Source organism: Ceratotherium simum, chromosome 25, assembly GCF_057802395.1.
Source record: "Ceratotherium simum simum isolate JZ-2026a chromosome 25, ASM5780239v1, whole genome shotgun sequence".
Classification (NCBI taxonomy): domain Eukaryota; kingdom Metazoa; phylum Chordata; class Mammalia; order Perissodactyla; family Rhinocerotidae; genus Ceratotherium; species Ceratotherium simum.
In genome coordinates this window covers 21262910-21400829 of record NC_141924.1, presented here as the reverse complement: position 1 = coordinate 21400829, position 137920 = coordinate 21262910, and the positions used below count along the sequence as shown (strand labels likewise).

The following is a 137920-nucleotide window of genomic DNA, read 5'->3' as shown; positions in this document are numbered from 1 at the left end:
AAAAAAAACGTATTTTTTTGTTTTTTTTAATCGTATTAAGTGCCAGATACTCTGCTAGGCCCCGTGGGGAATACAGAGATTGAGTTAGTTTAAGCCTCCTGCGCTGGAGAGGTTTGTGCCCCGAAGTGGGAGATAAGACTTGTTCCCGAAGGGCTTTAAAACTTGAACGAAAATGTCAAATGCTACAGAAACCGATTTTGGCTTTTTGTTTGTTTTTTTTAAAGACAGGGATCCCTGGATCTGGTACAATCAGGACCCTTGGGCGTGAGCCTAGAAATCTGCATTTTAACCAATCCTTTCCCCTTCCCTGCATTATTCTGATCTAAAAGGTTAGAAAGGTACTTGCAAAGGTGATGGGAGCCGTTAAAAAATTCTGAGCTGGAGAATGACATGATTCACTCTTTCATGGCTTTCCTTTTATCTCTCTGGCCACTTCTTCTGTTTCATTTGCTGATTCCTTCCCATCATCTCCAAGCTCTAGAGTTTCCCACATTTATATGTCTAGCCCAGATCTCACATTGGAAGCCAGTGTAGCTGAAGCAGAGCAAGCAAGGTAGGGAATTGAAGGAGATGAGGTCTAAAAGTTATGTGGGGGTATGATCATGTAGAGCTTTGTAGGTGGTTGTAAGGACTTTGGCTTTCTGGGTAATGTGGGAGATCAAGATTTGGCCACCCTAAAACCTATCTCTTTACCTTGGTTGTTTTCTCTAGGGACATTTGACCTCCCCCACTAACTGCCTAAAGAATTTGACATGGTGGCTCCTTCCTGGAACAGATCTATCATGATGGCTGTAAAGATAATATAAGATAGAGATTACAGTAAGAAAGGCACCAACAAGCCCCTCTTATCAAAAGTTCTGTCTCTCTGGCCACATTCTCTAGATGACCCTGCGAAGAGTTGCCAGCCAATCATTTACATTTATAAGAGAAATCTCCATTTGTAAAGGTATCTCCCTCTCTGTTTTGAGAAGAGAGGGAGATGGCCTCATTTCTAGAGGCTTATCAATGTGGAAGTTGAGGCCTTAAAGCTGCATAATAACCTTACTCTTGTTTACTGTGCTTTAGTGGTAATCTCCTGTAACTGACTCCCCCACCCCCAAAATCCTCCTTTGTCACTGGCTGAACATGGTATTTAAGACGAGAATTTCTGCTATTGTGTTGAGAAACGCAGTGTCCCTGCTTTCTCCCATGTATACATGTTATTAAACTTGGTATTATTTTCTCCTGCTAACCTGTCTTGTTAATTATTTGGCCAGCCATAAGAACCTTAAGGGAAAGGGCAGAGGGAGATTCTCCCTCTTCCCCCGACAGTTTTGGCGGAGTCGCCAGGAGCCACACTGGCTGGCAAGTTGCCTTCTCTGGCTGGAAGACCTGCCTTCTCCCTGGACTACTGCAGATGGTGAGATACGGGAACGCCTGATGAAAGCCGGCAAAAGGTAAGACTTCTTACCACGTCAGCCTCCCGGAATCTCCATCTGCGGAGTCCAATGGAAAAAAATGGTGAGAATTTTTTCTCTTTCTAAATTTAGATTGGCAAGAGAAAATATTTGGGAAACTAGTTTCTTGTGCTTTTAGTGACTCTTGGTTTAAATTTAGTAGAGTACTCTTGGTTTTGATCTTGATCCCTTTTCCTCCCAGAGGTAGTCTCTGTTTTTCTCTTTTGTCTGTGTCTTTTGTCATAAGAAAGAAATACCATAGGGTAGGACGCAGGCATAGGCCCTATAAGCCTGCTGTCCGGGCCGGCCCCACAGACTGGTGAGTTTGCGGGTCTCACCAGACTGGCGTCTACAAACCTTGCTGTGGGTTATTATGCACATGAAGTGAAGGCCATTGCCGAGGGCATCTTGGAAGCCAAAAAGGCCGCAAATTTGGTGGGCGCCGGTCGAGCAGTTAAGAGCCATTAGGGCGCTCGCCACTTTCAGAAGACTCCCGTGACAGGATAAGTTGGGTCACAGAACGGGGTAGATGACACAGGTCCCCCGCCAACTGCAAAAAAATGTCCGTGCAACGACGAGGTACTCTGTAAAGCACACAGTCCCCAACCCCGCGGCACCTCCCCCGCTAGATATTATTCTGGCTCCAAGAGACCTAAGGCGTGGCTAAAGCTGTCATTGTGCACATAAGAAAAAAAAAAAACAAAAAACCGGATGAGGTTTTTCCTTCTATCTTGTTCTGTGTCCTGAGAAAACTTGGCTTTGTGACCAGTGAGAATATTCTCCTTGGTCTCCACTATACAGAAGGTGCATTTACCGGAGTGCACCTTGGTGGCCAGTCAAGTAGACTGGGGTTCCGAACTGTCTCTTTGTCCGGCTGTGCCAAGCTCCCAGGGGAGTTTGTCATAAAGGGCCCAGTCCATAAGGGCTTTTGTCGTCTTAACCTTCGTTGCTTGTTAGTACTAGAAAAATCCCATTCCAGTATCGCCTGCCCCGTGTCACAGATTAGCGGGTCTGTGACTGGAGGCGTCCCACACTGTTGTGGGAGACCGGAGACACCATCCTTACCGCCTGTGCAACGAAGGTCTTTACTTTCTCTGAATATCTTTGGGAGTAAATTCTGTGGATCATGGGGGCTACATCATCTGCGCCCTCACCAGGGATGCCTCTTGTGTCCATGGTAGATTTATTCTAAGCGTAGAAAGTTACCTCTGGGTCTTTCCTTAAAGAGGCTTATTGGTTCGAGTCACTATTGGAATAAATATACAAATGAAGATCCTACTTGTCAATGGCCAGACGATGGATCCTTTGAATTGAAAAAACTTCTAAATTGGGGGAAAAAAATGTTTTGAGAGCTCTCACATAATTATTTATTTGGTACCTAAGAAAAGGCCAGAAAAAAGAAGGGAAAAATTTGACTAGCCTTAAGACCTTGACTCAGGTTACAATTGAATTGAGAACATGTAAAAGTGTGAGTGTTGATAAGATTATAAAGGTTGGAATGTTTGAACTAATTTTATATAAAGAGGTTACATCAACTTTGCCTGAGTATGTTTTAAAATGTCTGACTGGGAATGCTTCCCTTGTCCAAAATTAGAAGACCAAGACCTACTGGTAAAAATCTTAATGATAACTATGTCTAAAGGTATAAGAGGTGATGAAATTTACATGAAATTTTGTAGGAAAAAAACTGATGTTATTTCTATTACAGAACTGGTTAACAAAAATAGTAATTTAAATGATGGCTAATTTTATCTGATGTCTTATAAAGTCTTATAGGCAATCTAAATAATTATTGGGAACAAGTAAATAGTTGTGAAAAAGATAAATGTTGGATGAACTTTAAACAATAATTATGTGTTATAGTAGTTACAGTTTCCAAACTCTTTTTGGTGACTTAAAACTTTAGAGTTTTGCTAAATTTTATGATAAAAATTCAGTTGAGTAGATCATTTCCAAATAAGATAAGATATTAGACATTAATTGCTAAACTTACGTTTGTCTACATTTGGCTTTTCATTACAGGAAAACTAAAAGGTGTTTTGGGTCTATTGGTAAACATGTGTTTTATTAAAAGATTGTACTATAAAATAACATATTTCTAAAAGTTATAAAGTGTTCATAAATTTTCCAATCCACAAAATGCTAATATAAAAAAAAAATTTATAACTGCTTACTTAGTTTTTACTTAGAAGTCAAAGTCTATAAGTGTTAAAATTTCTAATTAATATATGTGATTGAAGCTACTAAAAATTAAAAAAAATATGTCTGTGTACAAGGAAAGTAAGATGTATAAAGAAAGAACAAAGAATAAAAATATTTTGTTTGATTGATTAAAAAAGATAAATTTGTCCTCAAGTACTAGAAGGAAAAAAAAAGACATGGGACAAATTCTGAATGGAAAAAGAAAGTTATAGAAGGTTTGTAGAAGAGGAATTCTAGAAAAAGAGTTTTTGTATGGTCAAGTTGGCTAAGATTAAAATGAATTTAATTAAGTAAATGAGTTTTAATAGCAGAAGTAAGCTGGTGCAAAATTAAAATTTGGTCTTCTGTCTCTTAAAAGGATAATTTTCTTAAACTTGATAAAGAGGTTATAAAAGATTTTTCTTTACCTTTGAATAAATCTACCTAAAAGACAGAAAATCTATGTTTTGTTAAAATAATTTCCTGTGTTCAAAAGACTGAGGTCTCTCTATTAAGGCTTTTTAGACTGTTAACGCTCTGTTTGCTTTGACTTTTTATATTTTTGACAAGCTCCCCAAAATTCATATCTTAAATAAAGTCTTTCTTTTACTTTTTTTTCTTTCGGAATTTTCAAAGGGCCCTGGAACTTCTCAAAAAAATTTGCTCTCTGTCTATAAAGAGAAAGATACTAAACTTATTAGGCTTATTCAGTATGTTAAACTACATGGAAAACATTGTCAGACAAGTGATGATAAACCTTCTTAGGTGGTATTATGTGGGCAAATGTTATTGACATAGATATTTTAAAATTGTATAACATTACTGAAATTCTGATCTGTCCTGGTTATCAGTCATAATTCTGGTTATTATTATTTTAAAGTGTTGTATGTCACAAAATTAACCAAATTTCTTTGTCAATTGCCATTTTGAGGTCTTGTTGTTTACAGACATTTCTTTGCTCTAATGCTTTTACAAAATGTTTCAACTTCAAAAAAATTCATAGAAAAGACTCTGACATTTACACTAAAGTACAGGCTTCTGATAAACTTTCTGATCATAAAACTGAACTGAGTAAAAAATTACAGAAATCTACTAGAGAGACTGATAACTTCATAAAGCTGCTAACAAAAAGATTGGGATCAAAAATAGATTACACAAGACTAAATGAACTGATAAGGTTGATTATAATTTTTATGATTTTTCATTTGAAATATTGCTGAATTTTTAATGTTTTGTTTTTTCAGATTTAAGAAAAACTTTTTCTCTTTTCTCCCGAGATAGCTATGACTTATAACAATTTGGTAAATGATACTTTTATAAGTAAAATAAAAATATTCATCTTTTTCTCTCTACCTGATCCCTCCAGGATTTAGAAACTCTTAATAAGTGAATATTGTTATTTTCATGGCAATATAGTTATTTACATAAGTTCAGTAAGAATCTGTTCTCCTTATAACAGGACACAACTAGAAACACTGGTTATATTACCAAGGTTGTGACTAGAACATCATATTTGCGATATAACCATACAGCTTTTGAAAAATAAAGATTGGACTTTATAAAATAAAGCCACGTAAAAATATTGGCCTGGTACCTTATGTTCCAAACAACACTTACCAAGATAAGTAAAAAATGTCACTTATCTGACAGGTACAAAGAACCTCAAAATATTTTGGGGAAACCTCAAAAGAGAAAAATTCACCCAAATCTGTAGATATTACAGGCAAAGTCTGATGACAAAATCCTTGGCTTGGCTTTCCTGGCCTGAAGAGGCCTTTAAAGTTAAATCTGAGATTCCTTATAAAAAGTTCCAGCAAAACAGATTTAAAAGAGCCTATGTTGGGCCGGCCCCATGGCTTGGTGGTTAAGTGCACGCGCTCCGATGCTGGTGGCCTGGGTTCGGATCCCGGGCGCGCACCAAGGCACCACTTCTCCGTCCATCCTGAGGCCGAGTCCCACATACAGCAACTAGAAGGATGTGCAGCTATGACATACAACTATCTACTGGGGCTTTGGAGGGAAAAAATAAATAAAAAATAAAATCTTTAAAAAAAAAAAAGAGCCTATGTGATCAATTGCTATTCTTACTGTACTTATGTAAATAATTGGGCCAACTCTATTAGAACTAGACTTATTTTACAAACTAGTTAGTTTTAATTTGGCTATCTTTAATAAAAATGAGGGTGATTTTAGAGAAAAAAATTATATTTCAATAAAAACTATAGTATACATTTGCAGATATTAGATCCTAGTTTTGTTAATTGTCTTTTAAGGTTTTTGTTTTATATCTGTTGACTAGACTAGATCCTGATTTCTTCTAGTCTCCTGAAATATCTGGCTATAGATGTCCAAACTAACATTTTTGATTTTTTCCATCATTTTCATTTAAAATCACTAAAAACTGAACCTGCCCTTTTTCCTGAAGCGTTACAAACTGAAGCTGATAGACTTGATATAGACTTAAGAGATGACCTGACGACACCATCAGAGACATTTTAAACTGCAAGAGATACTTTGACGCTGACATCTAAAAATCATCTTAACTGGCTGTCCTCTGACCTCAGAAACTGGTTTACAATTTACTCCAACCATTAACCTTGTTTTTCTTTTGTTTACATAAAAATGCTTCTATTAAATACTTGATTACTTGCTTCCATAATATAGGCATAACCTTGAGAGCCCACCTACATCACCACCTTCCAAAATAAACTTAATTAAACTGATCTATTATCAGGACAAAAAAATGTGTTCAGTGAGATGAAACAGCCTACCAACTCAACTTCTAGACTATGAAACTTCTTTAAGTTTCAAAAGGACTGTAAAACTTTTAGTTTCAAAGGCGGGACTGTGGGAGATCAAGATTTGGCCACCCTAAAATCTATCTCTTTACCTTCGTTGTTTTCTCTAGGGACATTTGACCTCCCCCACTAACTGCCTAAAGAATTTGACATGGTGGCTCCTTCCTGGAACAGATCTATCATGATGGCTGTAAAGATAATATAAGATAGAGATTACAGTAAGAAAGGCACCAACAAGCCCCTCTTATCAAAAGTTCTGTCTCTCTGGCCACATTCTCTAGATGACCCTGCGAAGAGTTGCCAGCCAATCATTTACATTTATAAGAGAAATCTCCATTTGTAAAAATATCTCCCTCTCTGTTTTGAGAAGAGAGGGAGATGGCCTCATTTCTAGAGGCTTATCAATGTGAAAGTTGAGGCCTTAAAGCTACATAATAATCTTACTCTTGTTTACTGTGCTTTAGTGGTAATCTCCTATAACTGATTCCCCCCACCCCCAAAATCCTCCTTTGTCATTGACTAAACATGGTATTTAAGAAAAAAATTTCTGCTATTGTGTTAAAAAACACAGTGTCCCTACTTTCTCCCATATATACATGTTATTAAACTTAATATTATTTTCTCCTGCTAACCTGTCTTGTTAATTATTTGGCCAGCCATAAGAACCTTAAGGGAAAGGGCAGAGGGAGATTCTCCCTCTTCCCCCGACAGTAACATGGGAAGTCATGGAAAGATTTCAAGCAGAGGCATGATGGGAGCCACTGAAGAGCTTTAAGCAGGCGAGTGGCATGATCAGAACTGTATTTGAGAACAGTCTCTTTGGCACAAGTTAATGACAGTGGCATGAGGTTGGCAAGCCTGGAAAAGTTACACAGCTGTAAGTCACCCATTATTCTCCTTTACATCTAAACATCCATCAAGCCCTGTATCTTCCAGCTCCTCCATAGTTCTTGAATCTATCTGTAACCCTCCATCTTTACTGCCACATCTCAAGTTCTGTCCAACATTCTCTCCTTCCTCGGTTACTGCAATAGCCTCTTCCTGCCTCCATCTTGCGTCCCTCCATTATATGCAACACGTTGTAGCCATAGTGACTTTTTACAAAGACAATCTGATTATGTAACCCAGGATATAGTTTTGTTTCCCATTTCCCTCAACTTAACGTGCTCACAAGGCCCTATTTATGACTATTGCTCACCTCTGTAACCTCACCTCTCACTATTCTAACTCTCCATTTAACCCCAAAGAATTTCTTTCAATTTCTGCAAAACCACTTGCTGTGGGCCTTAAACATGTTGTGCCCTCTGGCTCAAACAGTCTCCCTTGCTACCTGACCTCTCCTGCTTGCCTAACTCCTACTCATTCTTCACGTCTCATCTCTTTTAGCCTTGGTTTTCGAGTTTGAATATAATGTATTTGGGTATGATTTTCTAATTATCTTGCTTGCAGTTTGCTGAGCTTCTCAGATCTATGGCTTGATGTTTTAAATCAAATTTGGAAAGATTTTTGGCCATTAATTCTTCAAGAAAATTTTTTTTTCTGTCATATCTTCTTTTTTTGTCTTGGACTCCAAAATACATGTATGTTATATTGCTTGATATTGTCCCCAGGTCATTTATGCTCTGCTCATTTTTTTTCCCTAATCATTTTTTCTCCCTGTGTTTCAGAGTGGATAATTTTTATCAACCTATTTTCAAGTTCACTGATACTTTGTTTTCTAGTGTTCAATTTATTATAAAACTCATCCAATGAATTTTGATTTCAGATTTTACAGTTCTAAAATATCCATTTTTAAGTTTCCACTTTTCTCCTAAAATTCCCTGTACCCATCTTTTTCCTGTATATTTTTAAAAACAAGTTTATAAGTTATTTTAAAGTTCTTATCTAAGAATTCCAATACATATCTGCTTCTATTGACTTTATTTTCTTGGTTATGGGTTATATTTCCTACATTTTGGTGTTTCATAATTTTTAATTTTATTCTGGCCATCGTGAAAAAAAAGAACAATGGAAAGTTAAGTGAGGAACTGACCATTCAGATTCCTTCACAGATTGAGTTGAGCTGATGCTGAGCTACAGCTCTCATTAGACTGAGTTTACCTGTAGTTGGCCCAACTCCTCACCTCCTGCAGAGGACCGAGCTCTCTGATCTTGTCAATGTTTGAGTTAGAGGGGGTTGGGCTATGGTTTCAGAACATTTTGGTTTGGCTTTGGAGTCAACTTCAGCAAGGCCCAGGAATCCAAGCACCACGAGAATGGGCAAGACTTAGTGAATTCTCTCTACAAAAGTATTTCCTTCACTGCTGCTTTCTTAGCAATCTCGGGGGTGGAATGTAGGCCTAAGTGATTTACTTTTGTGATTGGGGTCCTTCCAGACCCAAGTCTGTCCCACTAGCTTATACTGTTGGCAGAGTCTCAGCTGGTTTCTTCTTGACTCTGCAAAGTCTCCCAGTGTCACAGGCCTGCTCTTGTACCTACTTCTACCCAGACCAGACCCTTCTGCCCACGTATGGCAATGCCACAGCTCTCTGCTCAACCTATGTCCTTCTAGACATAGACATCTCTACCAATTGACAAAAATTTTTTTTCAAAGTTGTTTGGTTTCTTAAAAAAAAAAGACAAATATAATGCTCTAAGATGTGGTTTCTAGTTAACAGAAAGAAGAGTGGCAGTTTCCCTCTGCCCCCCTAGGATCCTTGATGAATACTGTTCATCAGTCATCCATAGCTCGTGACAGCAGTGCCATTCACAATTTAATAACTGAATTTTCAGGACTATTATGTAGCTAGCAGTCTTGGCCAACTGCCAGAAATCCTTGGAACTATGTACTCCTTCCTCCAGGCTTTCTCTCATTGGAAATGTATTACCAGATTTCGTTTACTATAGTGAATTTCGGAGGCAAAACAAGTAGATTGTAATGGATACTGATTTCAAATAGCAGAGACGATGTATGTTACCTCCATATATCCACCATTCAATAAAAAAATCTTAAGGGCTTTTCAATAGTTATCTTTGTTTTCAGAGACGATTACTAGAAAATCACTGTTATTTAATTTTATCATGGACAAGTTCTTAGGTTGGGGAAATGATGAGAACTGCGTTTTCTTTTGTGTTTCTTCCTGCTCTGCTTCAGGATGGAACAGTTAGAGGGGTATGGTGTTGGTTTGTAATAGTGGGAAAATAAAATTAAATGTCCCCTATGCCTGTCCCCCCATCCCTCAGGAGTGATACAAATCATCTACTGGGACTTTTGGTTAAGGAATTCTAGACTAGTTATTTCATTCTAGGCTAGTTATTATCTAGCCTACTTAAGAATTCACTGTTTCAGGCTACTTCTTTGAATTGTTGTGGCTTTCCTAGTTTCACTCAGAAAGTTGAGTTGTAGGCTTATATTCTCTAGGTAGGAGAGTGGACTTCTCTCTAGAAAGCTGACTACCTCAAGAGAAGAGATCTAAAGATACTTACAGTTGGGGGGTCTCCAATAAAATAGCACATAGCCTAATGATTTTCCTGCTTTATGAGGGGGTTGGGGCAAGGTCTCACTGTTGCATTTGTACCCACAGGGTTTAATTTATGGTGGTGACTGAGTGACGACACAGAGGTTAATGCCACTGAAACAATTTATTACTTACATCTCCCAAGAGAAGGGGGCCATGCCACACACGTGCCATCAGGGAAACACTAGATTTCGGTGAGGAGGCAGACAGAAGCAGGAGCCAGGGGAAAGCCTACGCCAGAGCCTTTTTATTGGGGTTTCTGTGGGAAATGCAAGGCAGGGCAGAGGAAATAGCGGAAGATTGGCTAGTGTGAATGATTCTGGTGGGCTTTAGGGCATAGGAGCTGTCCCTAGCTGTCTGTACCTGGCCCTGGGTTCATTTAGGGCAGGGGAAATACTGGCTTGGTGTATGAGAGTTAGATATGGAGGTGGTTGAGAGAGTGGTTGGTTTGCATATGAAAAATGTGTGTCTTATTTAAAAAAAAAAAAAAAAAAAGGGCCAGCCCCATGGCTTAGCGGTTAAGTGTGCGCGCTCCGCTGCTGGCAGCCCGGGTTTGGATCCCGGGCGCGCATGGACACACCGCTTCTCCGGCCATGCTGAGGCTGCGTCCCACATACAGCAAATGGAAGGATGTGCAACTATGACATACAACTATCTACTGGGGCTTTGGGGGAAAAATAAATAAATAAAATTATTAAAAAAAAAAAAAAAAGAAAAATGTGCATCCAAGTAAATTGTTTTATTATCTTCAGGAATTAGCTAGTCTTGGGAGCAGCAGTCTCTCCCAGGCTCTATAAGGCCACAAATGCCAGAGTTTCAAGAATACAGAAAATAAGAAAATATAGTTAATATAATTGGCCCTGTGAGGAGTGGATGCTAAAAAGACAGATACAGAATCTAAGAAAACACAGTTACAACCTCACCTTTCAGTATGTGGACTTTCAGGTAATAGTTTCAGCAAGGCAGCTCACTCCTGAGTCTCGAGTCTCATTCAGTTTCTCAGGAAGTGACCAGAGGGGAAAGGGTAGCTGCCTGGCTAGAAGCCAGGGGGAGGGCATTTGGGAGGGAGAGTCTAATTGTTCCTTATCCACACTCTCAATCAAACCTCCATTTTGGCAACCCCTAAAACACTGCACCCCCCTTCAGAGGAACTGGTGCCCCAAGAAATCCAAGTGTCTTCTTAACTTTCCTGCCTTAGAAGATGAACCCCATGAGGTCACTTCTCGTCTTTTAATCCTTATAACACTCAATGCTTTCATCACTCATTTGATACCTAGCACATGCTACCTTTACCTTTTTGTGACCATGTGGTATTGCCAACCTCTCTGTAATTTCTTTGAGGTCAGAGGCCAGTTTCCATTTCTTTATATTTCCTTGCATGTATTACAGAGCCATGCACATCATAGGCAGTTAATATCTGCTTGTTTTTAAGTTAGGAATTTATTATAAAAGTAAGATATTTACCATGGAGAACAAAGAAAAAAAAGCACAGGAGGGAAAAACGTCAGTCAGACTTCTTAGAAGTAACTATTTTTATATAGCTAAGGTATTTCATCTTGAGTTCATGAAGTCAGATTTCTTTCCCCTTTAGTGGGGGTATAAATGAGGTAAGCCTCAATCAAGAGTCTTCGCTCAGCTTTTTACACCTTCTATAGCACTCTCTTCTTTTTGTAGAAAAACCCTCTCTATTTACGTATTAAAAAAAAAAGCAGCAAATGATGCCATTATCCGCTGATCTAATTAACTTCCCCTAGCTGTTTTAGTAAATGACTCAGCACATGGACTTTTTAAAGCAGTCAGGTTATTTTGAATGACAACCACAGAAAATCACTTAACACTACTCTGGAAGTTCAACATAAACATTTCTTGCTGTAGCCTTGTTTTTAGAGTCCAAAATGATCATGTTAGAACCTTTGCTATTATCCTTTAAAAAATGAGTGAGCCAGGTGAGCCAGTTAGTCTAGGAAAGTGGTTCACAATATTTGCCAGTATGAGAAGCCCTTTTAAATGAAAAAAAATTTTGAAGAACCCCAGATGATTGTGGTTGGATATTTAAAATTCATTGAACAAATACATACACATTGTTGAGGATTTAAAATAGGAATATTAAATGTAAATGAGTGAGCTATATTGGGAAATCCATCTTAAAATCCCAAATTTTTGTTCAAAGATACTATTTCGCTTCCTTTTATTTTCCAGGCTAGATTCTATTAGTTTTCCTATAATACATCCTGCCTTAGAAAGTCTGGCCTCTTATATATCACATAGGCAGGAACGGTTGAAGTATTCTGGCTTTCATCGGAACTCCAGAGCCAAACCTGGAGTCACATAATAGATATCAAAATGACAGGCACACCTTGATATATCTGAGAACTTTTTAGCCCTCTCAAGATTTCTGAATGAGATCTCCAAAAGCCACTCTCTCTGAATTGGAGGGAAGGGTTCACGGGCAGGCTCATTCCTCTTACAACCTGTTAATGGTGTTTTGGGGAGGAAGGGGCAGATAGAAGGACACCTGAAGTCAACAACTGTTAGAATTATTAAGCAGGCAAGTTTGATTTGGGGGCTGTCTACATTATCCCAGGACACCAGGAGGTTATGGCTTCAAAGGAAAAAGAGGATTATGATAGTAGTAATATGAATATAATATTGAGAAACCCTTGCAATAATTCCATATTCTCTCAGTTATTTGCCACCAACAGGTTGGGAAGCAATGACCCAGGGTTTTCTAAAGATTACACATACATGTGAACACATCTTAGTTATTGTGGCGGATGAGTGGAGTGATGGGGTAGGGAATAGTCAAAAACACTGACAGAATTCCAGAATTGCTCCACAGGCTTGGGGTTTAATATATTTGTGAGGTAAATCCAGAATGGTGTGAGACCTCTGAAGCAGCTGTATATATGGCCAGGTAATGTACTTGCTCAAAAACAAGTGTCAGGGAAATCTAATTAGAGTTCTACAGATTTCAAGTAAGGGAATCTCACAGATGTTCTCCTTGGTATAGGCAATTTGGAGAGAAATGCATCCTTAGCCGTTCACAACACAGCTTGAGGCACTAGTATCCAACTCTCAGGAGATTCAGTCCACATTTGGCCAAGTATTTAAAATTCCAGAGAATCTAAATCTTAACGAAAAAGAAATTTTTTTTTTTGTAGGCTGAAAACCAAAGTGAGCCATTATACAATAATTACAATAAACCAAAGTGAGCCATTATACAATAATTACAATAAAATGTATCTGTTATCTGTAATAAACAAACACCTAGTTTTCATTAGTATTAGTGGAAGAAAGAACTAGCAATTAACCAAAGAAACATTAAGTTAAGAAAAGATGGTAGAAAGAAGTTCTTTAAAAAATAACTTACATTGGTCTGATTTATACTTAACATCAAGTAAGAAAGTAATTTCTTACAGTTACAGTCTAAGTAAAAATCAACTGAAATGAACTAATCTGCTTAGACAGTCTTCACCATCTTTATCACTGTGGTATAATTTATCACTAGTTGTCTCTAGCTTACTTTAGAGGTTAGTTGTCTGGGGCTTATTTCCTTTATACACGGTCTCAAAAATACAGATTTCCTAAAACAGTATTAGAAAGCTCTTACTTGAGATGGTTGCAAAGATTAACCCTAATTTTGGCCAGAATCTAATCTTGTGTGGATTTGGCTCAATGATAGGACAACAGCTGTGTTTATAAGAAAGATCAAAGTTTTATGTTTAACCACCATTAGAAGCAAAGATAGCAGCAGCATTTATTGTCTTTTACTACAAAAGAAGGAAACAGGCACTTAATACAGCACTAAAAACGCAGTTGGTAAATATGCTTATTTCATACATCTTTAAATCTATTGGGTTACTCAAATTGTTTGCAAAGACTGAGAAACCTGGTAGCCTCCCCTTTTACTTACCATTGTTCATATGGCTTTTAGTGTTACGAGTCCCAAGGTAGAGTATTCCGTTAAAAATTAGTTGAGAAGGCAAATAGCTATAGAACAAAGACATAAGTTACACAGAAATAAGCTGATCCAAAGAAATTTCCAGGCAAATATGACTTGATCCTACATAAAGGCAACAATTGTTTTTACTAAGGTAGTTCAAAGAACAGCTGAAAATCAGGTCAGAAAGTAGATTCAATGCTTTCGATTTCCCATGAGGTCTGTGTCCATGCATGAAAAACAAATTGGTGATGTTGAGTTTGAGTAATGGAGAGGTGATCAAATGGGTATTCGTTTTTCCTTTTGTAAAATGAGACCCTCAAAGCTGATATTCTAATTCTTTTGTTGTGTTACTTTGTTTAGTTAACAAATGGTTGCTATAAATTAAACTCATGTTAGTAATAATAAAAAAAAATTTCTACGTATGTTTTAAAGGGGTATTTCTTTAAATGTATAATTAGAAATGAATGCTAGCTGTTTTGAAATTCTTTTCCAATGCCTGTTAAAATAAATGTTTTTGCATCGGCAAGGTGTTAGATTAAAGAAACGGAGTGTTCTCTCCTGTCTCTGATACTGAGCACATCGACAGCTTGATAAAGATATCTTAGAACAGAATGCTGCTTCTGAGGACTTGACCAAGCTCTCGTGAGGAGTATGTGGAAATGGACCATCATAAAGGTCATTTTTATTTCGCAAATTTTATTTGGGTTCAGAACAAAGGCTATTACTAGTATGGTATAAAGTTGGGTTAAATTGAGTTTAACTTTCTGAGCTACAGAAAAACATGGGGAATAATCTGGAGCAAATACTTTTTCTCTCCTCAGAAATGTCTTGGGCACAATACTGTCTCATAACGTCCCAATCAGCATTTCTAGGATAATGTCAGATTTTGGACAATTACAAAAAGCCAGACACAAATGTGCAAACCAGATTTCAATTTCTTCTCCACTGACATGAGATTTAAAACAGCAACAGGAACATTTCTAGGTCAGTGTCAATATGCAGCCACAAATTACCAAAGTAAGAAACAAATTGCAGTGCATGGTGTGCGATTTTGTGTTTTGGCATGGGAGACACTGAAATATTCACAACGTACAAGCCAAATCATAAAAATAAAATGGGACTTATGATCCCATCATTCTGAAAGAGTAGGATTTAGTTCTGACATCTTGCAGATTTGTGCTATCCTGACTTTTGCTTCAACAATCCTAAATAATACAAGTTTTAGACTAAGTACAACTTTTTTTTCTTTTCACAATGTTTGTAAGTGAAGCAATCCTGAGGAAAATTTAATTTCAACATAAGAAAAACCCTCTTAAGACATATTTGTAAACAAACATGGAAAAACTAAAACTAACTGGGACACACACACAATCAGATCTCACGTTATTTATCAGGCATTAGAAGTGATGACCAACAACAAATTCCCCATTAAACATTTCCGCCTGTCTTAGTCTAATTTAAACACAGTTTACTAAGAACAAAGTTTACTGAGGAAAAAGAATATCATTATACCACTTAAAGTAATCGAACACCCTAAAGTTTAACAACAAAGTAGAACCTTGAAAATGGTCACACAGCCTTTAGGTAAGATATAAAGAAAGAAAAGGAGGTCAGCGTCTAAGGTAAAGACATCCCTCTCATCTCTTCAGAATGTCTTATCTCACAGTCATCATATTAATTTACAAATGGAACCACCATTTCCTCTCTTTGAGGCTAACACTTCTTGCCTCTCTCTGGCATAACTGTATTTACATGACCACTATGAGTTACCTTTTCCCAGGACAGTTTCCCCTAACAGATAATAATCCTATTGGGTAATTTCATCAATCAACTTTTATATTTGGGTCAGCCCTTATTCCAGAGAATCCATTTCCTAGATACCCAAATACCCAAGCCCAACATACTCAATCTTCAATCTCCATTCGTAAACACAACCCACTCAATTCCTAAGTCAACTTTTCTAAGTATAAGACAGTTTTTAAATACACTGTCATTTCAGGATGTATCCCTTATTTGGGGATTCTTACAAATTCTTTGGCCTATCCTGATGCTTTTAGGGTTCTCTGTCTCATCACAGAGACTGTTAAAGGGAACCCCATCAAAATTCCCTGCCTTGGGCCGGCCCCGTGGCTTAGCGGTTAAGTGCACGTGCTCCGCTGCTGGCGGCTCAGGTTCAGATCCCGGGTGCGCACCGACGCACTGCTTCTCCGGCCATGCTGAGGCCACGTCCCACATACAGCAACTAGAAGGATGTGCAACTATGACATACAACTATCTACTGGGGCTTTGGGGGAAAAAAAAAGGAGGAGGACTGGCAATAGATGTTAGCTCAGAGCCGGTCTTCCTCAGCAAAAGAAGAGAATTAGCACAGATGTTAGCTCAGGGCTGATCTTCCTCTCACACACACAAAAAAATTCCCTGCCCTTTGCCTTTTTAAGTTCAAAATCTGCTTATGAAGGGGTAAAGGAAACTACTACTATTATTTGGTAATAATATTTTACTATATTAAATAATTGAGTTACAAATTGCTATGCAATTTTTTTTTTTTTAAAGGTGTTATTTTGTGAGGAAGATCAGCCCTGAGCTAACATCCATGCCAATCCTCTTTTTGCTGGGGAGGACTGGCCCTGAGCTAACAACCGTGTCCCTCTTCCTCCACTTTATGTGGGACGCCGCCACAGGATGGCCTGACAAGCAGTACATTGGTGCCCGCCTGGGATCCGAACCTGGGCCGCTAGCAGTAGAGCGCACGCACTTAACTGCTATGCCACGGGGCTGGCCCCGCTATGCAATTTTTCATCTGTACTTTAAAGTATATAAGAGTTTATACCAAACATCTACATGATCACAAAATTTTACTGAATTTTTAAAAATTATCTGCAACATTTCCCTATCTCTTAATTTTCTTGTTTTCATAAGATACTTATAAGACATCTTATGAATAGAAAAATTGAGTAAAAAATATTTATTGGTATTATTAATTAAAAATAAATTTCTAATTCCTCAAAAATAAGAATTACACGTCTCTGAAATAAATTAATAGTACCCACAAATCCCTGAACTGTGTGGCAGACACGTTAGGTATTTTCATTCACCTTTACTTAATCTCACAGTAACTCTATGAGACAGCGATTCCTATCTCCATTTTATAAGAGGAAATGCAGCTTCAGAGAGGGCATTAACTCACAGTAATGCAGTTTGTAGGAATTTATTTAACTCTATACTTGACTGACAAGCAGAATCATAATCTTATACTCTTCTGATTGCATCATGATTTGTCACAAGAACATAATATGGCTGCCTTACATAATGCTGATTTCAGTGATCTTTGAGAGGGTGAATATAGTACTATAGCCACTAGGTGCCATCTCAAAACCATTTAAGTTTCTTGGTAAGAATGGTGAAGATTTATAAAAGGCAGAGGCTGTTAAAGGTGTTAAATTTTAAGTCATTTTTCAAAGTAAGCTTTATTCCATATACTAGATGTTCTAAGAATGTTGAGACATCCAGTCAAAAGGAATTTGCATATAGTAAACAGAGTTCAGTAACATAACCAGTGACGTTTTTAAGAAATTGAGCTAATTTTTGTGCATGGTGTAAGGTAAGGGTCTACTTTCATTTTTTTGCACGTGGCTATCCAGTTTTCCCAACACCATTTGTTGAAGAGACTTTCTTTTCCCCATTGTATGTTTTTGGCTCCTTTGTCAAAGATTAGCTGTCCATAGATGTGTGGGTTTATTTCTGGGCTTTCGATTCTATTCCATTGATCTGTGTGTCTGTTTTTGTGCCAGTACCATGCTGTTTTGGTTACTATAGCTTTGTAGCATATTTTGAAATCAGGGAGTGTGATACCTCCAGCTTTGTTCTTTTTTCTCAGGATTCCTTTAGCTATTCGGGGTCTTTTGTTGTTCCATATAAATTTTAGGATTCTTTGTTCTAGTTCTGTGAAAAATGTTGTTGGAACTTTGATAGGGATTGCATTGAATCTACAATGAGATATCACCTCACGCCCGTCAGAATGGCTATAATTAACAAGACAGGAAACAATATGTGTTGGAGAGGATGTGGAGAAAAGGGAACTCTCATACACTGCTGGTGGGAGTGCAAACTGGTGCAGCCACTATGGAAAACAGTATGGAGATTCCTCAAAAAATCAAGGATAGAACTACCATATGATCCAGCTATTCCACTGCTGGGTATTTATCCAAAGAACTTGAAAACACCAATTTGCAAAGGTACATGCACCCCTGTGTTCATTGCAGCGTTATTCACAATAGCCAAGACTTGGAAGCAACCTAAGTGCCCATCAAGGGACGAATGGATAAAGAAGATGTGGTATATATACACAATGGAATACTACTCAGCCATAAGAAACGATGAAATCCAGCCATTTGTGACAACATGGATGGACACTGAGGGTATAATGCAAAGTGAAACAAGTCAGAGGGAGAAGGTCAAATACCGTATGATTTCCTTCATTAAGTAGTAGATAATAACAACAATAAACAAACACATAGGGACAGAGATTGGATTGGTGGTTACCAGAGGGGAAGGGGGGAGGGAGGAGGGTGAAAGGGATAATTTGGTACATGTGTGTGGTGATGGGTTGTAATTAGTATTTTGGTGGTGAACATGATGTAGTCCATGCAGAAACAGAAGTACAATGATGTACACCTGAAATTTTTACAATGTTATAAACCAATGTTACTGCAATAAACAAAAAATTAAAAAAAAAAAAAAAAAAAAAAACAGAAATTGAAAATCCTTTTTACTATTAAATTGAATAATAATCCTTTATAATTATTGAGAAAGTTATAAGACCCCTACACGTATAGGTTGCTAACAAAAATGTATATACCCACATTTATATTCAATTACTTCCACAGTAACACTGAAAGGAGAGACCTTTTTTTCCTTTTGTAAATATTTGTGTCTCTGAGAATCAGGACAACAGCATATATTTAAAGTATAGAAGATAGAATACATTTTGGATAATCCTGTGATAAAATCAAAAGCATTACCTTTCCCTAGTCATCTCTTTTATGGAGCTGCTGTGTCAAAGTCTTAAAAGACGATTAAAAAAATATATATATATGTATATATTCACACATATACACAGGACAGAGTAGGAAAATAATTTTTCAAATCATTTTATTTCACAAAAGAAACAAATGGGACGTTTCTAGAGCTTACTATATTTTTGATATAAAAATAAGGAATTCTCCAAAATACGGACTAAAAATATCAAGTTTATGGATCTAAGGTACACAGAAAATTTATTTTACATTTCAGTCACCCAGAACAAGAGCTTGTGGTCTCCTCCAATTGCACAGAGTGGGAGAGTTCTATGCCAGGAAAGGCCAGATCCAACAGCTACAGAACCAATGAGGATGGGCTAGAAAATATGTGAAGAATTAAAGAAGTTCAATAAATCACCAAAGTTAATAAATAAAAACTACCCTTCAAAAATAAGAATGCACTGATAGATTGTCTTTGTTTATAGAGGAAACAGGATTAAAAAATATGCTCCCTCATAGGTGAAATACAGGTTATTTGTCTGCAGCTGGCTGGAATGAAGGATATGAATAATCAATGAATAATGGGTACAGCCCAGACTCGAAACATTTTTATAGTCTCAACTAACCAAGCAAGTAAAATTATTATATTTAAATGAAGGAGGAAATATAACAGAAGAAACAAAATGCTTCTTACATGAATATTGGCAAAAAGTCTGTTACTACTAGTGACTTAAACATCGAAAAATGCCTTCTCTTTCCAATTTAAGCAGATAAGAGACATTCATCAATGTCTTTAGTTACACATTACAAATTTGGGGGCTATAAGTGGAAAAGTAGAAAAGACAAATTTAAAAGCACACATGCCACACAACGTCTCCACATTACCTGAGAGTGTCCTAAATGATGAATTTGAAACTGGGTTGCCATTTTGCCAGGATAACCAGTGGTTGCAAACAAGTTTTCATTAATTGTGGACCACCTAAGAAAAGACAAGGGGATAAAAATAAGTACAGTTTCCTACAGATAACTACAAGCTTTTGTGAAACAGGTTATTTCTTTCTGCACAAAAACAATAATTTTATAACCCTAAATTTGTTAATATGGCTTTACAATTAGACTGAGAATTCCAGGGAAGTTAGCTATAAATATTTTATCATTCTATGAATATTTATTAAGTGCTTATCATGTGCCACTTTGTTAAATTCTGAAGTTACGGTTAGCAGTTCCTTTCTGATAACTAAAGGGCTGACAGTGTGGTGGGAGATACAAACAAGGCATCAGACAGACACAAAATATTTCACAGTACAATATATTAAACATATGCAATGTTCTTATTGATATTTGTTATAAAATTAATGATAAACTTGTTTTTCAACTCCTTGGGATGATAGAAACACCTAGAATATTTAAATATTTAAGTTTTCAAGGCATCTTAGACATTGGAATACAATGAAATCAATGAGTCACCAAGAGTTAATGAAACTCCAGCAACAGGCCCAGCATTAAAATAAGTGCAGTGGGGGAGATGTAAGAGAAAGAATTTGTGGACAAAAAAAAATGGCTCAAGTCTAGTTAATATTTTTAGATGTGGCACACATTATTAGTTGCTTGTTCAACAGCTATTCTGCCCTTTTTCCATGTTAACTGAACCCCAACTACGTTTGGCACAGGGTGTCCAACTCCAAGGGATGAGACACAATTGGTTTAAGGCAATGATAGCAATCCCCAGTGAAAGGGGAGTGCTCCTTCCTCTCCTCTTTGGACAATGTGGTATGAGGCTATGATGCCTGGAACTCTGGCAGTCATCTTGTGACTGTGAAGCAACAAACCCAAAGCCTTGCCATTGAAGATGGCAGAGGGAAAGGTCTGAACTCTTGGTGACACTGATGAGCTACTAAACCAATCCTGAGACAGCCTCCTCTAGACTTCTTGTTAAGTACCATAGTTCATTGATTTTAAAATGAATATTTGCTCACATCTCTGAAATCAGGATGCATCTTACAATCTATGGCATTCTTACATTTAGTTGAATGTATTTTTTTTAGGAGTACATAAAATAATGGTGTCCCTAAGTTCTACAATTTTATTGGGGATATTTGAGATTTGATTAAATATTTTGTTGTTAGTGCTGTCCAGTCCATTCTGACTCCTGGTGACCCTGTGCACAGCAGAATGAAACTCGGCCAAGTCTTTTTGTGCCATCCTCTCACCTTCCAGGCCTATAATAGACAATGCTCCGCTTCTATTCATAGGGTTTTTATTACTGGTGGCATAGCTTTCAGCAGCACAGCAACACGCAGTTGCCACAATACGACAACCGACAGATGGGTGGTGTGGTTCCCTGACAGGGAACCCAGGCTGTGGAGGTGACAGCGCCGAACCTTAACCACTAGACCACCAGGGCTGGCTTGATGAAATGTAGCATATAATAAATGTTAAATGTTCTACTGGTTTTAGTCTCTGTTAGTAAGCTTTCTCGTTTCCTGAAAGCACCCTAATGACTACACTATGCAATGGAATATTATGCAGAAATGAATGAAAAACAACAAGATAAACACGTATGTCAATTTAAGTGGAAAAAAAGTTGCAGATATGTAATATTGAGTGCGTTCTCATTTAAAGCACAACAATGAGGTTTATATACATAACATGGGTCCACCTACATTTTATATCTTTATCAGCACAAAAAATAAGGAAGCATGTGCTTCAAATTGTTGGGGTGGTATTAGTGGAGTAGCAACATATTTTGTGTTTTATAAAATTTTTTAGAGAAAATATTGGAAAACAAATCACTCCCTCGCCCAGACCAAAAGACAAAAGCAAAGACTTAGTTAGGAAAGCAAAACAACCATTTATAAAAAACAATCAGAAAAAAACAAAACAGAACCAAACCCAGTGCAAAGGAGAGGACTGGGAAAGTATTCCAGGTAGCAGCACAGCATGCACAAAGTAACCCAACTCAAAAGATCAAATTATCACCCCAACAAAAACAATACATTACCTGAACAAGCAGGCTCGATCCATGTGGACAGGTCTCTTCTCTTGAGGGTAACTAAAAGATAATATTTTGCATTTTATGAATTATGTGCTGGTCTCAAGTAGAAGAACTTAAATTAAGGTTTAAGAGGTACTTTCCCTTTAAAAGATACAATGCCCAATGTACTTAAACTGCGACAAAATGCCAAATAAGCACTGAATTCCAATTGATGGAATATGATAAAGACAGAAACATGATTTAGAATCATTACAGAACACCATCATTCAACAGGGCCAGTGTTTTTCTTTTTTAAACATAAGTAAACACTGCTCAGATCAAAGATTTCCTCCTCTGCATTCTTTCTGGGTTACTCTCAAAGTAAACCTGCAAAGCATGGGTACCCATCTCTCTTATGTAAAAACCCATGGCTCTGGCTCTTCTACAGGAGAGATTTGTTTTTGCTCTATAGTGAGACCCAGGTATACAAGAATGGCTCAATGGATCATTTAGCAAAAGTGACTGATTTTTTGGTAGGCAATCGATAAATATACTAAGGAAGTACCTGGACCGAGTAATATCCCAAATTAACCAATCATTCCCTGCAACAGCTCCGACTCTGAGGGTGTTTTTTAAGCACCAGTGTGCTGACATTAACGGCATCTGTTCTGATTCAAGAGATAAAATAGCCTGTTGGGCCATAAGATCATAAAACCGGATTGTTCCATTCTTCTCTGCAACCATTAGCTGTAAGATAGAAAAACAGAGAAAATTCAACCACCTAATTCACTAGCCAAATCTGAGAAGTAGGCAGATATTCAATGTTATATAGTAAAATGTAAACATCTGCATATATTACAAAAGGAAGATCAAATGCAAAGGAAATAAGAAAAGCCTGTGTAAAAATCTCTATCAAAAACAAAAAAGCCTTACAGAAAATAGGCAAAAGCAAGTCTCAAGAACATTGGGTATAATTTTAAATGATGATGTATAGTTACCAGGAAGAAGTGATCAGCCTATAGATTCATTCTGGGAAAAGTTACTTTTAAGTTATATTGTCTATAAAGGATAGCTAAGTGTGTCTCTCTCAACAGAGATGTATTTATGTGTTATACATCCTTATGCAACTTAAGTTTGCTGCCAGGATGCAAGGCAGCATGGCATAGTGAAAGAACACAGACAGGCCTGGGGACCAAGGCTGCCTCCTCCACTTAAAAGCTGAATGACTTGGCCAAGTTACAAGGCTTTCATTGGCAGCTTCCTCATTTCTAAAATGGAAATATGAAGACAAGAATAGCCACGGCATTTCTGTCATGATTAAATGAGTATTGTAGGTAAAACACCCACCACAATGCTTGACACGTAGTAGCCACTCCCTCAATAAATAGTAGTTACTACTACTTCAATATTTCCCTCATTTAAAATACTAGTAATTTAAGATGTTCAATAAATTAATTAGTTCCCTTCTTTCCTTTCTTTCTTTCTTTTCCTTTCCTCCCTATGAAATACTTTATCAAAGGTACAAAATAATTATGAATTCCAACCTTACAAAATATTAAAATGTGGAAAAATTTGTTTCTTAGACTCAAAGAAGTATGGCACTAGGATATGCATTTGTGGGTGTTAAGATATAGAAACTGCTGTGAATATATAAATGCATCAGTAGTTGTTGCCTGAACAAAATGGTTTGAAAAACTACATTTTCTGTAAATTTCTTACTTTTAAAGAATCTTCTTTTAATTCTGGTTATATTAAGGTGAAAACATTCCTGAAGGTGTGAAGTAGCAGTGGTAGCCTGGAAAGAATGTGAGACTTAGTGTCAAAAATCACTTTTGTATCTTTTTGTGACTTTTGTATCTTTTTGTGACTTTTGTATCTTTTACTGTTAAATGCTAGCATTTGCTTTGTGTTTTCCAGATTATATGTCTCTTCCACGTGGTTTATATCTCAGACGATTTTCATAAGAATCCTATGAAATAGGTAATCATGGATCCATCTCTCTCTTTCTTCTCTGGCTACCTCATTTTCACCAAGACCAAGCATAAGAGAAGAAGAATTCTGGGCTTGATCTGATATGGCAGACCACTGAGAACCACTGGATTGTTTTAGTACTAATAATAGATCAACAATGACAAGCAGCTAAAATTGAGTGCTTATTACGTGTCAGGTTGTCATTTAAGGACTTTATAAGTGTTCACTGATTTAACTTTCATGAGCTTCCATTTTACAAGATGAGGAAGTGAAGGCAGTGATTGAGATAGCTTTTGTAACTTGACAGAGATCACAAAGCCAGTTGTGGTGGAACTCCAGGCAGTTACCTCCAGAGTCTATACTCTTAACCACTTCTGTGTCGCCTTTCTTGAGTTTTTGAGTTTAGCAGAGACATGATAAAACTGGTATTTTAAGATTAGTCTAACTAAAGTAGGCAAGAAGAATCAAAGGGTGGAGAGCCAAAGACTTTAGAAACAAGCTAAGGCTGTTGGCAAGAGTTACTTGTAAGAACAGAAAGATGACGAATGCATCTTAATGACAGAGAGGAATGTATTCCAGGGACAGTGAAGGAAAAATTAAAAGATCTGGAAAAGTTTGCATACAGGGAAGGAAGATATCAAAGATGATTTTAGGATTTTGAATTTACACGATTTAGAGCAGGGACTTGCAAACATTCTGAAGCCATGGAAACAATAAAAAAAAGAAGGAATGGGCTGAAATTTTAATGATATATAGAAGAAAAACAGAAATTAAATTAAAGCATATAGAAGAAAGGGATATGAAATAACCACAAATTAAGCATTGAGATATAAGTTTTGGGATAGAGATTGTAATAAACGTTCTCATTTCTCATCTAGGACACAGCTTTTAAAAAGTAGCCTATTGTATTTATACATGGTGATATTAACATTTTGGTAGAATCCCTGATTATGCTTCAAGGAAACTCACTGCTACAGGGGAGAAATCTAGGCATAAAATAAAATTTAGAACCTTGATTCAGAAATAATACTTATATATGGAAATAATCCCTATACATGTAACACAGATAAATTAGAAAATTTCACTCATGTACACATAAGGAGTATAATTCTACTGATGAAAGATCCAACAGGCCTGAAACAAGTTTCCATGGACTCTCAGAGCTCAGAGAACACACTTATCAAGTCAGGGGCATCTCAGCTCAGGATTACCTCCTCTCTGAAGGCTGTGAGCAGATCTTATTAATCCTTCCTTATGTTATCACTCTACTTACTAGATTTTTTGATTCTAACACTTAAAATCTGTGTTGCTGTATTTCCATGTTTTTCTTTCTTACAAGTCAGGGTGTAACTTAAGGGCAAGGACTTTATTCACTCTTTTACCCTCTATTACAATAAACAGTACAGTGTAGGTGAGAACTATCCCTTGCAACAATTCACATATACATGGTGAAGGAACAGTTGGCAGAGGAGAAAGAAAAAGGGAAGATAGATACAAAGATGCTCAAGAGGACTAGAATAATGAAGCTTTAAAGATCCAGTGAGCAGGGTTTCAAGACAGAAGTGATCAACAGTGTAAAAAGCTGCCTTGAGATGAAGAATGGGAGAAAAGCCCACTGGATTTGTTAAAAATATCACCGATGATTTTTGAGAGAGTAGTAGAGACTGAATGAGATTATAGAGTTAGTCCAAGGGATGGGGAAAGAGGAACTGAAGTTAAAAGGTACGGGTGATGGGTTCAAACATTTGTAAATAAAAGGTTTGAAGAAGAGAGATTAAAATTAAAAGGGAAGATAGAAGAATGTAATGGTTTAAGAGCAAGAACTATAGAGCAGGCTGCTTGGGTTCAAATGCCAATTCTTCCAGTTAGTAGCTGTGTGGCTTTCGGCAAGTTACTTAATTTCTCTGTGTTTTGGTTTCCTTATCTGTAAAATGAGGATCAGCACAGTACCTATCTCATAAGGTCGCCATGAGGGTTAAATGAGCTAACATATATAAAATGATGACAGTGGGCCAAGCATATGTAAGTACTATGTGTTTGCTATGATTAATCAAGCTTACCTTTTTGTGCAAGTATAAGGACAGAAAAGAGTCAATGGAAAAGAAATATAAAGACATTAGGGGGCTATGAAAGCAGCATGCCTAGGAACTGGCATGAGCTCTAGACAGCTGAAGGATTAACTTTAAGAAGATGAATGCGGTAACTTTAGATTCTAGGGAGAGAGAAAATAGAGTGACGCCCAAGAGAAGATACAGGTAAATGAGAGAACTCTTGTTGAAAGGCTCCTATCTTCTCAATGAAATAAGAGGTAAGGCCAATTGGTAATAACTCGTAGTGTAATTTTAGAATTTTAGAAAGCTCTACTCTGAATAGGACCTGAAGAGCACTGCAGCCAGGTCAGACTTGCCTTATGCCGCTGATGCTTTCTGTTTGCACACTATGGTGCACAAGCGTGGATTCAACTTTTTTTTTAATGAATACCACTACTCAATAGTCTGGGCATCAGTTTTCAGACTGTCATCTACCAAAGAGCAGGAAAAGGGTACTCTGAATAAATGCCATTTATGGATGATGGTTGTCAAATAAAAACTTAATTACAGAGGTCTTTTAAGGTACAGATTTCTAGACTAATCCAAATGCATTCGTGCCAAGTAGAGTCTCTGAGGTGGAAAAAGTCACTGAATATTCTCCTCCATGTGCATGCGTATTACACATGTATACGTCTTTTCAGCTTGATAAAAGAAAGCTAAGTACTAAATAACAACCTTAAAAGTTTCCTCAGGATGCCAGCACACACTCATTCCAGGGGAATGAAGAACAAAATGAGCTATCTGCATTCCTTCCAAGTTCCAAATCCTAATAAAAAAATAGGAGTATAATGTTAAATATTTTTGATTTGATATATCACTGCTAAAAAAATAAAATTTCCATGAATTTATTCAAAACTATTAACTAGAGATTATAAGGTACACATTTGTATTTAAAGTATATCTTTTAAAGAAAATTATAACATAATTATAATTATTTTAGAGAATGTGAAAGAAGTATGAAGAATTTACGTTTTACTACACTCAATCATGGAAACACAGTCACATGCATTTTCTCTCTAATTAAACACAGCAACACAGCAACACAGTAACCAGATTAAATTATTCATATACTCTATTTTGTGGGCAGAATCTTGATGTTTCTAGGTCACTAATCAGGTGGCATTCCTACTTTAATAGTCATTTCAATTAACAATAATTTCTACCAGGGGTGCTTAAACCATGCCCCCCAAGTGCTCCCATTTTCAATATAACATATAAAGAAGCTCGTATGAGGTGACGTGAATTTAGGGAGATAGTAATTTTCCAAGGTTGCTTATTCCTCCTGCCTTTGGGGTTCCATGCCAGGGGCTACTTCCTATCTTATACCTTTTCCGATCTGGCTCACTTCCTCATTCTCTTTTTCAAAGATCGCCTTGTTAAATTAAAGGTGGGGTGAAGGAAGAGGCAATTGGTTCCTCCCACTCTCCCTCTCCTCAATACTTACAAATGCATAGTAATAAGGACCAAGTTACTCACTGACATGGCTTCCCATCTCAATTTCTTTCCCATCCCCAGAGTGGAGATCAAGATTCAGAAATCTCAGTAATGGCACTTTGTTGTGAGAAGTGCTACCTCCCACCCAGACTGCTAGTTTTCCAGCTCATTCTTCACACTCAGCCACTGTTACATCTCTGTGCTACACTTCTGTGGCACAGAGTTAGCACGGCAGGAGACAGAAGTTGGTGGGTGGTTGGCAAAGTACCCACAGAATTCTGATCCTTAACTGAACTAATATTAGCAATCTTGAGACTTTTTCTTCTAGGTTTTACAGTATATCATTAGGGACCATAAAACAATTTCAACAAACTTAAGGAATATATCTTTTTTTTTTTTGGTGAGGAAGATCAGCCCTGAGCTAACATCCATGCCAATCCTCCTCTTTTTGCTGAGGAAGACCAGCCCTGAGCTAACATCTATTGCCAATCCTCCTCCCTTTTTTTATTTCCCTTTTTTTCTCCAAAGCCCCAGTAGATAGTGGTATGTTATAGCTGCACATCCTGCTAGTTGCTGCATGTGGGACGCCGCCACAGCATGGCCTGAGAAGCAGTGGGTCGGTGCACACCCGGGATCCGAACCCGTGCCACCAGTAGTGGAGCACGCGCACTTAACCGCTAAGCCACGGGGCTGGCCCAGGAATATATCTTTAAAGTCTAGACAAAAATTTATTTCAAAGTAGACAAATTTATTGGACAATGCTACTCTTCTGTGCCAAACCACATTATTTCAAATATTTTTTATTCCTTGTAGAAATTATAGTCTCCAGTCTTGAAATATCATAGTTACATATAAACTAACATAAAAGTTTTTCAAAATGATTATCTACTTGATTAAATAATTTAGAAGCATACTCTTTCCTCTTGCCAAATCAACACTTTTCATCAGTATTTACCAGAGAAGGCAGACAACTACAATTTAATTGAAGAGGGGAATCACATTTACCAAGGGTTTATGCAATTGTGTTTCACCCCCTACAATGAATAAGATTATTAACTATGGCAACTGAAAATTTCTTTCTTCTCTACTGCCTTTTGCATAATAAAGTGCTGGGCTAGCATATATTTTACCACTATTGAAATACTAGGAATTTGTCTTGCAAATTCAGTGAGTCCCATGAGAGAATGGTTTAAAGGCTCCATTCTTTGGATCTTATTCTTTGGATCTAATTCTAATATGTATTTGATTTTTGTTTGCTGTTATACAAATTAAATAAACACATACCAGAAGATTTTCATGATTTTTTCCTTTCAAATGAAGGAAACCAAAGAGGTAGAAAATATGGATAAAGATGTTCCATGAAAACAGGTCAACTAATGAAGCGTATTCCTGTCCAATAAACCAAATTTTAATCTAACTTTTAAACAGTATTTTATCCTGAACAGAACCTAACATTTAAAAAAAAAAAAAAAAACTGACTTAAAAACGAGGAGGGTGATCCAGATTACTTTACACGACTAGGATAAAATGACTTATGGTTTGTAATTATACGCTTATTAAATAATTCCCAGTGGTTGTATAATCTAAGTACTAAGTATGCAAAATACAACAAATTGGGCTGAGATGAGTTATAACTAAATTAGCTACAGATGGTATACTTTAAGTATTATTCCCCCCTTTTGATAGATTTCATAATTAAGTTCTTCTCAAATCCTTTTGTGGAGCTCAACTCATTTTTCTGTGTCTTTACTACACGGCTCATCTAGTTAATATTAGTTCCATCAGATAAAGTCACATTTCTTTAATTTTTTTGATACTTTTTTTGCAGTACACCATATATAATAAAAATACACAAATCTTAAGCATATGGCTCAAAGAGAACAGCACCCAAATTAAGAAACAGAGTATTTCCAGAACTCTAGAAGTCATCTTGTGCTTCTTTCCAGTCATATTTCCTTGCCCTCTCACAAAAGGTACCCGCTATCCTGACTTCTAACACCATAGCTTATTTTTGCCTGTTTTGAACATCATAAAAATGGAATCATATGGTATGTATTTTCTTGGTCTGGCATCTTTCACTCACCATTAGCTTTGTGAATTTATCAACACTGTTGTATGTTGTTATACTTTGTTCATTCTCATTGCTGTATATATTCCATTAATTAAGTATACTGCAATGTATTTATCTATTCTACTGTTGACAGACTTTCAGGTTGTTTCCAATTTTTGGTCATTACCAATAATGCCGCTATAAACCTTCTTGCACATGTCTTTTAGTGAATACAGATACCCACACACCCACTCCTTCCCTTACACACACACACACACGAAACCCACCCACCCACCCGCTGGGTACATAGCTAGGCGTGGAATTGCTGGATTATAGCTTACATATATGTTCAACTTCAGCAGGTATTGTCAAATAGTTTTCCAGATTGGCTGTACCTCATTTTTATTTTTTTTCTCTCATATTTCTTTTTAATTATCAACTGAAAAAAATCTCAACTTTCTCTGACAAAAACAATCTTAATCATTTGTCTGAATGGCAAAAGGTACAACTTTTCAGTTGGTCTTATTTGTAGGGCAGATTTCTCAAATCATCCCCTTTTCTTGCATTTTAAGTTATTTTCATCTATCTACGTATGGATAAGTTTGCATCAGTTTTAAAACGTAGTGGACAAAATGTATAATAAAAGCTCTCTTCATTGACCTCCTTCTGACACACTCTTCCTTTATCCCTCTGTAGAACTGACCAGAACAAGAAGGCTATTTTCTAATAGGCTCACACATGCATTTGTTATAGACTTACCAAGAGGGAATACAGGTTTTTTGCTTAGCAAATCACTGTTTGTAAACGATGTAAACCCATGCTTATTAGTGTAATTACACAATTAATATTATATAAGCTGACAGAATATGAATATGGAAGAGCTGTTTCAATGGAGCTAAATTGATGGCAACTAACTAAAGATAAGTTTCTAAATGAAAAAAAAGCTCTTAAATTAGGCATGTGTGGGGGCCGACCCCGTGGCTTAGCAGTTAAGTGCGCATGCTCCACTACCGGCGGCCCGGGTTCAGATCCCGGAGAAGGATGTGCAACTACGACATACAACTATCTACCGGGGCCTTGGGGAGAAAAAGGGAAAAAAAGGAGGAGGATTGGCAATAGATGTTAGCTCAGGGCTGGGCTTCCTCAGCAAAAAAAAACAGGAGGATTGGCATGGATGTTAGTTCAGGGCTGATCTTCCTCACAAAGAAAAAAAAAAAAAAGGCATGTGTGAGTTACAAAAGATTAAGCAATAAAAATCATAAAAAGCTAGATATATTGAATTAAGACTGCTTTAGCAAGTGTTGTTTTCACTGTATACATTGTATTATGGCTTCAGTTCATGCAAAAAAGAGGTCCAATGCTAATCAATGGACTCCTAACTTAAGAAGAAGAAGAAAAAAAGCCTTGGCCTAATATCAAAAGACTGGCAAATGGCGTATTTTCATATATATAGTATATTAAAATAAGGTAGGTAGATATTCCTTTAAAATGACTTCTTGAGTTTACCGACTATTTAGTTATCCAAGGAACTACGGGTTTAGACCATGTCAGATAAGAGAGCTTCTATTGTAACACGAAAAAACTCCACAAATTAAAAGTTGAAATTTTAAAGTTAAAATTTTGAAGTTAAAATTTTAATATTTCCAAATTTTTTACTAATAAATTTGTTTATATTAAATAAAATTACCTAAAAGTTAATTATAACCACAGAAGCAAACTTTTCAGGAAAGTGGTACATCACAGAAAGAGAAAAGCTATAAGGTTTCATAGCCTTCTTAATACACATAAACACATGGAAAGATAATAGATACCATCTATAAAAGTATAAAAATATACCATTATCAAGTTAAACTACCTTGACAAAAAATTGGGAGCTATATTAAATATATATGTATACCTATTTAAATATTTACAGAGGAAATTTCAAAGAAAAAGCTTTTCTTTGGTAAAGGTAAAGTTAATCTGCTGACATATTAAGAAGCCAATAACATAGACTGAATCAAAGGGCACTGGAGATAGACAGCATCACTCTTCAAGTAAAATAAAATGACAGTTTTGACCCAATTTGACTACAATTATAACAAACACCCCCATCTCTCCCAATTCTGTGGTCCTAAGCAGAACTCTCAGATATAGCTGTAAAATGTACGGATGAAGAGCTTTTTCCAGATCTAAGATTACAAATTGCACTTACTTTACTTTTGGTAGTTTATTGTTAAAATTATTACCTCATTTCAGGCAGAGTGCTTTTCAGCAGAACATTAAGTATCCCTACCATATGGTATTTAAATGGAATTGTCCCATTTAATTAATAAAAAGGTCCCATAAATTGAGTGTTGGCATATTGGGAATATCCTAGATAGCCTCAAGGGTCTTTTAAGTTGACAATTAGTAGAGGGAGATGTTCCCTCTGAGAATTCAAAAGGAAATTTCCTGGGTAATACTCTGTTCTTTTTATTTGTTTGTTCTCCATTTTTAATTGGTAGCTCACTGTTAGGGAGTTCACTGTAGAAGGAAATTTCTGCTACCAAATGTTTTTGACAACACAGACAAAAGAAGGAATGGATGACATTAAATGACACATCTGTATCCACTTGGCCCTCTCTAACTGGTAAAGCAAAAAATACAAACCACAATCTTTCTAAAAGACATGACTGGATCACATGAGTCATTGTATTGATTAATTAAATATGAAAGCAAGAACAAAAGCAATACCGGGGTGTAGTTAATAAGGATGAAAAGGCACTTTACAATGTTACTGGGTACAGGAGAGGGTCCTCCAACATTTTTAGACAAGAAACATGTTTTTCATTGAGTTTGTGACAGCAAAATGAAGATTTTCCTCTCTCATTTCTAAATAATCAATCACTAAGTTACTCATCATGCTATGGATGACTCAAAAAAGGGAAAAATATGGTATATTTCCTTAATAAGTGAACACACAGGAAGAAAAGTGAAACAAATTACAAAATAATTTAGTGCTAAAATATCTGGTTTTAAGTGCAAAAAGAGTCAGAGGTAGGGAATCATATAAATGAAAATCCAAATCTAGGGATTACATGGACAAATCTTGACAGTGGGTATGGTAGGTTAGAGCGGTGAATAAACAAACTTTCTCAGTTTGTGGCTTAGACTATGGAGAACTTTGATAGCCAGGCAAAGCCTTGACAGTGGAGGCAACAAAATAGCATGATAGTAAAAAATAAGCATTTTGTAAAGGGTACTTGCAGGATGTGTCAGTGTCTCAAACATAATCAGAAATAAGATTATACTAACTCTGCTTTTTTTTTTTAAATACTTGAGACTATTAAGCAAGTAGTATTAATGATAAAAGAAATGGATTAGCATAAATTTTAGTGACTTGAGAGTAAGAATAATTATAGGGGTGAAAATGAGAGATAATTGCATATGCTTATTATTTTACCCTTCAATAATTAAAAATGAGTCAAAAACATAATCAAAGGCTGTGTGTGTTTTGGAGGGGAGCGGAACTGGCCTGTTTCAAACGTAACACTAATAAACCAACCTTACCACACAAAAAATAATCTATTATTGTACATCTTCATGAAGCACTGGAGGGGTTGAAAAAATCTTATAAGCTTACATGTTGTTGCTGCATTTTGTTTTCTTGAAATTATGAAGAAATTCAGCAGAAACTACAAGTTTATCATCACTGAGGTGAGAAACTACCTGAGGCCACCCCAGAGAATTAACAAACATAGACTTTTGAAGGATAGGAATTGTGAGAAATTTTGTCACATTTAAAAATAAACCTCAAAATTAAACTCTCAACTGCAAAGAAATACCAAATGGTAGTTTTCAAACAGATCATATGTAATGATTTCATCTTTAAGGAACTCAGAGTAAAAGGACTTTTCCTTTAACTAACATAAACCTTAACACAAACACCAGTAATATTACTCAGGGAATATTAACATTTCATTATTTCCAAGAAAAATTTTGATATACTTTACAACTTAAAATTTGAACATATGCTATAAATGAGGGAAAGTATTTCTTATCAGTCACATAAATGGACTTTCAAAATAAACCTGAAAAACGTTTATGGATATGATTCTTATTTATATAATTCACTTACTGCAACCACACGAGGGCCACATAAAGCAAGCTTAAATTACTGCAATCACTGATACGGTAATACACTTTATGAAGTACTGGTTTTGTATTTCATCTACAAGGGCATATGAGAGAGAATAAAGAGTTGAATACTCGAGAGCGGTGTTACCAGTACATGATCATATACAATTTCAAAAAATTCTTCCATCACTTTATAACTTTTACTGTTATGATCTTTCACTAACATACTATTTCACTGCATTGAATTAGAAAAGGCCTGCAAATGTGATCAATAGGTGTTAGTTTAATTTTTGGACAGTTCTTATGAAGACACAGAATTTTTATGTTCCATTCACTGGAGGTAAACGATTACCAAACTCAACACAAACCACCTATTTTATCCCATTCTTAAAGCTCTTGTTAGAACTATATGATAACTGATCTTGATTCAAAATGTAACAGAAAATTAGAGGGAATTTTAGAAGACAAGCAGAGAACTTTTTTCCTGAAATTATTTAACCATAACATTACAATCAATAATATAAATTCTCCCAATTTCACTTTGTACCTGAAATTATTTAGGTGTAGTTTATTTGCTCCTAAATGGGGATTAACCTCCCAAAGAACACTTCATTGGCCTACCTTTAGAAGGCTCTCAGTCCCTTCTTTTCTCTGTTTCCCACAAGGACTATTTTTAAAAAGATCACATATTTTGTGATCTCCACTGGGGTGGGGGCAGGAGTGGAACACTCCATCTTAACTATGGATCTTGAAGACTCTCAAATATACATGAACAGAGGTAATACAGAAAGACCTTAGCTAGCATGGGGTGCACAGGAGACATCTGATAAATATTCTTTTTCCTGTTGTCAAGTTTTTCAAAAAATGATACTATTGGCTTAGTGAATATCTTAGGCACTAGAGTATTCCCTTATCCAGTGATTTGGTTATATTCCTAAAAAAATCTTATTCTTTATTTTTTATATCACACCACTTCTCTCACTCTTTTTAAAAATGATGGGAGTGAGAACACGACAACTATTAATATCACATGTTTTATAGACAAAGTGAATGGCACATTACATGCCTCTATTATTTTAGTCTTAAACTAAGAATCTCTTAGTTTCTAGAAGCCAATTTTCCTTCACCATAAATTTTATCTAATATTTTAAAAGATTACTGAGGAGGAGGGGAGAAAAGGATTTACTTCTGACATCCTTTGTAGTTACAGTGAGTACTGGGTCTTCTATTTCTTTTGTATCCCCCAAAGTACTAAATGTTGGCTATACTAAACGTGTTTAATAAACACTCGTTGATCTGACTTGTTCTTACAGAACGGTACTGTTTTTAATATACAAAAACATCTGTTATTTGGCACCAACTGGGAATAAGATGTTCTGTATTAGTGAGTTTTTAAAATAATAAACTTAACCCATTAAATACTTAAACACCATTTTTACCTTCTTTTGGAGGTAGGGGATAATAAATATTTCTAAATGAATATGCACTTATTTACCTCTCAAATACTGTAATAATTGTAACCTTCTTTTGATAATGTTGGGTCATAATTATGAACACTAGTATTTACATTTTCCTGTGTATATGCATATACACACAGACACATACATTTATGTTTATATGTGTATACGTGTGTATGTATATGGGTGTATTTGTATATGGTGGACATGAGGCGGGGCCATAAAGGAAATGGTGGAGAACATGAGGACGAATGGCTAGCAATCCCATGATTTACTTGGTTATTTCTTTTCTTAAACACATCTCCTATCAGATGCTTTGTTTGGTAATTGCATCTTTTTTTTATAAAGACGTAGTGACAGATACAGAGCTGTGTTCATTGCTTCACCCACTCACACACTGAGCACTCTTCCAGGTGCCGTGATGACTCTAAGGTAGTAAAGCATGGCTGACCCTGCAGAATACCTTATTAGTGAAAAGGTCAGAGCAGTCTACCCTAGAGTAATTTCCCTCATCCTCTAGAAAAGACTGTTTCTTTTTACTCTTCTTCTTCATCTGAAAACTGGGCTAATGAAATATGAAGAAGGAACATGACATCTTCATTTCAAGAATTGGTACTAGAGTGTTTCAGCAAAGATTATCTTCCAAAAATTATAAATTTCTTCACAAGCAGAAGATGGTAACACTTCCATAGACCTAACTCTTGGAGGTTACTGTTTTTTTCCTGACTGCCTTTAATATTCTTTCTTTGTTACTGATTTTTGACAGTTCTATTATCATGTGTCTTGGAGAAGGTCTTTTCTGTGTTGAGATAATTGGGTGTTCTATTAGCTTCATGGATTTGTATATCCAATTCCTTCCCCAAGTTTGGGAAGGTCTCAGCTATTTTACCTTTTTTTACCTTTTTACCTATTTTACCTTTTTACCTTTAAATAAGCTCTCTGCTCCCTTTTCTCTCTCTCTTCTCCTTCTGGAATACCCCTTATCCTTATGTTGCCCTTTCTAATGGAGTTGAATAATTCTTGTAGAATTTCTAATTTTTTTTTTTAATCTTCTTTCTCTCTCCCCTTCTACGTGCACCATTTCTAGGTTTCTATCTTTGAGCTTGTTAATTCTCTCTTCCATATGGCCTGCTCTATTTCTATGCTTTCTAATGCATTCTTCATCTCACTTGTTGACTTCTTCAGCTCTAGAATTTCTGTTTGGTTCTTTTTTACAGTTTCAATCTCTTTGGTAAAGTATTCTTTCTATTTGTTGATTTTATTCCTGAGCTCACTGAACTGCCATGGTGAGTTTTCTAGTAGCTTGTTGAGTTTCTTCATGACAGCTATTTTGAATTCTTTATCACTTAGATCACAAACAATCTTCCATGACTTTGTTTGGTTTCTGGAGAACTGTTATTTTCCTTTTGTGATGTTGTGTTACTGTGGCTTTTTGTGGTGCTTAGTGAGTTATACCTCTGCTGGGACATTTGTGTAGCAAACACTTTTCTTATTTAGGTATAGCTTTGTTTGTTTTGATTCAAACTTCTAAATTAGTTGGAGATTAGAGGCCTTTCTTTTGTTTTTCAGTAGGTGGCGCTATAGCGCTAGTTTTTGGCTTCTCTTGCCCAAGTTGCCTTTGGCTATAATTGAGGATCTGCATGTTCCACTCTCCATAGCCTCTGCCTGGGGCGTCGAATCAGTACTCCTGTCATCATGGTCTGTGCCTCTGGGGGTCACTGATGCCTTACTGATGCCTTGCTGTTGCCTGTGTCGCTGCGGTTGCTGGCTGTGCCGCCAGGAGTACAGGGATGGCTGACGCCTCCACCACGCAACTGGATCACCTGGGCTGAAAGCTTTGCCGCTGTGGTGGGGGAAGGGGGAGGGTGGGGAGGGGGCCAGGTTCATGGGGCACTGCCTCTGCTGTTGCCTGTTACCTTGTGGCCATAGGCACGCACCACTGCGGTTGGGATGAGTCCTGTGTGCACCTCCATTGCTGCTACCAGGCTCTGAGTCCTGGACGAGGGCGTGGAATCATGAGGCTCCACCTCTGCTGCTGCTTCGCTCCCCATGGCTGCAGGTGCTGCTGCGGTCGGCTGGCTTGAGTTGCACTTGTGCCTGGGCTGGTGCCTGCTGAGTTCTTTGGGGCTAGGGGTTGGCTGGCTCAGCTGCCACGGCCAGAGTTCCAGGGTCCTGGATACTGCCTCTACTGTTCCCTGTTTAGTGGCCTCTATGTCCTCCAATCCACCCACCTTTGTATGGACCAACATGTTGATCTCTCCAGTGTCCTGGTGTGTTGGACAATGTAGTCTTTTTCGGGTTATGGATGTTTTACTTGCTGTAGATTGAAGGGGAAAGACAAAGGAATCCCCTCATACCGCCATGATGATGATGCCTTAAAAATGACTCTAAGTACAATTCTATCAATTTTATTAAGCCCTACCTAACACTTGATTTTGATCATAACACACAGGTATTACGAATATCTGCTTTTTCAATAATATAAAAAGACTAAAACTTCTCATAGACCTTGAAGTAGAAACAGCGTAGTTGTAGTGCTTCAGAGCCAGACTGTCCGGGGGCCGGCACGGCCCCGTGGCTTAGCGGTTAAGTGCGCACGCTCTGCTGCTGGCGGCCCGGGTTTGGATCCCGGGCGCACACCAACGCACCGCTTCTCCGGCCACACTGAGGTCGCGTCCCACATACAGCAACTAGAAGGATGTGCAACTATGACATACAACTATCTACTGGGGCTTTGGGGGAAAAAGGAAGGAGGACTGGCAATAGATGTTAGCTCAGAGAAGGTCTTCCTCAGCAAAAAGAGGAGGATTGGCATGGATGTTAGCTCAGGGCTGATCTTCCTTAAAAAACCAGACTATCCAGGATCCTCAACTATAAAAAGGGAACCTACCATAAAAGGTTTTTGAGGATTAAATGAATTAATTCATATAAAACTTAGAATAGTACCTGGTCACACATTATAATCTGAATCAATGATTCTTAACACAGGGTGGTTCCAACACCTAGGGGGCATTTTTGATTGTCCTCATGATTGGGGTGCTACAGCCATTTAGTGGATGAGAACCAGGAATGCTACACGTTCTACAGGACTTTTGAACGTCCGAGTCAAATTCAGGAATACCTTAAAAGGTGGGGACAGGTCAAGACAGGAGATGTTTTTTGCAATCTTTGTTAGTACTCCATCCCATGGCATAATAGTGAATTATTTTAATACTATCCATATAAAAACTGGCTGATTTGTAAGGATATTATCCTTCCTTATTTTTTCAACTTGACATCCTATAATTTTTCTTGTCATGTTATTTCTATTTTGGTTAACATTATTTCCCTCTTTCACTCTCCTTAATTTTTTTCTATTACTACTGACATAAGCTTCTATTCTAATAACTGTAGTTTTTCTCAGGGCTATGACACTGCAGAACTCCAGATGGCACTATTTACATTGTGCTCTATGCAAACCATATGCCTAGAATTGTGCAACTTGGCAGCCTTGCCTCTGCCTTACATTTTCCTGTTGTATTTTTCTGCTATTCAAATTTGTTCATTATAAAGAGGGACAAAGAGTACCTCACTATGTCTTCTTATGTAGTCGTTATCTGAGTATATACACACTGCACTGCTATTCTATACAGTTTGTTTTCTTTTTATAGAAATGTATAGCACAATTCAGGTACTATAATATTTTTTATAATTATATATTTTATAGACTATATTTTATGAGTTTAAGTTTATATAGTAGGCATTATAAAATATTTGTTAAAAAAAGGGAGTATTGGGACTGATAAAGAACCACTGACTTAAATGAGAACTCAAATTTCTTATAAACTTGCACAGATTACAGAATACTAAAACTAGATGGAATCTTAGATAAAATTTAATCTATCATCTTCTATAATAACATTTTATATTATGAATAGCACCTTGGTTCATAGTTTGAATTAATGCAGTTGTATTACAGAAAGTAGAGAAGTAAAAAAGATCTAAAATATTCTTTTTTTTTTTTTTTTGTGAGGAGGACTAGCCCTGAGCTAACATCTGATGCCAATCCTCTCCTTTTTTCTTGAGGAAGATTGGCCCTGAGCTAATATCCGTGGCCATCTTCCTCTACTTTATATGGGACACCACCACAGCATGGCTTAACAAGCGGTGCATCGGTGCACGCCCAGGATCCAAACCTGTGAACCCCGGGCCGTTGCAGCGGAGCACACGCACTTAACCACTTGCACCACCAGGCTGGCCCCTAAAATATTCTTGAATACAAACACCATCTTCTCAGGATGAACTTGAAAATTGCCACTCAGGCAGAAGAGTGAATGAGTGAGTCAAGAGCCCAGGTACTAGAGCCAGACGGCCTAACACTCCTGTTCCTCTATTTAACAGTTACGTCCCTTTCCACAAATTACTGAGACTCTCCATGCCTTGGATCCCCATCTTGTAAAATGAGGATAAAAATAGTACCTAAGAGCTGTTATAAAAATTAAATAGATTTACAAAGGTAAGGCACTTAGAATGGTGGTTAGTAAAGCACTCAATAAAATATTTAGTTATATTTACTTATTAATATTGTAATTCATTTATAGAAAATAAAATGCCTTTGTCAGTCTTAAAGAAGCCTGAAATGGTTCTGAAACAATTAGTCACAGGTTTAAAAATAAATCAGTAATTACCAAGAACCTAGCACAGTGCCAGGACACTTGTTATTTGCTGACTGAATGAACTAGTCTATATCTTAATTTATTCTCTACACATTTATTTGTTCTCTATAAGAAGAGAGAAACAAGGGACAACTTTTTAATGGATAGATTGGCATACTAGTACGAGTGAGAACTATTTTCATTCAGTCTGATTCAGAATTTGGCAATTTTCAATGAAATATATAAACTTTACAAACCTGTTCAAGGAATACATTGTTTTGAAATGGTGTCTCTAAGGCCACAAATCTCCTAGCTGATTATAATATTGTGTCTCTCTTGGAAATGCCAAAGTCAAACATCAGAAAACATGTATAGATCAAAATACTGAATTTATTTTAAAAACTACTATTTTTTAAGTGGGCATTGAGTCAGAGAGAAATATTCCTTCTGCTCTTTATAAGACAAATGTTAAGAATCCATATTGTAGGACTGCTCCTATGATATAGTCTCTTTTGTTAACATATATGTGATAATGTAATATTCCCTTGCACAGGGCATATTTTACATAGTAAAGCTTAGTATTTAAAAAATTGTATTCATTTATTTTACTCATTTATTTACTCACCATTTTATTTTATTTATTTATTTATTTTGTGAGGAAGATCAGCCCTGAGCTAACATCCATGCCAATCCTCCTCTTTTTGCTGAGGAAGACGGGCCCTGAGCTAACATCTATTGCCAATCCTCCTTTTTTTCCCCAAAGCCCCAGTAGGTAGTTGCACATCCTGCTAGTTGCTGTATGTGGGACACGGCCTCAGCATGGCTGGACAAGTGGTGCGTCAGTGCGCGCCCGGGATCCAAACCAGGCCGCCAGTAGCAGAGCGTGCACACTTAACTGCTAAGCCACGGGGCCAGCCCCTTACTCACCATTTTAAAGTGTACAATTCAGGGGCGCTTAGTACATTAACAATGTTGTGCAACCATAACCACTATCTAGTTACAGAACATTTTCATTATCCCAAAAGGAAACACTGTACCCATTAAGCAGTCACTCCTGTTCTCGCCTCCCCCCAGTTCCTGGCAACCACTACTCTGTTTTCTGTCTTTATGGATTTGCTTATCCCTGGAGATTTTACATAAATGGAATCAGAGTATTTTATGCCTAGCTTCTTTCACTTAGCATAATGTTTTAAAATTTCATCAATTTGTAGTATGTATCTGTACTTCATTCCTTTTTATAGCTGAATAATATTTCAATGTATGGATACATCACATTTTGTTTACCCATTCATCCACTAATGGACATTTGGGTTGTTTCTACCTTTTGGCTATTGTGAATAGTGCTGCTAGGAATATTCCTTTATAAGTTTTTGTTTGAACACCTGTTTGTAATTCTTTTGGGTCTATACCTAGGGATGGAATTGCTGGGTTACAAGCTTAACTTTTTGAGGAACTGCCAAACGGTTTTCCACAGTGGCTGGACCATTTACATTCCCATCAGCAAAGTATGAGAGTTCCAATTTCTTCACATTCTTGCCAACACTTCCTATTTTCTGTTTTTTTGCTTACAGCTATCCTAGTGAGTGTGAAGTGGTATTTCATTCTGCTTTTGATTTCCGTTTCACTAATGAGTAATGAAATTTGGCCTCTTTTCACGTGCTTGTTGGCTATTTGTATATCTTCTTTGGAGAACTGTCTATTCAAGTCTTTTGCCCATTTTTTAATTAGGTTGTCTTTTTATTGCTGAATTATAAGAGTTCTTTATATGTTTTGGATATGAAACCCTTACCAAATATATGATCTGAAAATATTTTCTCACATTCTGTGAATTGTCTTTTCACTCTCTTGACAGTGTCCTCTGATGCCCCAAAGTTTAAAATTTTGATGAAGTCAATTTATCTTTTTTTTTGTTCCATGTGCTTTTGGAGTCATATCAGAGAAACCATTGCCAAATCCAAGGTCATGAAGATTTGCCCCTTTGTCGTCTTCTAGTTTTAGTTAGATGTTGCTGAGGATTTTTGCATCTATATTTGTAAAGGATAATGGTTTGCAGTTTTCTTTTCTTGTGATGTCTTTGTCTGACTTTCGTGTCAGGGTAATGCTGGCCTCATAGAATGAATTAGAAAGTGTTCCCTTCTCTTCTATTTTCTGGATACATTTGAGAGACTGGTGTTAATGCTTCCCTAAATGGCAGAATTTTACAGTGAAGCATTTTGTCCTGGCTTTCTTTGTTGGGAAGTTTTTGATTACTGATTCAATGTCTTTATTTGTTATAGGTTTATTCAGATTTCCTATTTTTTTTCTTGAGTTTTGGCAGTTCTGTATTTCTGGGAATTTGTCCATTTCATCTAAGTTATCTAATTTGTTGGCATACAACTGTTCATAGTATTCTCTTCTAATTCTTTTCATTTCTGTAAGGGTGGAAGTAATGTCCCCACTTTTTCTGATTTTACTAATTGGCATGCTCTTTCTTTTTTTGTTTGTCTAGCTAAAGATTTGTCAATTTTGTCATATCTTTTCAAAAGAACCGATTTTTGGTGTCATCAATTCTCTCCATTGTTTTCCGTTCTCTATTTTGTTTATCTCTGCTCTAATCTTTTCCTTTTGCTGGCTTTGAGTTTTCTTTGTTCTTTTTCTAGCCCCTTAAGGTGTAAACTTAGGTTATCAATTTGAGCTCTTTCTTCTTTTTTTAATGTAGGTGTTTACAGCTATAAATTTCCCTCTGAGCACTGCTTTTGCTGCATCCCATAAATTTTGTATATTGTGTTTTCATTTTCACTCATCTCAAAATATTTTCTAATTTCTCTTGTGATTTTCTCCTTTGATCCATTCATTGTCTGTTTAAGAGTACAATGTTCAATTTCCACATATTTGTAGATTTTCCAGTTTTCCTTCTGTTACTGATTTCTAGTTCATTCCACTGTGGTCAAAGAAGATACTTTGTTTGATTTCAGTCTTTTAAAATTTATTTAGATTTGTTTTGAGGCCTAACATATGGTTTACTCTGGAGAATGTCCCATGTGCACTTGAGAAGAATCTGTGTTCTGCTGATGTCTGGAGTGTTTTGTGTATGATGGCTAGGCCTAGCTGGTTTATAATGTTGCTCAAATCCTCTACTTCCGTACTGACCTTCAGTCTAGTTATTCTACTTAGCATGTTTTTTTAAGCATGGTATCACCTGCATATAAAAGTACTCCCAAGATGACACAGGCTTTGTCTGTGATTGGACAAGGAGTTCACTAATGTACCTTTACAACCAACATGCAGACCTAGATTATGGCAGGCATTACTTTAGTATAGTGACAGGAATGACTCCTGGGACGTAAATGGCTATTTCCTCTGCCCAAATTGCAGTTACCATTTGGCTGGTGTCTTTATTTGTAACTCGGCAATTCTATACTTTGAGTTAATGAAGATAGTTGTACTGAAATGTTTCTCTATTGTAGTCTGTCTCCTCAGAATTCCTTCTTTCCCTTGTTACTATGAGAATATATATTTACTACTCTTCCTTACTTTAAACTTCTTGATTTACTTATATCTGTTTCTTTTTAAAATCTTATCTATATTGCTTAGCTTTTGGTCCAAGAGGTTTAATTTTAATAGCCAATTAGAATTGTCCTTTACTTCTGGTTGGCAAACTAAGCTGATGAATTCTAAATTTAGCTTCCCAGCTACTGCTGCAATGTTATCAACTCCAAAATCTCAGCAGCTTACAAAAAGAATAAGTTTCTTGCTTATGGGTCTGTAGGAAGCTCTATTTCATAATGCCAGAGGGTGCATAACTGCTCCACGTGTTTCTCATTCTGGGACCAGGAGCAATCTAGGACACACTCATCTTACAGAAGACAGAGGAGAGTAGGTCACCACAAACCAAGTACAACATTTAAAGTGTCTGCTTGAGTCATACCTACTAACATTACATTGGCCTAAATAGGTCACATGGCTAAGCCCAACAGAGTGGGAAAATCTCCTCCTTCCATGTGAAGGGAGAAGGAAGAGTAAGTATTTGCTGAAAGACCATCAACCGGTCTAGCAAAATAAGAAAATTAGGGGCAGTGTAGTGAATTTTTCAAAGTTAAATATATTTAAATTAAAGAACTTACTCTGAAGTTAAGCCTTTTCTCCTTTTTAGAGCAATAATGTTCTTTCATTTAAAAAATGAAGGTAATAATAGAAGGCAGTAGGCCTTTTAAAATTCTTATTACTTGACAAAATAAAAAGTTGGCAACCCTCTGTCAGTCCCCCCAAACTTTTAAGACAATTTTACTAGTCTACAAAAATCTCAAAGTCTACAACCAAAAAAAAAATCACAGACCACTGACTGTAATCCCAGGTCTCTCTGGCTGTTGTTCACTATTCAGTCTACTCCTTGGCTTGCAAAGACACTCATTTTCCCCCTTCTCAGGTTTCATTATTCCAAATGCTTGTGATTAGCAAAGTCCATGCGTTACAGAACTAAAATGTCATTATTTATTTCTAGTGATCTAATCTAAATTTTACCTTAAAAATGATCCCATTTACTCTTCAAGTCTCTATACAAACTTGGTTTTGTAACAGCTGGGGCCCTAGAATCTTAACGTCATGTAAATCTTTCATGACCTTGACATGAAAATTTTAACAGGCAGTACATAAAGAATAATGGCCTATGACTCTGTAACTTTAAAAGGATGAGCTATTAAGATTGAAATTTAAAAAGTAGCTAGTGGCTTTACTTCCAATGAAGTGAAAGGGCACGTATTTAATAGTTTTATAAGTATAGAAGTGTTTATAAATACGAATGATTTTGTCATAGCCTTATCAAACATTAAAACTATGCCAAACAGCAGAGCAGTAGTTTTTTTTTCGCTCACAGGTCTGTTAAAGCAAGTGAAGCAACTGGTACTCCTCTAATGACTGATTCCATGATTTCACTCCTGACTCCTCAGCTTATTTCCACTTCCCACTCTTGCTCTTCATCTTGTTCCCTACTTGTGACATTCTCCAGCTTTAGGCACTTATTAAATGTTATAGCTACCTCATTCATTCCAAACTAGAGGGTGGGGTGGAAGAACGTGATATTGAAATGTATTCTATCTACAGAAAACCTTATATATAGACTTTCAAATTTGTCAAAACAGAATTTCCCATGAGTCTTGCTTTTAGCAAATGAGATTCACAGTTCGTTATTGAACACTAACTTATCAGACAGGATCTGTGAAATGACTTCACAATGTGGCAACTGCCTTTTGTTACCCTACTGATCTTGCCCAGTATTGGAGAATTTGACCCAACGTACATTTAGATTTCATAAATGTGTAAATCTAAAATAAGAGGCAGAGAGGCACCCATGAATCAGCAAGGGAAGTTTCTACCAACTGGGAGGAGAACTCAACTAACTTGTTTTGAAACTTGTGTTTGTGCCATACTTAGAATTTAAATAAAGTATGCTTCTTTTACAACAGTTTGTGGGGTATATAGAGAAGTTACATTTTCTCTAATTTTTAAAATGTAATTCTCATTAAAATAAGATGAAAATTCAAAAATGTGGTTGTAACATAAGCAACATACCTGCAGGTGTGATCATCACTCACACTTGCAATTTCTTCGCCTTCTTTGGGATTAAACACCAAACCATTAATGAAATCTGAATGGCCCTCTAAAACCTGACATAAGGGGAAAAGTTAATTAGAACACAGGAAAATAATCCACAACATTCCTACCTAATATTTTTACTTCGCTGCCTTAAAAACTTTCACTGCATGCTTCTCTTTTCTATAAATATTTCTTAAGCAATCTGCTATTTTTAAAGCATGATTTATTCACCCACTTTTCTGGAAGGTTTATCTTGGAAAGAAGCTGATCATTCAACATACTGCTATTAGCTTGATCTTTCTTTTCTAGTATGCATTTCTTACAAAAACACACACACTTTTTTACTGTACCTGTCCTCATCTCACCTCCTTTCTCACTGGTTACATAAAGCTCAAATAAAAATTAATGCTAAGAGAACTTTCCAGGGGTACTGAGATAGAGTCTCCCTCAACTTTTTACCTCATACCTGCTGCTCTGCACCTAACAAACACACAGTATGGACTTCACCTTCTAAGGTCTTTATTCACTTGCTCAGTGAGACTGCCAGCACTGGAGACAGCTAGTATTATAAGCCCATCATCTCAACAACCCAGAAATCCTCCTCTGGAATAGAATAAACGGAAGGAATAAACGGAAAGCTCCGAGGTAGAGGACCATGTGAGCAGGCAAGGTTCAATCAGTCTACACCTTTATAGTCGAAATCCTAAACAGCCTGTAGATAGCAGATATTTAAATATTTTAATGGATATTATTCTTGCTTCCTCCTTTCCTTCTAAAAACTTGAATTTGATCTCAGTTCTAAGGTAATAAAGTGGTTCTACTTGGTACTGCTTACTATTTAGAAATATTATCATGATAAAAAAAATTTGATTTAAACATTCCTGCGTAACTTTAACAAAACCAGGTCCCCCAAATAATTCTTCAAAGCTTATGCCATACTGTACAAGACAAACTAAATTAACAATAAATATTTAACGTCTATTATAACTACCACATTAACTTTTGATGGGTCAAAATTGTATGTGCCATCTGTACACTTGGCTTTTCACTGGTACAGCCTTAAATTAACTAATATATAAAGTACACTGTACTATTGTACAATTGTATATAGCCCATTGTACACAGCTTAGAGCATAATTTTTACTCTTTTCGAAATGACTGGAAAGGTTTATAGTTTATCTTTCTTTGTAACATTATTCACATTTTTGATTTACTAGAAAGAAGGCAATATTATTCTTACAAAAAATATAATGCAATTTCAACCCAAACTGAGAGCAATTTAATTAATTAATTTAACTTTTATTCAGATATAATTGACATATAACACTGTGTAAGTTTAAGGCGTTTGCTGCACATGTTTGATACATATATATACAGTTATGTGTTGCTTAATGACAGGGATATGTTCTGAGAAATGTGTTGTTAGGCAATTTCGTTGTGGAAACATCATAGAGTGTACTTACACAAATCTAGATGGTAAAATCTATTACACACCTAGGCTAAATGGTACTAATCTGATGGGACCACTATTGTATATGCGGTTTGTCACTGACCAAAACATTATTACGTGATGCGTTACTGTGTTGTGAAATCATTACCACAACACGGTTGGTTAATACCTCTATCACCTCACATAGTTACCATTTATGTTTTGTGGTAACAACATTTAAGATGTACTCTTTTAGCAACTTTCATGTATATAATACAGTATTGTTAACTATACTCATCATGCTGTATATTAGATCCCCAGAACTTATTCATCTTATAATTGGAAGTTTGTACTCTTTGATCAACATCTCCCCATTTCCCCCACCCCTCAACCCCTGGCAATCACCATTCCACTCTGTTTCTGAGTTTGGCTTTTTAAAATTCCACATATAAGTGAGATCATACAGCATTTGTCTTTGTCTGACATTCTGCAGGGCTATTTATAATACTAATAGAAAACACATATGTAGAGCTTACTATGTACAAAGCATTGTTCTAAGTGTTTTGTATGAATTAGCTCAGTCAATGCTCATAATCCTATAAGACAGATGCTATGATTATACCCATTTTACAGATAAAGAAATGAGCACAAAGAGATTGGGAACTTGAACCAAAGTCACACTGTTACTAAAGTGGTAGAGCTGGGCTTTAAACCCAGGTGGTCTGGCTGCTGTGTCTGTGCTCTTAGCCACCTTGTAATCCTGCCTTGCTGTCTGCTGTACTGATCATTTATTCCCTTGAAGTTTGACTCTTACTCGAGGTGTGCTCCTGTCTATTATATTCCTACTATACTGACTGCGAATTTCTAATTCTCCTTCATTTGCTGTCCTTACCTAATATTTTAACTTAATAAGTGACATCAGATTTATACTCTGCAGTCCTTACTAAGAACCTAGTTACTATAGCCTACAATAGAGTAAATGAGACTCTAAATTACGTATTTTAAAGATGACCATAAAAAGTCATTTTAAATTAGGATAAAACCAATTAAAAAAGCAAAAAATAATAAATACAGTTTAAAGTAAAGATGAATTATACTTGTCAACATACCTTGTATTCATTTTTATCTTGAAGATCTGAAGTAAATAATCTAATTTTCAAATCAGCAGCTGAAGTACAAAATCTGGAAGCAAAAAAAACAAAAACAAACCCATTTTTAGTCTATGTAAGTGAAAGTTCTCCCCCACCCTTGCAATCGTGGGGTTTTTTTTGGGCATAAGGGAGATGCTGTGGCTCTTGTAAAAAATGTTCTATAGCCATTACTGAAAGTAGGAGGCACATAAAATTCTTTTTTGAAAATACACAAAAATTACTATATTCTGGATTTGTCTCTTCAATAATAAAAGTACAGAATTTTATTATAAATCAACATGTGAATTTAATTTTTAACTTTCTCTTAAAAGTACATAAGGATGGATTAAAAAAGTATCTCCATTTTAGCTAGGTCAATATTAGATATTAAAAATATTGTTACACATCTACCCTAGTCTTTGCCTTCTTCAGTTATCCAGAAGCCTGCTTACGTTTTCTATTCCTCTAAATAAATTAAATTAGATGAAAGAAGATAATCTTTTTATACTTATAAAAGCTGGTATATTTATATCTACTAAAAGCTGGAGTATTATTTGTATCGACCCTAACATTTAAGATATTTTTTAGTAGTTGATCGATGTGTGTTACATTAAAAAACAAAACCTAAGGAATAAACAACCATTTTTTACCTAGTTCACCTTCGATCCTACAATTTTTAGCTTCTCAGCATGTCAGATTACAGCTGAGGAAGAAAGAGAAATTATATTTATATGTTGAAAAACAAAGTTTATTTCCAACTGTTTTTAGGTAAATGAGTATCATGTGAATCTAAATTTCTTTAGTTCTGACTACATTAAAGTTAACCATTTTTTTTCCTCAACTAATAAATTTAATTTAAATAAAATTTAAGTTAAATAAAAGCAAGGCTCCTAATCTATAGACCAGGATGTGCTGGTAGATCTCTGCTGCCACACTCCTTTTCAGTGATTTGTCAAGAGCCATTGGAAGAAACAGATCAAAGCCAGAGGGAAACTCCCTCTTCCGTCCAAGGTTTTCTCAGAGGTGAAATTAAAAGCTGTAGTAAAATAAACTAGTTCTTCTTCTCCCCACAATTAGGACTACACTATTTTGAAGTATTCATGACCAGGGCTCAAATTTTCCAGTATTTTGCCTTTCCTTGAGTTCAGAGGGGAAGACACATAAGCAAGGTGGGTGAGAGGTATGTATATACATGTGTGTGTGTCTGTGTGAATGACTGGGGAGGGAGGTGTCTTAGGAAATATCCCCATTTCCTAGAAATAACACTGAGTTACTTAGAGGCAGCTTTGTAGTTTTTAATTTTAGTAGTTTCATTATATACTTTACAAATATGAAACAAATTTTAATAAAGATTATTTTTCTAGTGAGATTTGTTTTTTATATTCAGGACATATTTAATTTCTTTTTCTTTACATTTTTGAAATTTTTTTGGTTCCTACGTTAACTTTTAAAAAACTATGGCCCAAAATACATAAAATTTGCCATCTTAACATTTTTAAGTGTACACTACAGTAGTGTTTATGCATGCTGTTGTGAAACAGATCTCCAGAACTTTTTCAACTTGTAAAACTGAAACTCTATATCCACTGAACAGCAGGTCTCCCTTCCCCATTCCCCCAGGCCCTAGCAACCAATATTTTATTTTCTATTTCCAAGAGTTTGACTATTTTAGATATCCATATAAGTGGACTCATGTAATATTTGTCTTGTGACTGGCTTGTTTCGCTTAATATAATGTCCTCAAGGTTCATCCATGTTGTAGCATATGATAGGAATTACTTCTTTTTTAAGGCTGAATAATATTACATTGTGTGTGTGTGTATATCTATATCTATATAGATATACACACACACACATATATGCACACTCTTTATCCATTCAGCTGTTGATGGATATTTAGGTTGTGTTCACCTCTTGGCTATTGCAAATAATGCTGCAATGAACACCAAAGAGCAAACAGCTCTTTGAGACCCTGCTTTCAATTCTTTTGAGCATACACCCAGAAGTGGAATTGCTGGGTCATATGGTTTTTTAATTTTTTGAGGAACTGCCATACTGTTTTCCATACTGTCTGCATCATTTTACATTCTCACCAACAGTGCACAATAGTTTTTATTTCTTCATATCTTCATCAACACATTATTTTTTTATAGTAGCCATTCTAATGGGTGTGGGTAATATCTCATCGTGGTTTTGATTTGCATTCCCTAATGATTAGCATTGTTGAACATCTTTTCATATGCTTGTTGGCCATTTGCATATCTTCTTTGGAGAAATGTCTATTCAAGTTCTTTGCCCATTTTTTTTTTTTTTTTTTTTTGTGAGGAGGACTAGCCCTGAGCTAACATCCGATGCCAATCCTCCCCTTTTTTCTTGAGGAAGAGTGGCCCTGAGCTAACATCCGTGCCCATCTTCCTCTACTTTATATGGGATGCCGCCACAGCATGGCCTACCAAGCGGTGCATCGGTGCGCGCCCGGGATCTGAACCTGTGAACCCCGGGCCGCTGAAGCGGAGCGCGCACACTTAACTGCTTGTGCCACCGGGCCAGCCCCCTTTGTCCATTTTCTAATCAGGTTATTTGCTTTTTTTGCTATTGAGTTGTAGGAGTGCCTTATATATTTTGGAGATTAACGGTTTATCAGATATACGGTTAGTAAATATTTTCTCCCATTCCATAGGCTACCTTTTCACTATGTTGATTCTTTCCTTTGCTGTGCAGAAGCTTTTTAGTTTGATGGAGTCCCACTCGTCTACTTTTGCTTTTGTTGCATGTGCTTTTGGTGTCATATCCTTGAAATCACCGCCAAGACCAATGTCATGCAGCTTTTCTCCTATGCTTAATTATCTAGGAGTTTTACAGTTTCAGGTATTATGTCTAGGTCTTTAATCTATTTTGAGTTAATTTTTGTACATGATGTAAGGTAAGGGTCCAACTTCATTCTTTTGAATATGGATATCCAGTCTTCCGAACACCATTTGCTGAAGAGACTATCTTTTCCCTATTGTGTAGCCTTGACACCTTTGTTGAAGATCATTTAACCATATATGTGAGGATTGGTTTCTTGGTTCCCTATTCTGTTCCATTGGTCTATATGTCTGTCTTTTTGCCAGTATCATATTGTTTTGATTACTGTAGCTTTGCAATGCGTTTTGAAATCAGGAAGGGTGAGGCCTCTGGCTTTGTTTTTCTCTCAAGTTTTTTTGGCTATCTGGGGTCCTCTGAAATTCCATATGAATTTTAGGATTTTTTTTGATTTCCGCAAAAAATGTCATTGGGATTTTGATAGGGATTACATTAAATCTGCAGATAGTTTTGGGTAATATGAACATTTTAACAATATTAAATCTTCCAAACCACGAACACGGGCTGTCTTTCCATTTATTTGTGTCTTAATTTTTTTCAGCAATGTTTTGTAGTTCTTGGTGTACAAATCTTTTGTCTCCTTGGTTATGTAGTGAGATTCTTGAAAGGTTTATATGAAAGGGTACACAACATTACATTAGTGCATGGTTTATTTTGCATTTCTATGTATTTATAGAGTGCATAAGAATGTCTATCATCTGCAGTAGCTTGAATAGTGGCCCCCAAAAGATATGTCAAGTCCTAATCCCTGGTACCTGTGAAAGTGAACTCATTTGAAAATAGTTTTGCAGATGTATTTAAGTTAAGGATCTCAAAATGATCATCCTGGATATAGGCTGGGCTCTAAATTCAGTGATAAGTGTCCTTACAAGACACAGAAAAGGAGAAACACAGGAAAGAAGGAGATGGGAGGACAGAGGCAGAGACTGAAGTGATGCATCAAAAAGGCAAAAAACATCAAGGAGCCCCAGCCACCACCAGAAGCTAGGAGAGAGGCATGGAACGGATTCTTCCTTAGAGCCTCCATGAGGAATTAATCTTGCCGACATCTTGATTTCAGACTTCTGGCCTCCAGGACTGGGGGAGAATACATTTCTGTTGTTTTAAGCCACTGTGTTTATAGCAATTTGTTACAGCAGCCCTAGGAAACCAATATACCATCCTAAATAGTACACAAATATATGAATATTTCATTAAATAGCTTAATAGATGTTGATTATCAAATTATCCCCTCCAAATCTGTCATATTCTACCAAGTAGATTTTCATTTGATTAACGAGCTCAGCCTAGTCTTGCCATTACCACTTCCTAGCCATGTGACTTGAGGACAGCATGTAACTGATCCAGGTCTCAGTCTCCTCTTTTACAAAGTGAAGGGAGCTCGATGCGTTGACTTCTAATGTCCTTTCATAAAAGTTTAGTTCATAAATGTTCAGTTCATAAATGTAAGCACTCTATCAATTCTGTTTTAAAATACACATGTATATTCCCATCTTCACTTTCATTTAATTTAATCAATACCTATATTTCATTAACAATGAATTCTGAAAATAGGTTCTTTGATTTGAGACATTTTAGGTAGGGAAAAAAAGGAGAGGGCTGAAATCCAACCAGGTTCACTTAATAATTTAACTATGGTCCTGATGGCAACTTACATGTTTCTTAAAAACCAAAACCAAAAACCAAAAACTTGTCTGTGCTGCCTTTGGCACACACCTGGTATCAGAGGTTACTAATGCCCAAGCTTTGATATCAAAGACTTGTCTAATTCAGCCCAACATCCCCAGTGTTGGCTAGTCAACTTTCCTTTGGTTCAGTCTTGTCAGTGCATCACCCTATCCATTCTTCACATCTCTGTTGTAGATGGACGAGACAAGGAAAGAAAGGGAGAGGAGAAAGGGAAAGTCTAAGAAACACTGAAGAGATGTATGCTAGCTGCTATGGGAAAAGTATATTTTGGGTATGTTAAGGATATAATTATTTTGGAAAACAGTTTGGCATTATCTACTCCTAAATATATATTTAAATAAATGTGAGCACATGTACACTATGATATATGTAAAAGGAGGTTCAAAGCAGCATTATTCATAATAACTCCACACTGGAAGTATAGTAGAATAGATAAATTGTAGTATGTTCACAACGGGATACTATACGGCAACAGAAACCAATAACCAGAGCTACACGTAGAGACATAGATGAATCTCACATACATAATGCCAACCGAAAAAAGGTGGACAAAAAGGATATTATTATTCCATTTCTAAGAAAGTTCGTAAGTAGGCAAAAATAAACTATATCGTTTAGGGATGCATAAATAGCTAATAAAACTATAAAGAAAAGAAAGAAGAGAATTGTCATAACAATCATGAGAATGAATATCTTTAAAGGAAAAGAAGGCTGAATAGGGAGGGGCACGTGGCGGGCCTCGGGTGCTGGCAACGTTCTATCTCTTGACCTGGGTGATCATTACATGGGTGTTTGTTTTACAATAATCTGCACATGTATATTCTATACACTTTTTGGCATGTATGCTATATTTCATACATACAAATAAAAGGTAAGAAAAACTAAAAAACAAAGCTTATTCTACCTAAGTCTCTTCTTTTGAATTTGTCCCATTATTGTTTTGGGTATTCATTATTTCCCCACTCAGAGGAAACTCTAGAACAAATTTGCTACAACAGCATTACTAATGTGAGGGCCTCCTAAAGTAGATTTCCTCAGTTCCGTCATCAAGAAATCATTTTAAAATCTCTGTTCAAAATATCATCTTTAAAACAGATAGAGGCTATTTTAGAAGGTTTTTAAAAGAAATATCCTGAGTAAAAGAGTTTATAAAGAAGGTATTACTAGCAGAATGAGGCCAAGTTCAGTAAAAACATCAGAGAACAAAGGAGTTACAGGGGTCAAAGAATATTTACTTAAAAAGAAAATTAACAAAAGAATCTTATTAGGATTAAAAGAAAAATAAACACACAAAACTTGGTGGCCAACCTTGTGCTGTTCCATTTTTATCAAATATTTGCTGCTTTAGTTTATACGTGGTAAGGGTATTTAAGTCACCCTTTAATTAAACCAGAAAATATCAGAGAACTAGTAAGGTGAACAGTTTACTCTCAGCAAGTGTGAAAGAAAAGCAAGTGGGGACGAAATGAGAGTAGAAAGGCAAAGAGAGAGAACAGAACTTAAGGCAACTAAATGCTAAAGATAAAACATTAGGAAGAGTTTCTCTCTAACTGTAGGATAAAGGGTAACGATGGTAAGAGAGATATAAAGTTACACCTCAGTCATTCTGACAGACAACTATTCAGTCATGAAAAACAATTCTATTTACATTGGAGTACTATGAAAAAAATGTAAAGTAAAATAAGAAGTATTATAACTTACACATATAGTTTAATCACAATTGTGTAAAATTATTTATGAAAAAAATGGAAAGGGTATTAGGATGGCATTTAGAAAATATTTCTATATATTCTAAATTTGATATAGTAAGCATGTATTATTTTTATAATAAAAATACGTAATTTATTTGAAAACAACAAAATCATGCTGTCAGCTTGCTCTAAAAATACTGTCTTTAAATTAATGGCTGATTAATGTTTTGAATTTATTATTTGTATTTGGAAAGTTCCAAAAAGGATTTGAGGCAGCTTATCAAAAAGCAACAACAACAAAAGATGAAATAATACAGCAAATCCATTAAAAGGACAGGAAAATAGGCACCAGGCAAAACCACAGGAAGTAGGTGGTTTCTATAGCTTTCAAAATCTGCTAGGGAATGCAAAGAGACTGAAGGACTCTTGTTTAGCTCCAGATTCTGTGAAAACTTCCTTTTAATATAAAAGGAAATGAACAGCACATTGGCTGTTGACAATGACATATGTATGTTGACAAGAGCCATAGATTATTCAAAATTCAGTTAGCTAAAACCTGTAACACCTTCTAGAGAAAAACATAGAACATCTTCACAATCTTGCTCCTTCCTTAGATAGGAAATAGGATGCAGATGAAAAAGTGCTCAACAACATTAGCCTCAGGGAAATGTCACTGTGGTACCAACTAGAATGGCTAAAATTGAAAAGATTGACAACTATAAATGTTGGAGAGTAGGCAGAGCAAGTTCAACATCCTTAGATTATTGGTGAGAATATAAAATGGGGGAACCACTATGGAAACTGGTACTTCTTAAAATGTTAAACATACATCTACCCTCTGATTCAGCAATTCTACTCCTAAGAGAAATGAAACCACATATCCGCTAAAAGCTGCATACAAGGATGCTCATAACAGCTTTAATAGCTAAAAACAGGAAAGTGCGCTGGTGTCCATTTATAGGAGAACGGATAAACAAATTGTGGTATATTTATACAGTGTAATGGAATATTCCTCAAAAATAAAAAGAAATGAACCGTCGGTACATACAACATGGATAAATCTCAAAAACATTAAGCTAGACACAAAAAAATGCATTCTGTATGATTCCATTTATACGAAGTTCTAGAATAGGCAAAAGTAACTTCCGGTAATAGAAACTGGATTAATGGTTGCTTTGGCAGGGGATGGCATGCAGGGATTGACTGGGAAAGAGCACAAAGGATCTATCGGGGTAATAGAAATGTTATGTATTACTAGTGTGTGGGTTATACAAGTGAACGCATTTGTCAACACTGATCAAACTGTACGCTTAAGAGTTGAGAATTTCACTGTACGTAAATTATCTCTTAATTAAAAAAAATTACATTAGTAGGTTAGTTTAAAAAAACTAGCTCAGTAAGAGCTAACTTATGGTTGCTAAATACTGTTTACCAAAAGAAGACATATCTTTTAGATTTGACATCTGTGGAAGCAAGGTTAGTGTTTTGTAACAAACTTTAAATAACCTGACGTATTACTGCCCTAGTGAAGAAGGCCTCAGCAGGTAGGGATATTTTTCTCAAAAAGCAATCATTCTTTTCAAATGCTTTCACAAAAACTGAAGCCCAAGGATTAGAACTCCAGTTTTACCTACTGCTAAACATGAAATGTTACCTTGGCCTATATATGGGGCAGTAAGGTTGATTAATGACAAACAAATTTAGTTATTTTAACAAAGTTGTACTTTCAACAAGTGGTAACCTCAGTGAAGAATCTGGGAAGACTTCAAAGGATTCAGATGAATCTCAGGTAAGAGCTTTGCTGTTAGACTCAAACACATGCTCAAGGCATCACTGCCATGGTTGCATATTTAAATCACGAATTCAGACGATGAGCCTAAATTATGAAATAACAGCAAATGTTAAAATATCTAATATCTGGAGTTGGGGAAAATGGAAATGGAGGAAAAAAGTCCCTATGATCAAAGGCTTCAGATCACTTAACACAAAGGACACTAATAAATATTGCATTCAATAATTTTAAACCTACTTGATTACTGGAGGCAATGAATCAAGTCTAGTCTCTGGGCTCCAAGCTATGCCGTCGACCCTGACTCCATGGTGAAATGTCCGCAGTGTTTTATACTGAATTCCTTCAATGTCTGCTTCTTCCTCCTAAGCAGATACAGGAAATGTTTTAATAAATTATAAGAATAAACAATGTAATACTCTATATTTTCTTATAATTTATCAGAAGGCCATGGATATTCTTTCGAGAAGTTCAAAAGCAGATTAGATACATTGAGATTTAACTGGTTCACTGAACAACAATACCCAAAGCTGTCTAAGTCTCACAAAATAACGCTCTAGGGCAACTAAAAACACACAGTAAACATGTTATATTTTTTATCTTACTCAGGGGACATTTTATTCCTAATAATAAATCACAGCAAAAACAATGAAAATGGAATGCTCTAAGAGTCAGAATATTCTAGGTAAATGAATTACCATACATGGATTATCAACTGACAATATAAAAAAATATACACTGAACATAAAGTTTTGATCATGTGCAAGATCCTTTGGGACCTTATGATGCCTCAAAGTCATTATAATGAGCATCAGCGACTTTCATTTAGTATTATATATGGCACTATACATGTGTAAGATGTTACAAATTGTTCATCTAAACTATTACGGTCTATGAATAGTGAATATGCAAATAACAATCTGGTTAATGTAGTCTTTTGGATATTTGACTTGATGTTTAATAAAGTTAGCTTATTTGCCTGGTTCAGCACCACTAAAATGATTTCAGTTTATCCCCATGGGAAGATGAGGGGAAAAAAATGAATTTTGAAAAGTCAAAATCATATATGTCTGGCAATATGGACAATAACCTGAAAAGATTTCCCACTAGAAAAATAATGCAAAAATCCAAATCCAGAGAAGCAACTGAGAACCAAGGCATGCAGCTATCTTAAGGACACTTGCCCACATCCAATAACTAACAGTTTCAGTTTGAGGGGGAAGAAGACAAAGCTTAGTGCCTGCACAAGGAAGGATGCAGATCAGAGACCTCTGCATAAATCCAGAACCTTTAAAGGGGAAGTAGAAAAAAGTCCAAAAAAACCAAAACTGCAGTGCAAAATACCTACCATGGGTGAAGGTCAAGAAAAAGTCACTTTTGAGAAATCTCAACCATTAAATGGCCCTAACATGAGTTTGAGGCTTGAATTCACATTAATTTTGAGCCCCAGAAAACGACAATTTATTTCAAAACGGTCATATGTTAGTAGTAGCCCCAAACACTTGTCAGACAAAGGCAAATTCTCTTTGGATGAACTACCTCTACCGAGGTCTCAATGTTCCCACAGATATAGTTCAATCAAATAGGATCTTACATGCAGGCACTCGTGCATATGCAAACAAAGTACCACAAACACAAACAGAAGAATCAACCCTGCAAAGACATTAGATAAAAAATTAGAGACAAGACAAGAGATATTTTTAGGGAAATAGAAGAGGTAATCAAAAAGTATGAGTAAGCAACAAGAGATTACCAAAAATGACAAGGCAGATTTTAAAAAGAACTAAACAAAACTTTTAGATGAAAATGCCAAAATGGAAAAAAAAAATGCTTAGAGCAGCTAAAAGACAGATTTGAAAAAATTACTCAGAACGTAGCAAAGAGAAGACAAAAAGAGATGGTAAGAGGGATTCAGTGAGAAAGTTCCACCATATTTCTAATTTGTGTTGCAGAAGGAGATAATAGAAGGAATAGGGGAAGAGGCAATATTTGAAGAGACAATGGCAAACGATTCTCCATACTTGATGACAGGCACCAATACGCATTTTTAGAAAGAACATTAAATCTTAGACAGCTAAAAAAAAAAGAAATCTGCAGCTATAGTGAAACTTCAGAACACATATACAAACTCATGATATAGACAGATAGATAGATAGATAGATAGATAGACAGACAGACAGACAGAGACAGAGAAAGAGGGGGAGGTGGGGGCGAGGAGGGAGGGAGGTTGAGAGAGTGAGTAAGAGAGTGAGAGGGAGGGAGGAAGAGAGAGATCCAGAGAGATGGAGATTTAAGCAACAGCAGCCAGAAAGAAATGACACATTTCCCATAAAGAGATTTCCTATAAAATAATTAGAACAAACATAGACTTCTTGACAGAAACAACAAATGCAAGAATACAGTGGAATAATATCTTCAAAATGACAGAAAAAACTCTAGAATTGTGGGCACAACAAAACTGTTTTTCAAGGATGAAGCTGTATTAAAGATATTTTCAGAGAAACAAAAACCAAGAGTTAGCATCAATAACCTCCCACTGAAGGATCTCCTAAAGCAGGGGCTGTCAAACCATAGCTCACAGGCCAAATCTGGCCTATGGCCTGATTTTCTATGGCCCACGAGCTAATACTCATTTTTATATTTTTAAGGAGTTGCAAAAAACAAAGAATAATTTGCAACAGACACCTTAAGTGGTTGGCAAAGCCTAAAATATTTACTATCTGGCCCTTTACAGAAAAAGTTAACAGTAAACTTTTTTGTGTAGTTAAGGGATATGCTTTCAGGTGAAGAAAAATGACCCCAGAAGGAAGGCCTGAGATGTAAGAAACAGTAAGCAAAAACTCAAAGGCAGACAGGTAGGTAAATCTAAACAAATATTAGCCACATAAAACAACATCATATTTGTGGGTTAAAATGAGAAGAAAAACGGAGGCCAGCCCAGTGGCATGGTGGTTAAGTTTGCGCTCCACTTTGGTAGCCTGGGGTTCACAGGTTCGGATCCTGGGCGCGGACCTACAAACCATTCATTAAGCCATGCTGTGGCGGCAACCCACATACAAAATGGAGGAAGACTGGTACAGGTGTTAACTCAGGGACAATATTCCTCAAGCAAAAAGAGGAAGACTGGCAACAGATCTTAGCTCAGGGCCAATCTTCCCCACCAGGAAAAACTGAGAAGAAAAATGACCGAGAACTAAAATATGACAATACTCTAAGTATGGAGGGGTTGATAACGTTCAAGTGTCAAAGGTCCTTGTTTTGTTCATTAAGAAGTTAAAGATATTGGGCCGGCCCTGTGGCTTAGCGGTTAAGTGCGCACGCTCCGATACTGGCGGCCTGGGTTCGGATCCCAGGCGCGCACTGACGCACCGCTTCTCCGGCCATGCTGAGGCCACGATCCACATACAGCAACTAGAAGGATGTGCAACTATGACATACAACTATCTACTGGGGCTTTGGGGAAAAAAAAAAAAAAGGAGGATTGGCAATTAGCTCAGAGCCAGTCTTCCTCAGCAAAAAGAGGAGGATTGACACGGATGTTAGCTCAGGACTGATCTTCCTCACACACACACACAAAAAGAAGTTAAAGATATTAATTTTGACTTTGTCTTATTAATTATGCATGTTAAAGTGTCTTTGGTATAAAAAGAGAAATAGCATGTAAAACTTCCAAACTATCAGGGAAGAAAAAAATGAAAGGAGGGGGTAACAAAACACAAACAGAAGACATAAGAATATGCATATTGGCAATGTTTTCAATGGTAAAAAACTAAAAATAACCCAATTATCCAATAGAGGAACAGATAAATTGTGGTATATTCATATTATAAAATACCATACAATAGTGAAAATAAATGAACTTTGACATGAATCTAACAAATACAATGTTAACAGCAACAAACTGTAGAAAAATGTAATACAAAATAATTTCATTGATATAAAGGTTAAAACATGAAAAACAATATATTGATTTGTAACACTTCCACATATGGTAACTCTAGAAAGAAACACAAGGAATCACCAACACAAAATGTCAGACATGGTTACCTCTTGTGGGTGAGAAAGGCAGTAAGGAATACCCAGGAGGCTTCAAAAGAAATTGCTAATGTTCCATTTCTCAATGGAACTAGGAAGCAGGCATACAGGGATCTATTTTGTTATTATCCTTTATACCTCACATAGATAAATATATTTTAAAATAGATTTTATAAACTTTACTGCAATTTTTAAAATAAATAAATCATTGTTTTGTCATTTAAATCAACACCCTGAGTTTAGAGACTAAAGCAAAATTTTTCATGACAAATTTGCCCAAGGAATCTTCTGTATTAAGTGACTATAGTTATCTTTTATAAAAGTTTATAGGATTATAAAATATCATTAGGGAAAAAAAATCCAGAGCAGGTCAAACTTGATATTTAATGGAATACACGTCTATATAGATAGGAACTATCTGAAGGCCTGTTCTAAGAATTCCATTCATCCTGAATCTAAATGCAGTTTTATAATGTGTATTTTAACTGAATCCTAGTGGATGTCTTGATTTTTCCAGGACAGCCTTTGGGATCCTAGCAAAGGCATTTCACAAATATATTATACATGTCCTTCTCCACATAATTCAGCTATCCCTTGAAAATAACTTTAAATTTCAGGTGAACTTAAGAGTTAACAGCAAAAAGTTTTTCCATAAATGAAAAAAGGAAATATAAATGCATTTATCAAGGAAAGAAAAACACTGTCACATTTTATTACTTCATAATTTGTGTGTATAATAACTGTATGGCTAACAGCCAGACATGCCAAGGCAGCAACCACTAAGCAATTTTAAAATAAGGTTAGGAACCTAATCATAGCTGACTTCATAGTCTGGGTTACACCTATTTTTCCACACTTGACAAATCGATCTTCTAAAAACGAAGTTTTTACCATCAAAACACACATTATTTTGCTACTGTAACAACAGTGTTGACAATTAGGTCCTGAAATTTGTTATCCAAAGTACATATGGAGTTAATGGGTGGTCGTGGGGATAAAGAAATCCCAGGGACTGTATAGCCTGAGCTTTATGTATTACCAATGAAACCTTTTTTCCTGGCAGCAATGTCTGCCATTGAGCCAAGTGAAAGGCCAGGGTGCGTGTGTGGTATAGGCAGAGACAAATGCTATTTTGGGTTTAGTTTGGGGTGTAGGCAGTATTGTATAGGCAGGAAATTAAGAAACTTTGGAAAACTTGCTATAACACAAATTATTATACAAGGCTCCAGTACATTTGAGGTTGGAGCAAAGCCAGGTTGATGAAAAGGCTATTTTAAGGGTTTAAAATTGGCAGGCCCTCCCACCACACCCATTTAAGGACAAATACAGAATTTTAGTTAGACGAGACTGTAACGTTTACCTAGTCCACTTCTTCCATCTAATGCTTGAATCTCTAGTAGAATTTCTGAAAAAAGAGTTTGCACAACCTTTCTCTGAACACTTTCAGTGAGAGGGAACTAGCTATTTCTGGGAGGAGCTTATTCAATTTGGGTATAGTTCTAATTATTAAAAGAGTTCTCTTGAACATTAAACTAAAAACCCTTTCCATGTAACTTCTACTCATTGCTCCAAATTGTGCTCTCTGGAACCATAAAGAGTAAGTTTAACTCAGTGATGGCAAACATCTGGCCATAGCTGATCTCTCGTAAGCGAACACACCTTAAGAAGCAGATTCAGCATCGGTCTTAAAGCACTATAAGCAACAACTCCACTCAAATAGAATTGACAAACACCACAAAATACATTTACCATTGAGTCTAATTCTCCTCCACATGACAGTTTTAAACATTTTAATGCCACTCTGAAATTTGTCTCCAAATACTTTATCTCCTTTGAATCATAATACACTGCTGAGAACTAAAGCAAACATTAAACATGACTGTCAATCTACAGAGGAGGATATAGAGCTGTGCTGTCCAATACTGTAGTCACTAGCCACATGGGGCTATTAAGCACGCAAAATGTAGTTAGTTCAAGCTGAAACGTGTACACTTTATAAAGTGCAAAATGCACACCAGATTTCAAAGGTTTAGTATAAAAATAATATAAAATATCTCATTAATACTTTTTTATATTGGTTACACATAAAATATTTTGGATATGCTGGCTAAAAAATATATTATTAAAATTAATTTCCTCTGCTTTTTACTTCTCATAATGTGGCTACTACAGCACTTAAATTTATATTTGTGGCTCACATTATATTTCTATTGGACAGCACTGGGTTAACTCCCTTTGGTAGTTCAATCATTGTACTGATTCTGGTGAACATCTAGGGGACTAAAAACTGTAAGTCACAATTCTCCCTTCTAGCTCTAGCAGTCTATCATTTTAAGACTTTATATTCATCTTTATTAAATTTTAGCTTGTTCACCTTGGCCCATTCATCCAATCTATTAAACAATATTTGGATTCTGAGCAGAGTTTGACACCCAAAAGGTGCTCAATAAATATTTGTTAAATGAAGTCTGTTATCCAAAGCATCAGGTATCCTTCTGTTTCATGTTCTATATAAATTGAATGTGCTCGCCTAAATCAACTGTTCTCATCCAAGTCCCAGTAGAGGCCTCAATTCATTACTGATGACTTTTCAGACTTGGAAACCTTCATGCTTCCTCTGCCCTCTACACATAGGATGTTTATAGCAGTTTTCTTATTGTGTTGCTTTACATTTAAACACCTCCTTGATGGCAGGGTCTTTGCTTTTTTAACGTATGCATCACTAGTTCCCAGCACCTGATCTGCACTTAATGAATATTTTACAAATACATGACACCAATCAACAGAACCATCACTCAGCTCAAATTTCTATCATATTTAAAAGAACACCATGAGATTCTGAAAAATGCTTTGTTGATATTCAAATTCACTACATCAAAAGTGTTTTCCTAATAGACTCAGAATGAGGATTGTCTTTCATACAGGAATGTGAAAATCTTTCAATACAACTGACTTTTACTTAGTTTTCTCTCAAAGTGCTATGGAACTTCAAGGTTCTAGCATGAGAACAGGAACAATATTTAATAGTGTTTAATTAGATAAAAAATAACTTCAAAGGGAAACAATAATGTATTCTGAATCCCCAGGGACAAATTATTGGAACACATTTCTCCTCCAGAACTGTTTGAACTATGTTTTCAACCTATCTGAATAGCAGTATAGAAGGAAAAGAACAGGGGTTCAAAGAGTCTAGATGTTGTTTTTTCAATTACTAGTCATACAAATCCCTGAACATCTCTGAAGTAGAATGGAAACTCCATGAGGACAGGGATTGGCACAGAATACAATTTGTGTTCGCTACTTGTGAAATTAATAAAAATCCAATTCTTTCCTTAGGTAATTTGAGGATAAGATCTACATTGCCAATCTCACAGGTCTGAGGATCAACGGGGACAACCCATATGACTACAAACCATACTGGAACAATACAAACGTTTTCGCTAGTTGTTTTTTCTCATTTTGTCATTTGCCCTATTTTGCTCTCATTTTTTCTCTCTGCCACCCACTACTTCTGCCTTTCTTTTTTCCTAATTTTTTTCTCCCTTCTTGACTTTCTCCCTCATTTCTTAGCTGAACATAAATTAGAGATAAAGCGTATTTTTTCAGTATTTTTGAATATAATTCTATGTTCACAGCTGTTAATATTAAAAGTAATGAAGTAAAACGTTAGTTTCACCTGTAGGGGGTTGCTTTATTTTTTTGTAGGTTAGTAGCCTGCATTAGAAATACGGTTTCCCTTCAGTCTTTTTCAAGAGTGTGTTATATTATTTCACTTAATCATGTGACTTTTCATGATCCTAACCTAGTAGTCCAGCTGAAGTCAGGCTGAGGGTCATATTTAGCGTAAAAGCTAGAAATTCCTCCCTCAACCCTAACAGACAAGGTGGGATAACGTAAACGCTCTTGTATTCTACCCAGATACCAACAAACTGAAGCCTTTAATTCATACTTTCCCCTTAGGATAAATAAGCATGCAGTCTAATGCTGTATAACTTTATATATTTATTGCACTGTAAAATGCAAAATTGCATTTATGATGTCAAAATGCTAAAAGATACTGAACTGCTTTTTGAGTAAAAGAGGAAATACTGTTTATAATAATGTCACTTTGGCGATAGTTATTTTAAATCTTTGAAAATTGGTGACTGCCAAATTACCTCATTGATTAACTTTAAGAAATACTGTTCTATGTATAATATTCCGGTACACAAAGGATAAAGATTCCTGGGGTTGAACTCTCATTGTTCAAAGTCTCTCCAACACGTAGAATTAGCTTTCCTGTGAGAAAACATGGTGTGTGCTCACCACAAAGCAATCTTTCTTTGGTGATTAAACATGGGGTTGTACCTCAGCGTCACCACTGACCAAATCAGTGACCGCTAAAACATATACATGTATTAAATGCGCCAGATGGCTTCCAGGAACATTACATGTACTAACTCATTACAGTCTCACAAAACCGATTAAGTATTATTTTCCTCCTTTTTATAGAAGAGAGGTTAAGTACCTGCTCAAGGTCATATAGCTATTAAGAGGTAAAGGCCGGGCAACGGTAGAAACCTAGGCATTTTGGCTCCAGAGTTCATTGTCTTAATGACCATACTAAACTGCCTGTTCAATAGGAACCAATAAAAAAATAATATGTAAACAAAGTATACTTTGCATACACTAGATGTGTGCTTTAGAAGTATAAAAAGTATGAGAGCATATTAACAGCAAAGCTGAATGTCATGCCAGCTATAAAATCTCCTGCAGGATCATTTGTTAGGCTCTCAACATTAGCTTATTTCCTAAGTCAAAGTGGAATGTAGAAAAATTGGATTAAGCAATTAATTAGATCTTTCTAGTTGGTGTTTTCCCTGTACATACCAATGTTCAGTTAATTGTAACCTTCAATTACCAGAATGTTCCATTTCTAATCATAAGGCAAAAGAGAAGCCTTATATTCTTCTTTTTCACTACCTACTCAACGTTTGCACAAATCTTAGGCATGTATTACTAGGAATATCTTTCTCTGTAGTCCTTCATATCTTTTTTTTTTTTTTTTTATTTACATTCAAACTCAATACACTTTCAAATTCTGGCCAAAGTTTGCCAAAGTTTGTATAAGTTTTATCATCAGTGAAATATCTTTAGTCATTCACTGCAGTTTTGTACACTAACCTGAAATGTACACATGCCGATAACCACGTAATTATTGCCACCGTAGGCAATTAGGTTTCCTGAATTTCCACTCTCAAAGGGATTAAATTCTACCACATGCACATAATCTTCACAATCCACGGTGTAGGCAGCATTTCTTGTGGCATCTTGCTTCATCTTCTATGTCAAGACTTCAGCAGTTGTAAAAATTAAATAGCCTGCTACTGGACAAGGTCATGAAACTGTGGATTACAATACAGACACAGTTAGATAGAAACCGTCCAAGTGTTAGTCACTTTCAGCAAATGAACCAAGGTAAGGACCAGGCATTGCAAATGCCACAGACAACTCAAAAAAATTGAAAGTATTTATTTAAATAGTTTGTGAATGATACCTGCAGAGTAAATCACCATAAAATTCTGTTTAGATTATCTAAAAAATAACAGTGAGTCCTTGAAGATGGAATCACTTTAATAGTAAATATATTCATAAAAAATTAATGACAGTTAACATTCACACAGCACTATTTGCAGGTATCATGTTAAATTTTACTGACATTATCACACCTAATATTTGCATAAAGCTAAGAGGGAGGTACTACCTTTGGTTCCCATTTTACAGACGGAGAAATTGAGACTTTAGGAGGTTAACTAGCCTGCCAAACTCATAGGATGAGCCAGAATTTGAAAATACTTTACTATGTGTTGGACCAGTACTGGAGAAGAAAAACACAGCCCCCTACCTTGAAGGAGATCACAATCCAGGGATAGTTATGATTCAGCATGCAAAGTGCTATGAGATAAGCAGATACAAAATATAGCACCTGGAGGAAGGAGTGCCAAAATGTGTGATACAAAAATAATATTCACAAAACCAGGCACAACACTTTAATCTGTCATGGCCTGGTGCGCACTCCGGAAGCAGCAGCATTCCCAGATAAGGCTTATGGATTATAAAGAGGTCTTTTTTTTTTTTTAATTGGACGCAAGAGCTGTCCTGAAAACAGCTGGGCTTGGTAACAACCACATCAGGTACCTGATGAGCATTTACTGAGAATCAGATGGGATGAATCCCACCTCAGGGAGCTTATCACCTAGTAACCTCACGAGTGGGCATCCGGGACTGGACATTTGTTAAGCGTGACCAGCAGGTGAGACGCCCGCGGAGGCACAGTGGTGTGGGGAGTGCAAAAGATTCGAGGTCAGGAAACTCGGTGCCCGAGTGCTCTGATTAAAGCAGTGCCCAGTCTCACCGCATTCTCAGGCTCTCACTGTACACAGCAGGCTGGACTTGCCCCCTCTAAAACTGGAAGGGCAGAAAAGGGAGGAAACAGAAGTCCATGCCTAGAGTCCCTACGCCTCTCCCAGTGCTAAGCAAGTCCCGCGAGACCTCGCTACCTCCTCTCCGAGCACGAGATCGGAGCGAAGAGGGGTGGGGAACGGCCCGGGGAGAGGAGGAACTCCCAGGGACAGGGTGAGAGAGCGAGGCGGCCGGTAGCAAAGCGCCACGGCCCCTTGGGCTCCAGAGCAATACGCACCGTAAGACGCCGAGAAGCAGCCAGTACGCAGCTGATCTCTGCTGGGGGCTGCGCCGGCCCGCGCTGGCTCTGCTTCCGGGTCAGAGGGCGGGAGCGGCGATTGGCTCCTGGGCCCTCCCGCGAGATTTAAAATGTAACCCGCGACAAGTCGGACAGCCGCTGCACTGCAGCCGGGCAGGAGTTTTCTTCAGTAGAGTCTGTGCGTCACAGGTCTCCCTCGAGCCAGGTGAGTCTTGACTCTTTCTCGTCCGCCTGTCACAATTCAAGTGGTGATTTAAGCCGCGGCTTGGGAGGGTTTTTCGGTGACAGTAAAGTGCCTTGTGACCGTCTAGGGTATTATTTGTGCAGTGGCTTCGCGCTGGAGCCTGGTTGGGTCTGGGGATGTTGAACAGAGTCACGGTGTCTAGTGATGGATGGAGCTGGAAGGTCCTGAGGGATCATCTGCCGACTGGAAGACTGAGGTCCATAGAGATCTACTTAGGAAACCGAGGTTCTAGTCCCAAGCGTGCGCAGACTCCAATTCCGCCACTTTCCCCGTCTCCCTAGTATATCCTCCCAAGGATCTTTTAGGACCTGCATTCCGCCAATGATAGCGGCAACGACTGCCATTTTTTATTGAGCACCTGCTAAGTGCCCAGCACTATGTGGATTTTTTACTTGTCTCACTAATATCTCCTAATTGTATGAGTTAGGAGTTATCGTGTCCGTTTCACAAATGAAGAAATGTATGTTCATCAGAGATTTTAAATACTAAAGGACATACAGCTAATAAATAGGGGAGTCTGGATATGGACTCTGGTCTGTCTGACTCGCAAGTGTAATTCTTTTAACCATCTCACATTGCCTCCCCAGTGACAATTTTCTGTCTCACAATTTTTGCTCCAGTGCAGCTTGGAATCCAGTTTTTTAAAACAAGTGTTGATTATCACTGCTGCCTTCTACTGCTGTTTTTGTATAGTGCAGCCTGACGTTCAAAGTGCTTGCATATTCACTGTCTCATTGACTTCTCATAACTGGCTGGAAGGTGTTATTCTTGTTTTCTTTGTGTTGATACCTCCACCTAGGCAGTCAGGTGTAAAGCTTATTGCGTAGGCTCACACAGCCAGCTAGCTACTGGAAAAGCTGAGACTAGACCAGGATTGGCAAACCAGTGGCACTGCCTCTTTTTGTGCAGCCAGTTCCTGAGCTAAGAATGGATTTTCTATGTTTGAATGGTTGGGAAAAAAAACCAAAAGAAGAATGATATTTTATGACGTGAAAATTACATGAAATTCAAATTTCAGTTTCCATAAAGTTTTGTTGAAGCACAGCTACGCTCATTTGTTTATGTATTGTCTGTGGCTATTTTCACACTGCAAGGTCGAGTTGAGTAGTTGTGACAGAGATCTTGCGGCCTGCACGCCTCAAATATTTACTATTTGGCTCTTTTCAAAAAGTATGCTGACCCCTGGATGAGACTGTTGGCTTTTATATATGCCAGACACTGCTCTAAAAACTTAACTTGTATTTATGTCATTTACTTTTCTCAAAGCCCCATGAGATAGGAACTATCATTTTCATTTTCAGTACAAGGAAGCCGAGGCGGGAGAGGTGACATAACTTGGCTAAGATCTTACAGCTAGTAAGTCATGGAGCCAGGATTCAGAACAGTCTAATTCCAGCTAGTCTTCATTGTTAGCAACCTGAACTCATAGTGCTTTTAAATAGTACCAGTAAATAATTTACTACTAAAGATTTATTTCAGGCAAACTGATCGTATCACTGAAGTTTTACTTCTTCACTTTCTTTTCTGGTAAGAGATGAGGGTGATAAGGGAAATCTAACTCTTAGCTATTTACTAGGGTTTGTATTTATGTAGATATTTTAATTTATAGTCTTCTACCTGTCTTTAAATTGCATCACTGATTATGTCTATAAATTATTATCTTGTAAATGGCATATGCCCATTTTCTTTTCTTTCTTTTTTTTTTTTTTTGCTGGGAAAGATTTGCCCTGAGCTAACGTCTGTTGCCAGTCTTCTTTTTTTTTTTCCTCCCCAAAGCCCCAGTACATAGCTGTATATTCTAGTTTTAGGTCCTTCTAGTTCTTCTATGTGAGCCACTCCCACAGCCTGACTACTGAAGATGAGTGGTGTGGTTTCACGCCTGGGAACTGGGCCACGGCCCCCGAAGTGGAGCATGCCGAACTGTAACCACTAGGCCATCAGGGCTGGCTAGCCATATGCCCATTTTCTTGATCATATAAACCCAAGATTCCTAGTAAACATCTGGGATTCTGTTTATGCCACATAAAAAAAGAAGAAAAAGATAGCACAAGGAGTAAGTAAATAGGATGTGTACAGTAAAATACTCAAAATAAGATAATGGCATGTGAATATGTTGGAGACTAGGGTACTTAAAAGAAAGTAGGAACAAAAAACTTTTAGCAGCCATGTCTGTAAAGTCAGAGAAAGGAATTGGCTGCCTGATATAGGCTTGGGTATGTAAAACATTGCAACTACATCCAATTATTTTGAAAAGCTTTTGTCTGTCAGGAGAAGTTATGCAATATAGTGATTTAAGAGCACAGCTTGCGGAGTTAGGCATCTCGGGTTTAGGTCTATTTGGCCATTTGCTAGCTGAGTGACGTGGGGCATCACCTTCAGATGTAAAATGAGGGTAATAATAGACTTCCGCATAGGGCTCTTGTGAAGATTGAATGAAGGAATAAATATTAAGCTTTTGAAAAGTATCTGGCACCAAGAAAGCTCCTAAATATTAGCTATTGTATTAGTTATCTATTGTTGTGTAACAAACCACCCCGAAACTTGGTGGCTTAAAAACAGCTATTTTATTTGCTTAGGATTCTATAGATCAGCAGTTTGGGCTGGACTCAGGTAGGTGGTTTTGCTGATCTTGCCTGAGATGACTCATGTGTGTGCAGTTCATCTGGCAGGTTGATTGGGGCCAGAAAGTCTAAGATAGCCTCACTCACATGTCTGTAAGTTGGTATTGGTTGTCAGCTGGTGCACCTTGGTTCTCGTCCATACGGCCTCTCCAGCAGGCTAGCTTGGACTTCTTCATATGGCAGTCTGAGAGTACCAAGAGAGAAGGAACCAAAGCTACAAGGCCTTATGTCAGGAGGCCCCCAAGACCACCCCCAGGTTGGATGATTTGTTAAGAGAACTCAGAGAACTCAGCAGATAGTCGTGCTCAGGGCTATAATTTATAACAGCAAAAAGATACTAAGCAAAATCAGCAGAGGGGGAGAAGGTGCACAGGGCAAAGTCCAGGAGACACCAGGCACTAGATTCCAAATGTCCTGTGTTAGTGGAGTCACACAAGACATACTTAATTCCTCCAACAAGTTGTGACAACACATGTGAAATGTTGTCTATCAAGGAAACTCTTTAGATACTCAGTGTCCAGGGTTTTTACTGGAGGCTGAACATGTAGGCATCCTCTGTCTATTTTCCAAAATTCCAGACTCAGAAGGAAAGCTTGTGTTCTATATAAACTATATTGTTTGTACAAACAGTTTAGGCACAGTGAGCCATTCTTACTGAAGCCCTCCTTAAATCTAAGTTCCCAGATGCCAGCCAAGGCCAACCTTGTAAGCAGGACTTGCGAAGGATAGCAGTCAGGCCTACTGTATTAACTCTTTATTTTATTTTATTTTATTTTTTATTTATTTATTTTTCCCCCAAAGCCCCAGTAGATAGTTGTAGGTCATGTCTGAACATCCTTCTAGTTGCTGTATGTGGGACGCGGCCTCAGCACGGCCGGAGAAGCAGTGCGTGGGTGCGCGCCCGGGATCCGAACCCGGGCCGCCAGTAGCGGAGCGCGCGCACTTAACCACTAAGCCAGGGGGCTGGCCCTATGTTAACTCTTTTGCACAGGCCTTTTGAGGTCTAGGCTTGGAACTACCATGATGTCATTCTGGCCACATTCTATTGGTCAAATCAAGTCACAAGGCTGATCCAGATCCAAAGGGGTGGAAAAAATAGACCACCTCTTTTGGGACAATACAGAGATGTGAGAAAATTGGCTTTTTTTTTTTTGCAATCTACCACAGATATTACCATCTGTCTCAAAACAAATATTTTTTAAATACACCTTTAGTTAGCAATGTCTGTGTCTATAATTATAAGTTTGCAGAATTTGTGTATCTGTTTTGTATGAATTTTTGGATTGAAGATTGGATTTTGTTATTTCAAAAGATTTGGCTTAAGAAAACTAAAGGAGAGGAAAATATGATTGGGCAGAAATTGTATTATTCTGTTTTCCTAAATTTAATTAAAAGCAATCTTAGTAAATATGAAATGACCTCTCATTCACTACTTATTTTTCTCTAACTCTGCTTGCTTACACGTGTTAAATATTAATTTCCAATTAAAAGAAGGCTTTTTAACATTGCATTCTGTCCCACTTTAAGAGGATGGCTGTGCTTAATCAAAAGTTGGTGTTGGATATGATTAAAGAGTTCAGAAGGAATTGGCACACTCGTTGTAACTCTGAGAGAACTACTGTATGTGGTGCAGACTCCATGCTCTTGGCATTGCAACTTTCCATGGCAGAGAACAACAAACAGGTTAGTAGACTATATTTAGGTTAACTTTTTTTTTTGAGTGAATTTTGGTTGCTTCCCATTTGAATAAGCTTAATTTCATTAATTTCTTTGCAGTATATGCCCTCCTGTGATAATATCAATATTCTCTTTTCGTAAATGCCTCTGCATATCTGCCTCAAAATGTTATGATTGGTTTTGCAATGACTTCTTTCAAAATTAAGGCCTTATATGTGTAATTTAACATAGGACATGCACATTTGATGTTTAATTTGAAGTCTTAAGATAAACATGCAACTATTCTGATTATTGTGGTTAAAAAATTATTTTTATTTTATAAGACTTCCTTTAAAAAGTTCTAGAAGGCACTCATAAATAATGTTTATTTAAATATAATCAAAGTATTTTATGACTCATTTCAGACTCTATGGTATAGATTAATTATTCCTAATGCAGGTTGTGAATCAGAATCATTTGAGAGGGCTTTTAAAAAATACTGGCTCCTGTGCCCCAATCTTGGAAATTCTTTCTCCTAATCTGTACTTAGACCCTGGAAATTGTCTTTTGTAATCTCCCTGAGGTGATTCTTTTTTTTTGAGGGGGAAGGTGATGAGGAAGATTGGCCCTGAGCTAACATGTGTTGCTAATCCTCCTCTTTTTGCTGAGGAAGATTGGCCCTGGGCTAACATCTGTGCCAATCTTCCTCTACTTTATATGTGGACGCCTGCCACAGCATGGCTTGATGAGCGGTATGTAGGCCTGCACCCAGGATCCAAACCTGTGAACCCTGGGCCGCCGAAGTGAAGCACACGAACTTAACCACGATGCCACCGGGCTGGCCCCTGACGTGATTCTTACATAGTTGGCTTGTGCCAAACTAGTGTTTGGAATGAGCTCTACCTAAAAGGCTAGAGGTGTTCAGATGAGAGCAAGATGAATGTAGGCTGGAGTGGTAAGACAAGGCTTCTTGGATTTTAGATAGTATACTTAAAGGAAGGGAAGTCTTTGGATAGGAAGGACTTAAAGAAGGGGTGAAGGAAGGGGAAAGTTAGTTTAGAAGAACCATCCAGGGGATTCAAAATCATGATGGTTTGAAGATGGTAAGGGGACTGTCTTGACTAGAGAAGATTTCTGAAGGGTGAAATTGATTTCAGTGGGTCAGTTGGGCTACACAGTGAAATGACATTCTGATAAGTTATTTTAATCCTATATGTCAGTAGTTCCCAAACTTTTAGATTTCATGTACCAATAAAATTTCCAAAAAAAATTAGACATTGACAGATTTGAACATTTCTGATGTTGGCAAATAAGGCCAGTGAGAAAAAAATAGTTACTGGAACCATCATTTTGAAAAAGGAAGAATATTTTAACACCTAGAAATTAGAAATTATATAATCTTAAAACAAGATATAGTCCTTCCTATGTGTGGATAGGTAACAGTTTTACGTATTCAAAACAATGTATATTAAGATAAATTCTGAACATGGAAAAATTTTGACAATTCTATCTTATAGAGTCAGTCATTCTTCTGACAAGTATTTGTTGAATTTTTACTAAGTGCTAGACATTATTCTGTGCATTAGGAATATAGCACTGAAGGAAATCCCTGCTCTTATGGAATTAATCTTCTAGTGGGGAGAGACATAATACTCTAATAAATAAGATATATAGTATTTTAGGTCATAATAAATGCTACAGTACAAAATAAAACAGAGATGCAACTAAGGAATATATAGAGTTTGGGGTGGAGGAGTTCTTGCAGTTTGAAATAGGGTGGTCGAGGAAGGCCTTATCTAGAAGTTGCCATTTGGGCAAAGATTTGAAAGAGGGGAAGAAGAAACTAATTGGGGATGGGACTACCAGACAAAGGGAACAGCAGATGCAAGGGCCCTGAGGTGGAAATATGTTCAAGGAACAGCAAGGAGGCCAATACAGCTGTTTATATAAATGTTAATTTCTTCCGTCTTTTCCTTCCTTCCACAGATTTCTTTCCTTTTCCTTTTTTTTTTTGAGCTTCTACTATGTGCTGGGCATTGTGGTAAGTGGTGGGGTTAAAATGGTGAACAAAATGAGACATGACTCCTGCCTTCATGAAGCTTATTGCCTAGTAGGTGAGGCAGACATTAAGTAGAGAATAATACAAATAAATGCAAAATTATAGCTGTGAGAAGAAGAGATATAAGATACTATGAGGTGAGGGAGTTGACTTGGTCAGAGAGATCGAGCTGAGCCCTAAAGGAAGGAGAGGGGTTAAGTAGGCAAAGAAGGGAGAGCAAGATGAGGACGGAGGAGTAGCGTGTACAGAGGCCCTGTGGCGGGAGACTGCAGATAGAGTTTGAGAAAATGCAGAAGGGCCACTGTAGCTGAAGGGGTGGTAGTTACGTGTTCAATTTGTCTGTTCCTTGTTTTTAATCACAGTCATTGTTAAAAATTAGTTTTACGTGGGTATGTTGAAAAAAACATAAGTAGCACTTTTTTGACATTTTATTTTGAAAAAAATGTTAAACTTCCAGAAAAGTTATAAGAATAATACACTGAACTCCTGTATGCCCTTCACTTAGATTCACCAATTATTATTTTGCCATGTTTGCATCATTATTCTTTTTATATTTTTGTATGTGTATATAAATACATAGACACATGTATGTATTGTACACATACATATATACATACATACATACATATTGTTATTACTCTGTATGAACCATTTGATAGTAAGTAGCAGACATCCTGGGTCTTTATCCCTAAACACTCTTTGTGTTGTATGTTCTGTGACTTTTGACGAATGTGTAATGACATGTCTCCACCGTTATAGTATTGTACAGCATAGTTTCACTGTCCTAAAAATCCTCTGTGCTCCATCTATTCATCTTTCCCTCTCCTCGACCCCTGGCAATCACTGAGCTTTTGACTGTCACCATAGTTTTGCCTTTTTCAGAATGTCTTGTAGTTGGAATCATATAGTATGTAGCCTTTTCAGATTGGCTTCTTTTACTTAGTAATATTCATTTAAGGTTCCTCCATGTCTTTTCATGGCTTGGTAGCTCATTTCTTTTTAGCAGTGAATAATAGTCTGTTATGTGAATGTGTTAGTTTATTTATCCATTCACTTTGTCTTACTTTCTTCCAGCCAGTATTCAATAAGATAGTCAATGTTTATTAGTTTTTTAGTTTAATAACTATTGGATTTTCTGCTATCATCTTCATTTCCAATAGTTCTTTTTTATCCTCTTTTCTTTTTCTTTTTTCTCCTCAAAGCCCCAGTACATAGTTGTGTATCATAGTTGTAGAGTTGTAGCTCTTCTATGTGGGACGCAACCTCAGCATGGCTTGATGAGCGTTAAGTAGGTCTGCGCCCAGGATCCGAACCGGCGAATCCTGGGCCACTGAAGCCGAATATGCAAACTTAACTGCTACACCACCGGGCTAGCCCCTATTCTCTCTCTTTTTAAAATATCATACTGTTCTTGCTTCTAGGGTGTAATATTTTCTCCTTTGAAATTATTAATGATATTTTGTTGAGGTTTTTTCTTCTTGCATAATCTGTTTCCTCCAAGTTCCTTGTTTTTGTTAGTTTTATTTGGGAAGGATTTCCTTTCTTCCTATTAGAGGCTTCTTCGTGATGATCCTTGGCCCTGCACTTATATTTAAGTGGAGCACTACACTGCTTATTGGAAGCTGGACGTGCAGGGTTAGGGCTTGTCAACCTGATCTGACTGGGCCATTTGGTTGGGGAACCTTTGATGTCAATATCTTGAGGATACCCCTTTTGGAACAGTGTCCTCAGAAAAGGGTCTTCTTTCCTCCTGCATGAATGGTGGTAAAGTTGAGCTGCCAATGGGTTGGGCACCTGAGAGGGGTGTCAAAATTTAGAATATAAACTGTCACGTGGATTCCTATGGTTTTAATTTGGGTTCTCTTGTCCTCAACTGCACTTTTCAGTCCAGAGACTCTGTTTTACCCTCTCCAGGGAATAAACTTCCAATTTCTGCCAAGGTAGATGACTTCTGTCCTCTGTTTCAGCAGAAATTAATTATTAGGCAAGTGGTAAGTGAAGATTACTCAGAGAGGTCAGCACAATATTGAGGCTACTTCAGAAATTTCTTCACTGGCAAGTATCTCCACCATCACCTTCTGCTGGGCGGATTTTTTTTCTAGTGGACATACTAAGAGCGTGGGCCTTTAGGGGCTTTGGGCTTTATATGGCAGCATGGGCAGGAAGGGTCTCTGATCCAGCTTCCCACCTTTCTTATGCTCAGTTTTGCATTCTAAACTTTGTGCTCAGGATTCATAAATACCAGGTTCCTGAGTGCCAGGGAGTGATAGATACCAGGGAAACACAGGTCCTACCATTTGCTTACCCCTCTATATTGGCACTTTCTCATTGTTTTTGACCTTTTATAATTTCCTTTCTCTTGTGGAAAATTCAGTCATGCTTAAAAAAATTTTCCTGTTTTCTCCTATAGTTTTAGGTATTTTATACCAGGAGTAGTTTCTCTGCTTATCCAGTTGGGCAAATTGCCTTGTTAATGTATCTATTTTAAAATTATTACAGATGGTATACATTCTTTCTGCCTCTTGTTTTTATCATCCAACGTTGTTTTTAAGACCTCTTCAGGTACTGATAGAAAAGTTGATCTAATTTATTCATTTTAACAGTCATCCTTTGTATGACTGATACATTTTATTCGTTGATGGACCTTTGGGTTGTTTGAAGTTTTTTGGTCTTACAGTTTTTCATTGAAATGATGTCTGTGCACTGAAGAAGAGGCTCTCTAGGCCCCATACTCAGTGGGTCATATGATAGATACATCTTTAATTTGACTTGATACTAACATATTGGTCTTCAACTTGGCTTATCTCTCTCTCTGTATTAGATGTTGTCAAAAGAGAAAAAGTGGTATTTCATTTTAATTTTTCTGACAACTACAGCATTTAAACACCTTTTAAAATGCTCATTTGACCGTTTAGATATCCTCTTCTTAAACTGTCTGTTCATTACCTTTGCTTATTTTACTGTTGAGTTACTTTTGTCTGTTTCTTACTCTTTGAAAGCGTTCTACACGTATTTTAGATACTCTCTTTGTCATGCACTTTGTTGATATCTTCCAATATGCTCCATTTTACCCACTTTCACTGGATATACTTCCTTTATGTTGTTTCACAAGTATTTATATGCCAGACCTCTCTACTGAGTCCTACTCTGGTATGATCAGGTACTCACTGGACATTTTACCTTGATTTCGCATTACTGTCTACACATCAGTTTTTAAAAGTATATCACCTTGTTTGCTTCCTCAACTTACCTTCCTGTTTATCTTCTTTGTCTCAATGATCTGTACCATTGTTCACTCAGTCACTGAAGCTAGATACCCAAGGGTCATGGTAGAGTCTCTTTCCTTTGCTTCCCATTGCAATCCATATCCAAGTCTTGCCAATTTTACTGCCTGAGCATTTTTTTTTAATCTATCCTTCTTTAATAATCTGGAGAAATGGTACTAAGGTAAGTAATAGATTCTGAGGATATTGTATAAATGGAATGGGCTAGCCAAAGATTAAACTTTGGTGACCATACACTGGAAAATAAGGAGAGAGAGAGAAATGAGGCAATTATTAAGAATCATTATTATATAGTCATTGAGGGCTGTTGTTCTGGAATCAAACAGACCATGTTCAAATTACCTCCTATTGTTTGTTCGTTTGTTCATGAATAACTTTTAAAAAATAAATATAGCAACAAACTAAGTGAAATATACTCTGAAAAAAAATTTAGTTCTTATTGTAAAAAATATTGAAATATTCAATCCAAGTCAGTTTTTCTTCAGGGCTTGTCTGTGTAGCCTTTACTCAGAGTCTTTTTCTACTTGTTAATTTTCTACTTGCGAATTCACTTAAATCACTGTGAAAGTTCAGACTCTGGGTGGGAAAGAAGAAGAGAGGTGAATTGCAGCTGAGCCTTTCACAGTTTGTGTGTATGTGCACGTGTGCAGTGGAGATGGTGAGTTGCAGTTCAGTTTTTTTTTTTTTTAAAGATTTTATTTATTCACTTTTTTCCCCCCAAAGCCCCAGCAGATAGTTGTATGTCATAGGTTCACATCCTTCTAGTTGCTGTACGTGGAACTCGGCCTCGCGCTGGACGGAGAAGTGGTGCCTTGGGGCGCGCCCGGGATCCGAACCCGGGCCGCCAGCATCAGAGCGCGCGCACTTAACCGCTAAGCCACAGAGCCGGCCCTGCAGTTCAGTTTTTCTTGAACTCTCCATCAGGCATCCCCAACTGTGCCCAGACTTACAAGTCGCTCAGCAACATGAAGTAGCATGCACATATGCCTGCAGGTGCGTTCATATGTAGCGTATAGTAGTGAAAGGGTGGAGCTGGTTGCATATATCCTTCACCTGTATTTTTCACCCTGTGTTTGAGCTCTGTTTGGGTTTAATTCTCTGACATTTGAGAACATGAGTCCCTAAAGTATAGCCCTTATAACTGAATTCAACTACAATAAAACTTTGAATACCTAGTAGAGTTATTAGTCTGTCTATTGGCATGTTTATTTTCTTAACTACTTTAGTGGGGAAAAAGAAAAGGTATAGTAAAATAATCTTTGAGTTTTAGGTTTTTGGCATGTTTTCTGAGAGGCAAGATTTTTTAGTTTAAATCATGACACCTCTCTAGCAGGTTTATGCTGCTAAAGATTTAACCTATGAATAGATTCATTGAGGACTATTGACTTCATTATATGGTAAATATGTATCACTTCATTAGGTTGCAAATAATATTTCAGCCTTTCCTTTCTTTGAAATTGGCTTCATAGTTTGAATCTGTCTTTCAGTTACATTATAAAGGCTATTTTTCACCTTAGCCTTAAGATCATTACAAATGTTCCACTGAATGAAAGAAAGATATTAATTTTATAACTTCATTGAAAGCAATCACAGCACCTGTGGTTGATTGTCAGCTATGAAATGACCTAACAGTGACATAACAAATAAGAAGAAACAGTTTTTAAAATTGTATAACATTTGTCTACCACCACCTCCCCCAACAAACTAACAGTTGTTTTACTTTGAATAAGAAAAGAGAAAGGAAACTGACATTTTTGATCACCTACCATTTATCAGGTGTTATTTAATCTGTATGATCTCATTTTATAACCAAGGAAACTGACTCAGAGGGATTTCAGTATCTTACCCAAGGTCACACAGCCAATTAATGCTCTTAAGTAGAGCTGCTATCTTTTCTCTTTTGGTAACAACAAAAATTCTAATTAGTTAAAAATGTAAAGTTTATTTAAAATTTTGAATAATTATAAAAATAACTTTGATAAAATATACAAGGTACAAGTGCTCTGAAAAAGCATAACTCTCAACTTTTTTCTCATTTTATTCTGGTGAAATACAATCCTTCTTATGTCCATCAGAGAATTAAAACATTGAACATTTTGAACTTCCTTCAGATATTAGCCAGCTGGCATGTTTTCCTAGCAAAACATTTTCTGATTTGACCACAGACTCTCTCAATCAGTTGTAACTGGTTTGAATAATAGAATTTGCTATCATGGTGGGCACCTGATCATGAAAACTGATATCTGGAGTGCATTTTTATTTGAATTTAAAATGTTTTTACAATCCCAGTATAAACACTGTTAATCTAGTCAAAACCTTTTCTCACAGGATCAAGAGCTTACATAGTTTTACTTTACCTAGTTATAGTCAACAGAATGAGAATAAATTGTACATTTACATTAGGCAAAATCTCAATTTGTTTTCAACATGAAGGATGTTATACCAAAATAGTTTTAGGAATTTTTGAGATAAGACAATTTAGTTTTGAAATTCTAAATAGCTAGACTTATTTAACTTAAATACCATTTGGAAATTTTGTGGTGTGTAATGTTTGTGGGATTGGGAAGTAAAGTATACAGTTTTTGATGCAATGCCGAGAAATTACAAATCTGTCTTACGTTTGGGTTATGGATCCAAGGTTTGATAGTTACTGGTTTTTTGGGTTGTTCATTGAATTAGTTTCATGAAATATAATTACTTTTCATAATTATCACAAGTTCCTTCTCTAAGGATAGTAAGGATAATTTTCTTAGTTGCCTCCATATGGATGAGTAAAGAGTTAATTGTCTTAAGGCAGTTTAGACACCATGTCTTAAATTTGGATAATAACTAGAAAATGTGGCTGATTTTTATAAAAGATACCAAGATATAGATTTGAAGGAATCAGATATGTAGAAAATGGTATATTTGGCTTTGTTTGATTTCTATTATTCTTCATTGGCTAAAGATGATATTACAATTTAGTTCCAGGGAATTATAGTTCTATTTAAATGCCCACTCATCTTTAAATGCAGTTAATGGAAAGATCTTGGTGTTAGCAGAAACTAACATATTAACGGAGCTTAATATGAGAAGAGAGCAACATAATACATTTCACAAAACCACATGGGGTACTTAAAAATATTTTTTACTCATGCTGCATCGGAAAGTAGTAGTTAGAATTTTATATTGAATTAGGGCTGGCATTTTTTTGGAAGACACCATTATTAATATCTTGGGTATTAAGTGGGAGCAGAATGCAATCAATTAAAAAAAAACCTTGAACGTGTCTACTGAGATAATTTTATCATGTGGATATTGAAGAAGAGAAAAAAAGAACAATTTTGCCTGATTAGTAACATCTGACAGTTTATAGAAAGAAACCTGACTATGGGTTTTTAGCACTTGTTTGTTACAGTGGAGTATGTCCATGAGGAGGAAAGAATCAAACTTCTTCTCTGACTCAAGGTTTTAGCGCTGATATTGTGCTTTCCCTTGAACGGTAATGAAATGAAAAATAATTTTTAAAAATTTAATTTTTATGATCGTGTTTTAAGACTAACACTTGGAATAGTGTGGTATATGAGAATTCACTATGGCTTTGATGATTTTATTTTTTTTATTTATTTATTTTTTAATTTTTTGTTTATTGCAGTAACATTGGTTTATAACATAGTATAAATTTCAGGTGTACATCATTATACCTCTATTTCTGCATAGATTACATCATGTTCACCACCCAAATACTAATTACAACCCATCATCACCCATCACATGTGCCGAATTATCCCTTTTGCCCTCCTCCCTCCCCACTTCCCTTCTGGTAACCACCAATCCAATCTCAGTCTCTATGTGTTTGTTTGTTGTTGTTATTATCTACTACTTAATGAAGGAAATCATACAGTATTTGACCTTCTCCCTCTGACTTATTTCACTTTGCATAATACCCTCAATGTCCATTTTGTCACAAATGGCTGGATTTCATCGTTTCTTATGGCTGAGTAGTAGTCCATTGTGTATATATACCACATCTTCCTTATCCATTCGTCCCTTGATGGGCACTTAGGTTGCTTCCAAGTCTTGGCTATTGTGAATAACGCTGCAATGAACACGGGGGTGCATGTATCTTTACACATTGGTGTTTTCAAGTTCTTTGGATAAATACCTAGCAGTGGAATAGCTGGATCATATGGTAGTTCTATCCTTAATTTTTTGAGGAATCTCCATACTGTTTTCCATAGTGGCTGCACCAGTTTGCACTCCCACCAGCAGTGTATGAGAGTTCCCTTCTCTCCACATCCTCTCCAACACATGTTGTTTCCTGTCTTGTTAATTATAGCCATTCTGACGGGCGTGAGGTGATATCTCATTGTAGTTTTGATTTCCATTTCCCTGATAGCTAATGATGTTCAACATCTTTTCATGTGCCTGTTGGCCATCTGCATATCTTCTTTGGAGAAATGTCTGTTCAGGTCTTTTGCCCATTTTTTAATTGGGTTGTTAGTTTTTTTGTTGTTGAGATGCATATGTTCTTTATATATTTTGGAGATTAACCCCTTATCAGATGTATGGTTTGCAAATATCTTCTCCCAGTTGTTAGGTTATCTTTTCATTTTATTGATAGTTTCCTTTGCTGTGGAGAAGACTTTTAGTTTGATGTAGTCCCATTTGTTTATTTTTTCTATTGTTTCTCTTGCCTGGTCAGACATGGTGCTTGAAAATATGTTGCTAAGACCAGTGTTGAAGAGTGTACTGCCAATGTTTTCTTCCAGAGGTTTCATAGTTTCAGGTGTTACATTCAATTCTTTAATCCATTTTGAGTTAATTTGTGTGTACAGTGTAAGGTAAGGGTCTACTTTCATTTTTTTGCATGTGGCTGTCCAGTTTTCCCAACACCATTTGCTGAAGAGACTTTCTTTTCTCCATTGTATGTTCTTGGCTCCTTTATCAAAGATTAGCTGTCCATAGATGTGTGGGTTTATTTCTGGGCTTTCGATTCTATTCCATTGATCTGTGTGTCTGTTTTTGTGCCAGTACCATGCTGTTTTGGTTACTATAGCTTTGTAGTATATTTTGAAATCAGGGAGTGTGATACCTCCAGCTTTGTTCTTGTTTCTTAGGATTCCTTTAGCTATTCGGGGTCTTTTGTTGTTCCATATAAATTTTAGGATCCTTTGTTCTATTTCTGTGAAAAATGTTGTTGGAACTTTGATAGGGATTGCATTGAATCTATAGATTGCTTTAGGAAGTATGGACATCTTAACTATGTTATTCTTCCAATCCAAGAGCACGGAATATCTTTCCATTTCTTTGTGTCTTCTTCAATTTCTTTCAGCAATGTTTTATAGTTTTCAGTGTACAGATCTTTCACGTCTTTGGTTAAGTTTATTCTTAGGTGTTTTATTCTTTTTGTTGCAGTTGTAAATGGGATGGTATTCTTAATTTCTCTTTCTGCTACTTCGTTGTTAGTTTATAGAAATGCAACTGGTTTTTATATGTTGATTTTGTATCCTGCAACTTTACCGTATTCGTTTATTACTTCTAAAAGTGCTTTGGTGGATTCTTTAGGGTTTTCTGTATTAAAAATCATGTCATCTGCAAACAGTGACAGTTTCACTTCTTCCTTTCCAGTTTGGATCCTTTTTATTTCTTTTTCTTGCCTGATTGCTCTGGCTAGGACTTCCAGTACTATGTTAAATAGGAGTGGTGACAGTGGGCATCCTTGTCTGGTTCCTCTTCTTAGAGGGATAGCTTTCAGTTTTTCACCATTGAGGATGATATTAGCTGTGGGTTTGTCATGTATGGCCTTTATTATCTTGAGGTACTTTCCTTCTATACCCATTTTATTCAGAGTTTTTATCATAAATGGATGCTGTATCTTGTCAAATGCTGTCTCTGCATCTATTGAGATGATCATGTGATTTTTATTCTTCATTTTATTAATGTGGTGTATCACGTTGATTTATTTGTGAATGTTGAACCATCCCTGCATCCCTGGAATAAATCCCACTTGATCATGGTGTATAATCTTTTTAACATATTGTTGTATGCGATTTGCTAGTATTTTGTTGAGGATTTTTGCATCGATGTTCATCAGTGATATTGGCCTGTAATTTTCTTTTTTCGTGTTGTCCTTGTCTGGTTTTGGTATCAGGGTAATGTCGGCTTCATAGAATGAATTAGGAACCTCCCTCCCTCCTCAATTTTTTGGAAGAGTTTGAGAAGGATAGTTATTAAGTCTTCTTTGAATGTTTGGTAGAATTCACCAGGGAAGCCATTTGGTCCTGGACTTTTATTTTTGGGGAGGTTTTTGATTACTGTTTCGATATCCTTACTGGTGATTGGTCTATTCAAATTCTCTATTTCTTCTTGACCCAGTTTTGGAAGGTTGTATGATTCTAAGAATTTATCCATTTCTTCCAGATTGTCGAATTGGTTGGCATATAGCTTTTCATAGTATTCTCTTATAATCTTTTGTATTTCTGAGGTGTCTTAATTTCTGCTCTTTCATTTCTGATTTTACTTATTTGAGCCTCCTCTCTTTTTTTCTTGGTGAGTCTAGCTAAAGGTTTGTCAATTTTGTTGATCTTTTCCAAGAACCAGCTCTTGGTTTTATTAATTTTTTCTATTTTTTTTTAGTGTCTATTTCATTTATTTCTGCTCTGATTTTTATTATTTTCCTTCTTCTACTGATTTTGGGCTTTGTTTGTTCTTCTTTTTCCAGTTCCTTTAGGTGCATTGTTAGATTGTTTATTTGAGATTTTTCTTGTTTGTTGAGATAGGCCTGTATTGCTATAAACTTCCCTCTTAGAACCGCTTTTGCTGTATCCCATAAATTCTGGCATGTCGTATTTTCATTTTCATTTGTCTCCAGGTATTTTTGATTTCTTCTTTGATTTCTTCGTGGACCCAGTCATTGTTCAGTAGCATTTTGTTTAATCTCCACGTATTTGTGGCTCTTCTGATTTTCTTCCTATAGTTGATTTCCAGTTTCATACCGTTGTGGTCAGAAAAGATGCTTGGTATTATTTCAATCTTCTTAAATTTATGGAGACTTGTTTTGTGGCCTAATATGTGATCAATCCTGGAGAATGTTCCATGTCCATTTGAAAAGAACGTGTATTCTTCGGTTTTTGGATGGAATGCTCTGTATATATCTACTAGGTCCATCTGTTCTAGTGTGTCATTTAAGACCAGTGTTTCCTTATTGATCTTCTGTTTGGATGATCTATCCATTGGTGTAAGTGGAGTGTTAAAGTCCCCTACTATTACTGTGTTACTGTCTATTTCTCTTTTTATGTCTGTTAATAATTGCTTTATATATTTAGGTGCTCCTCCGTTAGGTGCGTAGATATTTACAAGTGTTATATCCTCTTGTTGGATTGCTCCCTTGATCATTGTGTAATGCCCTTCTTTGTCTCTTTTTACAGTTTTTGTTTTAAAGTCTATTTTGTCTGATATGAGTATTGCTACCCCAGCTTTCTTTTCATTGCCATTTGTGTGGAGTATCTTTTTCCATCCCTTCACTTTCAGCTTATGAGTGTCTTTAGGTCTGAAGTGTGTCTCTTGTATGCAGCATATATATGGGTCTTGTTTTTTTATCCAGTCAGCTACCCTATGCCTTTTAATTGGAGCATTTAGTCCATTGACGTTTAAAGTAGCTATTGATAAGTATGTACTTACTGCCATTTTTTAACTTTTTTTTCCTCACTGTTTTAGTTGTCCTCTATACAGAATTGATGGTCTCTTTAGTTCAACCTCTGTCTGAAAGCTCTGCCCTTTAACTCCCTTCCTCCCTTATTTTATGTTTTTGATATCATATCTAACCTCTTTTTTGTACAGTTGTATCCATTAGCCTCTTATCGTGGAAATAGATAATTTTTCCTATTTGTGATCTTCTCTTTTCCCCTTAAATCAGTCCCTTGAACATTTCTTGTAGCACTGATTTCTTGGTGACAAACTCCTTTAATTTTTGCTTGTCTGGGAAACTTTTTATCTCTCCTTCCATTTTGAATGATCACCTTACCAGGTAGAGTATTCTTGGCTGTAAGTTTTTTCCTTTTAGCACTTTAAATATATCGTGCCACTCTCTTCTAGCCTGTAAGGTTTCTGCTGAGAAGTCAGCTGATAGCCTTATGGGGTTTCTTTTGTATGTAACTTGTCTTTCTTTTGGGGGTTTAGGATTCTCTCTTTATCTTTAATTCTGGACATTTTGATTATGATGTGTCTTGGTGTGGGATTCTTTGGGTTTATCTTATTTGGGGCTCTCTGTGCTTCCTGTACCTGGATGTCTGTTTCCTTCCTTAGCTTAGGGAAGTTTTCATCTATTATTTCATCAAATAGATTATCTACCACTTTGGCTCGCTCTTCTCCTTCTGGGACACCTATAACACGGATGTTAGTGTGCTTGATGTTGTCCCAGAGGTCCCTTAGACTGTCCTCACTCTTTTTAATTCTTTTTTCTTTTACCTGTTCAGCTTGGGTAATTTCTTCTAGCCTTTCGTCCAGCTCGCAGATCCGTTCTTCTGTATCCTCTCCTCTGCTTTTGAGTCCCTCTAGTGAATTTTTGATTTCCAGTATTGTATTCTTCATTTCTGATTGGTTCTTTTTTATATCTTCCATTTCTTTGTTGACATTCTCGCTGAGTTCATCTATTCTTCTCCCCAGATCAGTGAGCATCCTTAACACTCTTTGTTTGAACTCTCTGTTGGGTAGGTTGCTCATTTCTGTTTCACTTAGCTCCTTTTCTGGGGTTTTGTCCTGTTCCCTTACTTGGAATGTATTCCTTTGCCTCCTCATTTTGCCTCTTTCCCTGTGCTGTGTCTGTGTATTAGGTAGGTCGGCTGCGTCTCCTGTTCTTGGATAGGTGACCTTATGTAAGTGATGCCTTAGGAGGCCTGCAGTGTGCTTCCCTCAGTTCTCAATTTTCCAGGAGTGACCCCTATGTGGGCTACCTGTGTCCTTCTGTTGTGGCCTGTTTGCTCTCCCTGTAGGCGCCCAGGGAGGCTGAGTTATGCTCCTGGCCAACTGTTGTGATGCTCAGGTGCTTGTAGTTGTTGTGGGCCCTTCAGTCTCTTTATTGGGTGTGGGAAGCCCCAGCACAGTTAGCTGCAAGTTCTATTACCACATTTGTGTTGCAGTATTTCTTTTAAGTGAGTAGGCCCCCCAGCGTGGCAGGTTGTTAGGCTCAGGTTCTTACAATTGCCATAAGCCTCCAGCCTTTAGGTCTCTTGTCAACTCTCTGAGGATTGCAGCTGGATGGGGCTGGCCTCAGGCACGGGAGCACCCAGTTGTTTCAGGCTTTGCAAGGTGGGGCAAACCCCCTATGTGGGTCTTTGAGATAAGTTTTTTTTTTGCACAAGTTTTCTGCAGCTGACAAGCCCCGCCGCCCGCAGGTCCACACACATAGTCAACACAGTCCTGCCCCGTGTGTGCACCCCGACCTGAAGTGGACCCAGTCTCTCCACAGCAGGAGCCCCACACACTCCACCACCGCCCCACACTCTCCAGCCGCTCCTTGTGTACGCCCTGCCCCACTGACGTGGGCTCAGTGCCAGGCTGCAGAGAATCTAGTCACTAATCTGTGCAGGCCCACAAGTTGCCTGAGGGCTTGTTGTTGGGTGAGGCTAGTCCCTAAGGTCGGCTGCCTGCCCTGGCTGAGCTGGATTAAATCGGTGCTCTAGTGGGTGGGGCAGACCCTGAGCTAGCAGGCCCGAGGGAGAACTCCAATGGCGTCTGTGTCAGCACACCCACACCAGGCCACAACAATGGCCGCTGCCATTGTCCCAGTCCCTGGAGAGGTCTCACCTCTCACCGAGATGCACTCAGAGCCTATCAGGTGAGTCTCTTCCCCAAAGGGCTGTGCACCTTTCTTTCTGGTGATTTTAGGTTGCTTTCTGAAACGGCTGAGTTTTTGTGTGGGCCCTTTAAGAGCCGGTTTTAATTTCTTTGTGAACCAGCTTTGCTGGGGGTATTCCCCAATGTTTTAGTAGCAGGCAAAGTCAGATATTATGCCACTCGTCTAGATCGTGCTGGGTTCACAAAATGCCTACAGCTGGAATGCTCCCTGGCTCCGGGCCCCGCTCCTCCAGGGAGGGCCGCGGACCTTTGGGCTGCTCCTGGGCGCTGTGAAGTGCTGTGGCTTGTGAAGGCGGCGTTTTTTCTCTCCAGAAGGGAGTTTCTGCCTCTTCCACCTGAATTAGGATTGTCCTTTGTTGCAAGATTTCCTCTTATCCAGTTTTCAGTTCTGTCTCAGGGGTAATTTTTCCAAGAGTATTTGTAAATTGGCTGTGTCTGCGGGAGGAGGTGAGTTCAGAGTCTGCTTACGCCGCCATCTTGACTTCTCCGGCTTTGATGATTTTAAATGAGAGATTAAAAATGCATTAGCTAAAAGGAACTAAATATTAACAGAATCAAACGTTTCCCCAATGAATAGTACTTAAGTACAGCTCACTGCCACTCATCTCCCCACTTTGGGTAGAAGAAATTAATGAAGTTCAGAAATAAGACAATGACTACATATTTGCCAATTTTGTCACGTGCAGACTTTCCATAGTTGTTCATATTTTAAAAATCATTAATATCTTTTTCCTTTATATCTTGTTTTAAAATTATTTCATAGCTCAACTTGGATGTTCTCTTCAAATCCACGAGAATTCAACGTAGACTTTTCTATAATGAAATTCAATTTGTGCTTCCTGTCTCAATTGTAAGTTAATGCATATTCTGGCACCCAACTTTATCTTTTTTTTTTTTGACATTATCTCTTTCAGCACAGTGGAGAATTTACAGTCTCTCTCAGTGATGTCTTATTGACTTGGAAATACTTACTACGTGAGAAATTGAACTTACCAGTGGAAAGTATGGAAGTGACTGACCATTATGAGGACATTAGGAGGACTTATGAAAGTTTCTTAAAGAATAGTAATATGTTAGATCTGATCGATGTTTATAAAAAATGGAGTGTTTTGACTTCTAATTGTGAAAATAATGCCAACATATCCCCTGTAAGTATTTTTTTTAAACAGTTCTATCTTAAATTAAAATTTGGCTAGATTTATTTTAAATTATGGTATCAGCATTTACAGTAACTTTATAATGCTTTTGCTTTTGGATCATGTTAAGAATAGAAAATTTTATCTACCTGAAAGCTAGTCATGACTTGAAAGAAATATTTTCGTGGTAAATTTTGTTGAACTTGTGTTATTATTTTTTTGTTGACATAATAACAACTTCTTATTTGATCAAAAAAATTTTAACAAAGAAATCAGTCCCAAATGCGTGATTCCTTTTGAATTATATCAAGGATTGTTTTTCTATTTTACTTTCTTGGTTTAATGTGCATCTGTTCATTTGGCATATGTTGTGTAAATGATTGCTATGACTCTTTCTATGGATTAACAATATTATCGTACTGAGATGGGGGTATCATTTTGTGAGGATAGTATGATGCAGTATACATGCGATAATACACTCTTCCTTTTCTTTCGCACAAATATTCATTGCTTTATTTTTTTATGGAGTATAAATTTTCAAATTAATGGAGAAGCGTCCCTTGCAGTTTGTTTTTGTCTACATTAGAATTAATAAACTGTTTTAGAATATATTTTGATGTATCTAGTTTGTTTTAAAGTGTTGAAAATATTTTTCTTTATCTTAATGTTTACTTAGTGCCAATAAAGTAGTAATTAAATATTGATAATAAATAATTGTAGCTATAATTAGAAGAAAATGTTTAGTGAATTTTCTAAGATATTAAAATATTTTATAAATATTTCTGATACTTGGGAATAGTGTTTTGGCTGCTTATTACAGAAACCTCCACAATAACAGGGGGTTTAAGAAAATGGAAGTTTATTTCACTCTTTTATAAAAGTTGTCTAAAGGAAAGCATCCAGGACTGATATGATAGCTCCGTGGTTATCAGATACCTAGGATTTTTCTGTCATTCTGCTCTCCCATCTTAGCTCTTGACCTCTACACTTAAGACAATTTGTGGCCCAAGATAGCTGTTGGAGCTGCAGACATTTTATCAGCATACTTTGCAGCAGGAAGTAGTAAGGGAGCGCAGCACTCTCTTTTCCTTTTAAAGAGGTATAGATACCGCCTTACGCCCGTCAGAATGGCTATAAGTAACAAGATAAGAAATAACAAATGTTGGAGAGGATGTGGAGAAAAGGGAACCCTCATACACTGCTGGTGGGAATGCAAACTGGTACAGCCACTATGGAAGACAGTATGGAGATTTCTCAAAAAATTAAGAATAGAAATACCATATGACCCAGCTATCCTGTTACTGGGTATTTATCCAAAGAACATGAAATGAATAATTCAAAGTGATTTATGCATCCCTATGTTCATCGCAGCGTTATTCACAATAGTCAAGATGTGGGAGCAACCCAAGTACCCATCTATGGATGAATGGATAAACAAGATGTGATATATATATACAATAGAATACTACTCAGCCATAAACAAAGACAAAATTGTGCCATTTGTGACAAGGTGGATGGACCTTGAGGGTATTAAGCTAAGCAAAATAAGCTAGACAAAGACAAACATCATATGATTACACTCTTGTGGAAGATAAACACCCACAGATAAGGAGAACAGATTAGTGGTTACTAGAGGGGAAGGGGTAAAGGGGAACAAATGTATGGTGACAGATAAAAACTAGACTATTAGTGGTGAACATGATGCAGTCTATACAGAAACTGATACATAATAATGTATACCTGAAATTTACACAATGTTATAAGTCAATATGACCTCAATAAAATAATTAAAAAAAAAAAGAGGTAGCTAGCTCTTTTGCTTCCATCTCATTGCCCAAAGCTTAGTCATATGGCTACACCAAGATGATGCTAGGGAGGATGGAGAATAGGGTGTTTATTCTGGATGGTAACATGCCAAAGTGAACCAAAGCTCTGTTACTAAGGAAGAAGGGGAGAATGGATATTGGCACGCAGTTTGCTATCTTTGCCTCATTGGGCCATCATGAAAACCTTTGCCTTGTAACTTTCTCAAAACACACACAAATGTGTACATGCATACCCACACATGCACACCCACACTATGGTAAGAATGCTGGTGAGTGAAGAAATTTTTTTTTTCCTCCCTTCTGTATTTTATTTTCTTGCTGTAGAGATGATTTTTGACTACTTTTCACATAGAGAGGCTAATAAAACATAAGTATTGGATTGCAGGAACAACAAAGGAGATCTTCTGATAAGCCAGTGAGAGTATAATATGCTTGAGGTCTTTTGGGCACATTGTTTTCATCTTATCTTTTGCCCCTAAGTCCTCTAATTTATTGTTGTTGTGTGCTGCCAAGTCAACTCCAACTCCAGGCGACCCTATAAATGAGTGATGTCCTGTTCTTAGCAACCCTACTCAGCTGCTGTAGACTCGTGCCTGTGGCTTCTTTGATTTAGTCAATCCATCTCATATTTGGTCTTCCTCTTTAACTTCTACTTCCTTCTACTTTTCCCAGCATTGTTGTCTTTTCCAAAGAATCTTGCCTTCTCATGATGTACCCAAAGTAGGACAGCCTCAGTTTTATCATTTTTGCCTCCAGTGATAGTTCAGGCTTGATTTGCTTTAGGACCCACTTGTTTGTCTTTCTGGCAGTCCAGGATATCTGTAGAGCTCTCCTCCAGTACCATATTTCAAAGGAATCGATTTTTTTCCTTTCAGCCTTCTTCACTGTCCAGCTTTCAGACTCATACATAGTAATTGGGAACACGAGAGTGTGGATGATCTTGGCCTTAGTCTCTAGTGACGCTTGCTTACACTTGATGCTCTTTCCTAATTCTTTCATTGCTGCCCTTCCAAGTCTCAGTCTTGATTTCTTGGCTGCATTCTCCATTTAAATTGATGACTGAACCAAGGTAAACAAAATCTTTAACAATTTCAATGTCTTCATTGTCTACCTTAAAGTTGTGTAGTTCTTCCATAGCCATGATTTTTGTCTTGATGTTCAAATGTAGTCCTGCTTTGGTACTTTCTTCTTTCACTTTCATCAGAAGTCGTCTCAACTCATTGCTGCTTTCTGCCAGTAAGATAGTGTCATCTGCATATCTTAGATTGTGCATATTGGCAGTAAAATAATCACAGTGCCAAAATATAATGTAAATAACATTCTTGACGAATTTAAAGTCCACGTGAAAACAGATTTTGCATTGTTAAACTTAATTGACCGTGAACCAGAAGAACTGTGGACTGAAACCAGAAATATTATTAAGGAAGAATGTGAAGAGTTAGAATCCTATCCTGAATGCAGGTTTTCAGTGACTATCACTTAAGGATAAAGAGAACTGCTGTAATGGCCAATGCAAAGAAATAGAAGAAAACAACAACAAAAGAAGAACAAGAGGTCTCTTCCGGAAGATTAAAAAAGTCAAAGGGAAATTTAAACCTAGATTTGGAATGCTGACCAACCAACAGGGAAGCAACTAACTGATCAGCAGAAAATAAAGGGAACATGGAAACGGTATACTGAAGATCTATACAGAAGAGACAAAAGGATGACTTCCTTTGAAGAAGATTCTTATGAGGAAGAACCCATAGTTTTAGAAAGCTGCCCTGAAAGTACTGGGAAGAAATAAGTCACCAGAGGTAGATGGGGTATCGATGGAATTATTTCAAGCCACAATCTGTCAAAATCCTACCAAGAATATGGCAACAAATATGGAGAACAAACCATGGCCTACAGACTGGAAACAATAGGAAAAGAGATGCCAAGGAGTGCAGTAACTCCAGGACCATTGCTTTAATTTCCCATACATGTAAAGTGATGCTCAAGGTGCTGCAACAAAGGCTTTTGCCTTATATGGAGCAACAAATGCCTGATGTCCATGCTGGATTTTGAAAAGGGAGAGGCACATGAGATCTAATTGTGATTATTTATTGGCTACTGGAGTGCTCCAAAGAATTTCAGAAGAAGGTTAGTCTGTTTTATAGACCACAGTAAAGCCTTTAACTGTGTGGGTCATGAACAGCTGTGGGCTGCTCTGAAAGAAATGGGTGTGCCTCAGCACTGTGCACCTATGTATGTACAGGCTTACACATATGTAACCTGTATGAACAAGAAGCCACTGTCAGGACAGAATATGGAGAGACAGAATGTCAAGTCCTCTAATAAGGCTCTTCATTTAAGTGGAATCAACTTATAGTATGAGATATCTAAGGGTCTACATTTGAGGGAGTTTTGTGTCTCCAGATATCAATGTGTGTCCTCTGCAGAATGTCAGGAGTGAAGTGGAAGCTGCTGAGGTGGTAGTATATCAAGTAGAAAATTTTCTGCATTTTAAATCTGGAAGACCAACAACTTTATCTCTGATACTTATGTTTACTTTAGGGAAGTTTCTAGTGAGGAAAAAGTGAGCAGGAAAATGTATCCCGAGATTGATTTCTCAAAAATGCCCTAAATATAACCCCAATTTACGCTAAAAGTGTCTTTAAAGATACGTATCAGAAAATTCTGAACACTCCTGAATTTCAGAATTCTGAAATTTTATGATCCTGATAAGGTTTCTTTGTTTCTTATTTATTGTAGCCTAAATAAGGCAGGAATTATGAAGAATTAAGATAAAGGTAAGACAGGAGGTTCTGGGAACTTGATAACTTAAACAATGTCTCCTCATTTATTTCATGCTTTATAATTCCTCTCCTGAGGAACATGGATACAGGGCCCATGGGCATCTGGGAGCATATATGGCCTTGAATTCTAACTGGAGTCTAAATGGAATTGGTACAGAGCTTGCTTTCTCATGAATTGAGCAATTATCTGGAGGACAACATTAGAGACCTGGGCTGAGGAGCAGAAAAGGTAGATCCTGAGAAGGGCTTAGCAGCCCTCAGAGATCTGGGGACTTCCTGGGGAAGGTCAACAAATGCCCTCTGTGAGTAGATTCCCTGACTCTCAAGAAGCCAAGAAGTAACCAAATGGATGGACTTATTGTTGGTGGGCTTGAGAGACCACAAGAAGACTTTTCCTTGGCCTAAGCAGGTGACTGGCACCCTGTTTATTTCTTCACAGCTGCTCCATAAAGAGTAGAGACCATTTCAACTTCCATTACTTGTAGAACTGTCATCACTTAAGGTACCTCAACAGTCAGAGCTGAGCCGCAAAGAGCCAATAAAGAAAAGCAACAACCGCTTGAGTCCCAGCAGCCAGAGAAAGATGAGTCAGCTGAGAACATACATGCCCAACAAAATGGACCTGCTGGAGGGGAATGACAACAACTTGAATCCATAAAAATAATAAGTACTTAAGGAAATTCAAGGATATGTCTAAACATAAGACTTTCTAGATCTTAAAAAAAGAAGAAAAGTTTTCTTAATGCAACAGATGAATTCAGACCCGAATTAGTATCTTGAAAGTCAAGTACAATAAATATTTAAAGCACAGAGAAAAAAAAAATAAACCATGAGGGAAAAGTTAAGATACTTGAAGATTAGATCTAGAGGATTTAACGTGCAAATGATAGAAGTTCAAAAAGGAACAAATGTGGAAGAGACTATGATTAAATAAATAATATGTTTGTTATAACTATATTTGTTATAACAAATATTTCCCTGAGCCTGCTGATTAAGAATGTTTATGAAGTTCCAGGCTGTATTGATGAGAAAAGACACATACCTAGGTGTATGCTGGTAAGGTTCCTAAAATCTTAAGGATAAAGGTAGATATTGTAAGTTTCCTGGCAGAAAGAGTAAGTTATTTAAAAAGAATAAAAAATTAAATAGCATTTCCTGAAAGAAGAGGACAACAACCTAAGGATCTCGTCCTAAACCAAGATATCATTTATCAGCCAAGTTAAAGGAAGGATTTGTGAGGATATGCAAAAATTTAAAGAATATCATCTTCATACCTTATGTGAAGGACTTATCTTTCCAAAGACCAAAATAATGAAACAGATATCTATCTAGGGGAAGATGATAGTGAGCAATAAAACTTAGAGTTAAAATGATAAGGATGTACTGGGAATATGTATGCTAAAATGTAAGACTTACACTAAGGGAGATTCTGATACTCATTTAGAATGAAAACTGCTAACCATTGTCATTTGTTAGGGGTGAGAAACAGGCATTATCACTTTTAAATAATAATAGAGAAATACGAGTCTGATTTGAGCACAGGGAAAGTGAAGGCGACCATTAACGGGATGGAAAAATATAGTACATCTTCCAAGATAGTAAGAGAATAAAAACAGAGTGAGAAGCAACTTAGCAAATCAGTAAAATTGGTAATCACCATAAATATATTGCGATTTTTAAGCTTACTTCAGAAAGCGTTATGCTATATTATCTAGAGTCTTTGTCAAATTTTTAGGTCTAGGAACCTTTTTACACTTAAAAATTATTTAGAACTACAAGGAGATTTTGTTTATGTGTTTTATGTCAATATTTACTGTATTAAAAATTAAAATTGAGAAATGTTTAAAATATTTCAGTTATTAAAAATATTGATGCTAAACTTATTACATGTTAATATAAATAACATTATTTATGATGAATAACTGTATTTTCCAAAAGTAAAAAAATTGTGAGAATAGTCACATTGTTTTACATTTTTACAAATATCTTTAATGTCATTGGTGTTAGAAAGGAGCTAGATTCTCATGTCTGCTTCTGTTTGATATGTTGTTTTGACTGAAGAATATCAAGAAAATTTGGATTCGCATTGATACATAGTTGGAAAGGGGAGGACTTCCCAGATACCCTGAATGGGTCCTAGGGACCTCAGGAGTCATTGGACCATACTTTGAGACCCACTAAACTGATGTGGAATAGCGTACTTTACGTATAATTAAATATGAAAACAATTTTTAACCAGAAGGTAATATTCTCCCATTTTTTAAGATAACATTGTGTTGGTGGAAAAATAAATCTTTGCTTTCACCATCTCTTCTGAAAATATTAGAACTACAAGTGTGAGGACTGCCTCTATTCAAAATTTGTTAAATAGTAAATTCTTTTTTTAGTGATCTTGAATTTTGAGATTGAATAATTGTATGTATTATGAACAACAAAATCCTAGGCTTTCTAGTTATTTTTTCTTTTTCTCTTACAATTAACTTTTTATGAGTACTGGCTCATCATATCATTAGAATTGTGACAAATGCTGTTACTTTTTAAGAAGTACATATTGGTGAGTTATTTTAGTTATAACTTTGCAATAGCTGAGAGGAAGAGTGGTTTGCAATCTCATTGGGCTTTATTAATTCAGTTTGTACCTTTGCTTTAGGGTTACTCATCAGGAATGGTGATTGTGTGTGTGTGTGTGTGTGTACCTATATAATCCTATATCCCTTAGAATAAATGAAATAATATGGAGATGTTAAGTAGTATGGCAGGGTGAAAGCAAATATCTCTTTATAACTTATTTTTTCTTGGAGACTCTTATTTTGTTTGAAATATTGTGCTGCTTAGGACACTGGATTTACTTACATATATTCCAAAATGAAGCATTTATTGTGGGCTTTAGTTAAGACTATTCCTTGTCTTTAATTTTTGTCATCTATAAAAATAAAAGGCTCAGATTAAATTTCCAAGGTCATCTTTTAACTCTAAACTTGTAAAACTCTATGAGTACAGGTGCCATTGGAAACAGATTGAAGTGTTTTGTTAGGAAGTTTAATTCCATGTATACTTATTTACTGCCAGCAGAGGTCAGGTAATACGCTATACCCTGGAACATCAGTGACTGTAAGTAGAGCTAGGTGTGAAATACTTTTTATAGTTGGCGTAGCATTTTATTAGAAATATCCTGTATTTTCTACAGAGTCAACTATGGGATTTTCTGTCTGGCAGACAGCATGCAGTAGATGATGAAACCGATCTTCATGCACCGACATCACCAATGAGTAAACACAACCAGGATAATGAAAAGGTACTGATAAATTGTGAGTAAATTAAAGCAGGCTATGATCCCCTTCAAATCACTACAAATTTGATCATACCTTACAGTTACTATTTTTATAATTTTTAAAAGTTTTTAATTTGTTTAAATAAAACTATATCTGCAAAGAGTAATACATTGGAGACTAATGAAAGCATGATGATAATCAGTTTCCTCATGGTTTTGGGCCAAGGTAACAGGCACTGTGCAAAAATACGTATCACTCTAAGGATCAGAAAAGTAGTTGAAGATCCAGGTTGACAGATTCTTTGAATCTTTGTATTTGGTAAACTTCACACTTACCGTTTTAAATGGTTGATTCTTGGGAGGTTATGTACAGTTGAAAAATCTATTCTGTACCCTTTGCAGTCAAATAACTGATGCATCATGAGTTTGATAACAGGATTTGTTGTGCAAACTACAGAAAAGTAGTGCCAAGTATACGTTTGGTCTAATATAATTTATCTTCAGCTGAACACAATGCTAGGTACCTAATTAAATAGAATAACCACTCACTACCCATGGGAGTTATGTTTATGGAAGTTTCTATGGTTAATAAAATCATTGATAAGACGAAAGTTTAATAAGAGTATTGGAAAAAGCAGTAAAATTACATTCAATGTATCTAAAAATATGGTATGTAAAAGGTCTAGAATATGCCAACTTCCAAATCCGACTGCTCCAGTAAGTTAACATATCTAATGAATGACCTTCCTCGTTTTTCAGAAAACATTGCTAAGGCAGATTCTCCCAAGTCCCATGCTATACAGATAGCACTTATAAAAATATGTTTTATCATTACCCTCAAATAAATACCTGTATACCTACTTCCTAGAGTTAATGTGCTTTATATCTGCATCTAATATTTTTTCTGTCCTATTTGAAAGTTAAATTGCTGACATCATGGCACTTAATCCCTAAAATTCTTCGACATACCATTTCCTGAAAATAAGGACATAATCCCAATATCATTGTCATATATAAGAAAACTTGAGTATTCCCTAATATCATTTACTATCGTCCCTATTCACATTTCTCCATTTGTCCCCAAAATGGGTTTTATGTCTCTTTGGATGCTTTTAATCTAGAAGAAGACCCGTCAGTCTTCTTTTTTTCCTTCTTACTTATCCAATTAATTCCTACTGGTGTTATTTAACTTGTTCCTCTATTTCCAATAAACTGGAAGTTACATTTGAAAGCTTGATTAGATGAGGTTTAGCATTTTGTAACAAATACTAAGTAACTGATGCTGAGTATTTGATTGTATATCACATCAGGAGACATAAACTCAAGTTGTCCCGAATTGCCAGGCCTCTTCAGTATAAAGTTGTAGTTTTCCCTTTGCTGTCAGCAAAGATCTGTGGGGTGATACTTTGACACTGTGTAAATATCCTGTTTCCCAACAACCTTGTACTGAATGGTTTTAGGATTTAGGATCAAGGTTGAGGATCCTTGTCTGAATTGATTATTTCTTTAGAGTTTGCAGAATGGTGAGTTTCATATTATGTCTTTACATTAGTTAGCTGCCATTTCTTGGTAAAGAAGAGCATTATCTTGTCAGTTAAGATGAAATACAGTTCCCTAAAAATGGCAGGGTCACTACTTAATTCTTTCTTTCTTTCTCTTTAATTACCAGTTTAGGAGTTGGTGTTATAGTTATTTATAATATAGGAGGCAAAGTAGATATTTTTTTCTATTTACCTTTTTCCTTTTCATGTGTGTATATATTGCTATGGACTCATGGATTTTTTTTAATCAGAGTATTAAAATCAATTACAGTTATTAATCTTTGATGCTAAAATAGAGGGATCCCCTTCAGGCTGGTTTCTGTGTCTTTTTTACATGCCCTATTAGACTTTTGAGCACTTCCTTGTTGTCTGGTATGAGAAAATATTCCAAGCCCACCTTTGAATGTTTTCTGCCAAGACATGGTTCCTTTTATTGTGATTTGTAACTATTTTCTCTTGCTTGAAATTACTTCTTCACTTACATTCTCCTTCTTTTTCCCTCCTGCCCCAAATCTTGACAAAACACTTACCAAATTGCCTGGTCCTTTCTCAATGGTACCTAAGGAGTACATTCGTACATCAAGAGGATAGATCACTTACAGATCTCTTCTCTTTGATCTGTCTTACAGGCTTTACAAGGAGGAAACAATAATCATTATTGTGCCTTTTAATTAAGAGGAATGAACTAATTTGTACATGTAAAATGACCTGAGCTTTTAGAATTTTGGCTTATAGATATAAAACATTATTTTAAAGGGATGTCCATGAAAAAGGATTATAGTATATAGAAACTGATATGTCTTCCTTGTAAACATATGGTTTTCTCATTTAAAAAACAATGATAATTTCATTGTGTTAATCCTCTACTTTTTATCATTTGCCTTCCTGGGTTGTATTTTCGAAGAGAATTTTATCTACTAGTTAGCTGATGGATTAGATTTTATGAGGACTGGTAAAGTAGCAGCCATCCTGTCAGCCATTTTTCTGTTACTTGCAGATTTCTAATTTTTCTTTTTACAAAGTATTTTTGGAAGACAATATATTTCTATTAAAATTCCAAAGTGACTTTTTGGGCTTGCAAAGATATATTTTGATCACGAAATGTGCTTACTAATGCCACACCAGAGTCCTCAAGTAGATGAATGGAATGAATTTGAGAAACAATATTTTTGTTTCCTTATTTTATTTTACTTCATTTTATTTTTTCTAAGGTTCTAAACTATTCCTTTAGAAATTCTGAAGTAATAAAGGGAAAAATAGAATAAAGGCCCAAAAAGAGAAATCATCAGTTAAATAAAAAATTCTACCAGTATATTAGTTCTAGTTCAACTTTTTTTTGGTCATTAAATATAAGAATTTATGTGTTGGCAAAGAAAGTAGAAAATACCTGTATAAATTGTTAATCTTTTCAATTTAGAAAAACTAATTTTCTTAGACGTGAGATTGACTATTTGCATTTCAGTAATAATCAAGGGATAGGAAAAGAAACTTGGAATTGTCAGAAAGCTTAAATAAAATTGTTCAACTTCTAAACAAACATTGCAAATACTTTGTGGTATGGATAGATTCAGTTTATTAAACAAATAACCAGAACAGTATCTTTATTTTTGGTATCTTGGTAAAAGTTTCAATCTTGTGGAGTTTTTCAATTTAGGCCCTTGCTTCTGGACATCATAACTGTATTTATGTGGAATGCTTTTCCAGAGAGCCTCTTTAAAACCCACTTGCAAATACAAGAGCAGGGAAACCATAACTGCCATGTTATCTGACCATAATGATAGGGATAGATTTCCAATTGCAGCCATGAGTTAAAAGAAACACTCTAACTGTGAAGACTCCAAGATGTTTTTCCCTGATATTTGCCTAGCATCACAGATCAGGAGGACAAAATTTGCTAGCCGTAAAGAGCAAGTTGTAGATGTGAGAGTTCAAGCCCTGGTTTTGTACCCAGTAAGGATCAGATATATATGTATTGGTAAATCCTCATTATTTTTGGACAGCAGAAGCACAGTGAAACAGAGATTGCATGAAATTAAATGTAGAAGAGTAAAAAAAGTTTCTGATTACAATGTAAATGTCACTTTTTCTCTGTTTTGATTTTTGGCAAATTGTGTTACTCTTTCCAGATGCCAGAGATAAAGAAGAGATTCATATATTTTAGGTAGACTATTGCACTATGAAGTTAAAATGGAAACTTTTGTATTATAGTCTCCCATGAAGTATTGTGATTGACTGTGAAAGTGAAGATAAAAGGACGTTTGAAATTAAGCAGAAAACTGTTATATCTTATTTTATAAAATTTTAGGACAGATCTTAAAGATGATTTTAATTTAGTTGTACCTTAGAGTACTTTTCTTTTTAAGGCAATGCAATAAAAATATATGAGCACTTATTTGATCCCAGGTAAATTTTTATCAATAGTTTCAATTTTGAAATATTTAAAAGGGCCAAGTACGTATATTAATTTTTCTTTCATTCATCATTGAACAAAAACTGATTGAGAACCTATTAACAAAAATGGATTGATTATCCACTATAATGCCAATCATTCTTTTAGGCCCTAAGGATATATCATTTGCTCTCCTGGAACTCATAAAGTAGTAGAAATATTAAGAAAATAAACAAAGGACCAGAAAGTACGAAGGTCTATCCAGGGAGCTGTATTTGGCTGTTATGCAGAGTTATAACGGTGGTAAGAAAGGGAGAATGTGAACTGCTACTTTATATTGGGCAATCAGGGAGCCTCTCTGCAAATGTAAAGTTTAGCTAGTATCTTTAATATTTAAGAAAAAAAGGTTTCATGAGGTAAATATTTAAACTTTTTCTTTTAATCAATTTTGCTTAAATATTTTGAGTCCATATTTAAGACAACCTTTCCTGTCCAATGAGGTTTTTTTAAACTGATTCTGCCTCTCATTTTTCAAGAATTGTTTTTCACATGAAGTTTAAATAATCCATAAGCATGTTATCTTTAAAAATGCTTTTAAGATGTATATGAACTTAAGACTTCCTTGATAATTGTCTAAGAGACTTCCTAATGATTTGTAATTTCTTATTGCTGCCCTTTTAAATCTCTTATGCTTCTTAATTTAAAATATGATTAGAACAGAATATGAAGAAATTTTAATTTTAATAAGGAAAATATTTTCCTAGAGTTTACAGATGATAAATTACTGAGTCTTTAGCTAAGTTATCAGTCACTGAAAGACTTATGAATTTCATATGTTTTGAGAGTGAATTGAGTTTAAATCTGTGAGTCCAGTTTTCCAAGGGAATAGTTAGAGAGGATTTGAAGTGAACAGTCTGGGAGCAATGTCTAAGAATTAGAAACAAACAGGATTCTGGAGCAGAAGGTAGGGTGGAAGTAGTTGAGAAGGTGAGAACAAGAAGAGAATTCTATACAAGGAATTTAATTTTGATGAAATTGAGTGTATCAATTTTTTGATAAATTGATATTTTACTATTTTCCTATTATGAATTGTGTTTTTGGTGTCATGTCTAATAACTCAGCCTAATTCCAAGTCATGAAGATTTTCTCCTATGTTTTCTTCAAAAGTTTTGCTGTTTTATATTGTATATTTAGATCTATTATCCACTTTGAGTTTTATAAGGTTATCCATACCTTATAAAAGGTATGAAGTTTAGGTGAGGTTCATTTGTTTTGCATATGGGTGACCAATTGCTTCCACACCAATTATTGAAAAGACTGTCCTTTCTCCATTGTTTCTTCTGCACCTATGTCAAAAAATCAAATGGCCATATCTGTGTTGAGTCTATTTCTGGACTCTCTATTCTGTTTCATTATCTGAGTGTCTGTCCCTTTGTAAATACTATACTATCTTGATTATTGTAATTGTACAGTAGTTTTTAAGATAATTTTTCAGCATATTTAATATGTTGTTCCAGTGTCTTCTGGCTTACATGCTTCCTTTTTGATGACCTGTTAACCTTATCATTGTTCCCCTGTATGTAATGTGTCATTTTTCTTTGGTTACTCTCAAGATTTTTTTCTCGTCTTTGGCTGTCAGAATTTGATTATAATGTGTATAGAAGTGATTTTATTTGTGTTTATCCTGCTTGAGTAGCATCTTAGATCTATAAATTGATGTTTTCCACCAAATTTGGGATGCTTTTGGCCATAATTTTATCAAATATTTTTTCTGCTTCTTTCATTTCTCTGCAGGGATTCCAATTATGTGTATGTTGGACTTCTTTAAATTGTCCCACAGATGTCTTGCATTCTTTCTTCTTTTTTTCTTCTTCTTTTGTTTTTCATATTTGGTAATTTCTATTGCTATATCTGTAAGTTCACTGATACTTTCTTCCACTTTCTCCATGTTGCTCTTGAGCAAATTTTGTTTCAATTATTTTACTTTTCATCTTTAGAATTTACTTTCATTTTAGTGTCCACTTCATTTCCTCTGTTAATTCATTGATAACATATTTTCTTTTAATTCCTTGAACACATTTTATTTTAGTTCTTTGAATATATTTGTAGCGGCTGCCTTGATGTTTTGTCTGCTAAATCCAACTTCTGGGTCCACTTGGTGACAATTTCTGTAGACTAATTTTTATCTAGAGAAGGGGTCACATTTTCTTTTTTCTTTATCTAGGAATTTTAGGATGAAAACAGGACATTACAGATAATATTTTATAGTGACTCCAGTTTTTGTCATGTTCTTCTGAGGAAGATTGGGTTTTTGTTCTAGTAAGCAGTTTACTTACCTGGATTCCAGCTACACGTTTTGTCTCCTTGGTGGTATGTGGCTTTTTGGATATCTGTTCTTGTGGCTTCCCTTTGCTGTTTTTATAGCTTGGCTTTTGTAGATCTTCCCTCTGCCTGTCGAATTTGGCAGTCAGCCAAGGATTTGGGGCGCTATAGAGCTTATTCTCTCTGTATAGTTCTTTTTCCTAGGGATTGTCCTGAGTTTTCCAGTTGTGCTGACAGGTTTGGGCTCTGTACATTTAAGACTTCAAGCCTGTCCAGCTTCAGCTTTCTGCCACTTAAGCTATACACAATTGTGGAAGGCACTCAGTTTAGCAAACCTTCAGACCCATAGCTCTGGTTCCTCATAGCTCAATCTTTCTAGAATATATTTCTCTCTGATTTCTCCCTGAGTTTTTGATGGACCCTTTGGTGTCTCCTCCTTGCTTGCATTGTTTCACTGCTAGCTAGGAATTTTGGCTGTTTATGTTCTCAATTGTTTCCAGTATTTCGCCCTTTAAATTTCTAGCTGCAGTCCCAGCCATGAATTCTAATTTCTGGCCCTTTTAGTCACTTCCTTTTTCTGTAGCCGTAGTCATGAAACTTGGGCCAGTAACCGTAAACTTAATTCATACTCTTCTTATTGCAGTTCTCTTGAAATTAAACGTTCTTCCACTTCTGTCTACCTTCTGCGCACTTTCCAGTGTCTTAAATAGCATTTTTAATTCTTTATTTAATATTTCATGTTTGTTATCTGAGGGGTTCACATGATCACTCACTTCTCCCCCATTACTGGAAGTTATTGGGTCCTGAATAACCACAGACTTGCAATTCTTACCCTTCTTCTTGCAGTTCTTTTAAGATTAAATTCTCCAACTTGTGTCTGCTTTTTGGATGCTTTCCAGTGTCTTTACATAGTTATGTTTTTAAAGTTTTACCTAATATTTTATACTTGTTATCTGTGAGAGTTCCTGCAATCACTTCTCCAGTACTAGAAGTCGAAGGCTTTGAATAGCTATAAATAGCTAATTTAAAAAAAAAGATCATTGAATGCCGTGGTTTATCATTTGAGTGTGAAGGACAGGTACAGTATAAATGAAAACTGATGCACATATCAATTTCTCCCAAATATTATTTATCTTATATTTGAGCAGTCTATAGCTCTGTTTTAGGCCAGTTAATGTCAAAATCAACTACTTGCTATTATTTGCTTAACATTTGGTTGAATCTCTTCATTTTAATACTTAGTTGGTTATTTGGTATTGTCAAAGTTGGTATCTAATAATTCTCCCCAAATTTAACAACTTCAGCCCTTATATTTAGCCCTGTAAGGGATGTATGTATAGGAACAAATAGTACCAGCTAGACCATGCCCTCAGCTTCAGGGGACTTCATTATTGGTTATTATTTAGTGGCAAATGTATACAGGGGAATGAGATCAGGCCTCATCAGAAAGGCAGACTTTGGACTGTATTTTTATATCATTTTCTAAGAGACATTTTCCAACAATTATGATGGTTGTTATTTACTCATAGATTTTCATTGGTGGCAAGCTGGTTTCATGAGTAGAGATGTGTTAATTGTCCAACCCAGACTTTTGATTGATATGGCAATTTTCTTTTCCCAAAGAGCTGAGTGAAGTATTGTCATTGAATGATCATATGTATTTTTACTGCATATAAAAAAGATTATTTATGGATTTAGAACAACTTCAATAAGGAAAATAATGTTTTCTTGTACAGGAGAAGTTACTAGCAAAGAAAATTATCTACTCATATTTAAACCTGCTAGTGAATTCAAAGAATGACCTGGCTCTGGCTCATATTCTCAATATTCCTGATAGAGGACTTGGAAGAGAAGCCTTCACCGATTTGAAACATGCTGCTCGAGAGAAACAGATGTCTATCTTTTTGGTATGGACATGTTACATTTTCAAGATTTCTTAAAGACTCTTTGAAGAGTGTATCCATGTACCTTGATATAGAATTCTTGTAACTATGATAAAACAACTTTTAAATTGTTAATATATGTTTTACATATGTATTTGAAAATCCATGGTATTTTTATTTTTTATATATCCTTCAAATTTGACAAGGGATAATTTCTCTAAAGCAGTGTTTCCCTACATATATTCTGTTGAGTGCTAGCCCTGTTAAATTCTCCTTGAATAGATATTTCCAAAGGCAAAAAGTCCCTATTAAATGCTCCTTGTGTAAGTGTTTCCAAGGGCAAAAAGTTTGAAAATATTATATTCCCTCATTGGATATACGTAATGCATGTTTGTATATCAAAAACTTCGAGGAGTCCTGCCGTAAAGAAATCTGCTTAAGTTAACCTTGTTATTTAATCTGTTGTTTCCTAAGTTATTTAACCATGGAACTATCCCTCAAATTGTTGAAATTTCATAGAATTTGTGTTTCTTAGGATACACTTTGGAAAAATACAACTTTAGAACATTTCATCTTTGATGGAGGTGCTCTTACGTATAGCCACGTATTTTTATAATTGTAAAGGCAAGGCCTTTTGATCTACACATGATCAGATAATCCTAAGATGTGAAAGCTAGATGAGATTTAGTGACTATCTAGTTTAATCTGTATTTTACAAATAAAGAAGCTAAGGCTTAGAAGAGTTGAGTTAATTGCCCAACCTTGAATAAATCAACACAGTTGACACTGAAAAACCCCTTTGTCTCGTATAACAATTCCAGGAGCCAGTAGTCAATCTATATAAGGATATATTTATAAACTGATTCTTTGTAGTCAATAATATACTCTTATGCCCTTACTTCGTCCCCTCACTTGGCTCTCTGCTCTCCATCCACCTGCATTGCCATCACCCTTGCTGGCATGAATTCTGCCTAGCACCTGTTTCTTTGATTATTTGCTTCTGAATCAAAGTGTGGCATGAGTCATAAAAAATGCTTCACTTTACCTGTATACCCAGAAATATAGAAATGTACCTAGCTTCATAAAGTAAATTGTAGTTTTAGCTTACTAAGTCATTAAACATAACTAAATCATTTGTTTTAATTCGTAGGTGGCCACATCATTTATTAGAACAATAGAACTTGGAGGGAAAGGATATGCACCATCACCATCTGATCCTTTAAGGACACATGTAAAAGGATTGTCTAACTTTATTAATTTCATTGACAAATTAGATGAGATTCTTGGAGAAATACCAAATCCAAGGTAATGACTTTTCATAAATTAGAAATCTGTAATTTAATCTGTCTTTAAAACTTCATAGAATCAGCGGTAGATTTGACTATAAGAGCTCTTGAAATGACCAAGCAGGGCCGGCCCTGTGGCTTGGTGGTTAAGTGCGCGCGCTGCGATGCTGGCGGCCCGGGTTCGGATCCCCGGTGCGCATCGAGGCACCACTTCTCTGTCCATCCTGAGGCCGAGTCCCACATACAGCAACTAGAAGGGTGTGCAGCTATGACATACAACTATCTACTGGGGCTTTGGGGGCAAAAAATAAAATAAATAAAATCTTTAAAAAAAAAAAAAAAAAAAAAAAAAAAAAAAAAAAAAAAAAAAAAAGAAATGACCAAGCATAAGACCAAACAGTAGGGAGAAGAAAAAAAATATCTAGGTGAATAAATTATAATTTCCCTTTGATTTTCTGTCTTTTTATGATTCCAAAATTTTCGCCAAAGTCAAATGACATGTTCAAATTAAATTTGACTAGAGAAGAGGGTTTACCATTTATCTTTTTTGGGGAAGAAATCGATTTTTGAGGACTTAAAATGATTGAATAGATAATTTCTTTAAACTTTTTATTTAGCAATAAAGGAAACCTATACCAAGAATGAGTGAGGAAATTGACAGACATATGATGAATTCTATATGGTATTTTCTGCTAGTTTTTTTTTTTTACATTTCTTATGCGTAAATCTTTGATTCATCTGTAATTTGTCTTTATATGATATTGGAAGTAAGATATTTTTCTTTTGACTGATGAGACTCCCATTTATTATATGGTTATATTGGATGGTGAGTAATTTTTAGATGAATTTGGGGGGGCAGAAGTAGTTTGTATATGCTAGCAGTCATGGTAGATCACTGTCAGTTTGGTTGGTATGCCATAGCATAGTACTATTAAAATAGCTGGTATTTATTGAACACTTATTATGTATCAGACATTGTACTCAGCTTTTTATGGGGATTATCATTTGATCATTACAACAACCTTACATTATAGGTGCTATATAAATACCTAATTTAGAGAGGAAGAAACTGAAGCACTGGGACTAAATAACTTAGTCACGTTGTTACTAAGTAGCAGAGCTGGGATCTGAACTCAGTTGGTTCTGACCCTGGAACTTATTCTTTTAATCACTGTATCTTATTCTATGAAACTTCTTTCCATTTTAAGATTCCAAGAAGAATTTCTTTAAGGATTTTATTCTGAATTGCATCCTTCTGTCTTCTTGTATGGATATCCATTACAAGGAAGTAAATTTGGAGGAAAGTTTTGAAAATGGCTTATAGTCAATATTAGTGACATCTTCTTAGCTTTCAGATAATATATTCCCTGGCCATTTCTTCTGATAGCAGAGATAGCAGATAATTAATTTTTAACAATATCTTATTTTTAGCAAAGCAATATAGGTAGATTTTGTTAAAGTCAAATGGTGCTACAGATATATAGTAAAAAAGTCCTCATAGGAATTGACTTTAAATATTTTTTTGTGTTTGTGTTTAGATTTTCCTCATTTAAATGAAATTTTTATGCTGCTATTTTTGATTTTTCAATTTTAGACATTACCTATTAACTTTCTACCATCGAAGATGAGGATTTGCAAACCACTCACCAACCTTCCAACACGCCTTTTTCTCTCTCCGCTCTCCAACCACACACACAGACACATACACACAGTTCTTTTCTTTCATCTGTCTCATATAGTTATACCAAAATTTCAGATTAGATTGTATTTTAGAGTTTACATTATCACTCTGTAAATATTGCCGATAGCTAAGCTATATGATATACTGATTTCCTTTCTTGTACAAATTTTTGTTTTTTTCTCGAGTGAATAATTATTTACTGTTTTCTTTTACTTTATTTCCTATATATTTATCATCAATTCTTCATCAAGCTTGCCAATGAAACTATACAATTTCTTCTTCTTATTAGGTCATCTATCAGTTTGGGTTTTGCCCTTGAAGACATTCCTTCTGGAGAGTCCTCTATCTTCATTCAATCTGTACTTTTGCTTGCTAGGTCTGTTTCAGAGTGGCCGCCCTAAAGCTTCATCATCACCTGGTGAATTTTCTTTGCCTCTGCCTTGTTTCCTGGATCTCATGACTTTTTTTTTTTTTTTTTTGCTGAGGAAGAGTAGCCCTAAGCTAACGTCTGTTGCTTGTCCTCCTCATTTTTTGCTTAAGGAAGATTAGCCCTGAGCTAACATCTGTACCAGTCTTCCTCTACTTTATATGTGGGTCACTGCCACAGCATGGCTGACAAGTGGTATAGGTCCATGCCTGGGGATCCGAACCTGTGAACCCGGGCTGCCGAAGCAGAATGCGCCAACTACACCACTACACCACGGGGCTGGCCCATCTCATAACTATTTTGAATTGGTTAATCCCTTATTTTGCTCAAATAGCTTTCTGAGAAAAAGTAAATGGGAGGCAAATATCTTTATTCTATTCTCACATTTGATCATGTGGTCTTATGTCATGTTTCGTTTATCTCTCTAAGATTATTATATTTAATTTTTAAGATTATTTTTATCTGCTTCCTGGATGGTCGTTGTTTTATTTAAGTTGAATGTTCTTCTTTTTGCTTGTTTTGCCCACTTTCATGTTAGAGGTGTTCCTAAAATGTTTGGTGATTCTCTTCTGTCCTTTCCTATTTAAGAATGAGGCCCTATGAAGCTGATTAGCAGCTCTAATACAGTGGACTTCATTATAGTGTGGTGGCCAGTTGGCTCTTTTTTTGGGGCTTCTCTAAATGTCACTAACTATAGGTCTTTTCTTTGGGACTTACCCAGAAATTTCTACAGAGGCATCCTTTAGTCTGTTTCTGAAAGCTGTAAGTCTGGCTAGCAATATTTTGGGGTTTGAAGTAGGGGAGGTTGAAGCTGAGTCTCCCAGTTCAATATGTAGACTTTTACTCAATCCCTCTGTTTTCAGTCCCTGGGGCTTCTAGGTCTGGAGCCTTTCTGGCTTGGTTTCTTCAGAGTGTTCCTGCTGTCCATGCTGAAGTGAGAGAAGTGCACTAGCCCGACTGCTCAGAATAGGAGAGGAGATTTAGGGATCTGAGTGTTCCTTGAGTAGACTCTCACCTAGCTTTCTTGTTTACTCCCACACTTTATCATAGCCTTCAATATTGCCTTCAATTTCCCAGAATTTCTGAGGTTGCTTCTTATTGTCTGTTTTAGCAGTTACTTAGGTTTTAGCTTTCTCTGTTCTGGATAGTTGGTTACCACTTGTCCATCTGCTTTTCATGTTTCCATACTTTCATGATACGTCTCCACTATCATTAGCTATTATTTCCTCTTCCATTCTTTTTTTTCTTTATGGATTTAAAACACTTGGCTTTTTGTCATTTTAGTGGGGTTTACGAGGGAGCACGTATAAATGCATATACTCAATCCAATGTAATTTGTTATAATTACGTTCCCTTTGGAGGAGTGTTCTTTTGAATATCCTATCTGGTCATAATGAGCAATTATTCTATGTTCTAGGGAAGACATTGAAGAAGTGGGTGTCTAAATAGTGGGTGTATTCAAGTGGGTGTCTAAATAGTCCACCTGAGCAATCTTCATTTCTTTATGGTGATTTTTGCATATATTAAGTATATATTCATTTCGTAATTTTAAAAAGTTAAGTTATTAAAAACTAAAAACATATATCCTACTTATGCAATAACAGAAGAATGTACAGAGGAAAGGACGAGTGACCTAGTTTGTGGGAGCCACGGATAAGTGTGTCAGGAATGCTTACCTGGATGGTCGTTACAGTTGAACTTAATCATGAAGGATGAAGTTGAAGGAGTTAGACAGACATGGAGAATGGGAGTGAAATGAGGCCCAGATGGGGAGAAGAGAGGAAGATATTTCCTACATTGGGTGTAATATGGGTGACCTATTGGGACATTGTTTCATTGGTTATTTGTTTTGTCTTATAATTTTCAACTTCTAGTACTTGAGCCACAGTCTATAAAGATTATAAGAAAAAACAATAAACCATATTCTCTGTTTTTGCGAGTTCCTTCTCCTTCTTTTTACAGCTCAAATTCGTGGAAAAATACTGTTTTTTATTCCACTCCTCAATTTATAATTACTTAATATATATTTCTCACTAGTCTGTAAACTCTGCAAGGGCTTTATTGGTTTTCTTCACTAATATTCCCTAGCCCTAGCACAGTTTCTGGCATAGGGTAGAATATTTCTTTACTCGTCTGTGCTTCACTGACTCACACTCATTCACTTTTCCACTCTGCTGAAGGTGTTCTGCCAAAGATCACTTATGATCTTGTAGTTGGCGTACTCTTTGGTCTCTTTTGAGTCCTCAAATTTGATCATTTTCTCTCTTAGAACTCTACCCCATAACTCCTGAGATTTCATTCTCTTATTTTCCACCTACCTTTCTGACTGCATATATGCAAATTCTAAATCTATATTTCAGTGAAATTCAGACCTCTTTCCTGAGTTTCAAAAATATATCATTAAGAACCTATAGGTTGTCACCTCAAAGGCAACTCAGACTTAACATGTCCCAACTAAATCTTCATCTTTTCCTGCAAACCTGCTTCTCCTCCTAAAGTGCCCAGCTTGATAAAGCCTCTTTCCCTCCAGCCACCCAAGCAGAAATCTGGAACATATCTTAAACTCCTTTAGATCCATCAGTTCTTCTTACTTAACATTTCTGATACTCTTTCTCCTCATCTCTATTCCTAGAGCTACTATCTTATTTCCATTCTTTATGGAAAGTCTGTTCTCAGACTTTCCTCCTTTCTTGTCTGGACTTTCTCGCTTATCTCCAAGTTGTCCGTTCTCCCTCCAGTCTTGAGTTGCCCCCTCTTGTTGTCCTCACTGCTGCCAGTGGTCTTTCTAAAACAGCAGATGTTACTCCCGTGATTAAAACCCTTCAGTGATTCCATACTAGGTGCAGGGTAAAACTCCAGAAACCTCAGTATGATGTACAAATTCTAAACACTCTAACTCCTGCCTGTATCTCACTCTGGTCTCTGTCTCTCAACCTTAAAACTTAGAGATAAAAATGTATTTAACTCTTGTAACTCAGTATAAGTTTGTACTGCTTTTCTTTTAATATGGTAGTGGTGGTAGGGGAATCACAATAATCCTTGAGTCCAAGGAAGGACGGGGAATAGACAGGGAAGAAATCAAAGAAGAATCGATTTGCACACTTCACCTCCCCACTCCCAGCTTTTCATCAGGCCATCTTAGCTATAGTTTGGCTGCATTTCTACACTTTGCCAGTAGATGCCACCATAAAATACATACTATACTTTCACCTGAAAAATGTCTTAAATTAGAGGTTTCAGCTTACATAATTTAGTTAGTTTCCTGTTGTTCAAATTTTTAAAATTCTGTGTTTCAATTGTATAACACAACTTTTTAATGCACACCTTTATATTTATTGGACTAAATATTATGCATTTATAGAATGTTAAATCTGGTTAAAATTACTCAGTACAAAATCCTACTGTTACATTTTTCTCATTTAAAAATATTTCAGGAGCATTTTTGATACATTTTATATGTACTTTTAGTCACATTTAATTTTTAAAGATATAATTTATTTCAGCAAATAGTTATTAAATTCTTGAAGATGATAGGGAAAAACCAATCACTCTATATAATAAAGTCAAGTTAGTCAGCAATTACATTAAAGTATTACCAATCAGTTGTCTGTATTAGTGCTTATTATTCTCTTTCAGTCACTATGTTTTGATAGAAGCATGGGGATTTAATTGCGTTTTTCCTCACTAACTTCATTTTTCTCTTTCTGCCCCAGGGCTCTAATGCGATGTATTTAGTAGTCAGGAGCTGCAGTTTACCTCTTTCTTGCCTTACTACACTGAATTGGACATCCAATACTATGCTGAAAAGAAATGATGAGAGCAAGAACTCTTGTCTCATTCTAAATCTTAAATAGATGCTAAAACATTTTACCATTAATTGGGTTTTCCCAATTAATGGGGTTTACCTCTTTCTCACCTAAATTCTTCTATTAATGTTTATCCAGAGTAATCATAATGTATCTTGTGGGATACCTTCCTGAATACCTCCTTCTTCCCTACCCTCCCCACCCTCCCCACTCGAACTCCCTCTGTACCTTCCGTATCTCACAGTATCATATGATCAATTGTGACCTCTTAAAGAGAAATATTTAATTCATTTTGTATCCCCTGTGCCTAGCACAAATGTCCTGGTGTCATTTGAGTCAAAACTTCATGAGTTTCCAGCTCTAGAAGTGAGAGTTTGAATTACGCCACCATGTTGCTGAGCAGGTATTTGAAGAGCTGATGGTTGGCTCTAGCAGTGAATGCATAGCAGTAAGTCAACTAGTCATAGCACTGGTGTTTGGCGTATTTTGCCAAGGGTCAAAATGTTGAGCTTGGCAAGTATCTGAGATACAAATCTTATAAATTTCTTCCTAAATACAATTCAGTCAGGAAATTATATCATCTTTAAAATTTAGCATATTTGTTCCTGTAGAAGGAATGAGAAAAGGGGGCAAAGGTAGCTTTTACCTAATATCATTGAAAACATTTTTTTTGGTTCTTGTAATTGACACTACAACACTCTTTCATATTTTATTATCCTTTTGAATCTTTTCCAAAACTCTTCCATTAGAGATTTCTTCCCAGAAAAAGCACATAGTGTTAATTGTGTTTTCATTTTGGCTACATTTCATCCAATCACTTTCTGTGCTTTTGATTGAAAATTGAGAAGAAACTGGTTGAAAAAGAAGGTGCCTGTGTACCTAAAATAATTCTTAGAGTCTCCTCAGACTTCTGATTACAGATGTATGGAAGACCAGGTCCTTCCATAGAAAATAATTAATGATGCTGGATAACATATTTTTTAAATGCTTCTTAAATTGATGAGCGGGCAAATGTAATGAAAATACAGGCCATAAACTTGGGGAAGGAAGAAAGCCAGAGAGGGAAGTCAAGAAGGGAAGCTAGCTTTTATTTTGAGAGTGTTTGCTGAATGTGGTGATTTGGAGAGTCTGTTCTTACCGCCACTAAAGTCTGAAGTGGGAGGGGGCTGACCAAGGTGAGGAGTCTCTTGGGTTGTACCCACCCTACAGGGCTCCCCCTCAGTGTAAAATGAACTAAGAATAAGGGCTTTAACCTGATAAAGGGTTTCTATGAAAACCCAATTAATGGTAAAATGTTTTAGCATCTATTTAAGATTTAGAATGAGACAAGAGTTCTTGCTCTCATCATTTCTTTTCAGCATAGTATTGGATGTCCAATTCAGTGTAGTAAGGCAAGAAAAACAAATAGGAGCTATAACAATTGAAAAGGAAGATATAAAACTATTTGATGATGATATGATTGTATATATAGAAAACTCCTAGAATCTAAAGGCAAATTATTAAAATTAATAGTAAAGTTTAACAGTGTTGCTGGACACAAAATCAGTAAACAAAAAGCAGTTGTACTTCTATGCCATCACCAAATCAAAAATGTTAAAAAAAAAGCTTCAAAAATATAATATACATAGACTCAATCTAATAAAAGCTTACTAGCTCCTTCGCTCTTGGAAGGTTCAGATTCAGTGTGAAAGTCTCTGGTTGCCCTCTCTCACTCAGCTTTGTGTCCTGATCACAGTGCTCCTGGAGGTTTTTCTCCTCGGGAAAACCCCATTCATCATGCTTGCTTACCACTCACAGCCTCCAACTTTCCATCCTAGCTCTTGTTTGTTGCTTTTTTGGGGAGAGATTGGGTGGTACTGGGAGATTTGCCCCTATTCCTGCCGAGCTCAGTGAGATGTTCCCTCAGAGTATCTAGTCTGCTATAGTGTAGGTGGAAACCCCCTCAGTGCTTTTGTATTACAAATAATGATAATAATATGAATAATAGTAAAATATATATTAAAAACTTCAGATTGTTGCCTGTGATAGTGGTCATTTATTCAACAAACACATCAATCATTTCTTCTGTGTGCCAAATGTAAACTGGTAGTGTGAAGATTAATAAAATACGGTTCCTTTCTCAAGGAACTAATTTTTTCATAAAATGCTTCCCTAACTTGTCTAGTCATAAGAATCACCTGTGGTACTTTTAAGACAATGCAACTATTCCGTGCCCTTCTCTGCAGATTGTGATTCAGTAGGGTGGGATCTGGAGTTGATGTTTTAAACAAATGCTGAATGTGATTCTGATGATCAGACAAATTTGGGAGATGCTGGTCTAATGCGCTGTCATACATTAAGTCTCTCTGCAATTTTCTTCTAACTTTCCTTCTCTGTTTGGACCAGCTATTTAAATGTGAACAATCATATTTCCAGTGTTTGTTTGGGAACCTGGCTTCTTTCCTCAAACATAAACCCTGACAATAGGTTGTGAGGATGAAAACTTCAATTCATAATTTCCTTTATGCCTCTATAAAAGTCACAGAGAGGTTAAATAGCACACCCAAGGTAGAAAGTGGCGGGGCGGGGGAGGCTACGATTTGTGCTCAGGCAGTCTGACTCCATAGTCAGACGCCCCAGCCTCTCATTTGGGACCGTGCAGCCTTTCCAGGGATACCTCAAGGGATGCAGAGCTCCTGACTTCAAATAAGAGACCTCTTCTATTGTTGGACACTTGATTTCTTCCTTGTAATGCACCAAAATCCTTCCTTCTATATATTTCTCACATTTTTTTAGGTCAACCTTCTAGAGCAGGAACTGCAACCCAAATTCATTCAGGTTCAGACTTAGTATAAAGAAACAATTGATTTCAGGTTTTTTAAAACCCTTGTCTGTTGGCCATAGTTGGTCGAGTCTCTGGTTTACTTTATATCAGTATTAACTGGTTTCATTTCCTCTTCTGTATAATAACCCTTCTTACATTAGAATGCAGTATCATGTTTCAGGTCAGTCTCCTTCCTCGCCCAGAACACTGTGTGTTCTTGGACAAGCTATTTGAGACTCAATTTTCTCATCTGTGATTTAAGGGTAATAATACTGATTGAATTGGTTTTAAGATTAAAGTAATGTGGGATTGTAGGTATTCAATGACAAGTAGTTGTTTTTGTTATCTTGGTTGTATCTAAAAGTACAGATTTTAAGTACATTACATGTATATAACTGCATCTGAATCTTTTATCATATATCATACATAACTAAATTATTCCCTTCAGCTTTCAAATCAAGGAAGAAGTAACTTGTTAGAACGACTTGCTTTTAGAAAAACTTTTAAATTTTGTCTAATGGTTCTCATCCCTTTCTTAAATGTGTTACTGCTTGATTTGTAAGATCAAAGTCATATTCTTTGAGAAGTGTTGATTAACTCTGAGAATTATATTTTCAAGTTTATAAGCATATTGTCATTTCTATTGCTATTATAAAGGTGATCTTATTTCTATTTTCAGCATTGCAGGGGGTCGTATTCTCTCAGTGATCAAGATGCAGCTGATTAAAGGCCAGAACAGCAGGGATCCTTTTTATAAAGCAGTAGAGGAGGTTGCTCAGGATTTGGATTTGAGGATTAAAAATATTATCAATTCTCAAGAAGGAGATGTAGCTTATAGTACCACTGACATCAGTCCTGCACGGGTAATGAGCTTTTTATTTTTTATTATCCTTCTATACAAAACATTATCTCTTTTACTTGTTGTAGGAATGGTTTACTGTTGCCGCTTAAGTCAGAAGAGTGTGTTTCCCGTGTTATAAGATGTTGAAAATTTAAGTTTCTCAATAGGATTATGAAGGATTATGTTCGACTTGGGTAAATCATAACATCTTTGGGCCAAATTGTCTGTATTTGTTAAAGTAGGGCATTGGATAAGCTTCAGTATCCCTTGCAGCACTAGAAATTTATAAATCTTGCTGGATATTAAGGTGTTTTGTCATATTTTTCAATAATTATTCTTATAAAACAATTATTTTCCCATTTACTCAGATACAAAATAGGAGCCTGGTTTCTCTGGTTCTGACCCCAGTACTAAGCACTCTGTAGAACAGCAACAGAAATGGTTTCTATTCAGCCATTTATTTTTCTTTTATAGATGGTACTAATGAAAAATATATGTTAAGCACCAGATTGTGATAGGTGTTTTGTTAAAATTCCAGTGTAGCTATACATTATAGTTCACCTGGTAGCCTGAGTCAGCCAAGGAGAGAAAGGAGGCCAAGACCATGTTGATGACAGCAACGCAACAGCACAGCTACAGCGGATGTCCCAGAGAGGGCAACTTGGATATCTGCCTACCATGTCCAACAATCCTATGGGTTACCCGTATTTTACCAGTGACTTGACTGAAGCGTAGCGAGGTTAAGCAACTCGCCCAGAGTTACACAGCACACACCACTAGTAAGTTGGTATCAAACCCAGCCAGAACTGCCTTCAGAGTTTGTGGTTGTACGTATCTATATATACTATTATGTTATCACATATTTCCCCTTATTCTTCTGTCTAGTCACTAAGTTCTTCTAGCTCCCCCTTTTTAATCTGCTCTTTCCTTGTCTCCACTGCTACTATCTTAGTTGCTACCTCTGTTGCTACCTTCTTCGTTTCTAAGCTGGACTATTATCGTCTCTTAATTTGTTATCCTGTCTCCAGATTTAATAACATTCTTACCCTGGAATATATTTTACACATTGCCATCATTTTTCTAAAATCTAAATAGGATCGTTTTATTTCCTTGCTTAATAAAGCAAGCGATTTTAACTCTGTAACAGACTGACTTATAACTTCTTTGCCTGATTTACAGAGCTTTCCCAGGCTCATCTTGTATAACTCTCTCTCTGTTACTCTGTTCTTCAGTCATATCATGCTATCTGATCCCTGAAAGTACCATACTCTCTTCTACCCCTGTGTGTCTCCTCCTCCATGAAGCCATCCTTGATTCCAGGGTAAACTGATCACTACCTTTTGTGTGCTTTCACTGCACCGTGTAAACGTTCTGTTAGAAATAGCACTTAGCACTCTGTAATGCAATTAGTGGTTACTTATTTTATCAAAGAGACTATGGGTTCCTTGAGGCAGTGGTTTTCACCTTTGTATCCTTAGCTTCAAACACAGGGCTTGGGACTTAGATGTACTTATCAATGCTTACTGAATGAATGAATGTCAACTAGTTTTTCATTTTTGCATTTGAATAGATCTTTACAGCCATCTGTGGAGTTGATATTCAGATCACCAAAACCCCATCTCTCTTTGGTATAAGAGAGAAAAAATACACAGAGAGACTGTATCATGAGGCTGAGGTCACATAGCTAGATAGTAGGTAAATTTTCTAACTTAAAGCCTAATGTTATTTTGACCAGAATCTAATGTCTTCCTTTGATTATACTATTTTCTGTATTCTTTTGTGCTTCTGGAAGTTGGTAATATTGATTTTAGTATGGCTTGAGGGAGAAGTATTCACATGTGTTAAAGCCACTTCTCATGGCTGATATTTTATTGCTTAAACACTAGAGGAGGAAGGAGAACAGGGGCACATGAAATGGAAAAGAATAATGACTGACTCAGCTGGGGTAATTATTACATTTACTTAAAATTATTTTTTGTTCTAGCCAAAATCTTATGCCATAAACCATGACACTGCATACTGTGGCAGAGATACCGTGAAAACTTTACTAGTTCTTTTGGATGAAGAAGCAGCCAGTGCTCCTACCAAAAACAAAGCAGAGCTTTTATATGACGATGAAAACACAATTCGTCATAATGGAACTTCCATTCTTACACTTTTTAGGTAAGTAATGTGGGAGTTATATATATGTGAATGTTAATTCCAGTCTGTAAAGGGAATTTTTGAAACAACACCTCATTGATTATAAAAGAAATACATGCTGTGATAGGAAACATGGAGACTACAGAAAAATATGAAGAGAGAAAACAAAAGTTAGTTAAACGGAGATTGAACATTTGAATGTGGGGAACTTAATACATAAAAAAGGTAGTATTTTGTGAGAGTATGACAGGTGTTTTTTGTTTTTTTCTTCTTATTCTTTTTGCTTTGGAAGTATTTATTTGTTTTGCTATGTGTGTCCAGAACTTTGCTAAATACTTTCACTTATATTGTCTCAGCCCTCATAACAACCTCTTTTAATAGTATCCCATTTTATAAGTGAAGAATTAGAGACTCAAGAGATAGTAAGTAATTTGCTTAAGAAAGCTAAGTTAGCAAGCAGCAAAGATGTCTTTCCCCAAAGCCTGGCGTCTCTGCTCCAAGAACTGTGCTGTTCTGCCTGAGAATAGGGGAGAGCATATGCACCAAACTTCCATGGGAACTGACATTTACTGCTTCTTCCTCACATCGTGAAGAAAGATACTTACTAAATTAGTGTGGGTATTCTGTGCGAGACATTGATACTCTCCAGTTTTAACAACAATTAGGTCAAACATTGAGTTGGTTGGTGATATTTTTAATTAATGCACATTCATTTATAGAAACATTTAAAGAACAACCATTTTAAATTGTATTTAGTACATTGTGGAGAACTTTTACAAAATCATCCGTTTGATCTTTTCTATTTTCTTCTTGAGCTACTTTTTAGAAAGCTGATTTTGGTCTAAAATCGTTCATATCTGTCCAGGATTGCTTCATGCACGCTCTCTCCTGTACGTCACTATCTTTTCTCTTCTCTTAAAAACGAAACTTGGCAATGGTCTATATTCAGTGTTGTCCTCTAATTCCTTTAAATCTCGTCTTCTTCACCAGCTTTCCATGATTATGCTTTTATATCTGGGCGTGATATAATTCTTCCACATTCTACCTCAAAAATGCCCAAATATTTTCCTAACAGTGAAAATTTATTTTATCAACGATTTGCTTATACCCTGTGTTGGAATCTCAGAAAAGAGTACAAAGAAAGTGAACCTTTGTTTTTTCTCCTTTTACCTTACTCTGTTTAACAAAGTTTGTTTTTAAGTAGAGATATAAATTATTTAACTATTCTCTCAGATTGAATTCTACCATTTTCTTAGAGAAGGCTATTTTGTGTTATAGAATCTTTTTAAACAAAATTAATCCCCACATCCATTTTAAAGAGGCATTTTTCTGTACCTAATCGCACGGCCAAACACATTTCAGTTGTTTATATTACCCTAGCATTTCCAGTTGTCACTGTGCAAACAAGTGCCAGTCCATGCGAAAGTAAATTTTTAATGATCTGCATTGAAATGATAAAGTTAAGGACAATGTGGTGTATGAATATAAGTCAATGTAAGGTTATAAACTAGTCTTTCTTAGAATAGACTATCCTTTATTCTTATATAATGGTCTTTTGGGTCAAAGGAGTTATGACTCTGGCTCTATTAAGCCAAAAAAGAATTTATTGAGAAATCCAGGTTTGTCTGGCTCCAAAGCTCCAGTGTCTCCTTCTCTCTTGTGCCTTCTCTGACCCTTCTATTTCTAGACTATGTTTTTCTCTTTTGAATTCTCCTGCTATGGCACTTGTCCTTTTTTATTTTGAATTTTAGTTATGTGAATGTCTTATTTTCCTTACTTAGACTTCATTGGCCTGAATTCAGGGCCAATAAATGAATCAACTTTCTATCCTTCACAGTATCTTATATAGTGCCTTACATATAGTAGAAGCTGAAATATTTAGAGACTGAATAAATTAATTAAGCAAATTATTAACATATGAAACTCAGAATAGGAATACTGACACTTTTATATAGTATTATAAACAACTAGATTGAGTTGTCTTTTATCCCATAACTCCTTTCAGGTAGGGGAGGGGTGAAAACTAGTTTAAAAGCTACTTTGGTTTGTAAATTTTTGCTTTTTTTGAACATAGATCTCCCACACAAGTGAATAATTCATTGATGAAACCCCTAAGAGAACGCATCCATGAGTCAATGCAAGAGAAAAAATTTAAGGTACCATTTAATGTACTGTCATGAAAATGATGAAAATTGTTTTATTTTTAGAAGAAATAAATATATAAAGCTGAGCTGGTTATATTGTAAATATACCTTATACATGGAACAATAGAAATTAAATGGAAAATGAGTTATGACAGTTGACGTGCAGAAATTTACCTCTTTTACAATCTTGGCAAATCTGTCTCTGGCTTATTCAATCCATTGGATCTAAAAGAAGGAAAGGAATAAGGACCTGCTATGGTAAGTGTTCAATAAATATCTGTTCAGTGAAGGAAGGGGAAAATAAAGAAGACATGGTTTTCTCATTTGTATTTCTAATATCTTAATCTTGAGAGACTATATAATTTCAGTTTTGTTCCCTTCTAAAGATATAATGGCAGAATATAATTAATTGTAGATTAAGAGAAGGAGAACATTTCACATTGTTCCTTGTCTAGAGCTGTTCTATATAATTTCATTTGTTTGAACTAAGTTTTCCCGTCCTCATTTGAAACATTTGTGCCCATAAGTAGTCAATAACATGTTTTTCAAGCGCTTAAAATTTTCTTGGTCTTATTTTTCAAAAAGAAACTTGGTCTTAATCCATTCATTTATTCAACATACATTTATTGAGTATCTGCTATGTGCCAGACCACTCTTCTATGGTTGGGAATTCATTCATTTGTTCAACAAAATTTTCATGTAAAATTTACAATTATCCTTAAATTATCAAGTAATTATCTTCATACAACTTTGAGAACTCTAATTTGTATGCTCTTTATATTCCCATTTGGAAAGTTAGTCCCAATTAGCAAAGCTTTTAGTTATCATCTGTTTCATATATATATCCCAAATCCATTTAGCTTATTTATACTTATGTCTTGTCTTTTTATCGGTTATTAGTAGTTGTTAGTAATTAATACCTATGGAATACATCACTGAATTTCGCACAATTTTTCTGTGAATAAAATATGTCAACTCTTTGTTATATTAACATAAATACTTGTAGTCAAGGCATAAGATTTTTTAAAAATAAAATCTATCCTTTGGACTTGATTAGAAACAGAAGTATGATGTATAAATTCTTTAATTTTTTTCCCTGCTATGGATACTGACAAACTTTAATATTTTTATTTAAAGACCATTGGGGTATTTTGTTAGAACTAAGTAAATCAAAATGAAAAAAATTTATCTGAAGAGTGAAAAGGTTTTTTTTTTATAGAAATTGTTAAGAGTCAACTAATTGCTATAAAATGTATAGACAAATTTAGAAAGTTTTGGGAAGTAGAAGAGAGATTGTCTAATCCAGTCTCATTTACAAATGAGGAGACCATAATCCCGAGAAAGCATCTTATTTAAGATCTCATAACTACCATGAAATATTTTATGCCAGTCTACAAAGCTGTGGTTAAATACCAATGAGATTATAATTGCATTGCTTCCGTTACTTAATAATGGAGCTAGCTTAGTCTATGTAGCTCTGAAACTAAATGGCAATAGAGAAAGGAAGGAATTGGTGTTTATGATTATATTTTACAGTACAGTACTCTTTATAAAAGCAAAATGTGAAAGTAATTGGTTTAGCCAGGTATACAGCTGAACCATAGCCAAGTAGAGCACTTGTTAGAATAACAAAAAATGTTCCAAATATTTACTACTAAATAACTATGGAGAAGTGGTTTAACAGCTTATTACTTTATTATCCTATTACTTTTGCTCTTTTGGCATACAATTCTTTTTTTAGTCATGGAAAGAATATACAATCTGTGCTTGAAATACTGTCTTAGAGCACTTCAAAGGTAGAAAATATTAGGGAACTTAGAATTTTGATGTCGTAGATGATACTTGATTGGAAAATAGTTCATGTCATTATATGGGGCAAATGAATTTTTCTTAGATTTTAGTTTCCTCCTTCGTAAATAGAAATAGACATTCCTCTGATGGCAAAATTCTGTGAAGCCACTTTGGGAAATGTTCATTAACATACTCATTTTAAGTCCACAAGTTTTATTTCCTACTGTAGCTTATTAGGAAACTTGTCTATGATGGTTAAATAAATTCCCCTGTGAAGGAAATGAGAAGCTTCTTCCTGAACCTTCATCATTTTGATAAGAACCTTTAGAGAATGTTTTCTCCCCATTCTTACCATTTATATAAGTACCCTTATACCTTTTTATTAAAAGATTTTTCAAGGAGATGCTTACCTCCTTATACCTCTGTAAATGAATTAGTTTTATGTCTTCCAGCTTGGTTTAACAGTATTTTGCACATCAGGAACAACTGAAAAGTCATATATCTAGGTCTTTTCCTTATTCTGAGTCTAATGCTTTCCCCCATATTATATGTATGTCAGAATAATCATCAGCATTAATGACTTAACAATTTAAGTGAACTGATCAGGAAAATACTGGATCTTTAAAACATAGAGTAGTTGGGACAGTGACAAGTAGGGTTTAAATAGTTTGAAAAAGTAGACTGACCATAACTTTGGTACCTTCGTAAGCAGCCAGGCAGTCTAATGCTCTTGGTGTTAGAAAATTCTTAATTAGATATCCAAGTTTAAGCTTTAGGGTATTAGAAAACTCTGAGTATATCCCAGTTAACATGGCGGACAGAGTTCAACTCATAGAATTTCCCTCCCCTTAAAATGAGTATGAAATAGTAAAAAACTAGCAAAAATATTCACCAAGAGCAAACAGCAAAGAATAATGTAATTAAGTACAATAAACTTCAAAAATGATGGCCAAGGAAAGAAACCGAAGATTTCAGAGTGAAAAGGCACAGCATGACTTAGTGACCTACTCTAGCCCCAATCCCCAGATGCTATATTAGTGAGCTGACAAAATCCTGAGAATTATCACTAATATTTCCAAAACTGAGAAGCCAACTAAGTGTGTGTGTTCTTATTTTTTTTTCTTTTCTTGTCTGAGAAATGGTAGATGTAGCAACTGGATATTAATGTGGATAAAATGTGGGAAATGAACCCTGGGATTTACACGCTTATGCAAGTGAAGGCTCTAGTGCTACACACTGACTTGGGGAAATGATCCAAATGATCCCCTTCCATTTGAATGAAATAGAGTCCCTAAGCAGAGGGAGTGAACCTTCTTAGAGTACAGTTAGTGCATAATAAACTCTTAGAAAAGAGTGCAAAACCCAGAAATTTTTTCAAACTGCCTATCTCCTCAGCTGAACACTACTTCTGCCTCCATCGTTCCTCAGGCTTCAGAACAATGAAGGATAACAGAAAGTATATAGCCTTCAAAATGTAACTGAGGAGAAAATAAAATGCTCTCAAATAAGGAGGGAACAAAATCAAGAAATCACTCACAGACTTGGAGGCTTCTGTTTCTAACTAGGATATAGTAGGTCACGGCAGAATACCATTTCTGCTACAATAACAAAGTAAAAGGCAGATAAATTGGGGAAAATATATTGTAAAGATGTAGGAAAGGTATGTAAACAAAGCGGTTTAAATAAACTAAGTTGGAGAGGGTCAAGTTCTTCTGAGGTGATGAGTCTATTATCAGCTGTTTTCTTCGTGAGATTATTTGCCAGTTTTGGGTATGAGCTGAGGATTGATGTTGGCCCATGTAAAGGAACACTCCTGAGAGAAAGAGGAACCAGCAAAGATTTTTGAGTGTCTTAAGGGGCAGGCAACAATTTGGTAACTTCAGAAGCCCTGAATGCGTAGTTATTTTTACCTAGCACGTATGCTGTATTTTGGAGCTGAGTGGGAGGCCAAAGAGCCTCAATCCAGTAGACTAAAACCACTTGTGGTCTTGAGGTAGCTAGAAGACAAGGCTCTGCTTGAGGAGTGGGACCTGCCTCAAACACATGGCTGTCTCCTTCTCAAGATATATGTCACATTTGGAAATGAAGTGAGATGGGAACACAACGTAAAAACCTCTGAAAGACAGACTGAATCCCCCAGACTTTCAGGTCAGGGGTGATAGAGATTCATACGGCTCTCAGGTATAAGCCTGGGAGAGACATTCTTGAGGAAGAGGTAAGAACCAGAAGTCGAATAGGAGTCATGACAACTGCAACCCAGCTCTGACCCAGCTCAGTCCCTGAATGCATTGAGGTTATCAGCCCTTCACTGAGTCTGACTTTAACAAAGACAAGGGAAACCCTTCTTGATAGAAGAAAGCTCTTCATCTGGAGCCTCTATAGTTCCTTTATACACAATATCTAGCACAAAATAAAATGCACTGAATGTGAAATGAGGCAGGAAGATTTGTCCTTTAATCAAGAGAAAAAACTAACCATAGAGGCAGACTCAAATGATCTGGATAGTAGAATTAGCTGACAAGGAATTAAAAAAATTTTCAACATGTAAAAGTAATTAGAGGAAAAAAATGGGCAAAATGGATGAAAAATTGGGGAATTCCAACAGAGAATTAAAATCTATAAAACAGAACCAAATAGACATTCCAGAACTGTAAAAACATTATCTAAAAATAAGAACTTATTAGATGAGTTTAATAGTAAACGAGACATAGCATTAAGTAGCATAAGTGGACTTGAAGATAGGTCATTAGAAAAATCTCCAAACTTAAGGCAAAGAGAGAATAAAGAATAAAAAAGCAAAAAAGAAGAGCATGACAGAGAAAAAGTCTAACGTATGCGTAATTGGAGTCCCGAACAAGAGGAGAAATAGGATAGAAGCAATATTTGGAGATATAATCAATGTAACTTTTCCAAAGCTTAACTGGTCTTTTCACGTCAGGTAGTTTACTAATATAAAGTTGCATATGAGTTCCAATATTATGGACCCAGCAAATAAAAATGTCCCTGAGTCCCTTGAGAATCCATTTGCAATACATGAATATGCCACAGGACATAGATTGTAAAGCTTTGTTCTAGGGCAGTGCTTTCCAATAGAACTTTCTGTGGAAATGTTCTGTGTTTGTGCTGTCGAGTACTATAGGTGCTTAGCCACATATGGCTACTGAGCACTTGAAATGTGGCTACTGCAACTGAAGAACTGGATTTTTAATTTTAATTAATTAACTACACATGGCTAGGATATTAAACAGTTACAGTTCTAGTGGATTAGAAATACCCACAAATGCAATAATTACAGACCCATAAGAAGTAGAGGAAATGGCACTCTGACCATAAAAGATTAGAATAAATAGGATTTAAATAGGCAGAGAGAATGGAAGAGAGCATTTCAGGCTGAGCAAACAATCTGATGAAAGTATTGGATTGCCTTACCTAGTATAAAGAGACTGTGTATTGGGTAGTTGTACAAAATAAGTGAGTAAATATTGTGGGGCAAGGTTAAGGAAAGAGTGGCCTTTGTGGTTTTAAGGAACAGTTATTTTTTGTAGGGCGTATTGTAAGGATATGTGCATGAGAACCTGACAAAGGCGGAATATATAAGAACTTGAAAGGAACAGTGGATATAATGGAGCTTAAGGACTTCGGCTGCATGGTTCTCTGTACTTAAATGTGACTTAGTTTTTCTCTGCATGTATACTTTTCTCTTGTTTTTGTACCAAGTGGTTTCATTACTTTATTGAGCAGAGTAGAGTTTACCCTGTACATGTTTTTCTATCTCAAAGCTTTTGTCCTTAGGGTGATGTAGTGTTCTTTGCCAGTCTGCTTCTCTGATTTCTGTATCATGTGGTTTCCTTAGTCTCTATAAAAGAGTAGAATCTATTCTGCACGTCTTTTTCTACCTCTAAGCTTTTGCTTACTCATGTTTCTGTTCCCTCATACCTTCTGCTTGCATACGCCTATTATAGTGTGTTATAATTTTACTTAATTAACTCCTTTGACAATCACATATTAAATATCTCCTGGATACCAGGCTCTGTGCTAGGCCCTGGAGATACATCAGTGAACAAAACAGACAAAAACCCCTGCCCTCATGGGCAAGTCTTCCCCAAGTATTTGTGGGGCTGGGGTACAAGAATATAAATGCAAGCTCCTGCCCTTCCCTTGCACCCCCTTCAGCCCTGGCTCTGTTCCGTACTCTTAGAGTCACTCCACCAAGAGGTGTACACACCCTCCTCCCCATCACCTTTGCTGTAAACAGCCTTTGAGCGTAGAGGAAGAGGCCAGCGCCAGCCCAGTGCCTAGGGCAGTTAAAGCAGGGAATTCTGGGGTCCTAGGTACTTGGAACAGGGTCTAAAAGGGGGGTTATGGTCTCCTAGTGGGCAGTCTGAGGCCCTGTGGACTCCTCACCACGCGGAGGGGAGGGCCATAGGTGGGCCAGAGCAGGCCATCAGTTGCTGTGGAACTTACATTTTAGTTGGGAGAGGCAGACAATAAACAAACAAGTGAATTATATGGAATATTGGAAGGTTATCAGTGCTATGGAATGAAGTAAAGCTGGAGAGAGGGAAGGAAAGTGTGTTCCTTTGTGTGTGTTTTGGTTTTAAATAGGATCATCAGTAGAGGTCTCTGTGAGATGGTGACATTAAGCAATGACTTTAAGGGAGTGAGCCGAGCCGCATTTTTCATTAGAATGAAAATTGGCTGTTTGTATTAGATTGAACTAAAATTGAGTTTGTTTTGGCTGAAGTAATGAAGTTGAGATTTATTGAGTACCTACTAAGTGTCAAGTGATATACTAGACATTTTATATCCTTCATCCCATTTGATCCTTGCTCACTTTTAGAAGGCATCATTTTCCAAACCATATAGCTAGTAAGTAACAAGCAAGGGTTTGTATTCAAGTGTAAGACTTCAAAGTTTATGCTGTTTCCAAAGAGAAATAAAGGCACAGTAATTATAATGAGGAGTCGTGAAAAGTTAATACAGGGGACGGCCCGGTGGCATAGTGGTTAAGTTTGTGCACTCTGCTTTGGTGGCGTGGGGTTCACAGGTTCGCATCCTGGGCGTGGACCTACTCACTGCTTATCAAGCCATACTATGGTGGCATCCCACATACAAAATAGAGGAGGATGGGCATGGATGTTAGCTCAGGGCCAATCTTCCTCACTAAAAAAAAAAAAAGTTAATGCTACTATTTAGGTCGAAAATATTATCTTTATGCTATTTAGCAAAGTAGGTGGAGTTTCAGGGATGCAGAAATGGATTATTTGATATATTTACAAATTATATGTCATTAAGGATAGCAAATTCCTGTTCTTTTGAAAATGTGATAATGTAAGAATGAAAAGATAAATTTTGAATATTTTTAGTTACATATTTGATAGGTATGTTGAGAATAATTTCCTTTCAAACTTGACATATTTATCAGTATAACGTGGGCTTAGAACTTTCATTTTCTTATTAATGCAGCTAACTCTGAGAGTGTCTGCAACTTTTCAATACATATTTTGACTCATTTGTCTTAATTTAACTGGAGTCAGGCTTTCCTATGTGAGGTACTATTTTCCTCAAACTGGGAACCTACTAATAATTTCAATTTAAAAAGAGCTTGAGGCAAAAGGACTTTTCCAAGTCTTGGCAGGTTTGAAGTTCATTGCAATTTTACTGTGGATAGAAATCTTTCCAAAGGGGGGGAAATCACTCTACAAAGGAAAACTTTGAATCCTTTTTTCTCATGTGACTTGAACCTAAAATGATTTTAACAGCCATGTATGAATCTGGACATTATTCTTCGTTGTTTAGTACTTCAAAAGCACTTTCAAGAGGCAATTGTTTTGCTTATTTGTGATTCCAAATCAAATACACAGAGAGATTTGGAAGATTTGCAACAGGAAGTAATCTCAATTTTATGTAGCCACTTATCTTGTGCAGAAAAATTTAACTTTTATGAACAAAGGAAAAGCAATCTCTTTTAAGTTATAAATACAAACCAATCTAGCTTGTATTGTTTTAATAACTAAAATGAAGATGCTGTTTATAAATTCATTTTTGAGCTGCATTCGTAGAATCATTTTAGGATTGGCTTGGTCCTGAGAAATCTAATTCAACAGATTTCTTGCTCTGTAGAAATACTGTCTTCATATATGTTATTACATTAATAACTGCCTAGTATTGACATGGATCTCTAGAGTTTATGTAGCCCTTTCATGTTTTTAACTTCATTTAATCCTGACAATTCTGTGAGATAAATATTATTCCCATTTATGTGTGGATAAGTGAGAAGTTCAGAGGTTTACTCAACATCATCTAATTAATAAGGGAGAGGGCCAGCATTAGAAGCCAGGTCTTTTGACGGCAAATCTGGTGCCTTTCCCATTGCATCATTGTCTTTTTGTGCTGATTTCTTAGCTGGACATCACATTGTTGGCTCCAGTCAAGTTCATGATCAATTGAAATCTCTAGGTCTTTTTCATATGTTGTTTTTAAGTCAGATTCTCCTCATCCTGTACATCTGTAATTGATATTTTGAACTTAAATACAAGACTTTGTTTATCCTCATTCATTTTCATTTTATTATTTTCTACTTATGGTTCTAGCCTTCTGACATCTTTTCGGTCTTGATTCTGTTATCCAATTTATTTATTATTTTTTCCAGCTGTGTGTCAACAGCAAATTTTATAAGTAGAATGTCTTTGCCATTATAGAAGCCGCCCTAGTAATCTCTTTAGTAGACTTTGTGCATATCACATAGTTAGAACTTAATAAGTGGTAATTGATGAAAAAGAGATTTTTGTACATTGAAGAGAAATCCTATATGTAATCTTTTATAAAAAAGAAAAAAATACCCTCAGTATAACTATTCTGTTGTTTCTTTTGGACATAAATATTCCAAGATTACCATAGAACTATAGTGGTTTTCTCTTATATTTTGATATGTTTGTAAATAGTACTTTTCACGGTAACTAAAATGGTTAACTATTTTCCTTTCACATCGGAACCCATTCTCAGTATTTTAAGAATCCATTGCCTTGTAACTCTAGTTTTCTGAAATTGCCCTCCTGTTACTAAAGGTTTGAGAATTTCCCTATGGGGGGCCTGAAGAGAGGAAATCTAGTTGTAAGGAGGGCTGTGGCACTTAGTTTGTGACTGTATTTACATAGCAAAGAAAGATTTTTACTTAGATGTATGTTAAAGATTAATAAAAATAACAGCTTTCTAAAGAAATTTTTATTCATGTTAACCATGAGAAAACATCAGTTGTCTGTACTAAATAATATAATTATTGTATTTTTATTTAGAGTGTTTTATGGGTGGTACTGATGAAGAATTTGTGGTGGGAGGCTCAAGTCCTACAAGCCATCCACAGATGTCATCACTATCTGGCTATTATGGGAGTGATCCTAGCTGGCCACTTAGCATCCATTTGCCTTCATGCTCTTACCACACTCTTTATAACTTTTTAGAAGCAATAAATTTATAATTCTCTATAGGTAATAACTCTGGTGAAGTGAAAGAAACATTGTGTAAAAAGATAATGTTAACAGTTCTGGTTTGCAGATGGAAATAAAGTTTTTGGATAATACCACTATAGTAATGATACGATATAGTATAATGTTTATTTTATTAACAAAATTTATCTTAATAGCTTCATCAATTGCTTTAATTCTGTATTTATGAAATCAATAAAGTCCAGAAAGAGCTAGTTAAAACCTTCAGTTAAAAAATAACACATAAAAACCTTCAGTTATTTGGGTCCGGCCCAGTGGTGCAAGCTGTTAAGTGCACATGCTCCGCTGCAGCGGCCCGGGGTTCGCTGGTTTGGATCCCGGGTGTGCACCGATGCACCGCTTGTCAAGCCACGCTGTGGCAGCGTCCCATATAAAGTGGAGGAAGATGGGCACAGATGTTAGCCCAGGGCCAGTCTTCCTCAGCAAAAAAAGAGGAGGATTGGCAGATGTTAGCACAGGGCTGATCTCCGCCCAAAAAAAAAAGCAAACAAAAACCTTCAGTTATATTTTAGGGCATCTCAAGGTAGAAACTATATAATAGTAGTTGCATTCATGTGGTTTCATGAAGATGTTGGGTTGTAGTTCTACCCATTATCTATAGCCTACCCTATTTCATTTTTTTAAAAAGTGGTTTTTGATCTTTTACATTTTTTAAATTTTATGTATTTTTGTGCTTAAATGAAAGATAAACTCCAATTGTCTAAACATTTAAGCAGGTTAAACATAATTTTTAGTGATCTGGGAATTGGAGGCTCTCATAGACACCATTAGTCAGAAAGATATAAAATTTTGTCATCCTGAGAAAACTGGCTTTTATGAAGCATCTGTACCAGAGACTATTCTAATTTCTTCTAAACCGTAGTCAGTGGATTTCACTGTCATTATCTTTGCATACATCTGAGTGGATTAATGCAATGATCTCTCGGAATATATAACTACTGAATATATGATATAAAGTCATGTGCTGTTTGACTTCATGAACTGTATCAATGAATTTTCTGTGAGTAATGTTCAGTATAATCTAGTTACACTTTGAAGTGTTAAAATTTTGATTTATTGAAGTCCTCTTTATTTATCTGAAATTTAAACCATCTATTTCTGAAAAGGATTTGAGATGATTTCTAATTATTTGCAGCGATCTCTCCATGTAACTGAGTGGCATTACACATCAGGTGTACTTGTTGAAATTTGCACTATCTGTATAAATTACTTGTTCTGAAATTAATTTCTATCTTGAAAACAGCCGCTGGTTTTATGTTTGCAGAAAACATTTTCAAAACTATTTTCTTGGCATCCTTTTCAGTGGTTAAGAATTGAATTTAGCTTTCTAATTTTCTCCTATTTATGATGTTTGAAGATAAATGCAAGAGTATATTTTGAATATTGGACCACTAAATCACTTGGTCAGATCTTCCTAGAATGATATATTTGAATCATCTTTCTTATTTTCCTATATATTCAAATTTTTAATCAAGAAATAATGTCTTTCATGGGGCCGGCCCGGTGGCGCAAGTAGTTAAGTGCGCACGCTCTGCTGCGGCGGCCCGGGGTTCGCCGGTCGGATCCCGGGCGCACACCGACGCACTGCTTGGCAAGCCATGCTGTGGCACCATCCCATATAAAGTGGAGGAAGGTGAGCACGGATGTTAGCCCAGGGCCAGTCTTCCTCAGCAAAAAAAAGAGGAGGATTGGCAGATGTTAGCACAGGGCTGATCTTCCTCACCAAAAAAAAAAAAAAAAAAAGAAATAATGCCTTTCAGTCACCATTTTGCTTTATCTTTCAGTTTATTTCTTTGTTAGTTTTCTTTTTTTGTTTCTTTCACCCTCTCTTATTTCTCTTTTTCATCTTAACATTTTTCCCTTCCTCAATTTCTCTAATTTCTTGAATTCCATATACTATTTTTTTCCTAAAACAGCTGTACTCTGTAATTCTTAGGATGAAGAACTTGTATTTTTCTAAGATTATGTATATCATATGTATTATTAAATTTATTATAAAACTCACTTTCCAAAGCAGTTCAGACACAGGAATGTGTAACAAAGGCCTCTGAAGACTCTAATATTGATTTTTCTAAACTGTACAAAAAATATCAAAAATATACATGAAACTGGTATAACTGAAAAGAACAAAAATGCTAGTGGTAGCAATGAATGAGTTTGCAAACTAGGAAACATCGAGGGTTAAAAGTTCCCAATGAATAATGGAATTTTTTAAGGAAAACTTTTGTGATACTTTGATTACTATAGAGTATATTTCTATCTAGATGAAAAAATAAATCAAAATAAAGACTAAATTGTCTATTTTCCTCTTTCTTCCTGTTACCAGATGAAGCAAACCTTAATTAGATCCCAGTTTGCTTGTACTTACAAAGATGACTGGGTGATAAGCAAGGATAAATGGAATCGTATTCATTCAGCATCAGAGCCTTTGTGTGTTCTTCACATGGAAAATGACCTTTCTGGTAATTGACTTTATTTGAGCAATTAAATAACAATTTAATTCTAGTGTACTAATTGGTTTTAACTTAAGTTAAAACTAGATTTTTTTTTTTTGCAAAGTATGAAATGTGAAATGTAAAGGTTTATAGTTTTAAAGACCTGAGTTTATTTAAGAAGTTAAGTCTAAGTACAAATTTATGGATAGGGAACAGGACACAGTTTGATTTAACTAAATATATTTAAGAAATAACTTGTAGCATTTAAAGATTAAGTGTTGTGCATTCAAACAAAGCAAATTGTTGTTTGTAGGGATGAAAGTGATATGGTAAAGGGAAAGTAATGTGATAGTAATATAGCTGTATTTGTTAATCATGTAATTTATAGCATTATTTGACTGTGAATCATAAATTTTTGAACATTCTTTAGCAATTTTTAAAGTTGATTGTAAAATTCTCAAGTGTAATAATGCTAAATATTACATAATTCCTTTCCTCTTTTTATCTTGCATAACAGAAGGTGTAAATTCATCTGTTGGAAGACCAACAATTGGAACAAGTTCTGGAAATGTTCATCTGGACAGAAGTAAAAATGAAAAAGTAGCAAGAAAATCAAGTAGTCAGACAGGAAATAAAAGCTCAAAAAGGAAACAGGTGTATTTAGATGATGAAACTATTCTCTGTGATAATGGAAACGAACTACCTCAACATAAAAATGTTAAGATACCTAAGACATCAAACGATTTGCAGAATAAATTGGATGGCAAACTAGCCAGAGTAGCAAAAAGCAACAAGTGTACTGCCAAGGACAAACTGATTACTGGCCAGACAAAGTTAACTCAGTTTTTTAGACTATGAGTTTGTCTTTCATGTACTTTAGATTTATGTATATATAAAACCATTCGCCAAAGACATCTACTTAATTTTTAAGAGATCAAGGTGTAAATTATGATGTTTTATTATTTTGGTCTGGAGTGTAAGGTTAGTATGTTAACCACTGTTTAAAAAATACTAGTAAGTCATAATTATGCAGAATATTCACAAAGTTTAATGCACAGATAAAGCATATCATTTAGGTTACTGATATATCTTAATACTACTTTCTTTTAAAACAGACATTTAAAATAATACAAGTCAGTAACGTTAGGGGCTTTTCCCCCACAGGCAATTCAGTGATTTTGTTTTTTTCTGAAAAGATGATGTGGACCAACAGGTATCAGACTTGCCAACAAGGTCGATAGACTCTTCCCAGCATACACCTGAGCACTGAAGGAAAAAAAAGTTTAAATTGTTTAAAGGACGATCATTATCAGGCAAAATTTATTAGAAATAAAAGAGTGGATCTAGTATAGTTAATTCTGAGTAAATCAAAATTACAATAACTAATTAAATACCTTTAATTTCATGTCTCTGGCAAGGGTCACTTAATATCAAGTGTAATTGAACCATGGTCGTATTCGGATTTTGTTATGATTGGATCCAAATTCAGTTGAACTTATGGTTCTATTTTATGGTATTAAGATATAAGAATTTAATTTTAAAAAGACTACTCACTGTCAAAATCTCTCCTTCCTATAGGAAATTTAGCTGAATTTTCTTCATCTCCAATTCCTCTCTTTTCTTGTGTTGATTCAGTATTCTGAACTCCATTTTCAGCTGGAAAAGCTACAGATCCTTTTAGTGCAAGATAAGGTTTTATAGCCAGATTCAGTGGCAGACCGTGATTTAAGAAATTATGCTTGGAGCCTTCATTCTGTAAAGAAAAAGTTGATTTGTGTTTTAGCTGTCTTATTGGGAATGGAACTATAGTACAATTGTATAATGTTCTCATTGATCAATTCAAAGATGCTCTGCACTGTCTTGACTCTTTAAAAATACCTTAGACATAAGATTTTTGGGAAAAAAACCTTTTGGATAAGAGTTGTTGTCCAGGATGGAAGAACAACCTGGTATGTATGAAGTTTCATCAATTGTCCTAATGCATATTGTGACTATTTGCACATACTTCTGTTTATAAAATAAAAGTATCAACTTTACTTTCAAAGGATTCATAAAAATCATTCAAATTCCCGTTAAAATAAAGGACAAGTCACATTGCCACTTACCTTTGAATTTTTATTTTCCTCATCGTTCATGAAACCACTCTCATCATTTTTATATTGTTCCAGGGAAGGAGCAACGACTGATTTTTCTGCAGTATCTTCCTTCTGAAAGGCCTTTCCCAGGCTAAATGTATTAAAAACCATGTCATCTTCTAAGTTTCTTATGGACTTGGATGCTGAAAGTACAACACCTTGAGAAAGCAAAGAAAAAGTTAGTATTAATATGTAGGAAGAGAGAGTCATTTTTGCCATTCTTAGTTTGATGTTTGCATAGAGTCAAACAAGTACGTGTAAAATGAAGAAAAATTTCTCAGTCAACCTGCTTTGTAAACGATTCCTGCCTTTATATATTTTCCAGCTTGAATAGAAAACACTTCAAAGACTTAGACTTTCATCATTTTAGAAATGACTCATCCTATAAAGGCTAACCTTTTGTATAGCTGCTAATACCTATATTGTTTTGGTTTTAGTGGCATGTTGTTTATTTTGAGTGTGAATTTTCTCAGAATCTGATTAAGATCCTTGGTAGAATGCTTTCTATTGAGTAGATTATAGCCTCTTGAAAATGGGTTGTTATTAAGGAAGACCACAGGACATCAGGCTCTCCATACTCTTATTGTTTCCTTCTGTATATTTTCTGATTAAGACATTCAAACTAAAGTTATTTCATTCAACGATGATAAGGATAAAAGTTTTATTTACTTTTAATCCTGATTAAATTGAAATAATCTTCACAAAGGATTTTCTTTCATAAATGCTTGATGTAGTCTTTGGTGATTAAAGTATGTATGTCTGTCAGTGTGAGCACGTTGTTAATTCTATATCTAAAATTCACCTGCTAGGTGTGTTTTAGCTCTGCATTTACAAAAGGTTATTACTGATATTTATAAATGAATTAGCAATTAGTGAACAACTAGTGAATATTCTCATGAAGAGAATATTTATGTGCTCCATAAATACTAATTTTGGATAAGTATGTTGTATAATTTTTAATTAAACATTTCAGAGTTAATTTCTCATTTTGACCCCACTGAGTAAGAGAATACATTCTTGTATAAGTCTTCTGATACATATGTGCAAGAGGTTCTCTAGGGTATATTCCTAGCTATGGAATTGCTGGGTCTTGGAGTATGTGCATGTTTGGCTCTGCTGATGCCAAAATGTTTACAGAATACTAGTAACCAATTTAAGCTGCCACCAGCGGGGTATGACAGTTCCAAGTCCTAGCCAACACTTGAGTATCTTATTGTCCTTTTAATTTGTATTTCTCTAATTACCAAAGAGGTTGTGTGTCTTTTCATGTGTATATGAGCCATTTATCTTTCCTCTTATGTAAAATGCCTTTTTTTTAAAAATATCTTTTTTCATTTTTCTGTTGAGTTGTTTGTCTTTTTCTTATTGATTCATGGGTTTTCTTTTTATATCTTGGATATTAATTTTTTGTTAGTTAGATGTGTTGTAAATATTTTTTCTCACTTTGTGACTTGTCTTTTCAGCCTCTTTATGTTGTTTTTTGGTGAACCAAACTGCTTAATTTTAATGTTTAAATTTCTTTTGTTTCTCTCTTGATGGTTAATACTTTTAATAAGTTGTTATTTAGAAATCCTTCCTAACCCTGAGATCATTAACATGTTTCTATATATACTAAAAGTTTAAATGTTTTGACTTTCACATTTAAATTTTTAATCCATCTAGAATTTTGTGTATGGTGTAAGATCGAGATAGTTACGCTTTTTCCAAACCTCCTTACACATTTCTTGAATAACTCTTCCTGTCCCCGTTAATCTGCAATGCCATCTCTGCAGTGTGTCAGATTTCTATATATGTGTGGGTCTCTTTCTGAACTCTCTATTCCACTGCCAAATCTACAGTCTTAGTTATTATAGCTTTAAAATAATTTTTGATATCTGGTAGGTCAAGTTTCCCAGCCCTCTACTCACCGACCAGTTTTTCTTCTATAGCAGTTCATTGGCTATTCTAGACCATTTTTTTTCTGTATAAATCTTAAAATCAGCTTTAAATTGAATTGACATCCTTGAGATAATTTATTTTCTTATCCATGAACATGGTACTTTTCCATATTTATTTAGATCTTTTAAAATCTTTTAATAATGTTCTATTGTTTTCTTCATAAAGATCTTGTATATCTTTTGTTGAGAACTATTATTCTTTATAAATTAATTATAATTAAACTACTTTTAGTTATTGTAAATTTTCCTTTTCTAACATATTACTAGTTTTGTACAAACTGTGTACCATGCAATTGGCTTTTGTGTAGTGCTCTTATATACAAAAAGCTTTCTAAACTCTTTTTTATTCCAGATAGTTTATAAATGTATTAATTCTTTGGGGTTTTCCCTGAAGACAATTGATATAAATAACAAAATAATGACATTTTATTTCCTCCTTGCAAGTCCTTTTATATTTGTGTGTATGTGTGTGTGTGTGTTTGTCCACGTAAGCATACACACTGACCAAAACTTCCAGTAAATGTTAGAAATGGAGATAACAGAAATCCTTGCTGTGTTACTGATTTTCACAGAGAATGTTTTTGATGTTCCACTACTGAGCGTGATGTTTGCTCTAGGTTTTTTTTTTTCCCCTTTGATGAGGAAGATTGGCCCTGAGTTAACATCCATTCCAATCTTCCTCTATTTTGTATGTGAGATGCCGCCACAGCCTGGCTTGATGAGTGGTGTATAGGTCTGCGCCCAGGATCCGAACCTGCGAACCCCAGGGCCCCAAAGCAAAGCATGTGAACTTAACCACTACGCCACCGGGCTGGCCCCTACTCTAGGTTTTTTTATAGACCTCCTTTATAACTTTCAGGATGTTCTCTTCTATTTCTGGCATACTAATAGTTTTTATCATGAATTGTTGTTGAATGTTATTGAATACTTTTTCTGCATCTATTGAGATGATCATATCATTTTTCTCCTTCAGTCTTTAATTTAATAAGTAAAGTGAACAGATTTTTCTCATGTTAAATCAGCCATGTGTTCATGAAACAAATCTTTTAAAAATATTATTGGATTCAGTTTGGTAATATTTGCTTTAGTACATTTTGCATTTATTATCATGCGTGAGATTGACTGTAATTTCCTTTTCTTATATTGCCTTTGTCTGATTTGGGATTAATGTTGTATTAGCTTTATAAAAGGAACCGAGGAGGGAGGTTTATTCCTTTTCTTTTCTCTCCTGTAAAACTATTTGGGCTTGGTATTTTCTTGGTGGCATTTTTCTTTTTTGTTAACAATGGATTCAATTTCTTTAGTAGCTATAGGAACATTCAGCTTCTCTATTTCTTTTTTTAGTTTGTTTTAGGAATTTAAATTATTGTAGAATTTGTCCATTTCATTTATGTTTTCAAACTTGCTAGTATAAAGTTATTAATAATATTTTTTCTAAATATTTTAAGCCTTACTCCATCTGTAGTTGTATTTCATTTTAAACATGCTTATTTGTGATCTCTTGGTCTCTGCCTCTTCTCCTCTGCCCTACTTTTTTGATCAGCCTGGCTAGAGGTTTATCAGTTTTGTTAGCCTTTTCAGAAAACTAACTTTTGGCTTTATTGATCTTCATGATATTTTTTTCTATTTCATTAATTCCTGCTTTTTATTATTATTTTTTTTTTTTTTTTTTTTTTTTTTTAATTTTTTGTTTATTGCAGTAACATTGGTTTATAACATTGTAAAAATTTCAGGTGTACATCATTGTACTTCCATTTCTGCATAGATTACATCATGTTCACCTGCTTTTTATTATTTCTTAACTTTTTTGAGGTTTATTTAGATATTTTTATAACTTCTTAAATTGGAGGAATAACTCATTAATATTTAGACTTTTTAGAAGAACATAAGCATTTGGGGCTGGCCTGGTGGCACAGTGGTTACGTTCATGTGCTCCGCTTTGGCAGCCTAGGGTTCACAGGTTTAGATCCTGGGCGTGGACCTACACACCACTTGTCAAGCCATGCTGTGGTGGCATCCCACATACAAAATAGAGGAAGATGGGCACAGATGTGAGCTTGGGGCTAATCTTCCTCAACAAAAAAAGAAGATTGACAATGGATGTTAGCTCAGGGCCAATCTTCCTCACCCAAAAAAAAAAAAAAAGCTTATAAGCATTTAAGGCTATACATTTCCCTTTATGTATCATTTTTGATAAGTCCCACAATTTTGACAGGTAGAATATTCAATGTTTAATTCTGTTTTTATAATTTTCATTATTATTTCTCCTTTGACCTCTCAATTACTTAGATATTTTTAACATTCCAAATATATAGGAATTGAAATTTTGAGGGAAAGAGTGCCGAGTTCCAACCAAATTGGATTGTTGTCAAAAATCTTGGTCTTTAATTATAGATTTGAAGTCTGTATTAAATTGAATAATATGTAATTGATGATTTTCAACTGTTTTTGATGTACAAATAGCAATTTCATATGTTTCAATATATAGAAACTTGTCTTATGGCCTATAATATCTTCACTTTGCCTAAAAGTTCTGTTTATTCTTGAAAAGAATATGTATACATTATTGTTGAGAGCAGGGTTCTATGTGTCCATAAGATGAAACATGATAATATGCTGTTCAGGTCTTGTATGTCATATTGATTTTTTGTCAGCATGAACTATCAATTACTGAGAGAGATATTTGCAAATCTTTCACTATGATAATGGGCTTATCTAATTCTTTTTGTAGTTCACAATTTTGCTTTATTAATTTTGAGCTTATGTTATTAGGACATTCAAATTGGAAATTGTTTCATCTTCCTCATATACCAAACCATGTATCTGACCCTCTCTAGCTTTAATAATGTGTCTATTACTATCACTTTTCCTGTATCTTTATGTATTAGATGTGTCTGTTGTAAATATAGCTGAATTTGGAATTTTTACTCTGACAGTCTGTCTTTTACTTGGAGAATTTAGTCCATTTACATTTATTCTGTTTACTGAATTACTGAAATTCAGTACTACTATCTTATTTTGTGGTTTTTATTTGTTCTAATATATCCTCCCACCCCCTGCCTTCTGGTTTAAGTTTAATCTATTTTTAATTCTTTTAGAGGGCACCCTAGACATTTTATTATCATCTTCAGTTGTTTATGTTTAAAGTTAATCAGTATTTTTGTCCTCCTCCCAAATAATGTAAAGAACTTAGAATCTTTAACTCCAATCACCACTATTCCTAATTTATATGCTATTCTTTTCTAAGATTTAAGTTCTATCTTGATTTTTTTAATGAAACAAATTAGGGATTATTTTATTGTTTCATACAGTTAACATTTGTTTAGATTTACCTACAAGTTTACTATTTTTTTTGACCATTTCTTTTTACATCTGAGATCCTACTTTGACAACCATTTGGCTTCTTTCTGAAGTACATCTTTCTGAAGTATACTAAGTTAGATGCTAACTTAGTGAGGGTCTGTTAGTAATGAACTAAGTTTTGTTTTGTTTTAATTAAATGTATTTTGCTATTCTTGAAAAATAGTTTCAGTGACTATACAGTTATTCAGTTGACAATTATTTTCTCTTAGCTCTTTATTAGTAGTTCAATTTCTTCTGCTTTTCATTGTTATTGCTGAGAATTCAGCTGTCAACTTTAATCATGATTCCTTTATAG

At 36.0% G+C, this 137920-nt stretch overlaps 3 protein-coding genes across 4 annotated transcripts; 1 reads left to right on the top strand and 2 right to left on the bottom strand.

Annotated features, from left to right (window-relative positions):
- Positions 1 to 18989: 18989 nt before the first annotated feature.
- On the bottom strand, positions 18990 to 66527 carry NUP37 (nucleoporin 37). Of its 2 annotated transcripts, none has more exons than XM_087449030.1 (10): positions 66460 to 66527; positions 64944 to 65164; positions 55986 to 56110; positions 47691 to 47763; positions 45129 to 45223; positions 26584 to 26674; positions 22413 to 22594; positions 21875 to 21925; positions 19759 to 19852; positions 18990 to 19250 (listed from the first exon to the last, which is right to left on the bottom strand). In XM_087449030.1, exons 2-10 carry the CDS (start codon positions 65097 to 65099, stop codon positions 19137 to 19139), a joined length of 981 nt encoding a protein of 326 aa, XP_087305156.1. In that variant the 5' UTR covers positions 65100 to 65164; positions 66460 to 66527; the 3' UTR covers positions 18990 to 19136. The 2 variants fall into 2 exon arrangements, with proteins under 2 accessions (XP_087305156.1, XP_004418084.1); XM_004418027.3 differs by lacking the exon at positions 66460 to 66527 and adding an exon at positions 65665 to 65801.
- A 3-nt stretch (positions 66528 to 66530) lies between these two features.
- On the top strand, positions 66531 to 132226 carry PARPBP (PARP1 binding protein). The gene is made up of 11 exons (XM_004418028.3): positions 66531 to 66685; positions 70873 to 71028; positions 87096 to 87329; positions 95111 to 95218; positions 103183 to 103353; positions 104480 to 104634; positions 114012 to 114195; positions 116158 to 116336; positions 118390 to 118471; positions 130082 to 130217; positions 130708 to 132226. The coding sequence occupies exons 2-11, from the start codon at positions 70876 to 70878 to the stop codon at positions 131046 to 131048; spliced, it is 1743 nt and encodes a 580-aa protein (XP_004418085.2). The 5' UTR covers positions 66531 to 66685; positions 70873 to 70875; the 3' UTR covers positions 131049 to 132226.
- PMCH (pro-melanin concentrating hormone) lies at positions 131700 to 132644 on the bottom strand. The gene is made up of 2 exons (XM_014780359.2): positions 132296 to 132644; positions 131700 to 131943 (listed from the first exon to the last, which is right to left on the bottom strand). The coding sequence occupies exons 1-2, from the start codon at positions 132542 to 132544 to the stop codon at positions 131737 to 131739; spliced, it is 456 nt and encodes a 151-aa protein (XP_014635845.1). The 5' UTR covers positions 132545 to 132644; the 3' UTR covers positions 131700 to 131736.
- Positions 132645 to 137920: the final 5276 nt, after the last annotated feature.

What these genes read in the sequence shown, in the direction of transcription:
- PMCH (XM_014780359.2), bottom strand. Translation starts at nt 132,544, where the DNA reads ATGGCAAAAATGACTCTCTCTTCCTACATATTAATACTAACTTTTTCT. An exon ending in AGGAAAATAAAAATTCAAAG is followed by an intron (nt 131,944 to 132,295) that starts GTAAGTGGCAAT and finishes TTTTCTTTACAG; the next exon opens with AATGAAGGCTCCAAGCATAA.
- PARPBP (XM_004418028.3), top strand. Translation starts at nt 70,876, where the DNA reads ATGGCTGTGCTTAATCAAAAGTTGGTGTTGGATATGATTAAAGAGTTC. An exon ending in TCCATTCTTACACTTTTTAG is followed by an intron (nt 116,337 to 118,389) that starts GTAAGTAATGTG and finishes TTTTGAACATAG; the next exon opens with ATCTCCCACACAAGTGAATA. An exon ending in CATGGAAAATGACCTTTCTG is followed by an intron (nt 130,218 to 130,707) that starts GTAATTGACTTT and finishes CTTGCATAACAG; the next exon opens with AAGGTGTAAATTCATCTGTT.
- NUP37 (XM_087449030.1), bottom strand. Translation starts at nt 65,099, where the DNA reads ATGAAGCAAGATGCCACAAGAAATGCTGCCTACACCGTGGATTGTGAA. An exon ending in TCGGCATGTGTACATTTCAG is followed by an intron (nt 56,111 to 64,943) that starts GTTAGTGTACAA and finishes GTATCTGCTTAG; the next exon opens with GAGGAAGAAGCAGACATTGA. An exon ending in ATCATTTAGGACACTCTCAG is followed by an intron (nt 19,251 to 19,758) that starts GTAATGTGGAGA and finishes CATATTTTCTAG; the next exon opens with CCCATCCTCATTGGTTCTGT.